The sequence below is a fragment of the Nycticebus coucang genome, chromosome 9 (assembly GCF_027406575.1).
Source record: "Nycticebus coucang isolate mNycCou1 chromosome 9, mNycCou1.pri, whole genome shotgun sequence".
Taxonomy (NCBI): Eukaryota; Metazoa; Chordata; class Mammalia; order Primates; family Lorisidae; genus Nycticebus; species Nycticebus coucang.
The window spans coordinates 108519894-108662612 of record NC_069788.1 but is presented as its reverse complement, the minus strand read 5'-3'; the positions used below and the strand labels follow the sequence as shown (position 1 = coordinate 108662612).

The 142719-nt window shown below is 47.1% G+C and overlaps 3 protein-coding genes across 4 annotated transcripts; 2 read left to right on the top strand and 1 right to left on the bottom strand.

Annotated features, from left to right (window-relative positions):
- The first annotated feature begins 23427 nt into the window (after window positions 1-23427).
- VASH1 (vasohibin 1) lies at window positions 23428-38984 on the top strand. 2 transcript variants are annotated; one of them, XM_053602185.1, is made up of 7 exons: window positions 23428-23761; window positions 30449-30537; window positions 31599-31655; window positions 33126-33200; window positions 35705-35942; window positions 37740-37852; window positions 38716-38984. In XM_053602185.1, exons 1-7 carry the CDS (start codon window positions 23444-23446, stop codon window positions 38786-38788), a joined length of 963 nt encoding a protein of 320 aa, XP_053458160.1. In that variant the 5' UTR covers window positions 23428-23443; the 3' UTR covers window positions 38789-38984. The 2 variants fall into 2 exon arrangements, with proteins under 2 accessions (XP_053458160.1, XP_053458159.1); XM_053602184.1 differs by having other exon boundaries at window positions 35705-36086.
- Window positions 38985-46736: 7752 nt separating this feature from the next.
- Window positions 46737-71966, bottom strand: ANGEL1 (angel homolog 1). Its single transcript, XM_053602183.1, has 10 exons — window positions 71798-71966; window positions 68211-68786; window positions 66835-67064; window positions 66314-66383; window positions 64784-65217; window positions 62376-62502; window positions 61968-62078; window positions 50196-50265; window positions 49576-49739; window positions 46737-48859 (listed from the first exon to the last, which is right to left on the bottom strand). The coding sequence occupies exons 1-10, from the start codon at window positions 71859-71861 to the stop codon at window positions 48699-48701; spliced, it is 2007 nt and encodes a 668-aa protein (XP_053458158.1). The 5' UTR covers window positions 71862-71966; the 3' UTR covers window positions 46737-48698.
- Window positions 71967-85274: 13308 nt separating this feature from the next.
- On the top strand, window positions 85275-133644 carry LRRC74A (leucine rich repeat containing 74A). Its single transcript, XM_053603651.1, has 19 exons — window positions 85275-85619; window positions 87191-87319; window positions 89993-90165; window positions 94055-94162; window positions 95652-95748; window positions 99026-99075; window positions 99405-99486; window positions 103593-103678; window positions 104145-104339; window positions 108364-108459; window positions 110920-111066; window positions 115565-115672; window positions 116439-116521; window positions 116677-116839; window positions 117285-117513; window positions 131395-131551; window positions 131971-132343; window positions 132504-132633; window positions 133532-133644. Exons 1-19 carry the CDS (start codon window positions 85580-85582, stop codon window positions 133642-133644), a joined length of 2559 nt encoding a protein of 852 aa, XP_053459626.1. The 5' UTR covers window positions 85275-85579.
- Window positions 133645-142719: the final 9075 nt, after the last annotated feature.

Genomic DNA, 142719 nt, shown 5'->3' with positions numbered 1-142719 from the left:
ATGCTGTTAGTATCAGTGACAGAGGGAGTTGGAAGCAGCTATTTTATACCTTTCCAGAGAGTAAGATCAATGTAAGCAACAGCATCTACAACCAGAATTAAGAGACCAAAACTAAAACATCTTCATACAGCTTTGATTGTAAGTTTCTGGTTTTGTGTTCTCATTTACTTCAAGTTTTATTTGTTCTAATTTATTGACACGTTTTTATTTAGTCATGCCTGCATTTTTACCTAAGTAAGAACCTTAAATACATGGATATTTTTGCCAACAGCTCAGAAGATTTGGCTGCTTTCATTAAGCCAATAACATTAAATTAGTCTTACTTATCAAAAAAATCACAAACACGCATCATTTTTTTTTTTTGGTTGTGTTTATAGTTTTATAACTTTTGTGTCAAACTCTGACACCTTAAAACATGAAAATGACCAGTAAGCCCAGGCAAAAATGTATGCTAACAATCTTAAAGATTACTCTATTACGGCTTGGCGCCCATACCACAGTGATTACGGTGCCAGCCACACAGACATACCCAGGCTGGCAGGTTCGAACCCAGCCTGGGCCAGCTAAACAACAATGACAACTACAACAACAACAACAAAAAATAACTGTGCGTAGTGGCAAGCGCCTATAGCCCCAGCTACTTGGGAGGCTGAGGCAAGAGAATCACTTAAACCCAAGAGCTTGAGGTTGCTGCGAGCTGTAACCCCATGGCACTCTAATAAGGGCAACATAGTGAGACTCTGTCTCTAAAAAAAAAAAAAAGAAGAAGAAGATTATTCTATTATTATTTTACCAATAATGTTTTTAAAGACTGGCTTATTTACTCAAGATTTACTAAATTTATATGAAATTGGAAAGCACTAGGGTTTATTTACTTAATTTATGAGCATTCCTTTCATTTATAAGCAAATTTGGTACCTTGTAGGTATAACATATAATATACACTATATCCACCTTATGGAAATAACATATAACATAATAGATATATATACACAACATTAAACATACACACACGCACAAACGTTCAACAAATTTTACCTCAAACTCTAGCCATGAGATCCTCTGACGTTCCACCCAAATCTGTATGTATAATTTTTCCTGTTTCTCTCCCTTTCCAACAGTGGGCACTCCCACGTCTTGGCCAGGTTGCCTCTGTGGTTAGAGATATCTTTCAATCTCTCAGATCTTAGGGCAGAGATGTCTTTTAATCTTTCCGACTTTAGAATCTGCCACAGAGGAACCACCATTGGAGGTGTCTTTCAGCCTCCCAGACCTTGGACAGGGCTCATAATACCATCAACAGCAAATTCCAAGGTGTCAGAGAGCTTAAGTGACTCCCCTTTACATGCCACATGCCAGTACCTATAAATGCTCAAAGAGAAATTCAAAAGCTTTCATACAAATGAACTGTAGTTCAACTAATAAGCCCAGGGAGTGTCAAATCAAAACAGGTTACTTGAAACTCTCACAAATAGTTGGAGGATTATCCAACCCAAAACAAATGAGAATTTCCTTGACATTCCCCAAGTTGAGAGAGGCATCTCCCACTATGAAGTACTTTCAAATACCACTCACCTGTCCAGGAGCAGAAGACAAAATCAAGGATCTGTTCTTCCCAGGCAATGAGGAATGCTCTTAGAACTGGTGACAGCCAAGCTGGTGGCAGAAACAAAACAAAATAAAACATCTCCCACCAAAACGTAGCTGGGCAGCTACTAGGTGACTTCTGAGATTCTCTCCACTCTGTAGCCACCAAGCTGCCAGCAACAGTTCCCCATAGTTGCCACCAAAACAGTCATCAAAACCCCAAGGGGATTTTGGCCGAGGTCCAGTTTCTGATGGCACAGGATAACCAATAACTGAGACAGGATTGCCAAAGAAGTTAATACAGAAGACATCAGTTGGGAGAGTGAGAAATCAGCCTCAAATCATATGACTAATGGGAGTGTTGGGGCATTTTTTTTTTTATTAAATCATAGCTGTGTATATTGATATGATCATGGGGCATCATTCACTAGCTTCACAGACCGTTTGACACACTTTCATCACGCTAGTTAACATAGCCTTCCTGGCATTCTCCACAGAGGTTACTGTGCCAAGACACTTACATTTTACCAAGTTTCACATATACCCTTGTAAGATGCACTGCAGGTGTAATCCCACCAATCCCCTTCCCTCTACCCAGCTCCCCACTCCCTCCCCTCCCTTTCCCCCTTTCCCCTATTCTTAGGTTATAACCGGGTTATAGCTTTCTTGTGAAAATCCTAAATTAGTTTCATAGTAGGGCTGAGTACATTGGGGCTTTTTAAAGAGGGGGAAATGACTAGGAGCTAGGGGATTTGGGCAAGAGTGGTGAAATTAACAAGTGTCTGGTGCTTGGGACAGGTTATTAAAGTGGGTGTGTCTGGGCTCCAGAAGTCTGCCCAGGAGCCTTTAGAATGTCAACTTCTTTGTCTTGCAGCATTTCGGGGAAACAACTCAAAAAAGGTGGAGTAATTAAGGGAAAATTATTAAAATATATATATATATGGGTCATTGAAATTTGTTCATAAGGCTGGTTACAAGATTATATATATTAATAGAGTATAATGAACAGCTGTTATAAACATCTACCAATATTAGTTGTGCATCAACTATTTGCAAAACAGTATGGTATGGGAGAAGGGAATGGAAAACACCAAAAATGGATCCATAGTCCCACACAGTCCATGGCTTTGAAGGGTGGCAACATACGCCACTCCAAAATACGCCACGTTGGCATAAGTAGACTAAAGGCACCTGACAAAACGCAGGCACCAAAGAGATGCTCTGACCTCCCCTCTTCTTCCTAAAGCAGGAGATAAACCTCCCCTGTGAAAGTCCCCTCCCTGTGAGAGAAAAAAAACATTCGGAGGTGGAAAGTTGAGGCCAAAAGAGAAATCTTTACAAACAGACCTGCTGAAATAACTCACTTGTACGTTCCTTTCGTTTTCTCCCATATTTTAGTTACTTTTCCACAGTTGCCTCCCTTTGTTGGATCTAGTATATAAACACCTAGGTTTTGCCCCTTCTTTGGGTCTTCATTTCCCAGTGGGAGCTCCCATGTGCATGGGAAAAATCTGTACACTTTCTGGGTGGTGCCTGTGGCTCAGAGGAGTAGGGTCCTGGCCCCATATGCCAGAGGTGGCAGGTTCAAACCCAGCCCCAGCCAAAAACTGCAAAAAAAAAAAAAAAATCTGTACACTTTCTCCTGTTAATCTACCTCAACTTAATTCTCAAGCCCGGCTGGAGACCTTGAAAGGGCAGAAGTAAAGATTCATCTCCCTGACAGCTTCAAAGAACCAAGTTATCTTTTGGGGACCTCCGATCTAACAAATGAAATGGTTCCATCATTTCTAAGAGCTGTAGAGTATTTGTTACATATCCCACTCTTCCCTGTGATGTATATTGAAGCAAAACACCGAATTTTAAGTATTTGTCTTTTATTTAAAAAGTCTAAATGAAAATTTTGTGTTATATGCAGAGTATGGAAGTCAGGCATTTTAAATAGCTTCTCAGAACTGATTTCAGGCCGTCTAAGTTTTGCTTTGACATTGTTGGCAAAGTCTGATCTAACACTGTCTTTAATACAGAAATTTAATGCCTACCAAAACCCTTTGTATTTCTTAGAGTCACAAATACAACAGGCATCTCTCAAGGGATAGAACCCTTCCAAATCATAAATAGTATATGAGTTCAAACTCCGATATCCACAAAGAATGATCACCTAAGTGGTATGATCCTGATACTGCCGGCAACATAGATTCATTCCTGGATCTGATCTTCTTTCCCTGGTTCCCAGTATACATGTTCTAGCAAAACAGGTAGCATTATGCCATTCCTTGGACTAGAATAATATTAAAATAATTGTCACCACATTTAAGTACAGAAAAAGTGGTATTTCTTTACTAAAACTGTCAGCTGAGTTCACTTAGCAGCCAGAGATCTGGGTACTATGGATTCATCCCACGTTCTTGTTATCACCTCTCGCTCTGAGCTGTACCTGCTGAATTACCTCAGGAGTCATCTCACCACACTGCTCCCATTGCCACTTCCCCACACCCCATCCACCCAGGCATTTGACTGGAACCACTTCCCTGAATTTGCACAGGGTCAACGCGTGCGTGTGTGCACGGGTGTGTGTGTGCACGGGTGTGTGTGTGCACGTACGGACTTTTGCCTCTTTTCCTCCCGCCACCAAATGCAGGAACTGGTTTGTTTCTCTTTTGTTCTTTAGGCTCCTGCTGGTTAGTGCCCTCAGCTCCTCAACTTCTTTCCTTCAGTCAGCAGAGGTTATTGAAGGCCTATTATATGCCGGGCGCTATGCTAGGTGGTGGGAGGACAGAGTCATGCTCCTTAACTGCAGAGAGGTCAAAGACAAACCTTATTCAAAGAATCACCCAATCAAACACAGTTGTTCTAAATGCTTTTTAACGTTTTAATTTGAAATAATTTTAAGACTCACATTGAAGTACATGGAAGTACTACAGAGTTCCTGCTGAATTACTTTAGGAGTCATCTCACCACACTGCTCCCAAATAGCGAAGCCCTTTACTCTTCCTCCAAGGGTAACACTCTGTATAATCACAGTAGCAAAATCAGGAAATTTACCTGGATATAATACCATGAACTAAACTACAGCCTTTATTAGATGAGCACTTAACCATTTCTAAGTGCTTTTAACATACTAATTAACATTATAACAATCACAGAAAGTAAATATTATTATCACTCCTATTCTCTACCTGCAGAAACTGAGACCAGACCAGTTATATAACTTGCTGAAGAGTCAGCTCACAGGGGCACAGTGAAGGCTGCAAATCCAGGCAGCCAACCTCTAAGGGGTTTGCCCCTCACCACGTAACCGCCCTGCCTTTCAGCATTAGCCAAGCTAGCCAGGGCATGTTTTCTTTTTTCTTTTTACAGTCTGGGTCTTTCTCTATCATCCAAGCTGGAGGGCAAGGGCATGATCATAGCTCACCATACCCTCGAACTCCAACTCCTGTGCTCATGAGATTCTCCTACCTCAGCCTCCTGAGTAGCTGGAACTACCAGTGTGCACCACCACCTGGCTAATTTTTAATTTTTATTTTAAAGATAAGATCTCACTATGTAGCCCTGACTGGTTTTGAACTCTTGAGCTCAAATGGTCCCTCTGCCTCAGCCTTTCCCAAATGCTGGGATTACAGGTGTGAGTCACTGTGCCTGGCTCAGTGTTTGTTTTCTTGTTCACATCCAAAGAACGTGACCATCACAGCACTAATAAGTTGCAGTGGAACAGTTAGAAGTCATAACACTTGGATTCCATCTTTAAAGACAAAACATTTGTTGCCAAACAAGAAGTTTGTTTCAATGGCAGAGGCATCCCCAAGGAAATAACTGCTTCCATCTCTGATGATGAAACAATGCTTGCTGGGCTAACAAAGACAGCTTTTCAAACATTTCCCTCTGGTTGAAAATAACTTCAGTTGAAATATGTTGACTCTCAAAAGGAAGTTTCTTTGTAAGAAACTCCCAAGAAATGCAGGTGCAGTTAAGGCGCAGCAAAACAAAGGTTTCAGAAAACATAGGGCTTCCTCTCAAAATCATACAATGTTTCCAGTGTCTCCTTCCCACTGAAGGAGTTGAGAAAGTGTTACCCCAAAAGATGCCATCCTTGCATATTGACTATTTCGAGTTAAAGGCACTTGGGAAAAAACAGCAGGTGCCAGATCACTCTGGACTTCCTTCCATTTCTTAAAAGCAGGAGATGAAACTCCCACGTGAAAGATGCCTTCCCCAGAACGCTTTTGCACTGTTGGTGGGACTGCAAACTAATACAGTATAAAGAGTCCTCAAAATGCTAATAGTAGACCTTCTGTTTGATCTGCAATCCCATTACTAAATTTCTACCCAGAACAAAAAAAAAAAATCGTTTCACCATAAGGACATTTGTACTAGAATATTTATCACAGCTCAATTCACAATCACCAAGATGTGGAATCAGCCACATGCCCATCAACCCAGGAATGGATTAATAAACTGTGGTATATATATTCCATGGCATACTATGCAGCCATAAAAAGGATGGAGACTTTACATCTTTTGTATTAACCGGGATGGAATTGAAGAACATTCTCTTTAGAAAGTATTAAAAGAATGAAAAAGCAAGTATCCAATGTATGCAACACTAATATGAAACCAGTAGATAAACTACTATACCCCCATACAAGAAAAACACAATTAAATTCAAGTGCAGGGGGAGGAGAGAGGAGGGAAGAGACTGGTGTACTTAACTCTCACCTAACCTGCACAGGGTGAGGGTATATGGCACATCTCCTGGGTGAAGGGGTCAATTACAACTTGGACTTTCCCTAACAAACAAGAACAATATAACCTAATCATTTTCACCCTCATATTCATCTGAAATTTAAAAAAAGAATAATAATAAAAAGAATGGACTTGGCACCTGTAGCTCAGTGAGTAGGGTGCTGGACACGTACTCCTAGGCTGGTGGGTTCAAGCCTGGTGAGGGCCAGCTAAACAATGACAACTGCCACCAAAAAATAGCTGGGCATTGTGGCAGGCACCTGTAGTCCCAGCTACTTGGGAGGCTGAGGCAAGAGAATGTCTTAAGACCAAGAGTTTGTGGTTGCTGTGAGCTGTGACAGCATGCGCTCTACTGAGGGTAACATAATAAGACTCTGTCTCCAAAAAAGAAAAAAAAAAAATGCTTTCCCTATACTAGAAGGAAAGCAACATTCTTTTGTTGTTGTTGTTTTGTTTTGTTTACCGAGTCTTATTCTGTTACCCTCAGTAGAAAGCTGCGGCATCATAGCTCACAACAACCTTAAACTCTTGGCCTTGAGAGAGCCTCTTGCCTCAGCCTCCCAGGGTACCCACTACAACACCTGACTATTTTTAGAGATGGTATCCGGTGTTTCGCTCTGGGTCAGGCTGGTCTCCCATCTCCAGAGCTCAAGCAATCCACTCACCTCAGTCTCCCTAGTGCTAGGATTACATGTGAGAGCCACCGCCCCCAGCAAAAGTAACATTCTTATCAATAAGAACTGGAAGTTGAGAGGAGAGAATTCTGTACAGACCTTGTTAAAATAACTCTTAACTTTCTTTTAGTCTCCTTACATAATTTAGTTACTTTTTTACAACTTACTCTTTGCCTACTTCAGGATGTAGATACCCCTGTTCATCTCTGTGGTTTTTATTTATTTATTTTTTTGTTTGCTTGTTTTTTGGCCGAGGCTGGGTTTGAACCCGCCACCTCCAGGCATACGGGGCCGGCGCCCTACTCATTTGAGCCACAGGCGCTGCCATCATCTCTGTGTTTTTGTGTGTTCATTTCCTTATGAAGATTCCCTGTAAAGTGTAAAATTTACATTGAATAAATGTGTGTGCTCTTCTGTTGACCTATCTTATGTCAACTTAATTCGCAGACTCAAAAAACCCTAAAGAGAGCAGAGGTAAAATTCTGCTTCCTGTACATCACACAACTCTAAGCCAAATGACATCTACAATTATATGCTCATTAATATGCTTAACTTCGGAAAATATCAATCCCAAAGGAAAAATAGAAAAGAAAAATTGAACAAGGAAAACTATTTGTTTGCCAAACCCTGCATCTGTGGTATTTGTACTCCTTCCCAAAATGCAGAAGTGACTTGAATGACTGCAGAGCCCCCCTTCTCCTTCTGCATTGCCAGGCACGCACGCATCCTGATGCCTGCTCAGTCAGTGTAAGAGGATTCTCTCTGCAAAAGTATTACTGCTAACATGAACATTTTATGAATCCATTTGCAGCAGAATCGTTTGAGATTATGATTTGGAATTGCTCTCCCCTGTATTTATCCCTGCTCTGATTTTTAAGCAGGTAGGCAGGCCAGTTGGAATGGCTTGCCTTGGGGATTTTGCAGGACAGAAAGGAAAAGAGCTTTAAGTCCATGCCTCCTTTGCTATTTGTTGTTGGTGGGGTCAGGGACAAGAACTAAGGAAGGGTTGAAAAGAAATATGTGCTACATGAAGAGGGGAGGAAAGTAGCAAGAAAACAGAAGCCCCCACCGTTATCAGAACACAGAGAGATACCCGCCTAGGTCCAGTCGCTTTCTGCACAAAGACAAGGAGGATTGTCCAGGAAGAAAGAAAAAGTTTTGGTACTAGAGACATCTGTCAGACACCTGTCTGGAGAGCTGGAGAAGCAGCCTCAAATCTCCTAAAGCAGAGTAAAGCTGTTTAAAGGTGGCTCATGCCTGTAATCCTAGCACTCTGGGAGGCCGAGGTGGGTGGGTTGCCTGAGTTCACAAGTTTGAGAGCAGCCTGAGCCAGAGTGAGATCCTGTCTCTAAAAATAGCCGGGCGTTGTGGCGGGAGCCTGTAGGTCCAGCTACTTGGGAGTCTGAGGCAAGAGAATTGCTTGAGCCCAAGAGTTGGAGATTGCTGTGAGCTATGACGTCACAGCACTCTACTGAGGGTGACAAAGTGAGACTGTCTCAAAAATAAATAAATAAATAAAAATAAAGGGGGAGAATTAACAAGAATCCTCTACCTGTGTTTTGCTAGGTGGTGTTGAAATTAAGGAGGGGCTACCTGCACTGGGGCAGGTTAGTGAAGAACCAAGAGTCTCTGCATCAAGAAGTCTGCTCAGGGCTTGGCACCTGTAGCTCAGTGGTTAAGGATCCAGCCACCTACACCTGGGCTGGCAGGTTTGAACCTGGCCCAGGCCTGCTAAACATCAGTGACAACTACAACAATAAAAATAGCTAGGTGTTGTGGCGGGCACCTGTAGTTACAGCTACTTGGGAGGCCGAGGCAAGAAAATCACTTAAGCCCAAGAGTTTGAGGTTGCTGTGAGCTATGACGCCAGGCGACGTAGTGAGACTCTGTCTCAAAAAAAAAAAAAAAAAGTCTGCTCAGGGGCCTTTGGAATCTCAACTCCTTTCTCTTACAGAAATTCCACCTGTTAGGGTGGAAACTCACTAGGTGTTGGGGGACAGGCATTGGAGAAAGAATTCTCTCAGGGTGATTGGGATAGAAAGAAGTACACAGTTTATTTTCCTGAGAAAGAAAAAGAGAGAGAGAGAAGGAGGGAAGGACAGAGTGGCCACAAACACAGAGAAAGGAGCGAAAATGCCAGGCCAGTGTTTTAAAGGGTAAAAAATGGCTTTTTTCCCCTCTTCTTCAGCAGACAGACACTAAAACCAGCTGTGAACCAGTTGTCGGTGTTTTTTCCAGATTATCCCATTCCTTGGTCTGATTCTCGTGAGAACTGATACACAGAGTTGGAGAGGGAGCTCCTGCTGTCCGCTTAGGGCTCTTCGAGGCTGAAAAAGAACTCTTGGAGATAGTAAGTCAAGCCAAAGGTGTTTAAATTAAACAAAACAAAGGGGGCATTGTGTTGTCAGTTTTCTCTGCAGGGGGGAATTGCAGGCTGTGTGTTTATTTCTCTTACTTTCTGTTTGGTAGTAAGTTTTCCTCTGTTAGAAAGATTATTAGTAAGACCACCTTTCACCACCATTTCTATGAAACAGCTCAAAAGGTCAAGTAGTTAGTTAAGGGAGAGGATTATTAAAAAAGCCAAGGGGGCTCCCAGCTACTTGGGTGGCTGAGGCAAGAGAATCGCTTAAGCCCAAGAGTTTGAGGTTGCTGTCTACCGAGGGTGACACAATGAGATTCTGTCTCAAAAAAACAAACAAAAGCAGAGGGAGCCTTGTGCAGTGGCTCACACCTGTAATCCTAGCAAGTATTCTGGGAGGCCAAGGTGGGTGGATTGCTTGAGCTCACAAGTTCGAGAACCGCCTGAGCAAAAGTGAGACCCTCCTTCTCTACTAAAAATAGAAAAACTATTCTTGATCGCTTGAGCCTGAGTTGGAGGTTTCTGTGAGCTATGATGCCACCGCACTCTACCCTGGGCGACAGCTTGAGACTCTGTCTCAAAAAAAAAAAAAAAAATAGCACAGGGGTCTTTGAAATTTGATCCCAGAGCAGGTTACACCAGCCTACAGTGAGGAGCCGGCACCTGAGTGTATTGAGCCCCAGGCACCAAAGGCTTCGCGTCTTCCCAGAGTCCCTGGCCCCAAATGTGGCACAGATGCTACAGAGGCAGGAGCTGAAAAGGACCACACAAGCTGAGCACAGCGATCTCAAAGTGACCAGTGGGACTGGGGACTGGCAGAGTATCCCAGACAAGGCTTTAGTGCTTAAGGCTTTACGAATTTTGTTTGACCTGGGGCAGGTGGAACACTGTGGGGGAGACCCACACTGAAATTTAACTTCCCACCAATTTCACAGCTAGGATAATACCAAATTGACTTAAAGAGTGCAAAAAAATGCAATATTCTTGAACGTCTGAGTTTATGGACTAAGATTCATGCCGAGTCTACATTCTTCCGTTTGTTCATTTGGCAGATAATTACTGAGCTCCCACATGCCATCCACTGAGATGGGACCTGAGGACACAGTGGTTCCCTGGGCTTCCAGTGATCGCACACCCAGAGACATCCTTCCTACACCAAAGAGAGGCTGCTGCAGGGCTGCTGGTGTAGGACAGGGTCCAAGGACATCTTACCGGTAGTGTCACAAATGACCCATGTGCACTCATGTTAATTTAAATATAATATAATGCAAAATTTTACCTTTGCCTTCCTTAACATTCTTCCGCTGGACCTGAGAACTAAACTGTTGGCAACAGGAGGAAATTGACAGGTGAAAAGTATATAAATTCATTTAATGTAAGTTTATATGGCACAGAAACTCTTTTAAGGAAAGAAGGACCCAGAGACACAAAGTTGAAAACTTATATGCTGAATTGGATGAAAGGCAGTAAATTACAAAAATATGGCAAGGCAAAGCTTGGGCTAGGATAGTTCACGGGGTAGAGAAGTGACTAGAAAGGTAAGGGTTAGTCTAACAAGGTTGGTTTGTACATTTCCTCAGTCTCAATTTCCCATTCTTGATGATAGGAATGATACTCTCTTTCTGGAACAGGAAGGGCATTTTTCACATGGGAATTTCATATCCTGCTTTTAAGAAACAGAAGGAAGTTCAGAGTGATCTTGCACCTGCCATTTTTCAGGCGCCTCTAACTCAAAACAGTCAATATGCCAGGGCAACATATTTTGGGGTAGCATGTTCTTAACTCCTTCAGTGTCAAATTTCAAGATTATACCTCTACAAATTTAGTCCAAGGAAATAATCATAGATGAATGCAATAATTTTGTTGGAAGAATGTTCATCTGAATGTCATTCATAATAGCAAAACCCTGGAAACACCCTAAATAGCTTGAATATATTACAATACCTATGCAGGCATTAAAAATGGTATTATGGGTGTTACTTTTATAACTTAAAAAAAACATTAAAGAAAAATGCTTTAGAATGTCATTTGATAACGTGAAAAGGCATGAACAATGTACTGTATTAAGTTTTAAAAAATCATAAAGCTCTAAGCAAAATAGCACATTTTATAAAAACGATACCCATTTGTATATGTGCACAAGGTGTCCTGTGTACATGGGGTGCAGGGAGATTAGGAGGATGTACAAAAGAAAACAATAAAAGTAGTTACGTTGGGGTGGACGAACGAAGCCACATACAAACCCTCTCTCCTCCTCCTCCTCCTCTTCTCCTCCTAAGACACAAAGGATCTGGCTAGCCCACCCCCAGCAAGCTGTGGAATTTGCCCACCCCTTGGGCCCCATATAAAAGGGATCTCTAACTGCCCCCCTGGTGCAGAGACCATCTTTGCACGGCCCAGGCAGGTCACCTTCCCTTTTCAATAAACCTGGCCTGAACATCTCTGCAGCCTCCTCTCTGGACACCATCGTTTACACCTTTCAGCTTTTCTGCCAGGCTCACATTATGACTTGAGTGGGCCTCAGGTACTTGGGCTTTCCTGGGTCTCTTTCTCCACTAAAGAATGTGAAAATTATATTGTATGATTGCATTGTTATAAAGATGAATGTAATCCAGGATGGACATAGTGTTACATGTTCATTATTATTATAATTCATTTTTCTTCTGCTTTTAAGAGAAATTAAAATTAAGACATTTTGTGGGTCCTTAGGTGCTATGCTTCCTATACCGGTTAAATGAGTTGGCCCTGATTCCTCAGTGCTGGGATTACCTGCTTCTTTCATCCTTTTTTTGCCTACATTTTGTGAATTTTTAATACCTTATTTTGTTATGATGAAAGCTATTTGAACAACAAAACTGGTAAACATAAATAGCCCATTTTATGCAACCCCAGCCTATAAAACTGAGAGCAAATGCAGCCTCTGAGGTCAAGACCCTCGGGGAACTTTAAAAGCATCCCAATAGGCCCATCAGATGACTTACTGCTATAATCAATCAGCAAAACAAAACTGATTTTCAGCACAAAGTAGCCCTCTGGCTTACCAAGGTGAATGGGTCCATGTCCTGTCTTTCACATTCAAAGACACCAGCACCAACCCACACTGGTGAATGTGCACTGGAACTTCAAACGCCTCCTACTCTCTCTGTCCAGCCTTCGGAAGCATACAAAGGAGGAAAACCTAAAGTAAAGGAATACCACACTACCCTCGCGCTACAGATTTATGGTATGCCTTGATTCTTCTGGCGTACATCTTCCAGATCTCTCTTCTTCAACCTTGTCTATACTCTCCCCGGCCTTTCGAATTTCCACAGGAGTTTTAGAAATCAGCTTGTCAATTTCCAGAATCTAAAATTGGCTAAAGATTACATTGAATCTAAAGATTAATTTGGAGAGAATGGACGTCTTTGCATTCTTGTGTCTTTTAATCCACAAACGTGGTCTAACCTTCAATTTATTTAGATTTTTTCTTTCAATGATAGTATGGCATTCAATTAAGAGGTTCTGCATATGTTTTGTTAGATTTATTTCTAAATTGTGATTTTTTAAAAGATATTGTAGTGGGCAAATGCTAAAGATATGAATTGAACGAAATAATATTTTGCAAAAGGTAAAACTTTATACAAATTTAAAACGTTCTTTCTCACCAACACCCCTGAATACATCAATTTGGAAAGCCACTCGGCATACTTGAAGGCATCCTTCCCAGTAGCTAGCGATTAACCAAGATGTTGAGGCTATACAACCAAGACAGTCAAAAAATGACATCAGAGGCCAAGAACAGAATTACTGGCTTGGAATAAATACTATCGGGGGAAAAAACTGAGCTTTCAATACAAGTCTTAAGTTTTACACAACAGCCACTAGATGGCCTCAGGGAGAAAAAAATCTCAAAAAAAGCGCATGATTCAATCAAAACCCAGGGATTCTACACACTTGGTACAAAGTCTCATTCCATCCATAAGGTCCTGAAACTGCCACTGAAAATTCTCTCACACCGTGACCAGCCATTATTGGGGGCTACTAAGCTTTTCTGCTTCCCTTCTATCTTCACAGCAATCCTCATCTGCAGAACAGATGAGGCAAGACTTGGCTTCTTCCTGGGAAGGGTTGATGCCAATGGGATGGTCTGAGTCTGAACTGGTAATTCACACCCCCTTGTCTGAGCCCATCCTCCTCGCAGGCAGCCTCTTCCACCCGCCAAGCCCTCCCTGCTGCAGACACTGCTGGGTTTTCATCTCCTTCCTCTTTCCACTGGTCTGAAGAAGAAAATAGCTAAGAATGAAGTCTTTGGGACATTAAGATTACTTATAAAACACAAAACTGAAAAAAGGCTTTGCATGATTTACCCCTAATCATTCCATTCCAGTCTTTTGGAACCCACCACATCAGTATAGCATTATTAACCCTGAGGGTGGGACCCAGAAATCTGTGTTTAACAAGCCCTCCAATAAGTCAGGGGCTCTCCAAGGATTATCTGATTGCATAGAGGTGGACTCTTACAGTTGTTATTCTACTGTGAGGCTAGTTTCTAACTCTATAAGGATAGAAGTTTAGCTGTAGAAAGCCTGATAGTAATGCAAATTATTCTTGGCCATAGATAGGCAAAGAAATTTTATCCAGTAGATACAACACGGATTTTTAGAAAAGAGAACCCATTCCAATTCATAGGATATGAACCAGTATTATGCCCGCTGACAATTTCAGCATTACTGAATAGATGTGTGTGCCTTTAAAATTTTCCCTTTAACTAGTTTTAACAATTTTCTGGTTCCCTCATTAATTAATGAGTTAAATAAAATTTCAATACATGTTCATTTTTATTTATAAGTGAGCCATAGTTTTACCTTTTTGAAAATTATATTTCCACATAGTGATTATCAAAGTGAAGTTCTGGACCAGCCACAGAACTACCTGGGAGCTACTTAGAAATCCAGGTTCTCATATCTCACCCAGACCTACCAAGTTGGAAACTCCAGGGGCAAGGCCCAGCCATTGTGTTGTAAGGAGCACTCAAGTTTGAGAAGCACGGCTTTTTCTTACCCCACAAACACTACCAAGATGCTGTTTTATAACAGTATTGTCTCAGTTGGAACCTTGGCACCTGATGCCTATTGTCCCTAACACAGCCTGCCTGTGGCAAATGAGAACAGGCCAGGCCATCCTTCCCTCTCATCTTCAAGGGCCATCTCAGCATCCCCTCCATCACTCCATCTCTCCCCACAGCAGTAGGGGATTGAACAAGGGTCCTTTGTGAGCCAGAAAAAAGGCAGGAATGTCAAGATTTCCTGAAGGGGGTTCCTCTAGGGCCTATTTGCATCTACTGGCCTATGTGGTAGATAAAAATGCTCAGGCTTCATAACTAATGTTCCCATAGGATCTGTGATCCCAGGGAGAAGGAATGAGGATAAAGGAAAAGAGATCTCAGGGCCCAGCCCCAAATGGCCTGGTGTATTCTCTCCTCCTGCAATAATAGCGTGTTAACTGTTGTGCTGGCAGATGCTGAATCACAAGCCCATTGTGCAGCGGCTGGATCACACATGCTGCCTGTTTGTCTTGCAGCCTGGCTGGGCCTCTGCCTTGTTCACAGGAAGCCCTTCCTGATTGCCCAACACAAGCAAGCTGGATAATCACCCCTCCCCAGGTAGAGGATCCACCACCTTCACCTGCACCACTGATGAGGTGGGAAGGGCATTCTAGTTTACCTCCACCCCACTTCTGCCATGACAGCTGGGCCAGCTGCTACCCACATTCTCCTGTGGACGCATCTCTAGGGTTCATGAAGCCCAGTGGGTGGCTTCATGATAGGGGAAGGAAGGGCTTCCTTGGAGGCAGAAGAACATGAAGATTAAGAAAGTAGGCTTGGGAAGGTCTGGGTTCAAATTCTGCCTCTGCCCCCAGGTTGGAAGGGCTGTGAATTTGGGCACGTTGTTTTCTTGTCCTAAACCTCATTTCCTCCAGTAGAATGGGCCTAAAAACACCTTCCTTCAGGGGTGCTGTGAGGATTAAATGAGCAATAATTATAAAGCCCTTAACACAGAGCCACACGCCCAAAAAGGGCTGGGGTAAGAGTCTGTATTGGTGATGATAGTGGTGGATGAAGAGATAGATTCCCTAAGAAGCCCCCTGGATGGGTAGTAGAGGCCAGAGGACAAAATGCAGGCATTAACTACAAGCTGACCAACAGAGGCCAGGAAGGAGACCACTACAGAACACACCTGCCATCAATGGGAAGCCCACAGCCTGCAGTGCAGTCCAGCGGCAACTTCACGCAGCTGTCATCTGATTTGCACGCACAGGGCCAGTGGGAAGACCAAATTGGAAAATCTGCAGACCCTCTTTGTCAAATATAAAAACACTAAACAAACGAGTTTTTTTATTTTTCTTTGGCTCCCCAGTTTTCTTGCCTACAAAATCCCCTATAGGCCATTTCTTACCTAAAATGAGTGGCTCCCAACTGAGAGTGACTGTCACAAATGGGGAGGTGGCCACTGGCATCTAGCCTCATTCAAGGCCCAGATGCCACTAAGCATCGCACAGTACACAGGGCAGGCCCCCGCAAATGAAAATCGTGCACGTCCAGACAGAGCTAAACACAGGGGCCTGAATTAGAGAAAATCTCTCCCTCTGTGCTCCTCTGACATTTTGTTTGAGACCGTGTTGGAGAGCTGGCCTGACCCTGTCAGGTATTATAGTCATCTGCTGGCCTCCTAGAATAGCAGAAAGGGCACTGGCTCTGAATGTGCTCAGCCACTCACTGGCTATGACCCAGAAACAGTCATTTAGCTTCTCTGAGGCCATTTCCTCATCTGCAAAATGGAAAATAGAATCCCTCTTTGCAGGGTTATGGTAAGGATTACATAACATACTATGCACAGAGCCCCTGGTACAAGGTAAGGACTCAGTAAGTTATTGGATACAACCCCAGGGCCCACGGTAATGTCTTGCATATTTGCATCTCCTGAAGCACTTTAAGCTATGCCCTGTGCACAGTTAGCACTCAAAAATTGTTGTTGAACTAAAATGAAGCCTTCCCTGGAAGCCTCACCTAAAGAAATAAGCCCAGGCCACCCCCTTGGACCTTTGGTCCTACACCGTGTAAATGATTTTGACCCAGACTTCAGTATGCACTAGCATTTCTGAGCACCCTCTGTTTCTCCTGTCACAAAGTCTGAGTGGGGCCTTTCCATTGATCAGGGATACTGAGATTGGCTTTTGATTCTTTTGAGACACCCAGAGCCTTGGCCATGGCTTGAGAGCAACTATCACAGCCCAGTCATTCCTGACAGACTCCATCACCATCCCACTAGACTGGTGCAGCGCATAGTGAAAAAAAGTCCAAGGAGATACCATGTTCCTGATAACAGGACTGACATAAGTGTCTGGTATAAGTGTCTGTGATTTGCCTGGAAATAGAGGGGCCATCACCCAGCCCTCCAGGTTGAAGAGAGCTTTGCTAAATAAACATTCCATCTACAGCCACCCACTGACACACAAGCTCTGCCACACCCTGAAATAAATGTGGGAAGACCTTCTCTAGCCTTTGACACTGCAAAGCTTTCACCTACTATCAGCTTTTCCCCTGCTAGTGAACACACAAGGGAAGGCAGACAGGAATGGGGGAGACCTGAGTTCAAGAGTGAGCCCTAATGCTAACTGGCAGTGTAATCCTAAGTTCTGGCACCTCTCTGAGCCTCAGTTTCCCAGTTTCTCTGTGCTCTCTCTGTGACCAGGTGTGGCTTTGCTCCCACACAGACCTGCTGAGTGCCACACAGGCAGACTCTGATCCATGCCAAGCCTGGCCTTTGGGGCTCACCTGGACCTCCTACTACTGTACAACGTGGCTCCTGGAGAATGGCATGGGTGAGATCTGTCTGTTGGAGTCCTTTGGAATGGACACAATGAGTCCTGGTCCTTCTGAATCCCTGGAGGCCAGGCAGGACTGCCCAGGAAGTATCAGGCAGGGACTCAGATTACAAAGATACATGGTGACACAGACATTCTGCAAGTCCACGGGAATCCAGGCCAAGAGCAGATGATGCCTATATGAGGTATGCCCCGTAATTGCCAGGTGTCGAAGACCTAACTGCTCTAGGTACAACATTGCTTTTAGCTGCTTCCTCCAAATCATTAGTAAAAGGAATCCAGGCACAACCACCAACTAAAAGAACTCCACTCAAAATCCACTCACCTGCCTTATCCCCAAATCCCCCTTCCCTCCAGGCTCCCAGTACTCTCATTGAGCTCAGGCAACAATTGTCCGGATCATATCAGCTTTGGGATTTCCACTGCCACACAAATCAAAGGCTGCCTCTCATCTGCACAGAGCTTTCTCTTTCCTATGCAGGGCCAGAGCAGAATGCTGCTGTCTGCCAGCTGTCCTGCACTCTTAGCTGCTGTGTAATAGCAGGTGGAATAGGGAAAGGAACTTGAACTCTGGAGTCAGAATCCCAGAGTATCAAGTTATAATCCTTAACGTCTTGAATCTCGGTTTGCTCATCTGTAACCTGGTGTCAGCAATACCTACCTTGCAAGATTGTCCCAGGAAGTGAATGAAACCATGCATGTGACGCACCTGACCCACACTGGGGGCTCAGGAAAGGGCAGCTATTTAGAGGAATTCCATCCACTTGGCTGAATAATGCAGTTCCAGGCATGAAAGACAAGAATAGTTTGAGAAAAGTAATTTAAAATAAATTCCATTCCAGAAGTTCTTTTGGCACTTTATTATAAGCGAATTGGATTCTGTATGGATTAAGGAAGAGTAGACTTGTGCATTTAATTCAGACAGATGCCAAATCCATGGAGAACTCTCATTTGGTAGGAAACTCAGGAGGGTTCCTACCCTCAGGTTTTCATATCATATGCAGAAATTCACCTCAGTTGGTCAGACCAGATTTCAGTGGTTCTCAAGCCCAGCTACCCATTAGCATCACCTGGGAAGCTTTTCTAAACTGTGGATACCGGCCCCACTCCAGAGTAAGTTCATTAGAATCTCTGCTGATGCAGGCTCCAATAATTTAAGAGCCCCTGGACCACCTTAACATGAGATTTACTGGACTAGAAACTCTGCAAGGTTCCTCCCAGATATCCCTGGTGCCTACAACCATGAATAATTCAGAGTAGACACTTCATATATGTATGTTGAATAAATGAATGAAGATTCTGACTCACCTTTTTTGCTGTTTCCATCATTTATGAGGTAAAAGAAGAAAAGAGAAAGAGTTGAATGCCAAGTAGCAGTTATAAAGCTGTCCTGTAGGAATTTCTGCCATGATGGAAACGTTCCACCATCGGTGCTGCTCCTTATAGTAGCCATAAGCTATAATATGTGGCTCTTAAGTACTGGAAATATGGCTATCATGACTGAGAAACTGAACTTTTAATTCTGCTTCACATTGACTAAATTCAAATGTAAATAGCCACATAGGACTTCTGGCTACCATATTGGACAAGTGCAGACAGCGTGTCTACCTTTTATAAATACATCTATACCCATGAGCCTTTGTGCCCTTCTTTTAATAGTGGCACCTCATTTACTTTTAGGGTACCTCCTTGCCTTTACCACAGCAATTGTGGTGGGGAAGCTAGAGAAAGTGCCCCACCCTCCTACAGTCAAGATGTGGGCCCAGGACCCAAGCTAACTCAACTAGACTCTCCTTTCTGGAAATTTGACTCTAGCTTCAGTATTCCAAGAACAGAAAATAAGTCAGAGCAGATTAATATTCGTGTGGACTCCCTAAGACAATGTGTATTCATTTCCAGACCATTAGTCAAAAGTATGCCGGCAACAGTGATATGTGATGTGCGCTACATATCATTACCATCATCCCTGTCACCATCAGAGTCACTTGTACCCAGAAACTCCAGTGTACCAGCTCCTGTACTCGGTGTATAATTTGCCTAGCTTCTCTTATGCATCATTTCTTCATCTGTAAAATGGGAATCATACTCATCCTAACTTCTAGAGTTTGGGGGAAGAGAGCAAAAAAGACAATGGTCATAAAATCTTTAAGCCAAATAAGGAGTTACCCACGTGTTTATCTGAGGTTCCCAGGGCATAAGTGTCAGGGAGTTAAGGAGGGTTTGATAAAGGACTCAGGATCAGGGCACAGTTCACAAGCTATGCCATGCCAGGCAAGACACTTTTCTTCTCTGGGATTCTGGCTAAAATGAGATTGGGTTAAACATATCCCCTTCCAATTTCTTGCCATTTTCTAAAATATTTGTATGCCCCCTTGCCTGACACATATCCCTTCCCACGTCTATACAAACATGCCAGAAAATTCTAAAGCCTAGACCATGCTGGCCTTTTCCCTAACTCATTGCCTTTTTCCCCAACTCCCCGCCTGACCAGGAAGTTGCCCTGGGTATGCATTCCCACAGCTTCCTGTTACTAACCCTCTCGAGGAGCACTTTATCAGAATCATGTTTAACTGTCTCCTCTACTAATAGACCATTAGCCCCATCAGGGCAAAGGCTCTTTTGTTCACTACCTCACCCCCAGTGCCTAGAACAGAGCCAGACACATAGAAGGTGTTCAATAAGTACTTACAGTTTGATGAACACCCTAAATCTACTTTGTTATTTGTCATTTCAAGAAATCCACAATATTAGTTATCTACTGCTACAAAACAAATCACCCCAAAACTTACTAACTTAAAACAATTATCATTTATTAACTTTCAATTTCTGTGTGAAAGAAATTCAGACAGGCTGGATTTTCTCTGCTCCATGTTTAGGCACCCCAAATCTAAAACTCAAAGACTGGAGGCTGGAATGGTCTGAAGTCTGAGTTTACCCCCTACCCGGTGATTCATTCTGGCTGTTGGCTGAGAGCACAGTAGCAGATGTTAGCCAGAACACCTTTGTGTGCCCACAACATATGGCTTGGGCTCCCTCACAACTTGGTGGCTGTTTTTCCCCAAGAAACAGAGAAAGCTTTCTCCTTTGCATGACCTGTTCTTAAGATTCACAGAGCATCACTTCCACCACATTCTACTCATTAGAAATGAAGTTACTAAGACCAGACCACATTCAAGGAGAGGGGAATTAAATTCCAACTTTTGAAAGGAGGGTAACAAACTTGCAAGCGTATTTTAAAACCACCACACCGGGGAGGCGCCTGTGGCTCAGTTGGTGGGGCGCCGGCCCCATGTGCTGAGGGTGGCGGGTTCAGGGCCCGTCCCGGCCAAATTGCAACCAAAGAAAATAGCTGGGCGTTGTGGCGGGCACCTGTAGTCCCAGCTACTAGGGAGGCTGAGGCAAGAGAATTGCTTGAGCCCAGAAGTTGGAGGTTGCTGTGAGCTGTGTGAAGCCACCGCACTCTATTGAGGGCCATAAAGTGAGACTCTATCTCTACAAAAAAAAAAAACCACCACAACCACTTGGCTAACACAGGAGGCAAAGGACAAGGTGAAAACGAAATTAATAAGTTAAAACTTCAGTTCAAATTCTAGCTCTGCCATTTATCAGCTCTGTGAGCTTGGGGAAGCTACTCTCTGAGCCTTGGCTTCCCCATTAATATGAGTGTTGGTCCCTAGTGACTTTTACAAACTTGGAGTCTTCTTGCCCCAGCGAGCTTAAGAGGACCCTGCCAACTAACTTTCCTGGAGCCCTGTGATTCTGCCCATTGCTGATCACCCTTGGTTTCTGACCCTAGGAGCAGAAAGAGGTTGTTAATGGAGCTCAGGGACCCAGAAATTTCTCATGCCAGGACAATTTTAAGGAATAGATGGGGAACCACCTTGGGATTCTCTAGGGTCTTTTCTGGCCCAGCCCTGGTCTAGAAACTTCAGTTTGTCAAGAAATGCAGCGACCTCAGACCCAAAAAATCTTAATCTGCCAACTTGGGCCCAGGAATCTGAATTTTTGCAAGAGAGACTGTTATTCCTTTTAACTAGCAGCAGGGGAGAGGGGAAGAGCGGACTTTCAGTAAAGGTCTTCACTTCTGCTCAGTATTAGTGCATTTTCTGAGAGCTGCAGCTCCGTGGAATGGGGGAGAGGAGGGTGGTGGAGTCTCCAAAGTCCAGGCGCCACTCGCCACAGTCTGCTGTACTTTCACCTTCAGCTGACTCTCCCCATTCCCATGTCGCAGGCCTGTGACCCTAGGGAGCTGCATCTGTCCCACCGCGGTGTCTAAAGCCGGGTCTGGAGAGGTAGACAAGGAGCAACTCTGCGCACCCTGCTCCCACCGGCGCAGGTGATGGGACAGAATACAGTGACTGGCTTACAACGCTTTCGTTTCCACAGATGGTGACCTCAAACCCCTAGATGTCCTCCTTAAGGAACGCCAGGATGGACTCTGAGTTCCCCCAATGAAGCGACCTCAACTGATGTATGTGGAAACTAAGGAACAGAGGGAAATGATCTGTTCAATGTTGCCCAGCACAGTAGTCACTGAACCCCAGTCTTCCAGGCCACTGCTCTCGCCTCCACGTGCTGCGTGCCCGGGCTAGGAATCCCCCCTCGAGGAAATCCACGGCCGCACAAGTTCTTTCCCCGCCAGAAATCCCCGTGGACTTAGCGCTGAGGTTGGCTCGTTGTAAAGTTCCTTCGCAGGTCCGCACTGGCTTCGCGCGGCCCTGAGAGAGAAGAGAGGAGGGAGCGAACCCCCATCCGCATGCGTGAGGTAACTTAAGGCAAAGGGACGGCTGCGGGGGGCAGAGGACCGGGCGGGAAAGCGCTGGCCCTTTAAGGGGGGGACGGAGCGCATGCGCGACGCGGGCCGGAGTCAAGCCTGGTGGGCGGCGGGCAGGCAGGGAAGCGGTCGGCTGCAGCTGGGCCCTGGGGCGGCGTGGGCCGCGGCTTCGCGGAGCTGCTGAACCGCGATCTGCTCGTGGGCTCCGCGTTTGCAGGCTGCTCCCCGGGGGCCAGCGCAGCCCCGTGCTCCTCCTGGCTTTGTCATTCGCCTCCAGCTACATCTGCCGGCTGTGGCTGCGCGAGCCTCTCGGCTTGCGGTCCCCGCCCCGTGGTCCTTCCTCCGCCCCTCAGCCGGGGCAGCGGGAGGCCGAGCCAACAGCCGCCGAGCATCCTTCGCCCGCCCCGGCCGCGCCACCGCCCATGCTGCAGCCAGTCCGGGGCAGCGACCCCGCGGCCGAAGCCCGCCGCTCGGTGACCTCAGCCTGGCCCCTGCACGCCGCCCGAGACGGTCCCCCTGAGCCCTGGGCCCTGGCGCGGGACCCGTGCCCCGCAATGGCTCGGCTGGCGCCGCGCGGCGCCGGGTGCCCGCTGTACGCCCGCTGAGACGCGCCTGGCTGGGGACCGGCCGGGCCTTGGCGCTCCCAGCCTTCGCCTCCTTGCCGCGCCCTTTCCTTTTCTGGGGGCGCTGCTGCTGCTTCCCGGGGGCGAGGGGACCCGGGCACCAGACAAAGCCCACTTTGTGCAGAGAGTTGGTCGCGGGCGTGGAATGTGCGTGTCGGCGCGCGCCCCCTCCCCGCACCCCGCCAGCTGCGAGTCTTGGTTCCGGGACTTGCCTCGTCGCTTGGTGGAGATCGCCCCCCAGCGCCACTCTCCCGTCCCGGGGTCCCGGTTAGGAGCTCTGGCTGCCGGGAGTCTCCTTGGTCCCCTCTGGGGCGCGCACAAGTGTGAGCGTGCCAGGGTTTTGTAGAGGAATTTGTTCTCTTAAAAACTGGGACCCGGGCGCCCAGTGGGCATCGTGCCTTGAGCTTCCTTTCTGTGGCCTCAGATCTGAGTTATCTGGCCTCAGTTTCCCTCTGATTTTCTCTTTGCCAGCCCAGACTGCTACCCGTTATTGTTCTTGTCAAATGGGGGTGCTTTGTGAAGGGTGCCAACTTGGGGAGTGTTCTCTTTATCCCATTTTGCAAACAGAACCAGGTCTTTAAGGCTAACCCCGGACAGCCACCCCATCAGCCCCCACTTCACGTTGTTGCACTGATTTTTCACGAATTTTTTTTTTCTCACTGAGTAGTATTTTATTGTGCAGGAGCCACGCCCTGGTTTCTTAAAGGGGCCTTCCACTCTAGCCATGTGTTATCTCTGCAGCCGGTGTGTGGGAGGACTCCTGTGAGCCACCTGTTTTTCCCGCCTCCTGCGACATCTTCCCACCCCCACCAAGAATTTAGGGATGCCAGGGGGAAAGAAGGTGGTCGGGAGTGGCGGCAGCGGTGCTGCCACCACCGCTGCTGGTGCTGCTGCTGCTGCCGCCCCCTCTGAGGTCAGGCGTTTGGAGACCAGCGAAGGGGCCTCAGCCCAGAGAGATGAGGAGCCAGAGGAGGAAGGAGAAGAGGACCTACGAGAGGGAGGCGTCCCCTTCTTTGTCAACCGGGGTGGACTGCCTGTGGACGAGGCCACCTGGGAAAGGATGTGGAAACACGTGGCCAAGATCCACCCCGATGGAGAGAAGGTGGCGCACCGCATCCGTGGGGCCACGGACCTGCCCAAGGTGAGGTGTAGGGTGGGGGTGGGGGAATAGATAGCGCAGGATGTTACTGAGCCTAGGACTGACAGAGCAAAGCCACGCTCTTCCTCCTGCAGGGGACCCTTGGCACAGTAAGGTCTTGCTTGTCCTGAAGAACTTTTTCTCCCGTGTCAGTGGTGAGGGAGGTTCACATGTCTGTCTCTGGGATGCCCTCGCCCGGTGTCTTAAAATGCCCGTATTTTATGGGGGGGAACAGCAGATAAACTAACACTAGTTTGGGTTGATTATCTTCCTTGCCTGATGATGCTAATAAGCCAGGACTGTGAACAGACAGATAACTAATGACTAAGGAAATATAGGGCTTCATTTGTTGAAAAAATATTTTCACGAATTATTCCATTGAATTCTCTCAACAGTTTATATTATCAAGAAAGTGTAGTTTGAGTCCCCATTTTACAAAGGAGAAAGCCAAAAACCCAAGTAGGAACTCAAGGTCCCACAGCCAGTAACTGGAGACAGCAGGTCTTCAGAGGCTTCCCGTCCTCTGCTCTGTTGGACGCTAGATTCAGGGAAATTAGAAGAAGTGAAGAGGGGCAAAGTGAAGTGATGTTTCTGTGTTTGCTGGAACTTTTCCACTAGGCTGTCGGTCAAGTTTCAGGGCCAGTGAAGGCAGAGGCTGTGTCTCATTCATCTTTGTCTTCCCAAGGTCTCCTGTGTGCCTGGCACAGAACATGTGTGTGTGCATTGAATGAAAGGGTATTTGAGACTTTTGTGCTATACAGTGCTATATGGAAATACATGCCTGGTATTTTTTTTTTTTAAACATTACAGTTCAGACTAAGGAAGCACTCTGCCAAATGAAGAGACCTGAAATTCCCAAAACAGAGCCCTCTGGACAGAGGTCAGAGCCTCGTGGTTAGTTCTGCCTGCTCAGGTGGGAAGGAAGGAGCTAAGGGGAATAGCAGATAGTATAAATTAGATGTGGGGACAAGTGGCCTGTTCAGTTTTGTTTTTTACCAGATTATTGGTAGAGCCATAAGAAAATGTCTTCTGGTATGGGGTGTGGTGGCTCATGCCTGTAATCCCAGCACTTTGGGAGGCCAGAGTGGGAGGATCACATGAGGCCAGGAGTTGAAGACTAGCCTGGGCAATATAGTGAGACCCCCTCTCTACCAAAAATTTAAAAAATTAGCCAGGTATGGTGTTTCTCACCTGACCGTGGTGCTTCCTAGTCTAGAGGCTGAGACAGGAAAATAAGTCAACTGCTCAGTATTTCCAGAGGGAATAAAATGTAGATTGATTTTGAATGGCTACAGAATTTCCTCTGTACTGACTTACAATTTATTAAGCTAGTCTCCTATGGTTGCATATTATTCCCACTACTTTATTCTTAAAACGAACACTATAGTGAACATTCTGAAACAAATTTTGGAGTTCATGTCTGATTATTTCCTTGGGATAAATTCCTGAAAGAGAAAGTATTACATCAAAGAATATGGACATTGGTAAGCCTTCTCTGCCTATCTGTATGACCTTAGGAAACCCCAGTTTTCTCATCAGTAAAGTGGAGTTGATTGATGGAAAGATTAAATGAGTGACTAATGTGTTAAAGTAGTAGACAAGGGGTAAATCCCCAAACCAGTACTGGTTATTGGTAATGAACATTACCTTTTTTCACATCCTGTATTGGGAGGGGAGACTAGATTTCACTCAGAACATTTGATCTGGTGAGACCAGAGTTACACTGCTCCCACGTGAGCAAGTTGGTGTTGAGCAGACAGCTTCCCAGCCGCCCTGCTTGTGTCTAAATCAGGCCATAGAGTGTGAATGGTTCCCTGCCAAATTATCACTACTCCTAGGGACAAAAAAAAAAAAAAAGTCAATGAGCTTATTGGTGACTGGTCTATAATACCATCTTCTCATCTTCAATCCTCATTTGTAAAAGAGATACCAGTGAGGAAGACACCCTGTGTTATCTGAGGAGGAGGGGTGCCCTGCCTATATGGTAGGGCAAAGAAATTTTGTAAGAGTTTTAAGAGGTTGGAAAAATTGAAATTTCCCCTACTTGAACCATGGGGACAAGTATCTCAGATAGGGGAACTACAAGAGTCCACATGAGGTTCGTTCTCTCCCAGGGCCCAGAGTACACAGGAGCCCTTAGAGTCTGAGGGTGTGGCAGGGTCTAGGAAGCTTTGGAGAAAATCAGAGAGGTTGGGTGGCAGAGTACCAGCACCAGAGGGGCTGGGCCGTCCTGTTAGAAGTCACATCTTGAGGAGCCTAAGAAGTGTTTTGTTGGGACTGCACAATAATTTGAAAGACCACTTGAGCCAAAATTTAAAATTGGGAGCTTTTCACATGTAGATCCAAATTTCTGGCATCTTTTCAGAAAACAAGACAATTTGGGAACAGAGAATCTATAATCCTGGGTGGCAGCTGTCAGCTGGGGCTGAAGAGTAGTGTCCTCCAACCCCTGTTTGCACAGTCCCCACCACTCACCTGCCCAGCCCACCTTCTCCGTTTGTGTAATCTGCCTGGCCCCTGTAGGCAGTTGAGTCCAGGACCCCTATTGGGTAGTCATAAAAGAACATTCTGGAGTTTAACCCACCAGGCTGAATCCTTGCTGTCCCACAACTACTTACCTGAGGAAAGTGTGCAACCTCCTTGTGCCTTAGTTTCCTAAACTAAATGGGGATCATAGTAGTGCCCACTTCAAGGGATGTAGAGAGGAATTAATGTTATAAAGATGGACTTGGCGCTGGTTAGCCCACTGGTTAGGGCACTGGCCAGATACACTGGGGTTGGTGGGTTCAAACCTGGCCCAGGCCTGCTAAAAAAAAAAAAAAGGACAACAACAAGAACCAAAATAGCCGGGTGTTGTGGTGGGCGCCTGTAGTCCCAGCTACTTGGGAGGTTGAGGCAAGAGAATCACTTGAGCTCAAGGGTGTCAGATTGCTGTGAGCTGTGATGCCACAGCCCTCTGCCAAGGGTGACATAAGGAGATTCTGTCTCAAAGAAAAAGAAGAAAAAAGAAAGAAAGAAAAATAAAGTGTTTGATACTTCGTCAGGTGAGCCTCTGATAGGTACCCAGTAAGAGGTAAGAAGTGAGTGTGAAGCTAAACACCCCAGGAGTGCTTAGAGAAATGATCTTTCCAAGGGTGATGCCAGTATATTGTAAGGCAGCAGTTTCTAAAAGGATCCCAAATCCAGCAACATTTATACTCCTTCATAAAAGTTTCGCCTTTACATTTTAAGCTGCCACCATCATGTTTTAAGCTTATTGGCCACTGACCCCAGCCTCAGCAGCTGAACATCTTTTTTTTTTTTTTTTTTTTTGTAGAGACAGAGTCGCACTGTACCGCCCTCGGGTAGAGTGTCGTGGCATCACACGGCTCACAGCAACCTCTAACTCTGGGCTTACGCGATTCTCTTGCCTCAGCCTCCCGAGCAGCTGGGACTACAGGCGCCCGCCACAACGCCCGGCTATTTTTTGTTGTTGCAGTTTGGCCGGAGCTGGGTTTGAACCCACCACCCTTAGCACATGGGGCCGGTGCCCTACTCACTGAGCCACAGGTGCCGCCCCTGAACATCTTCTAACTATGGCTCTGAGCTCCTGCTGAGAGGGAGTATGGTCATCCCCTCCAAAAGGGCAGCATTGCTGGCATCTGCCATGTGCTGACCACTGTCTTTGGCACACATGCATAGCAAGGCCCATGAGTAGGAACTGAGCCTCTGCTGTGTGGCAGACCTGTTCTGAGTCCTTGACCTGCCTTATCATATTCATGCTCTGAGGTTGCTTCCATGGTGATGTCTAGTTTACAAGTGAGGTGTCTGAGGCACTGTGGAGGTAAAGTCACCAGACAGTAAGTGGCAGAGCTATATTTTGATAGTGATGGTCTAGTTGGAGAGTTAGCCCCATTACTCTAGGCCAGTGCTTTTTCAACCTTTCTTATCTCATAGCACACTTGAACCTATAGTTAAATGTCCATGGCACACTTAAATTCTGTTAATCAAAAAACAGAATATACTTACTGTGCTTTGAACTTCTTTTGAAAATAATGTAATTAATGATCTTTAGAAATGTTTGTGTCCCACCTAAGATCCTCTCCTGCATACCAGTTTGCCATAGCACATTGGGTGAAAACCACTGCTCTAGGCTGTGATGCTTCTGGCCCACCCCAGCCACAAGATGTCCTTGCTGCCCCGCAGGCCACCTCATGCACAACTCTACCAAGGGTCTCAGCAGAGCTTAGGACTGAGCGTGCTTCTGGAGCAAGGGAAGGCCGTGGCATTGGCTGTGGAGAAGGAGCTGCCCCTGAGAGAGCTGGGGAGCCTGTATCACTTGCTCACCCCCAACAGTGAGGAAGTATTTCCTGGCTCCTGTTCTGAAGGTGGCAATGGGCAGCCAGTCCTAAAGTGGGCCTGGGCATTTATTTGGTATACAGGTCCTACTTGTGTTTGGATAAATGTGTCTATACTAGTAATGAGAATTTGGAAAAAAGGCCTCGACGCTGTCTGTGGTGGGATGACCCGAGCCAAGGAGCTGTCTCAGTGGTGGAGGCCTGGAAGGCACTGCCTGTGAGTCCCAGGCCCTTTTGAACTTCCCCTCAGAGAGCAGCCTGTTCCTGGGTGCTTTGGATGGCAGGTGCTGGTCCTCTTGTGGGCTCTGCCTGGCCCTGGCCCAGGCCTGGCTCTGAGTGAGCTTGGGCAGATGGGTTTTGGCCTGCAGCTCCCTCCCTGTTTGGACATCTCATATAGCGGGGAGTGTTCCTCATTCTTTTCCGGAAGCTCCAGGGACAAGTGAGGGCCCCTGCCACCTGAGGAGGTCAGGGAACTAGATGGATGTGCCTTGCTGTTCACAGTAAATTGCTAAGTAATTCCTCCAGTTCCTCTCCCACCTCCCCACCTGCATATCCTCCATCTAGGGGAGGCCAGCTCAGGGCCTGGAGCCCATTTGGCACTGGGTAGCAGGCAGGAAGAAGGGGTGGCCCCCATCCTGGGCTTTTATCCAGCTGGTGTCTCTAAGTGGTAGGGCCAATTTAGGAAGGGAGTGATGTGAAAGGGGAAACAGCTTCCTCCACACAGAGGTGTCAGCTGCTCAGGAGCAGGCAGGCAATGTGGTCACTTGGGACTGTCCAGACAGGAAGTAGGGGAAGTCAGGGAGGGAGTGGGAGGAAATTCGTACAAAGGGCTCTGGACCAGGAGCCCTTCCCTCTCATATCTCTACTCTAGAACAAGTAGGTGTCTGTTGAATGCTGTCCCCGGCCCCTTGCCATCATCAGCAGCACCCCAGACACAAGTGTACAGTGATAACTAGTGTTCACGTCCCTCTTTGTGAGAGCCCCAGCACTGCAGTCACATTATTTAAAAGAGCTGTCCCTTGTGGATGCCTTGTCCCTGGAAAATCTGTTCTGAAGCCCCAGAGGTCCCTATTTGATGTACCTCTTGGCTTCCTCCACCTCACTGACCTGTTGGAGCCAAACTGCCAGGATCTGGGCACCGCTGGATGGAGAGGGGGCCCACACCTGCCTCTGTCCTGAAGACTGCCTGGTGGCTGAGAGCCAGCCTTGGGCACAGCAGCCTGGCAGCCCCCCTGCCTATCAGTTCCCGGTCATCTGGAGGCACCTGCTGGACTTGAGCTCTTTTCCTCCCTTTCTCAGCTGGGTACTAGAAAGGATGTTTAGTGGGAAGGACTGCTGGTTATACCTGGACTGCTTAGGTGTGGAGCTGGTGGAAAAGGGAGTGGTCAAAGGAGAGCCTCGGGCCCCTGTGCCTCTATAAAACCCCTCCAAAGTGTCTGGGCCCCAGCAAGTACAGCCACAGCAAGACCTGTCCCAAAGTATGTCTCTCTGTCTGCTACCCCGACTTACTCCTTGACTGTTAAGTTGGGGCTTTGGAAGGTCTGGTAAATGTGCTAGTGTTACTGGGTGGGTGGTACATACATTTCTGCATGTTTCCCTCCTGGGACCACTACTCTAGCACACAGCACCACCCTGAGAGGATAGGACATCAGGTAAACCAGGTTTGATCTAGCACGTGAACCAGAGTAAACTTCAAACCCAAAGGAACTTAACCCCAATGTTAGCATTCCTGTAAAGCCTTTAAGTTAATGACTGTTTAAAATTCAAAACAGGCCAGAGTGTGGGCTCATCAGTGGCTCACCCCTGTAATCCAAGGTGGGTGGGTTGCCTGAGCTCAGGAGTTCAAGACTAGTCTGAGTAAGAGCAAGATCCTATCTCTACTGGAAAAAAAAAAAAAAAGAAAAAAAAATTAACCAGACATCATGGTGGGTACCTATAGTCCCAGCTGCTTGGGCAGATAGGGCCAGAGGATCACTTGAGCCCACAAGTTTGAAGCTGCTGTGAGCTATGATGCCATGGCACTTTACCCAGGGTGACAGAGTGAGACTCTGTCTCAGAAGAAAAAAAATATTCAAAACAGTTGGTGAATCAACCTATGTTTTTCTAAATTTATTAAAGTAAGAAATTGGAATCATTGACATAAGCTCCAAATTAGGAATGCCATCAGGTTCCAGGAGGGAAGGAGTGACTGGGACAGGCCCTGGCAGACATCTCCAGAGGGAGAGGAGTCCAGAAGAAACTCAGGACAAGGGAGGGAGGTGGCCCCTCTCAAGGGCGGGGCTCCTCTGGGATCCAGTGGTGGGCTGGCAGCTCCTGGGTGGCCTCCTCTAGTGACGTTTTCCTCTGTCCCCAGATTCCCATACCGAGTGTGCCTACGTTTCAGCTGTCCACGCCCGTCCCTGAGCGCCTGGAAGCCGTGCAGCGCTACATCAGGGAGCTGCAGTATCCTTTCTGGTCTAGGGTCATGGCCACCTCCTGGCTGCAGTGCTGGGTCCAAAGGCCGAGTCAGCAAAGCTGCCTCATTCCTCAAACTCTGGGGGTACCATTCTTGGGGAAGCTCTGTGCTCCTGGAGCTGTGGGACATGGTGTATGCACCCCCTTCCTGGTACTGGACTACTGGGCCTGCTCCAGACTCTTCCACCTACTTCTCCTCTCTTTGTTGGGGCAAAGAGAGGGAGAGGTGTCCTGAGTGACTTACTGGTGGGGAGGTCAAGGTGGGAGCTCCTCTGTCCCAACCAGCCCTAGCGGAGAGTACAGAGATCTGCCTTGGGCTATTAAAGGACTGGTTGCAAAAGTAGGAGAAATGGAGGAGAAAAGGGGTTTTATGCTCCAGGAGGTAACTTCCACTGGCTCTTACTGTTCAGGAGGCTGGTTACTCAGCATGGAAAGAGCTGGGCTCCCCTGAGTCCAAGTTCCCCAATATCTGTGCTCTGGGCCCCTCTAGGCCCTGCACCCTGCCCTAGCTTTCCTGCTGCAGATGAGGTCAGAGGTGGGAGAACCAGGTATGGGTCCTGGGTGGGGGAAAGGCCAGGCTAATGACTGAAAATGGGTCCAGCCCCTCCCTTTACCAGCAGGGCAGCTGTGGCTTAGTAGGGGAGGTGGTTAGCTCAGGAGCGCCCAGCAGTTAGCGGCCACATTGGTCCCCTGCCCCTAGCTGCTTCCTCTCAGTCCATGTCACTTCTCAGCTGGTTGGAAAATGATGCGGTACCGAGAGGTGTTCCTAGCCGCAACCTCTTCCCTGGTGGGGCTGGCTGCTGCTCCTTGTCCTGGGAAGGGAGGTCTGAGGGGAACAAGGATGAAGCCAAGGAAGAGAAGGGAGAGGACCCTGCCGGGAGACGCGTGTCTTGAGCATCCTCCAAGGTGGCCTGCAGGAGGCATTTTGGGGTCCTAACCAGCCTGCACCACTGGGAGTGCTGCATCTTTAGCATCTGGGAGAGATGGGCAGGGGGAAGGGGACAACCTCCTCTAGACCTGGCCAAGAAGTCCTTAACTGGCGCCTGCAGATACAATCACACAGGGACACAGTTCTTTGAAATTAAGAAGAGCAGACCTCTGACAGGGTGAGTATGGGTGACCATCCCTCTGCCCCAGGCTGAGCAGGGAGCCTCTGGTGTGTCTGGAGTAGAAGCTTTATGGGGTAGGCAGGGACTCTCCAAGGAAACCTACTGTGAGGACAGGTACCACCCTGGGGCCTTAAGGTCTCACACAGAGAGACACATCACTGAGAACAACCAGGGCTACTTTGATGAAAATAAAACCCCAACATCCATGCTGAGCCAGCAAGGGAGGGGGGAGCCCCCCAGTTTGCCTTGGTGAGGAGAGAGAGTGGCCCCACGTAGACTGTGGGTGAACCCACAGTTCACCCTTCATTGTTTTTATTGAGAAGGGGGCAGAGAAGGCTCTGTTCCCACAGCTTCCTGTCACTTGCCCTTGCAGGATACCTGCTCTGTCACCCCATTTGCCTTACTGGACTCTTCTGGTCATTTAGCAGAAGGCCCATGTCTAAGCAACAGGGACCCCAGAGGAATGTTCATCTTTCACTTCCCAACACAGCCCCAGAGTGTAGACCCCTGGCTAGATTCTCTGCTCTAAAAAGTTTCTGCCCCCGAAGCCCCGAGGGCAGAGGACAGTGAGGAGTAAAGGCCGAGGGTCTGGGGGCTCAGCCTAAAGATGCCCACAGACTTAAGACCCCCAGGTTTTAACAATTAATGTAAGTTTTACATCTTGCTCCCACATAACCTGTTTGCCTTCATGTGAAAAATTACTTAAATGGCTTATTAGCAAAATACTTCTTCTCCAAGGCCCTGGTTGGACTCTAACCTCGCTAACCCCAAAGCTCTTGCCCTGTGGCTACTGTGTGCTGGGGGCCCACTCCAGCCTCATGACAGGGAAGAGTTAAGCCCCCTTCCAGGCAAAGCCAGTAGCCAGGCTAAATCCCTAGGTGGGACAGTGTGTGGTGAGGAGGGAGGAAGCAGCATTCAGGGATAGGCTGTCTTAAAATGGCCTGAAGTGCAAGTTCAGGAGCAGGCTGGGGAGTCACTAGGCAGCTGTCTGCTTGAGATCCTACATCCAGGCCCAGCAGCTGCAGGGGAACAATCACAATCAATTAGCAAGCGCTTCTGAGAAGCCTGGATGGATCAGGGGTGTCCACGGGGGTGTTCCAGAAGGGAATAGATCAGTGCTGAAGTCCCTGCCTTCCTCAGTGCCCTCACAGGAGGCCCCAGTCCAGTGGCTGTCAAGGGCCCCCCTCTGCCTACTCCCTGTACACCCCTCCCCCAGAGGGCTGTGGATCAGAGGCCTGGCAGGGAGGAGGAAGTGAGGGGGGTGGGGGACTCCTCCTTCCCATCACCAGTGGCTGCCTCTTCCCCCCAAGGGGGGCTGGGCCTGAGCTGAGAGCAGCTGCAGGGGCTGAGGGGGTGGTGGTGAGGACCCTCCTTCCTAGCAGTCCTAGTCCACCCTTCCCCTCCTCTTCAGTCTCCCACCAGAAGGGCTGGAGGGGCTATCCTCAGTTCTGCCTCCCTTTCCCACAGGCTGATGGACCTGGCCAAGGAAATGACCAAAGAGGCTCTGCCAATCAAATGCCTGGAAGCTGTGATCCTGGGAATGTATCCTTGCTCTTCTTGGGAGGCCTGGGGTTGTGGGGGGCTGAACCAGCCACCAGCCAGTCTGGGCCTGGGCTTCCTGCAGAAAGGAGAGGGCTGAATGAGCTCCAGGATGCTTCCCTGTCAATTGTCTGCCTGACTCCAAAGTGGGAGAGTTCCCCAGGGTAGAGAAGCCCCCTAAGGTGGCGGAGGTGAGGGACCCAGTACCCCATGCCTCAGTTACTACTTTCCCAGGCTTGCTGAGCAGCTTTTTTTTTTTTTTTGAGTCATACGGACACAATGACCCTGTTCTGTGAACCCCAAATCTGGGCGCATTGTCTTATAAAGGCTATTGTACCATTTCCAAGAACCAGTCTGGGAGACATAGTTAGGATGCCCAAATGTTGGCATTTCCAGAACATGTTGATTTGTGGTAATGATAAATAAAATCTTTAAAGCAAAACTGCCTTTAAAAAGCACAAACAAGGTTTCCTGTTCCCCCACCCAAAGGGCAGAAGAAGGGCCTGTAGCTATGGTCCCTGTCACCAGGGTGTCCAGGGGGACAGAGAGGCCCCAATAGAGGCTTCTCTTCCCTGTGCCCCTAGTCACAGCAGGGAGAGTGGAGGCAAATGCTCATGGCCAGTTCTCTGTCATAACTGGTCAGCTCCTATGCCCCAACTTTTTTGTTTTTCAGATGTTTTATTATTAAAAATTCATACGGATACAACAGTGAACAATACAATGAATTCCCATGTGCCCATTACTTAGCTTCACCAACTCGAAGCCCATCCTACCCCTATCAGCTTTTAAACATTCTCCTGTCCCCCTGGGGTAGGTAGCATGTGACTCAGGGCTGCAGAGGACAGGAGCACATACTAGGTGAGGGCCAGGAAGGCAAAGGGGTGGGGGCCTGATGGAACAAGGAGTCTTTCGGTGGGCAAGTCCCAGGAGGAGAAGATGACAGTCACAGGTGAGAAGGACACTGATCCAACATAAACATGACTCCTCTTCACATAGACATCACTGCTGTAAGTTTATAAAAAGAGGCTGCAAGTGCCCTTCCTTCCCCCCAGGGATCCCGAGAGCTAACTCTGCTGTGGCAGTCATTTGCTGACAGCAGGGCCATTTCCAAGAGCCTGACCACTGTTCCCCTGCTTATGGGTTTCTTTGCTAGGAGGCACATGAGGCCACCAAGAACTTCAGGCCACGGCCAGTACCTTCCTCATGTCCCCACATTCACTTCTCCTGCAGGGACTGCCCCCTCCAGAACACACAAGCATTGCTCCAGGCCTAATGTCTTGTGGGCAGGAAGAAAACAGGAGCAACTGTCACCTAAGGGAAGGGCTCTTCCCATTGTCCCCACAGAAGTCACAGCACATACAGTGGGCCTTCTGCTGAATTTTTTCCCATGTTTTGTTCCCACTGCACTTAGCCTCTGTAGGGCAGGGCTGATGACTCACAAGCAGTCGGGCTCAGTAGGCATTGGAGGAATGACTTAAGCACTGGAGGAAACACAGCATGGTATACCCAGCACAGATTTTGGAGACAGGCCGACTTGGACTTGAATCCTGGCTCTGCCATTTACTCACTGTGTGACCCCCAAATAAATTCCTTAGCTTCTCTGAGCCTGGGAATCATGCTTTGCCAGGGGGATAATGGTGGTGTCTGCTGCACATAGGTATCAGGACATGGCAATGAATCAGTGCATGGAAGACAGTACAGCTTCTGTACTTGGCATCTGCTCCGTGAGTTATCCATTCATTTCGTGACTAGCCCTGGAGAAGTAGTGAGGAACCTGACAGATAATGCCCCTGACCTCAGGATGTTTACATTCCAGTGGCCCTGTGGCCTGGAGACAAAAAAAGCAAGTAAACCAAGAAATGAGTGAGATGCAGGTTATGCTGAGTGGGTGCAGGAAGCGAATAGTGGTGCAGACTTGCTTTAGAAAGGGAGGTTAGCCTGACACCCAGCCTTAAGAGCAGTGGTCTGAAGCTGGGCGCCGTCGGGAGAGAAGAGAGGCTGAGCAGAATGGTGTGCCTCTCTGAGGAAATGTACGTGTGCGGGAGAAGGAAAATATGATGATTCATCTGAGTGTATGTAAGGCTGAGGGTGCGCCCACGGAGGAGGGGCTGGGGGCAGGGAGATGGGAGATGGCCGAAGGGGCCTCTCCATGGCCACTTCCACCGTAGGGCTCTCAAAGCCCGGCAGTGTGGAGCCAGTGACCCGTTGTTAGATGTGGTGATTTTGTGACCTTAAGAGACCTGCTTGACATCCTAACCGGAGTCATATGTCACTGGGAGCCTTTATGCCTATTAGAGATTCCATTTTCTGAGCGCCTGCTGTATACCAGCTTGGACGCTAGGTGGCAGGAATGCGGAAGTGAGCGGGCCGGGCTGTCTGCCCCCAGCTGGCGGCCCAGGGACCCGCGTCTCCGGCTCATGGGGTCGTCCTTGTCATGGTCCCTGTCAGGTCCTGTGTGCTGGCTCCGCGCTTCTCCTGGCGCTTTCCTTAGCTCCGGGCCTGGCCAGTTACCTCACCAACAGCATGCCCGCCCTGGAACGCTTCCCCATCAGCTTCAAGACCTACTTCTCAGGGAACTACTTCCGCCACATCGTGCTGGGGGTGAACTTCGGCGGCCGCTACGGCGCGCTGGGCATGAGCCGGCGCGAGGACCTGATGTACAAGCCGCCGGCCTTTCGCACGCTCAGCGACCTCGTGCTGGACTTCGAGGCCGCCTACAGCCGCTGCTGGCACGTGCTCAAAAAGGTGAAGCTAGGTCAGAGCGTGTCGCACGACCCGCACAGCGTGGAGCAGATCGAGTGGAAGCACTCGGTGCTGGACGTGGAGAGGCTGGGCCGCGATGACTTCCGCAAGGAGCTCGAGCGCCATGCCCGCGACATGCGGCTCAAGGTCGGGTCGGGTGTTTCTGCGTTGGGGCCAGGCCCTCCTCACCTCTCTGCGCCCCCCCATCTTCACCCCCGTGGCAGAGGTGGTGTGAGCAGCAAGGGAGATAATGGTGGGACGCTTCTACTCAGGGCCGAGCTTTGCTCAAAGGTCCTGATGGTAGAGGTGGTCCCCGGAAGGGCTAGAAGAGGGCCCACTCCGCAGAGAGGAGGAGGTAGGAGGGCTGGGTGAGCTAGGTTTGAGTGGTGGTAGGTGTTGGACAGGTGGAAAAGGGCAGGTGGGGCACTTGGGAGTCAAGTCTGCTGGTGGGAAATCATAGCCCATCTGGATGGCATGGTGGGGCTGCGTGGCCACTGGCCCAGGCCACACCTGTGTATGCCCCCTGACTCCAGCCCCCTGGCTATCTGCAGCCAATAGGGAACTAGAAGGAGGCTGGAAGAAAGAGGAAAGTGAGTCCATGGGGAAGATCATGAGGGTGCTAGTTTGTTCTCCCTCTTAACCCCCTACAGATGAGGCTGGGGAGGGGGTACTGTACCCAGAACAATTGGGCTGGACTGTTGAGGCAGAATCCTGACCTCTTCCTGGGTCCCCTAGACGGTAGGGGATGCTCCCCTGGAGAGAGACCCAGGACCCCCTGGGCATTGCCTCCCTGTTGCCCAGTGCTAGGCTGGCCCTCTGCCTCTCCAGGCCGCCCGGCACCTCTGCCTCACCCACAAATCTCTGTGCTGTCACATGTACATCTTCTCTGGACAGCCTGGGAGGGCAGTGGGCAGTAGGTGGCAGCTCCATTTGCAGGGTAGGAAGCCCAGATCCTAGCAGTCAGGCAGGGAGAAGCAGATCCGACTGGAATTTGGCCCCCTGATGGAATATCTGGGCTGGTCTCAGGTGCCAAAAGGCATCTGGGGCAGGAGTTTGGAAGAGCTAGCATTGCCCTACTCTGCCTTCCCCCAGAACAAAAACATGCTGCCACCAGCCCCACATTGGAGAGGGGCTGCTCTCTCCTGAGCTGGTTCCCCAGCCTAGCTCTGGGCCACCCCGCACCCTGATTTGGGCTGCTCAGATTATTGTGTCTTCACGGCAGTGGGTCGGATCTAGAGTTACAGCCAATAGTTACCTTGTCTCTAGAGCTGTAATTCCCAGCTATTGAGGACTAAGGACTCCCCATGTTATTTAGCCCCCTCTAGTACTCCTGTGATACTCCCATATTTTGAAAGCTCAAATCAAACTGACGTTGCCTCATAAAGGATTTTTCTCATTTTTTTCATAATCAGAGCTAGAGCCACCAGTCTGACTTCTGATTGGCTGGAGATAACCAGTGTCACCTTTGGGGTTGATGGGATCCCAGCTCAAAGCTCACCATGGGTCACTTTCCCACACATTTACCTGGTATAGGCAAATGGACCTTTTCTTGAGGGGTCTTCACCATTACAGCTCAATGACTCCTCCACTCCCTTCAGGTCCTGTGGAGATTAGGTGTCCCTGCTGAGGAACCCCTGCTGTGGCAGGTTTAGTGCCTGGGACATAGGTTAGGTAAGACCCAGAGACAGGGCAGAGCGTCACTTAAGATTTCCTAGACGCTGCCCAGGGCAGCCTCTGGGAACATGTGGCTCTTCTGGAGCAGCCCTGGAGTGATGTTCTGGCTGCCTCCTCTCTATCTAGATTGGCAAAGGGACAGGTCCACCCTCTCCCACCAAGGACCGGAAGAAGGATGTTTCGTCCCCACAGCGGGGCCAGTCCAGCCCCCACCGCAGGAACAGTCGCAGTGAAAGACGGTGAGAGACGGGACCGTGCTTGGTGGGTGCAAAGAAGTCGTTTTCCTTTCTTCTCATCTTCTGGGTCTTCTTTTTTTGTTCTCCCGTCTTCTCCCTCTCACCCTTCTCTCTTTGCTCCCACCCAAGGGAGGCAATTTGGGATGGCAGGTTCATGGGTTTATGCATTGACATCTCCCACAGCAAAGGTGTCCCATTTCTTAGAGAAAACACCCCACTACAGGCCAGTAGAGTCCACACAGCAGGTCCGAAGCCCAGGACAGCATGGGTCATGTAGGAGGGAGGGGGCTTCCAGGAGGCAGTGAGTTCCCCCAGGAATGTTGTGGGGGAGGTCTGAATATGGTGGCTGGGTAGATAGATGGCTTTGAACATGAGTTTTACCCTGAAAAGTCTGTGGCTTTTATCTGTATCTAGATGCCAAAAACAAGTTATTAAAATACCAGGCTGCCTCCTCTGATTTCATCTCCTACTTACCAGTCTGACTCTTGCTTTAAAAATAATTGTCACTTAGGAGCCACCTCTCTGGAATGAATTAAGGGGTGCCAGGCAGGCCTCTGGCACCAAAATATCTACTCATCATTGACTTTGATCTAGGTGGCTTTTGTAGGGAGAAGATTTCCCCTTGGAGAGATTTATACTTTAAGCTGTTATCCACCAACAGCAGCCAAGTGAGCTAATCTCCAGGAGAGCACTGGCAGCCCGAGCAGGCCAGAAACAGGCTGTCACATGCACTCTTCTGCTGCAGTGCAGAGCCCTAGGAGAATGGAGGAGAAGTTGCAGGGATGGGGGCAGCCGCTGCCTGCTCCCTCCCGTTTCTCTGAGGCCAACTCAACTCTCCCCCTGCCCTGTTCTCTTTCTCCCTGTAGGCCTTCAGGTGAGAAGAAGCCTTCGGAGCCCAAAGCCATGCCAGACCTCAACGGATACCAGATCCGGGTGTGAGGCGGGTGCCGACAACCCAGGCCTCACCCACCCTTGGGGGCCAGTGTCCACCTGTTGGAAACAGCCTTGTTCCCCGGGCAGAGGGGCTGGTGATGGGGCTGGGCGAGAGGATGCAGAAAGAGTGGGTTCCAGCTCAGCCTTCCAAGCTGCTCCCCATCCTGCTGAGCTGAGCCCCCTAACTTTGGGCCAAGAGGCAGTTAGTGTTTTGTTTGGAGTTTTAACTCTACAACTGAAGATTAAGGTATTTGAGGAAAATGTAAAACAGATGAATCTCCTGCCAGCCAGAAGGCCAGTGTGTAGGAGATCAGTGTGCTAGGGCCTGGGTGAGGAGGGGCTGCCAGTTCTGGTACTCCTGCCTGTGGCATCATATATCTGTGGGAAATTTTCCAGCCTTACCAAGCCTGTGCAGGGGAATAGAAGAGTGGAGATGTGTCTCCAGTTCGTCCTGCCCTGGCAGAATCTTGACCCAGGGAAATGGAAGCAGGGTAAGAATCGTCCTCAGAAAGGTCTGTGTAGCCCATAAATTAGGACTTGGCATAGGCCCTGTCTGCCCCCAGAGCAGGAACCCATGGCCCAGGAGAGGTGCCAGGCCCTGTGGCCCCCACAGGCAATGCTGCATGGGCTGATGCTGCCTGCTGGCCAAGCCCCCTGCTGGGGATAGGTTACAGGACAGCCTCAAGGATCACCACTAGCCCCAGCGTTCTCAGGCCCCCGGTGGGTCTGCTTGTCCAGTCCCAGCTCCACCCATTGCTGGAGTACAGGGACCTCCCTGTGGAGTGTCTGAGCTTTGCAGAGGTCCCAGAGTTGCACTGAGGTTGCCATGACTGGGTATTGCACAGGCCTGGATGCTGGCCCCGGAGCCATGGCCGGGATGGGGTAATGAGCTGGAGTACTCGGGCATGGGTCCTTCCCCAGGCAGTGCCAGGAATGAGTTCTGCTAGGGAAATCAAGACCAGAGACCAGACTGGGATGCGTGTGCCCCAGGACCACCTCTCCTTCGTACATCACATATTTTAGCTTGGAAGTTGCAGTGATGGTCAGGCCTGTCCACTTTCGTGGCAGTTCTTCAGAACCTAAGCAGTTGGGGTCCCCCACAGTCTTCCATCACATATAGAGACCTGGTGGGGAAGTGAGAGGACGTGGAGTGAGGCTGGCAGAGCTGGGCGGTGGAGGGCAAGGCTACAGCGTGACTGCTGAGAAGGGACAGAGCCTGAGAACCGGGATGTGAGAGAGGGATGTGGGAGAAAGTTTAGAGTCAGGCTACATTGAAGGGTAGGGCGTTCCCTACAGCAAAGACTAGATGGCTGATTGTCAGGAAGCAGGAGGGAAGATTCAAGTTATGGAAAGGTAAATGGATGAGATGCCCGTTAACGGTTTTACTGACAGAGGCTGAGTTGGCCGAGCAGCTCTCAATAAGGCTGCAGAGGGGCTGGGGGTCAGCATAAGGGAAGAGCAGAAGTAGGCTTGTGAGTGCAAATGTCCACAGGGCCAGCGGGTGAACCACAGGGCTGGGAGGGGACTGTGACTGACGAGAGGGCAAACCCTCACCTCACAACCGCCAGCTCTATCCGCCAGATGGTCTTGATATTTCAGAGGTCAGAATTCTGCATTTTGAAGTGAAATGTGATTTTTAAGTGTTGGTGATCAATTCAAAAAACTCAATACAGGTGAAAGAGAATGCTGTTTTGCAGTCTGTGGAGGGATATGTGCTAGGGAGGAGTCCACTGAGATGCTTTGGGATGTACAAAAACTCTTTAAGTTTCTCAGAGCCAGGCTGGGCCAGAGTCCTTGGTGCTGAGGAGGAGGAGAGATACGCTTTGGCACCTCCCTAAGTCTTCACTGTCTCTGCAGACAACCAGAACCAACACCCTTCGCAGTTGCTGGGTCACCAGAGGGAAAGGGGTTGTACAGCTCTCCAAGGTGGTGGGATGCCTTCCAGCAAAAAAAAAAAAAAAAGGAAGGGTGTGAGGAGATAAGGATGCCTTTGGGGATGAGGGTGTCTGCCAGGGAAGGTTCCAGAGGCAGCCAGGGAGGCTAGCTGGTCAGCCCCTTGCCTCATCAGGCTCCTCATGGGGTTGGTGTGACCTCCCTTGGGCTACACCCCAGCCAGACCTCAGGAGCACGAGACCCCCGGCTCCCCATCCCACCTCAGCTTTTAGAGAGTAGAACTGGTGTAGTACCCATGTTCCTATGTGGGGTCACCTTGGGAGGTATGAGGCTGAAACAAGTTTCCTTCTGGGTCTGGATGTGGCCACTCAGTAGCAGGGGAGTGGCCTCAGCTGCCTCTGGGAGTGTCTTCCTAGTAATGACAGAGGGCAAGAGGGAGCTGCTCCTGGTTCTGGAATTCTAGAAGGAGGATCTGACCTATAGGCTCCTTCCTTAGAGCAGAGTGAAGCCCTAACCAGCTTGCTGTCTGCAAGGGAGAGGGCTGATCCCCAGCAGATAACCCTGAGCACTCACCCTTCCTAAGCTGAGCCCTTGGGCCTGTGGTGACACCACAGGACATAGTGGTGCTTTTTAATTTATTTTTAACTTTCTCATATGTAGCAAGCCCTCCTTTCCTCCTGGGTGTGTTTATACAGGCTCTGCTCCCTGGGGCTGGCCTGGCTGTGAGGTTTCTGGGGAGGCAAGGAGGCAGGGACTTTGGGGCCTTAGTCACCATCCATGGTACCACTTCATCTCACATCCTGTCAGAGACAGGGCCTGGCTGATGGGACTCCAGCTCCCCCAGCTCAGGACTGCCTTCTAGCTCCTTTGCCCCTGGGATGGGGGCTGTTGCCTGAGGAGGGGTCAAGATGAGGTCACAGAAAGCTGCATGGGGAAGTGAGCCAGGCTGGGAGTGATTGTAGGGTCTCCCCAAAGCCTCGCTCCTTGTGCTCAATGCCAGGAATAATTAGAGGAGTTGTGCACCTAACTCAACTACTGCCAGACCTCCCCCCACGGCCTGCCCACGTTCTCGTGTTCTCATCCTCTATGTCAGCCAGCCCACCCTGGCTTGGACACAGCCATGTCAGGATAGGCAGCAGCCCTCTGGCCCTGGGATGTGATGATAAAGCCTGGGGCCAGGGTTTTTGAGGAGCAGAAAGAGCTAAAAAGGCACCACGTCTGATTTCTAGCCCTTTCTGTTACCTCATGCCCCCATCCCTTCTAGCTTGGCTTGACTTCCTGGCTCTGGGAGTCTGTTGCATTGTGGCCACGGAGCACCCAGAGGCGTGCGTGTGTGTGTGTGTGTGTGTGTGCGCGTGCGCGCGTGTGTATATGCGCACATCTTGTTCTCCTGCCTGCCTGGCTGTTTTCTGAATTGGCTCACTCTCTGTCCCTGGCCCTGCTCAAGTCAAGGGATATGTATGTTGGGCCCGTGTTAGTGGTGTGAAAGGCAATAAACAGTCCTCTGAGGAGTGGGAGGCAGGGAACTTGCCCAGCAGCTAGTGTCCCTCCTTCCAGCTTCCCAGGCCAGGCAGGGTGCTGTGATGCTAGCTGCAAGTCCATCAGTGTTGACTCTGTTGTTCCATCTTGGTGCTCTGGAGTCCCAAGATTCCCTTCTTCAAGTACGACAAGAGAAGAAACCTGGGTATGCTTGGCTACTGGGCCTGGTGATGACGGGCCACCCCCGCTCTTCAGCTTTGTGCTGGCTGTGGTGTTGTATTAGACTGTGCTGTTCTCACATCGGTATTTCCCCCCTTCACTTTCACACTTTGTCTCATTCCTGTTGTCACTTTCCCCTGAAATGAATAAAGTCTCCCTAGCTCCGGTTGCGTGGGCTGGGCAGAAACCACGACAGGAGAGCATTGTTTCCTTTCTTTTGGGATGAGGGCCTGAGCTCATTGCTACCCCATGGGTATCAGCCCCAGCGCTCTGGGAAGTCCCTGACCTGAGGGAAGGGGAACCTAAAACCAGGGAACAAGAAACCTCCCTGCCCCTGCAGTGGCGAAACTTTTGAGGCTTTCCTTTTCAGGCTGCAAAGCCACTTGATTCTTGTTAATCTTGAGCTCCCTCACACAGCAGATGAACTTTTTTTTTCAGGAAACCATAGCAATAGGAACCTAAAGGCCCTTCTTATCACGGTGGCCAGTCCAGAACTCAAGGGTGGTTAAAGCCACAGCTCTGGGCTTACCCACCACCCCCTTTCTTCCTCTGTACTGTCCCTCCAGCTGTGGACCTCTTTCTGTACTTTAAGATGAGCCCAAACAGTTAAAACCAGAACTCTCAGCATGTTTCAGCCCTAACCCTCTCCATGCCTCTGCAGCTTAAGAGTAAACCCAGACTGGGAAGATGTAGGACATTTCCTACTTCTCACCCCAGCCAATCCCCACAAAGTCCTAGCTAGAAGTATTGATAAGCAAGCAAGTGTGCTTCATTTCAGTAATGTGGTGGTGACTATGGGCGGGGGAGGGAGGCGTGGCAGCCAGGAGGAGAAGCCATTTGTTGGAATCCATGAATGTCTTGAGACTATACACCATTTAGAAGAGGAAGTTTTATTGCAGGCTCATTGAAATCAGCTAAAATGAGAGCCTTTCAATAAAGGCAACCACCATTTGTGACTACCTTGAATTGCACACCCTTTTGTAAAGGCATTTGTAATCTGCATTTAAGTTCAGTTCCAAGTACAGGGTAAGCTTCAACTAGGGGGCTCATAGAGGGTGGATTCTAGCCTGCACACACTAGGGCTGGGTGCATGCTGAGATAAGAATCTGTGTTAAGTCAAGCAGGCTCATTGTGGACACTGCTTGGCCACCTACTTGGAATGCAGAAGTAAATGTCATTTCAGAATCCTGGGAGGATCGGAACACAGCTTGTTGGGTGGATAGGTGAGGAGTTACCTCATTTCTTGCTGTCCTGTTTCTCTCAAATTCAGTGCATGTGCTGGTTTAATTCAGGCACAGGATTAAATTGGGTTCAACCTTTGGGTATAGATGGCCCTTCAACTCCTCCTTCAGGGCTGAGAAGGGCCCATCTGCCAGGATCTAGGATTTTTTTTTTTTTTTTTGTGGTTTTTTGGCCAGGGCTGTGTTTAAACCCGCCACCTCAGGCATATGGGACTGGCGCCCTACTCCTTGAGCCACAGGCGCCGCCCAAGATCTAGGATTTTGACTACCACTGTGGAAGCCAGTGGTGAAAGGAAGCAGTTACCATGCCAAGAACCAAACATATTGGGCCAGATGTGGCTGCCTGTTAACCCAGTGGGTTTAGGGGACTAGCTGTTGAGGAGACCTGGCAGGTGGTAGCCACCTTGGGTCAGCTGGAAGGTCAGCTATCTGGGCCCAGCCCACATGACAATGTGCACACAGATGCACAGACTCCCTCCAACCTGGAAAGGAAAAGACTTTGTTGTGGGAAATGTGAAACCTCCAAATTAAGTGCAGATTCCACTCTTCTGCACAGCTGGCTGAAGCCCCAGGCTTTAGGATCATAGGAGCTGACTGTAAATGGGGCAGAGGACAGTGTTTCCTTCAAAACCCCTGAGATTGACTGTCTCCTGAACTTGGCAGATCTGCACCCCTGCAAACTCTCATCTGGCTGGCCCTTGTGCCTAGAACATTTTTTTTTTGTCTTGCACATTATTTGTGTGTGCCAGGGGAGGGGTGGGGGAAGGAATGCTAGGGTGTTTGGGAGCCCACGGCCACAGGGCAGCGCCCCCTGGTGGAAACCAGAGGTGGACCCTCTTCCCGAGAGAAGAGAAACAATACGGCGTTCTGTTATGTAGCTTATCAAAACCAGTTCTCCAGAACAGGAGAAAGGTGCTACCAGAGGCCGGGAAAAGCAGAGGCAGGGGAGTGAAGAGAATTGAGTTAGTTGGGCAGCACCTGTGGCTCAAAGGAGTAGGGCGCCAGCCCCATATGCTGGAGGTGGCAGGTTTAAACCCAGCCCTGGCCAAAAAACTGCAAAAAAAAAAAAAAAACCCCAAAACAAAACTGAAAGCTGTTGGAGAAGTGAGTTAGTGGGTACACAAATACATTTAGTAGAGTAAGTTCTAGTATTTGATGGTACAGTAGGGAGACTATTGTTAACAATTTATTGTGTATTTCAAATTAGGTGATTTGGAAAGTTCCCAACACAAAGAAAAAAATGTTTGAGGTAACGGATATCCCTAGTACCTTTATCACTGCACATTGTACATATGTATTAAAATATCACGTACCCCAAAATACGTACAACTGTTATTTGTCAATAAAAAAGGAAAAACAAAACAATCCTTCAGTATGTGGCCATGGCAGGGCAGGAAATGGAGAAAAAAACAAAAACAGCAGCACCGTTGGCCTCTTCCCTTCTTGGTCTCCATCTAAAAGTGGCCTTTGAGCTGCCTTCCCAGGTCCCTGTCCCCACATGTGTCTATCTTATAAGGCAGTATGTTTCTTTTACTCCCAGAAAGTTTCTGAGGAGCTTAGGATGCTAGGAAATAAAGCAAAGGAAATTCTCCATTTGTATCTCTGGAATTCCTATCTCCTTAGATGTAAGGGTAGTATCTGAGCAGCACCTCAGCTGCCACCTTGCAGTGATAATAGTCTTTGCTAGTGCGAGTGCTGTACAAATGTGAAGTGACTGAGGCAACTGGGGGAACCCTCCATGCCAGGAAAGGGCTCTCTAGGGCCACACCTCAAAGTTTGAGCTTTCAAATACTTCTTAGCCTGTGGACCAACTGTCCAGCCTGGCTGGAGGAAACCATTTACCACCAATGCTACCAAAGATTCTCTGAAATTCTTAGCACTCATTTCTTGTCAAAGTCCAAACAAAGCAATTTCAGATTTGAAAATTCCTCACAAGTAGATTATTACTTTATTTTCCACTTCACCAAGGGGCCTGAACTGACACATAGAGGTTAAGTAACTTACCTACAGTCACCAACTGGCCAGGCCAAGATGACGCATGGTGTTCCTCAGCCCTGGCTATGTTTTCTTTCTACTGAATCAGTGGATCTTAACCCAGGTAGGCAATAGAGGCACCCAGGTGGCTTTGAAAAACCAGAGACTGATTCAGAGGCCTAGTGTAGGGTCTGGGAATCGACTCGGGTAAGGTAGAAAACCACCCCCTACCTTCACGGTTCGCAGTGGGCATGTGGGCTTGGCTGGGCCTACCTCACAGAGGAGGACAAAAGCGCCGGCAAAGTTAGGCCCAGAAAGGAAGAGGCATTTTTCCAGCAACAGATGGCCCAGAGCTCAGCCCTGGCTCCAGAATGTAAACGAGATCAGAAATAGACTCTCAGCAAGAGGCATGTGCCACATGTACGCCTCATGCAGCTGCCGTAGCTTTGACCGGGAAAACACGTCCCATTCCACTTTCCGCACAGATGCTCCTGAAATGTGGTAGCGACTGGGGAGGTGTGGGGGCAGCAGATGGAGTAAGAATGAAAAGCAGCTGAAAGAGCTATTCTCTCACTTGGCAAGGATTGAGATGAGCGCTGTACCCCAAAACAAAGTCAGGGCAGGAGGCATCTCTCAAGCCTTGTTCCTCCCAGGCCTGGGAGTAGTGGGAATCTGCCTCCATTAATAGAGGAAGATTGTAACAAACTTCCCTAGTCTGGATTTAGCTCTAGAGACCCCACCCCAGGATCAGAAGCCCCTCGGGCTCTTCTCTGCCCACCTCATCCTTTAGGCCCTATCTTGAGAACCCCAGCCCTTTAGGATCCTTTTTTTTTTTTAATTGTTGAATATAATTGTCTTTTTTTTTTTTGTACAGACAAGAGTCTCACTTTATCACCCTTGGTAGAGTGCTGTGCTGTCACATGGCTCATAGCAACCTCCAACTCCTGGGCTTAGGAGATTCTCTTGCCTCAACCTCCCAAGTAGCTGGGACTACAGGTGCCCACCACAACGCCGGATTATTTTTTTGTTGCAGTTTGGCCGGGGCTGGGTTTGAACCTGCCACCCTTGGTATATGGGGCCGGCGCCCTACCCACTGAACCATAGGTGCTGCCCTTAGGATCCTTTTAATAAAATAACCAACAGTAGGGGAGGGGGAAGGTAAACCTTTATTTGGAAAAAGAGAGTTTAAATGGCCATTTAAAACCCCCATTTCATTTCTGAAACAGAAACAAATAAGAAAACAAGAAAAGATAATTAATCTGCCATCTTAAGCCATTTTTAAGTTGCATTTCCTAGCAGAAGACAACGCTGACAGGCCCCAGTCCTAGAAACCAATAGGGCACTGTCTTGAGACCATCTCAGGAGGTGCCCAGGGGACACAACCAGAGTGAATAGTGGGGGTGTCGACAGGCAGGCCTGGGGCTCAGACAGGCACATGCCTGGTACCCGGGAAACAAAGTTAAAAATATATACACACAGAAAAATAAATCCCCCAGAACCTAGGTATGGAGAACTCATAACCATGAATGCAGCAGCAGAATTCAAGCTGGGTCTTTGGCTTTTAAAGACAGGAAAGAACATTCACCTCTGGCTCACTGCCCATAGCTCAAGGCTCTTGGCCACTATCTTCAGTCCCATTCTGGAAGTCTGGGTCAAATTTACCAGGGCCAGCAGCTACTCTGAGCTAAGGGAGATGTGGGGAGGGGCTGGCCCAGGCGACACCCTAGCAATGAAAGATTAAGGCATGCAGGTGACACAATATGAGCTAGGGAGCCCTCAAACCCCCTCAATTAGCTAAGGTACCCCTGTGTTAGGAGAGGGAAAACAGAGGTAGCAAACAGCTGAGGCCGTGCTTGGACAGAGCAAACTCTCAAGCACTGCCACCCTAAGTTCTTGGACCACTTTTGCCCAAGGCCACCATTCTGCTGAGAGGGATTGACCTGAGCTAAATACTAGGCTATTATAGAGAGAAAACAGAAGGGAACAGGGGAGGCAGGAGACAGCAAAAACTGGTGGGGGGGAAAGGAACAGAAAACTGCTTCTTGGGTGTGCAGAAGAAAGAGAACTGGCCCCTTAGGTCTTAAGTCCCCGCTGAGGCAGCTACAGAGTGTATATGCTCCTTCCCCACTGAGACTCCTACCCTTGCCCCAGTTCTGCATGCTGCAGAGTCCAGTGAGACATGAGTTTCCTGAAGGTTCTTTTTCCTCATCCTTAAAGGAATTTTAAACCTCACCCCACTATCCCAGCCTACTGAACCACATAAGGGTTCAAACTTCTGCCTCTTTCAGAGCAGTCTGGAGAAAGGGACAAGCCCTGCAGAAATCATGCCAAGTCTGTGGGGAGAGCTGGGCTGGAAGATATCTCTGGGACAGGTAGCACATCCCCAAATCTGCTGGCTCTGGGCTGTGGGGCCCATTTGTCCCCAAAGGCCATATGATGATGAGCCTGCCCTGGTTGGCAGGATGAATGCCTAATGAAACACAGAGGCTAAAAGGAGGGAAGGGCCCATGTCCTGCTGCTACCTGGCAGCATAAAGCCACTGTGTCGTGCTCTGAACCTGCATGACAGTAGGCCTACAGCCCCAGTGTGGAAAGTGGGCTGATCAGAGGCAGGCATGACTTCAGAACAGTCCCACCATGAGGACACATGCACGCTACATGTAACTCACACGCGCATGCCCGGCAAGAGGGCTGGGCCCAGAGGTCATGAAGGTAGGGAGAAGGTTGGGTCAGAAGGTACCACCAAGAAACAGCCTAAAAACAAATAACCAATGAGATCAATAGCTCCCACAACCCTCGTAATTAAAAATCAAGGGGGAGCACTGGATACATGGAAGAAAGGGGAAACACCCCCCCACCCCTTCTGCCTCTCCCAGGGCCACTGAATGTGTGGCACAGGATTAGGAAGAGGTTAAGGTGGGGCAGGGACCACAGGCAGAAAATGTGGACAGGCCTGGAGAAAATCTAACCATGGGGAAAAGGGAACAAGGAGGGGGAGGGGAGGGGACGTAAGTTTCTTGGATCTAAGTTTCCAGAAGCATGGGATATTTCCACAGTCTCTGATCCAGTGAGCTCTTCTGGAAGAGAAGCTCTCTTCCCCTGGGAGCCCCATCATGGGGCGGTGACTTCCATCCCAAAGCTGGCTAGTAGGCAGAGGTGGTCTGAAGAGCAGAAGGGGTTGGGTAAACCATTGGCAGCCCAAAGGATCTCTTCAGAGAGGAGGGAGAGACGGCCCAGGAGTTTGAGAGTTCCATCTCGATACAGCCTCGGATCTGGGGCACAAAGCAGAAGCCAAGGGTATAGCCACGCAGCACGGGTAGGCAGGGACAGGGTCCTCTGGGAGCTATGCCTTCAGTGGGCTGCATTCTCTTGGCTGTCCCACCATCCCTCACAACCTCCTACAGCCTCTGGGGAAGAAGGCCTTATTTTCTCAGAGACACTCCATGATAATATGAAGTCAGGTGGGTTCCAGGGGACTGTGGTGAGCTGGGGGCTATACACTCAGGCTCAGCATTGTGAGATCTTTTGATTGTCCAAGAAAATCTAGAGATCCAGCTTTTCAATTTAAAATCCGACTTTTAAATAAAGGAAACCAATTCAAACGTTTAAAAAAATATTCTTTAAAAAATATAGGCATGGAGCTTCTATACTATGATATTGGTATGGGGGTCAGAAGAGAGGAAACAGGTTCTCTAACCTAACTAAACTGGCTGCCCCTGAACAAATCCAATCACTTCCTAGAGCTCTGCTTTTACCTCTAAAATAGAGATGGAGAGTGACTGTTCTACCCACCTCTCTCTAATGCTACAGGATAAAAAGAGAGATGGCAGGCAAGTGGCCTATGGGGATGAGGATGACCAGGAGGTAGGAAATCTGCCCCTTTGCTGGTTGAGTCCCAGCAGCCCCCATGCCACCACATGCCTGACCATTAACTATTCCCAGGGACCACAGGGGTGACTTGTAGGAACCCAAGATCCCCCATGCTCACCAGGTCTATTCCCATTCTCGCAGGACTCAGCTGAGAAGAAGATATAGTCCACTGTCATTCCCAGCCCCAGGGGCATCGTGGTAACCTCTGGGCGGCCATGCTGAGGCAGGAAGTGGGTATATACTGAGGTCAGGTGGAGGCAGTGTTGGATGGTACCTATAGTCCTACAGAGATAGACAGGGAGAAGTCAGTTGACAAAAACTAAGTTTTCTCAAGGCCCCTTTCTCTTTTTTTAAGGGATGATCCCAAATGACTCAATCTCAGCAAATTCTTTCCTATACTAATAGAGGTTGGCAGTCTTAGCTAAAATTAGCCTATAAACAGACACATTTACATTGGGGCCCCCTGACATTCTTTAACCCTCACTCTCCTCTTGTTACCTGGTAAAGTATATCCAATGCGCCCCTGTCTGTAGACCAGGCAAAAGAATGCATAGGCTTTTCAAGAACCTCTGGCTTCTGCATACCTGTATGCCCCTCTATAAACTTAGAAAAATATTAGAGGAAGAGAGAGCTTAGCAAAAAGGCTCCCCCAAAACAGCCTTAGGACAGCCATTGGAATCTCTCTCACACCTACACAGGGAGTAGACTAAAAGCTGAAGAGAACTGGAGAGAATGTACCTGGGGAAGACAGGCTCATGCTCAGACGCATCCTCCTCAAGGACAGACTCAGCCCAATCTGCAGGTCGCTCTGTAGAGGGCCAGGGAGAAAAAGGTTTTCTTATCCATAAGACAGTGAGAAGCAGGGTTAGAACCTCCCACTCTGAAATCCCTCCAGGATCCTTGACTGGACTACTCCAGAAAGATCCAGAGGGAAAAGGGAAAGAGAAACAGAGAAGAGAGGAGGAAAACAATAAACCAAAGTCAAGAACCTAAGGAAGGCAGTTAAAGGCCTCTGGTATAGACACGGTCTTCCATGGCTCACCACTCTTTTTTTTTTTTAAGACCAAGTCATACAATTACATGATGCAAAAATCAAAACATAGAAAAAAGTATCAGTGAAGTTTCCCTCCCACTCACCCCTGCCATTCAATTCCCCTCTCCAAAGGCAACCAATGCTAATTCCTGGTATATTCCTCTAAAGCAGGGAAGTCCAACCTTTTTTTTCTTCTGCGAAAAATAAGAGTTGTTTTAGGTTATACAGCTCATAGGCCACAGCCCCTGCTCTAAGGATTTTCTATCATATACCATCCATTGTGTATATATGCATCTAGGTACGTAAGCATACACACACACATATGTATATGTACATACACATATGTGTACTTATGTACACATACAAATGTCAGGAAAGAAAGAAGAAACATTACTACAGATCCTACTGACGTTAATAGTATAACAAGGACCAACAACACTGACAAACCCTAAACTAGACTGACCAAGAACACAAAATATTCAAATCATTAAAGTTGGGAATGAAAGAAGGGCCATCATCACTACCAATCATTGAGAAATAAAAAATAAAAAAACAACTACCAGACAAAAGAGTGAGACCCTGTCTCAAAACAAAACAACCCTTTAAAAAAATACTATAAACAGGGTGGTGCCTGTGGCTCAAAGGAGTAGGGCACCAGCCCCATATGCCAGAGGTGGCGGGTTCAAACCCAGCCTGGGCCAAAAACTGCAAAAAAAAAAAAAAAATACTATAAACAACTGCATACCAACAAATTAGATGAATTAGATAAAATGGACAAACTCCTAAAATAAGACACAAACTTTATAAACTGACTCAAGAAGTAGAACATCTAAATGGTCCTTTAACAAATAAAGACATTAAATTAGTAATTTACAACTTCCTACAGAGAAGAGGGCAGGCTCAGATAGCTTCACTGGCGTATTTTATCAAACACTAATAGAAAAGTTCAAACAAATCCTTCACAAACACTTGCAAAAAGTAAGAGGAGGAGACATGGGACACATCGCAAGTTATTCTATGAGGTCAGTATTACTATAAACTATACTACAGAAAACATCAAAAAGAAAACTACAGATCAATATCCCTTATAAATATAGGTGCAAAATCTCCCAATAAAAAACTAGCAAACCAAATCCAGCAAAAGATAAAAATGATTATATACTGTGATCAAGTTGGATTTATCCTAAGAATATAAGCTTGGTTTAATATGAGAAATCAGTTAACAAGAATATCATATTACCAGAATATTTAAGGACAAAAACCACATGATTATTTTGACAAAAGAAAAATATCTGACAAAATCCAATACCTTTCATGATTAAAAAACACTCATCAAACCAGGAATAGAACTTCCTCAACCCAATAAAAGGAATTAAAAAGCACACAGCTATCACACTTAATGGTGAAATCCTGAAAGCTTTACTCCTGATATTTGGAATAAGACAAAGGTATCTGTTCTCATCACTTCTATCCAACATTGTACTGAGAGTTCTATTTAGGGTAATTATGAAAGAGGAAATAAAAGGTATCCAGGTTTGAACAGAAATAATACTATTTCTGTTTGCAAGATGACATGATCTTATACAGAGAAAATCTTATGAAATCCACTAAAAAACTGTTTTAACTAATAAATGAGTGCAGCAATAGTGCAGGATACAAAATTGGTATACAAAAGTCCTATTTTGACCCACATGATGGCTCACACCTGTAATCCCAACACACTGGGAGGTCGAGGCAGATGGATTGCCTGAGCTCAGGAGTTGGAGACCAGCCTGGGCAAGAGCAAGATCCCGTCTCTTAAAAAAAAAAAAAAAATAGCCAGACGTTGTGGTGGACAGCTACTTGGGAAACTGAGGCAAGAGAATCACTTGAGCCCAAGAGTTTGAGGTTGCTGTGAGCTATGACACCACAGTACTCTACCAAGGGTGACAAAGTGAGACTGTCTCAAAAAAAAAGTCCTATCTCTATACCCTAGCATAAACAATCCAAATGCAAAACTAAGAAAATAATTCCATTTACCATAGCACTAAAAAGAATAAAATAATTAGTAATAAATTTAACAAAAGTATTGTAAGACTTGCACACTGGAAACTATAAAACATAGGAAGAAATTAGAAGATCTAAATAAATAGAAAGACAGTTAGTTGATGTTCATCAGTCATAAAACAAGACTGTTAAAATGGTGATACTTCCCAAATTGATCTATAGATTTGTAGATCCCTACCAAAATCCCAACTGCCTTTTTTTGCAGAAATTGACATGTTGATCCTAAAATTCGTATGGAAATGGAAAGGACTCAGAAGAGTCAAAATCATTCTAAAAAAAAAAAAAGTCAGAAGATTTACTCTTTCCTATTTCAAAAGTATAAGAGTCCCCCCTTATCTATGGGGAATACATTTCAAGACCCCCAGTGGATGCCTGAAACCACAGATATTACCAAACCCTATATATATACACATATATACACACACACGTTTTTTTCCTATGCACACGTATGTAAAAATTCAATTTATAATATAGGCACAGTAAAAGATTAACAACAAAATGGAACAATTACAACAATATACTATAATAATAAAAGTTATGTGAACTCTCTCTCAAAATATCACAGTATTTTCAACCATGGTTGGCCATGGGTAACTGCAAAATTATGCAGGAGGAGGGACTACTGTACAGAAAACTACTATAATCAAGACAGTATGGTATTGGCATAAGGACAGACACAGATGAATGGAATAGAACTGAAAGTCTAGAAACTCATATTCTATGGTCAATTGAATTTTGACAAGGGGAGAGAGAAATGGAAAAGAGAGTGCTAATGGGTGGCGAAAATTTTTTTTTTTTTTTTAATTTCAGTGTGCTTGTTCATGTTTGTTTGAAGGACTTCTTTTTTGTTGATTTTCTTCTTTCTCCTGCGGTGCTAGCTGTTTTTGATGTTGGTAGAGACAGGGTCTTACTCTGGCTGACTGCTGCTCATATGGGTTTTGAACCTCTGAGCTGAGGCAATCCACCCGCCTCGGCCTCCCACAGCGCTGGGACTACAGGCATGAGCCACCACGCCCGGCCGGGTGGCGAAAATGTTTTAAAGTTAGATTGTGGTAATGGCTGTACAATTCTGAATGCATACTTCAAATGGGTGGATTTTAGGACATGTGAATTTCATCTCAATGATACTGTTTAAATATTAATGAAAGGATAATGGAATGTTACAGAAAACTTTATGCCAATAAATTTGATAATTTAGATGAAATGAAATTTTCTTTTACATATCTTACGTTTTTCCTGTTAAATTTATTTCTATAGTTTTTCTTTTAGTTACTTATACAAATAGTCTTTTAACAAATGTATCAGTATTGTTATGTATGACTACTACTAATTTCTGCATATTGATCTTGTCTCCAGCTACCTTTCAGAATTACCTCAGTATTTCATGCTTATTTTAGCTCTCTTCAGTCACCAGTTATATAACAATATCATGAGCAAGTAATAACTTACCCCCTCCTTTCCTTTTTTTTTTTTGCAGTTTTTGGCCAGGGCTGGGTTTGAACACACCACTTCCAGCATACGGGGCCAGCACCCTACTCCTTTGAGCCATAGGCACCTCCCGTTCCCTCCTTTCCATTTTTACTTGTTTTCTTACTTATATTTCTAATTCCACTGGCTGGTATCTCCAAACAGTTAAATAATAATAGTGTCATGCTTGTCTTGCTCCTATCTTTAACAAGAATAGCTAGAGGCTCAGCGCTTGTAGCTCAAGTGGCTAAGGCACCAGCCATATACACCATAGCTGGCAGGTTCGAATCTGGCCCAGGCCTGCCAAACAATGACAGCTGCAACCAAAAAATAGCGGGGCATTGTGGTGGGCACCTGTAGTCCCAGCTACTGGGGAGGCTGAGGCAAGAGATTTGCTTAAGTACCGGAGTTGGAGGTTGCTGTGAGCTGTGACGCCATGGCACTTTACCCAGGGAGATAGCTTGAGGCTCTGTCTCAAAAAAAAAAAAAGAATAGCTAGAGCTTTTTTTTTAAAGTAAGATCCCGATTTTGGATCTGAGATAGATATATTTCGACAATGGAAGGAAATATCCATTTTTTCCTTAATTTAAGAGAGTTTGTTTCAAAAGAATCCAGAATAGATGTTGAATGTTAAAAAATGTTTCTTTAATATCTTAGAGAGGATTTCATATACATGTGTGATAAATTATATTCATAGATTTTCCAATATTGAATTATCCTTACTTTTTAATAAACCTCAGTTGGTCATGGAATACTGCTCTTTCAATATGCTGCTAGACTTTGTTTCCTGATCTTCTATTTAAGAACTGTGCATCAACATCCATAGGTAGAGAATATCAGTCTGTAGTTTACTTTTTCTGGGTAATTACTGTCAGGTGCTGGTGTCAATATAACTGTTTCATAAAAGTAACTTAGCCCCCTTCCTGTTTGTGCTCTACAAGAACTTATGTAGTAAAGGAATCACAGTGTATTTAAAGGTTTGAGGCTGTTCCCTTTTCAATCTGAGCCTAGTGTATTTGAGGGACTGCATCTCTGAGAAGTTTTTCTATTATTCCCCCCATGGTAATTAGTCCATTCAGACAATCTTCCCTGAAATCAGTTTTAGTAAGTTAATTTTATATACCATCTACCTTTTCACTTTCCTTTTACATTTAGTTAAGCAAAAAACCTCTTATGATTCTTTTCTCTTCTACATCTGGACATGTGTTCCTGTTCCTCACAACCCCCTTCCCCAGCCATAAATAGGATGGGCTTATTTGATTGACAGCTTTTCTTTCTGAGACAGAGTCTCACTATGTCACTGTTGGTAGAGTGCCGGGGTGTCACAGCTCACAGCAACCTCAAACTCTTGGGCTTAAGTGATTCTCTTGCCTCAGCCTCCCAAGTAGATGGGACTACAAATGCCCGACACAATGCCGGCTATTCTTTTTTTTTTTTGGTTGTAGTTGTCATTGTTGTTTGGCAGGCCCGGGCTGGATTCAAACCCGCCAGCTCTGGTGTATGTGGCTGGCACCCTAGCCTCTGAGCTACCGGCACTGAGCCAACAGCTCTTTTTTCCTCAACCAACCAACTCTTTTTTTTGAGACGGAGTCTCACTCCATTGCCCTGGATAGGGTGCTGTGGCACCATAGCTCACATCAACCTCAAACTCCAGGACTCAACTGATCTTCTTCCCCAGCCTCCTGAATAGCTGGGACTACAAGTGCCAGCCACCATGCCCAGTTAGTTTTTCTATTTTTAGTAGAGATGAGGTCTTACTCTTGCTCAAGCTGGTCTCAAACTTTTAAGCTCAAGCAATTCACCTGCCTTGGCCTTTCAGAGTGTTAGGATTACAGGCATGAGCTAGCACAATGGACCCCAAACAATCACCTCTTAATACATTGCTGAGTTATCACGAGTTACCCGGTAACATGGATGGTTTCTGAGTAAAAAGGCTGGTCAACAATGTGTTAAGATGTTAGAGGCACTAAAAGATTCTGTATTATAAGCAGCTAAGAGATTGTGGGGGAAACAGGCTGAATTGGGGACAACTGAAAATTGAGACTGGGAGAAATGAATCTGGGAACAGCTGCTATGTTAACACAGCATTTTTACACAGAAACTAGCTATATTACCAAGTATATATGGCTGTGATAGGTCAGCAATGTGTTAAAGAGTTTATTAGTTAATTCCATTTTCTAAATTATTCTCATTTTAATCTTCTTTCCCTGTGGTGACTTTCTGTTCCTAACTTCTTGAATTGAATACTTAATTCACTTATTTTCATTCTTTCATATCTATTAGTATAATTCTATGATGCTAAATTCTATATAATTCTATGAATTTTTTTACTGAATACTGAGTATAAATATATCTTTCATTGTTGTTATTTTCTAGACATTCTGTGGCTTCAGTTTAGACTTCCCTTCAAAGTTAATGTCACAGTCAAATTAGTATGTTTTGATATGTATAGTTGGGTTGGATGAACTAGAAATATTTGTTACCATATCTAGATAGATCCTCTAGAAAAAAGAACTCCCACAGTATGATCTCCTTGTACTGAATTTAAGTCTTCTATTCGCGGCCTTTTAAAAAAAGGATAGGTTTTCAGATTTGGAGTCTTTAAAAGAAATTCATCAGGAGTCTGTTCAGCTCCAGGGGAGTGGGGGCTATGTGTGGAGCACTGAACAAACAGAAGGGCATGTTCACAGCATGTGGTGAGTATATGTGTTTACCCAAATCTAATCCTAGTTTTGAAAACAGTACTGTTATCTTGCACTGATAATGAGCTGGGTAGTTCCTTCCCCATAGAAATGAGTCTTTTCCACTTACAAAGTAATAATCAGGAAGTGTTTTAAAGGTTTTTGGTTTAATTTTGTTGTTAAATTGAAATGCTTATTTTATGTTTCATTCAAGTTTAAATAATCTATTCTTAAAATGAAATTATCTATGTGGGATTCTGCTAGTGTTAAACTTTTGGATTTTGTGATCTTAAACCCTGAAAACCCTGAGCCACTGCTCCCTGGCCTTAGCTTGACTTATACAAGCACTTATCCCAGTTCCTGCACATGATAGTTGCTCAATACGGGGTGGTCATCCCACAGCTATAATGATACTTTAGCTTTGCAATTAAAAGAAAATTGAGCCACTGGAATGTTTACTGCTCTGTGCAAAATGCCAATTCAAATTAAATTCTCACAAAAAAATAAATTTAGTGTTCACCACCAGCCATTTTACTACAGTGTTCCCAGCCATTGTGTGGTTGCCTTTAGTTATTCCTCTAGTATTTTCCTCAAGAAAGGCTATATAACAATTCTTGAGCCATACCTTTTTCCTTGAGCCTTGATTCACCTCTTCTAGAGGTCGAATGTAGCCTTAAGAAGTCTGAAGTCAACTGGTTACTGTTACACTTTCAGACAGCTCTATTTCTTGGTGCAACTGCCCAAAGCATTCTTTTACTCTCGATTTCTAATAACTTCACTAAGATGTCTTAGTATTGATTCTCCCACATCATTTTTTGAGACATGGTATGTCCTCAATCTGAAAATTCAGATCTTTTCACTTTGGGAAAACCTTTTTTAAATAATATATTTAAATATTTCTTTTGGGCCATTAGACTAGTTTTCTTTGTGAATTCCAATTATGTGTATGTTGAATTTCCTTTATCTTTTACTATTGTCATTTTCTCTCTAATCCTTTTTATCCCTTTACTTCCATTTCATTTTGCTTATTTTTATTTTGTTTGGATTTTTTTTTAATTTATTTATTTTTATTGTTAAATCATAGCTGTGTACATTAGTGCAATCAAGGGGTACAATGTGCGGGTTTCATATACAATCTGAAATATTCTCATCAAACTGTTCAACGTAGCCTTCATGGCATTTTCTTAGTTACTGTATGTAGGCATTTGTATTCTGCATTTAGTAAGTTTCGCCTGTACCCATTCTAAGATGCACTGTAGGTGTGGTCCCACCCATTACCCTCCCTCCACCAAAACCACCCCCCTCCCTTCCTCTTCCTTGGCCCTTTCCCCATAGTCTTGTGCTATAGTTGGGTTATAGCCTGCATGTGAAAGCTATAATTTAGCTTCATAGTAGAGCTGAGTACATTGGATACTTTTTCTTCCATTCCTGAGATACTTTGTTAAGAAGAATATGTTCCAGCTCCATCCATGTAAACATGAAAGAGGTAAAGTCTCCATCTTTCTTTAAGGCTGCATAATATTCCATGGTATACATGTACCACAATTTGCTAGTCCATTCGTGGGTTGATGGACACTTGGGCTTCTTCCATGACTTAGCAATTATGAATTGGGCTGCAATAAACATTCTGGTACAGATGTTTATATGTTTATGTTCTTTGTTATATTGTGACTTTTGGTCTCCTGGGTATAAACCTAGTAAAGGAATTATAGGATCGAATGGCAGGTCTATTTTTAGGTCTCTAAGTATTCTCCAAACATCCTTCCAGAAGGAACGTATTAGTGTGCATTCCCACCAGCAGTGTAGAAGTGTGCCCTTTTCTCCACATCGACGCCAACAAATCTGGTTTTGGGATTTTGTTATGTGGGCTACTCTTACTGGGGTTAGGTGATATCTCAAAGTAGTTTTGATTTGCATTTCTCTGATGATTAAGGATGATGAGCTTTTTTTCATGTGTTTGTAGATTGTGCGTCTGTCTTCTTTTGAGAAGTTTCTCTTCAAGTCCCTTGCCCACTCTGAGATAGGGTCACGTGTTCTTTTCTTGCTAATACGTTTGAGTTCTCTGTGGATTCTGGTTATTAGACCTTTATTGGAGGTATAACCTGCAAATATTTTCTCCCACTCTGAGGGCTGTCTGCTTGTTTTACTTACAATGTTCTTGGCTGTGCAGAAGCTTTTTAGTTTGATCAGGTCCCAGTAGTGTATTTTTGATACTGCTTCAATTGCCTGGGGAGTCCTCCTCATAAAATATTCACCCAGGCCGATTCCTTCAACGGTTTTCCCTCACTTTCTTCAAGTATTTTTATAGTTTCATGTCTTAAGTTTAAATCTTTAATGCAGTGAGAGTCTATCTTAGTTAATGGTGAAAGGTGTGGGTCCAGTTTCAGTCTTCTACAGGTTGCCAGCAAGTTCACCCAGCACCATTTGTTAAATAGGGAATCTTTTCCCCACTGAATGTTTTTAATTGGCTTGTCAAAGATCAGATAACGGTAAGTAGCTGGATTCATCTCTTGATTCTCTATTCTGTTCCAGACATCTACTTCTCTGTTTTTGTGCCAATACCATGCTGTTTTGATCGCTATGGATTTATACTACAGTCTCAGGTCTGGTAGCGTGATTCCTCCTGCTTTGTTTTTATTTTTGAGTAATGTCTTGGCTATTCGAGGTTTTTTCTGATTCCAGATAAAACGAAGTATTATTTTTTCAAGATCTTTAAAATATGACAATGGAGCTTTAATAGGAATTACATTAAAATTATATATTTCTTTGGGTAGTATGGACATTTTAACAACGTTGATTCTTCCCAGCCATGAGCATGGTATGTTTTTCCATCTGTTAACATCTTCAGCTATTTCTTTCTAAAGTTTCATAGTTCTCTTTGTAGAGATCTTTCACATCCTTTGTTAGGTATACTCCCAAATATTTCATCTTCTTTGGCACTACTGTGAAAGGAATAGAGTCCTTGACTGTTTGTTCGGCTTGGTTATTGTTGGTATATATAAAAGCTACAGATTTATGGGTGTTGATTTTGTAGCCTGAGACATTGCTATATTCCTTGATCACTTCTAAAAGTTTTGTAGTAGAATCCCTAGTGTTTTCCAGATATACGATCATATCATCTGCGAAGAGTGAAAGTTTGATCTCTTCTAACCCTATGTGGATACCCTTGATCGCCTTTTATTCCCTAATTGCAATGGCTAAAACTTCCATTACAATGTTAAAGAGCAATGGAGACAATGGGCAACCTTGCCTGGTTCCTGATGTAAGTGGAAATGATTTCAATTTAACTCCATTCAATACGATATTGGCTGTGGGTTTGCTGTAGATAGCCTCTATTAGTTTAAGAAATGTCCCTTCTATACCAATTTTCTTGAGTGTTCTGATCATGAAGGGATGCTGGATATTATCAAAAGCTTTTTCTGCATCAATTGAAAGAATCATATGGTCCTTATTTTTTAGTTTATGTGTTGAATTACATTTATAGATTTACGTGTATTGAACCAGCCTTGAGACCCTGGGATAAATCCCACTTGGTCATGGTGTATAATTTTTTTGATGTGTTGTTGGATTCTGTTTGTTTTTCTAACCCCAGTCTCTTGCCTTTATTACAAAAGTGCATGGGTGGTTCAAAGAATTCTCACCCGTCCAGTCTTCCACCTTGTTTTCAGCAGTAACTATTCGCACTTGTGCAATATTCAGTTTTGTCTCCATTTTTTGTAGTATTTTATTTTTTATCCCATTTTTCTGAACTCTGCAGCTTGAACTTCACCTTCTGATGTCTTGCAAAGTGTCTGAACTTATAAAAGCAGTTGTTTTTGTTTTGTGTTCTTCTTCTATAAAGACAATTGCTTCCTTTTCTAATTCATAGGAAAATAACCATAATTTCCATATGCTTCATGGCAATAACTTTTATCTCTGAAGTTATGTATTCTTTATCTGCCTCTTGTTTTCCCATTCCGTCCTTCTTTTATTCTTATAGTATTTTAGTATAAATCCATGTTGATTATTGTGGGCAAATCTAGCTTTGATCAGTTGGGATTTTTCTGCACCAGCTATTTGTACAAAGTTTATGTAAGAGAACAACTGGGTATGCATCCAACTATCAGAAATTTTCCTTATGACATAGTGTTACATACAAGTCCTTTTAGTCTTTACTCTCCCCCCTCAGAGATAAGCAGTTCCCTAAGTACTTCATCCCTGCTATCCCACTTGAACAGACTGCTTAATGCAAATGTGGCTTAATTCCTTGATCAGGCCTTCCTCTGCTGTCTCTTAGAATCAAAACAGGTCCAGAGATTATCCTACTACAACCTGTGCATTCTGTTCTTGTTGAAAAAATAAGGGAGTTGGGCGTGGCACCTGTGACTTAAGAGGCTAAGGCGCCAGCCACATACACCAGAGCTGGCAGGTTTGAATCCAGCCCAGGCCCGCCAAACGATGACAGCTGCAACCAAAATGTAGTCGGGCATTGTGGCGGGCACCTGTAGTCCCGGCTACTTGGGAGGCGGAGGCAGGAGAATTGCTTGAGCCCAAGAGTTTGAGGTTGCTATGAGCTATGATGCCATGGCACTCTACTCAGGGCAACAGCTTAAGGCTCTGTCTCAAAAAAAAATAAAATAAAAATAAAAAAATAAGGGAGTTGATTTTGTGCCTCAAGGTACACTCCTCACTTGGAGAAGTACACCCTGCTGGTTTTGTGAAATCCTTATAGCCCCACAGGTAAGTCTCTCTATATGTTCATCCCTGCATGATCCTCCAGTGCTTCTCGCAGCCATTTCTTCTGTATTGTAGTTTCACATATCTTCAGATCTCCTAGTTTTGCCAAAGATGGAGCCTGAATTTCTTTTTTCCATTCTCCTTGTTGCTTTGGAGTGTTTTCAGAGACAAGAAAGGGAGAATGTCAAGTGTACACTGCTACATTCAATGTGGAAATTCTCAATAGGACCAACTTTTTATTACAAAAGTCACCTTATGATTTCCAAAGTCCCATCAGATGTGCTGAACACATGCAAGTTCTTGGCAACTTAAGCCTAAAAAGGTTAAACGGCTTAACTCAAGCTCTCAGAGCTAGTTACAACTCAGCTCTCCTGATCCCCAGTGCAGAGCTCTCATCACAATGCACGTCCATGCATGCATATGGCCAACGAACTCAACTGGCCTTCATTCTAAGTCTACTTATTACCAAAAGCTGATTTCTAAGAATTGTATCTAGAAAAGAGTAGACAACGACATAACTGAAAAAGATCAGAGATGAGAAAGAAAGAAAACAGGCTTTTCCATTACCTGGCTTAGTGTCTGTCACTCCTTCCATGAGAACCAGTCCTACAGGTCGCTGACAAGCGATGTTGCAGAAGCGAAAACGTAATAGGAAGTCTCGGCCATACTTACGTCTCTCTGTAAGCCAGGAAAAGCCATATACACAGTGAAAGAAAGGAAAAGGAGCCACATGCTAAGCCCTCTTAGCACCTAGAAACTTCTAGCACAGGGACACAGAGGAAGTCTGGCTCTGATAATACAATTTTCCAACAGCAAAAATTTAAAGTCTATTTTATTGGGTGTCGATGGGGAGGACAATGGGAAAAAACAGAGGAACTTGCTAAAAGAACTAAGGAGGTTCCACTTGCTCTTGTCATTAAGGTGCCAGCTTTCTTCCAGAATGGGCATGAAAACATGAATGTAATACATGCTCACCTGATCTCTTGGGGTGACAGGCGGTGACATACTGACAGCAATCAGTGATGCCCAAAGAGCTGGGCCACAGTGGGACCTGCAGCTTCCTCTGGTAAAGCTGATGGGAGAAGTCTTCCTGTCCAGATACCTGCAAAGAAAGAGCAGGGTGGGAATGAGGAAACCAAGACAGGAAAAGGAAATAAGAGCCCATGTTGTAGGACATGTGTACAAATACAAACACACACAATCACACACTATGTATGTGGTATAAGCCACATATGTCTCAGGGGAAGGTTAAAAATAAGGAGCTAAATCAACCATCGCTTTGTCACTAAAAACTGAAATGTCCATGGAACAGAATTGAGGGCTAAGAAAGTAAGGCATGTGAGTCAAGGAGAATAGAACTGCAGAAACGTGTGGTTCCCTAAATTTCACCTCAGAAAAATCTACGCATTTCTCCACAGGGAATATCAACTCTTAAGGGCTTTAACTTGCAATAGGAAGAGGTTTATCTTGACCTTTGGATCTTCTAAATCAAAGTCTAATATCTTGAACCTATTATTGGGAAACCACAGGGTCAAACCAAATGGGGAATGCACCAAAGCACTTTACCGTATCTATGTCACCATCCTCGGTCAAAGTCAATGAGCAGCCTGGGAACGGACAGAACGTAGTAGGGGAAACATTCGGCAACATCAGTCATCTGCACATCTCCAACGTGTGAAGCAAAATCCCCTTTATTTCATTTAACAACAACAAATATTTGAATGCCAAGAGACACTAGCTAAGTGCTGGGGATAGAGCGGTGATAGACACAATCCCTCTGCCCTTCAAGGGCATAAATTTTCAATATGTTAACCTAAAACAAAACAAACCTGGAATTTTAATGGCCATTTAATAGCTGTGTGACTTTAGGCAAGTTAGGTAACTCTCATGGGTTCAAAAACCTCTACTGTAAAATGGTATAATAATACCATGTACAATTAAGAATCTTAATAATAATCACTACCAGTTGTTGACTGTTTCCTTTGAACTAAGTCCTGGAAAATACTTTATAGGCATTATTTTATTTAATCTACCTAGAAAACAAAAACACCTCTGAAGTAGGTCATATTTTGTCTCTAATGTACAGATAAGGCAAATAGGACTTAAGAAAGTGAAGTAACCTGCCCAAGGTGGCAGAGCAGGCATTTGAACTCAAGACTGGCTGCAAAGCAAGTGGTCTCATTCATTAAGCCCAACCATGCCTGTTATGTGGCAGGCGCACAGTACATTCTTTTTCCCATTCCCTGAGCTCCTTGATTATAGCTCCTTTACAGCATTGGTTCTCAACCTTCTTAATGCCGCAACCCTTTAATACAGTTCCTGAGAGTCGCGACCCACAGGTTGAGAACTGCTGCTTTAGAGCAAGATGATGCCTTTCTCTGTGCACTTGGCAACTATGATGTTGTTGGCCCTTGAGTAACCTCATTAACATAAAATCCCAAAGTGCTCACCTATAATTCAATAATTTTGTGTCCTTTCTCTACTATGCCTTGCCAAAAATTAAGCAACAGGTTGGATCAGTATGGGCAAAACTGAGGAATAAGATTAAGTGACACATAAAGAAATCAGCACAAGCTGATAAAACTAGGAAACATCTAAGCTGTCATCATTTAGCAGTTAGAATGGGACAGATTCATATGCAAATTGTTGAACAAAACAAGAAGCTACAAATGAAACATACAATAGTATATCACATTTATAAAACACACGTGATAAATGACCTACTAGCTGTTATAAGCAATTACAGCATAGTATTTGAAAGCAAAAGCTCTGGGGCCAGACCAACTGGTTACAAGTCTTGGTTCCACTACTAACTATCTGCATAACCTAGAGCAAATTACTTAACTTTTCTGCACCTTGGTTTTCTTATACAATGGAAGCAATGATAGAAATTTTAAGAATTAACAAACTAATACATGTAAAATGCTTAAAATTGTCCCTGAGCCATAGTAAATGCTTAATAAATATAAATTTTGATTACAACATCATAGGAACACAGATAACCCCGTAAATGCACAGAACACAATCTAGAAGATGGCCACCAAACTTAGAACAGTCACTACTAGAGGTTAGGGAATGTAGACAGTAAAGGAGGCTTTTGCTTTACTTTATAATGTCTGAATCTGTGCATTATGTACTTATGTATTACTTGTGAATTAAAAATAAAGTAATGATAAAAATGAAAAGGATTCCAATATGCCAAAGTACTCAAGAGTTCCTAGCTTCCAGGTTTGGGCACAAGCTATTCAACTAAAAAGAAAAAGCAGGAGGGAGCCAGAAAGGGTGTAACTGAGGTCCCTGCCACAGAAGCAGCACTGGATGTCAACACCTAAACCTGTCCCTAGACCCTGTTCCCACCCCCACAGTGGCCTCTCCCACTTCACCTTCCAGGCTGGCATCCCATGGTACTGGAGCTCTCCATCCCTGATGAAATTGTAGAGGGGTGAATCAGGGACTGAATTCAGGTCCCCGCACAAGATGATGGGGCAGTGGCTGCCATCTGATAATCTGGCCACCTTGTCCACTTCCGCCAGGAGAATAGCCATCTGCGCCAGCTTGACATCACCCCGGCGTGGGTTGTAAAGGACATGGGTATTTGCCACACACAGGGGGGCCACTGAGACTTGCCCCAGGCCTTCTGGGACTAGTGGCTGCAGTAGCAACACTAAGCCCACGTTGTCCCGATTGAGAAGCTCCAAGCCAGGTCGGAAGTACTCCACAGGGCTGGCACAGAGCAGACGGAATCTGGTGGGCTTGTAGCAGACAGCACAGCCATCCGTTTTATACCCAGTCCTCCTCTTATAGAAACAGGTAAAGCCTGCAAAGAAAATTCCACCAAGGAGACGGGTCAGAGTCCTCAAAACCTGAATATTCCAATCAGCAGCAGCGGCCCAGTTGTGCACGTCTAAGGCACTGTTCTTGCTACTCAGTAAGGGGAGCCACCCCTACCACTTCCCTCGGTTCCCTTCGAGTTGTAACCAGATGACTGAGGGGCTAGAACAGTGCTTCTCAACCTAATGCCGCAACCCTTTAATACAGTTCCTGTGGGTCGTGACCTACGGGTTGAGAACCGCTGGGCTAGAAGAAGATGAAGGGAAGGAAGGGCATGAAGCAAAATAACACAATAGGAATTAACAGGACATGGAATCTGGAGTCAGACAAGTTGGAACCCTATCTCCCTATCTACTAGCTTTGTGATTTTAAGAAAGTCACACAGGCTCGGCACTCGTAACACAGTGGTTACAGCGCCAGCTACAAACACCAAGTATGGCAGGTTTGAACCCAGCCTTGGCCAGCTAAACCACAACTACAACCAAAAAATAAAAAAGCAGCCGGGCATTGTGGTGCCTGTAGTCCCCGCTACTTGGGAGGCTGAGGCAAGAGAATCACTTGACGCCAAGAGTTTGAGGTTGTTGTGAGCTATGACGCCACAGCACTCTACCCAGGGCTACAGCTTGAGACTCTGTCTCGAAAAAAAAAAAAAAAAATCTAGGCATTGTGGTGGGTGCCTATAGTCCCAGTTACTTGGGAGGCTGAGGCAAGAGATCACTTAAACCCAAGAGTTTGAGGATGCTGTGAGCTGACACCAGGGCACTCTACCAAGGGCAACAGCTTGAGACTCTGTCTCAAAAAAAAAAAAAAAGAAAGTCACACAAATTTTCAGAACCTCAGCTTCCTCAACTGGGGTAATTATAGTCTCACCACATTGGTTACTTTAAGAATTAAATGGCAACATATGTCAGAGTTGCTTTAATAACTGTAGAACTTTACTTTCTCACCCACACATGGAAGGTGCTCGCTCACACGTGAGACTGAGAGTGTACTAAGACAGAAGTAAAAGATGGGGTTTTCGAGAGAGAGTAGGCAGGGCTGTAGGAAGAAAGACTGGCAAAGATTCCAGGGAGCTGCGTTACCCATCATGCGCAGAGAGGGCTCCAGCTGCTCCCAGTAATGATCTTCCTGGACTTCCTGGAGACACAGGATCTGGCAAATTGACAAGGAAATCAATCACTCCAGAGTTCTAGAATGTGATTCCTACCCCCTAGGAGCAAGCACAAAAGCCAGGTGGATAGCTGCTGCAGATCTCAGGTAGGGTCACCCCAAAACTTCCCACAGGGCTCATCTTTTCAGACAGCCAACAATAGCAAGAACAGGCCCAATCGTAAGCTGAGAAGACCAGACATGTGTGCTGCATTTTCCTGCTCCTTGAATCCCTCAGTCTCCCTCCCTGCATAAAGAGGCTAGAAAGTACACACTTAGAGTCTTCTCAGCATCTGCCAAAAACTCTGACTCCAGGCAGGCAAGCTCCAGCCTAGGCAGGACTCCAGTGATTTGAAGCTTCTCAACTATGGGGTTGAATTCATCTTCTAAGAGTGCTGGGCAACAGCTTAGATCTAGCAGCAATGCAAGATGGCACTTCCCCCTCTTCACTTACATCGGGATCCCAGTGCTGGAATTCCTGCATGAGGTTTGCGAAGCGATAGTTCCAATTGAGGATGTCTGGATGGCAATGCAGATAGAGCTCTGAGCTCTGCTGCATCAGGTCCTGAGCCAGGATATTATAGGACATCAGAGTAAACTGGAACTGAGGGCCATCCCCTGCCTCCAGGCCCTGAGCATCTGGCTGGGTGGTGGAGAAATCCTCCCATTCTCGCCACAAGATTTCTGCAAAGGGGTTCAGAGAAGAGTTCCATGACAAGCATGTCTTTTACCCAGAGATACCACTGTTGCCATTCCTGATATTATGCCTAAAGTTCCTTTTTTCATCTTCCCTGTCACCCGACTCTCTCTGGTTATTTAAACAGCATTCTAAGGACAGTCTTTGGACTAGATGGTACAAAGCCAGAGACAATCTTGGCCTATTCACCTATTCACAACCCAGTACTTAGTGCCCCATAGATGCTCCATAAATATTTATAGGTTGACGATCTCTCACTTTTGATAATCCATGACTCTGGAGAATCACTCAGATGGGTGTGCTTAATAGTCACCTGAGGTTAAAGACATTTCTTTTTTTCTTTTTTTTTTTTTTGAGACAGAGTCTTACTTTGTCACCCTCAATAGACTGCTATAGCATCACCGCTTACAGCAACCTCCAGCTCTTGGGCTTAGGCAATTCCTTTACCTCAGCCTGCCAAGTAGCTGGGACTACAGGAGCCCACCACAATACCTGGCTATTTTTTGTTGCAGTTTGGTCGGGGCCGGGTTCAAACCCACCACCCTTGGTATATGGGGCCAGTGCCCTACTCACTGAGCCACAGGCACCACCCTAAAGACATTTCTGGAGTAATTTCAGCCTTGGGTGCTTTCTGACCCCTAAACTTGAAAAAGTCTGTGGGACCAGAAACCACGATGTGGTCCCCATCTTCCCTACAGCACAGCAGACTTAAAACCTATTTGAGCCAAGTTATTCTTTCTTCAAATATTAATGGATTCCCGGTATGTAACACAAATAACATGAGTTATTCTATTTGAGGCAGAGCAGAGACCCTGAGACCTCTCCACTCCTACCCCCAGAAAATCCTTGGGTCACTTTCAAATAAATGACAACATGAAGAATCAAAACAAGGGTCTGCTTTCAATTCTTGAGTGCCTAGCTGTGTTATAACTTAGGCATGTTCTGCTACCTCTCTGCACTGTGACTGTCTCATCTGTCAGACCTTGGAGCTGGATGAAATGATCTATATTTTCAGAAAAAGCAGAACGCAGTGGCAGAGACCCCCCACCAGAGAATCTTCTCTTTAGCAATGGCTCTGCCTACTCCCAAGACAACATGCTGCCTTGGCTCATTCAGCCAGTTGTCAGACTCACCGTGATAGGGTATTTCCATTGGGGGAGGCTGCAACTGCCCCAGGCCCTCAAATGGCCAGATGGGAGCCTCTTCTTGGGGCATAGGCTCAGGTGCTATGCTCCAGGCTACCACTGCAGGGTCCTCTTCCCATTGCTCTGCAGCCAGGGCACCCACTGGGAGGACAGCACAATCTGCATACTGGGGGGCAGTCTGCATGGGGATAGCTGCCCACATGGGGCCCTCAACCTCTGGCAGTGGCTCCTCTCCTACAATCTCGGGGTAAGGCTCATCCTGGTTCTCTGCTGCCCGCAGGTCACTCAGCTGCCTGCTGGACCACTTTTCCTCCGAAGCAGTGTCCTGTTCTCCGGAATTATCCATGAGGAGTGCCAAGCTGCTCTGCGCTAGTCCCTTATCTGCAAGAGGACCTTCACTTGCAGTTGAGAGCACCTGGCTCGACCCTTCTTCTCGCCACTGCTGCAGCAGGCCCTCACATTCCTCCTGGTCAGGGCCCCGAGGAGCCATGGCAAAGTTGCCCTCTACCTGGGGGGACAAGCTCTTCCCCAGTAGGGCATTTTTCCGACATGTGAAGAAAGCATCTGAGGAAAGCCAAAATACCAGATTATAAGAAGACAGCATCAACCAACCTACACTCTTCTCCCAGCTAGACCAAAGCCGCATATAAACAAGAACCACATCCACCTTGCTCATCATTATATCATCACTGAGCCTGCCCACTTTAATGCCTGGAACATCATCGTCTTCCTCAGAGCAAAGTGCTTACTATGTGCCAGGCACTGCTCTACGTGCTTTATAAGTATTAGCTAATTTGTATGGTAGAGATCTGAGAAATATTCAGTGCATGAATAAAAGAACACTGTCTCTTGTGGCAGGCGCCTGTATACCAGCTACTCAGGAGGCTGAGACAAGAGGATCGCTTGAACCTGAGAGTTTGAGGTTGCTGTGAGCTATGACACCACGGCACTCTACCCAGGGCCACTAAGTGAGACTCTGTCTTAAGAAAAACAAAAACAAACAAACAAAAATATAAGAACACTGTCTCACATAAATCTAAAACACAGATGAGCACACATAACTCCACCACTTTTATGTGATGGTTCAGACTGCTATTAATATAAACTTTCTGGTTCTAAGAACTACATTACATTGGAACCAGCACTTGACTATGAATCAAAATTGTAGGCTATGGTCTATAACTGAAATTTACAAAACTAACTGGCCTTGACCAATGCCTCTAGTCCAGCAGTTCTCAACCTGTGGGTCATGACCCACAGGAACTGTATAAAGGGTTGCAGCATTAGGAAGGTTGAGAACTACTGCTCTAGTCAGATGGAGTTACTCTTGACTATAATATGCGTACAAGAGAAGTCTGAACTAGACAATCTCCAAGAGCTTTTCTAGTTCTATAAATCCCCTAATCTAAGAATGCACTCCAAAAGAAAAACTCCTAAAATAGATGGTCTCAAAATCTATAATTTACTTCTTAGCAAAGGCCTTTGGGCCTCTTCTCAAAGCTATTAATATTTATTCTACTTATAGAATCTTGACAAATTTCATTATCTGCTTTTCCATTCCACAACACATCAGAGGCTATAAACTAGAAGATGCCAGCAACTGGCAGTAAAAGACAGCTGTAATCTCTCTGTTACAGCAACCATAAATGACAACCAACAGGCAAGAAAGCAGGTGGGAAACACTCTAAAATTAGAGCCCTAGAACTCTGAGCACAGTATTTTGATGAGAGCAGACAATCCCACACACTAATTTATTTACAGCACAGGCCAAGTGGCATGCATGATGCTGGCCCTCAATTATTTAACAGATTCATTTTATTGGCAATTTTTTTTAAAGGCAAGAAAAAACTTAAAATGGTTGAAATATTGAACAACAGTTCAAATATCTTGTGGCCTATGTATATTTACGTTCTCTAAAACAGTGGTTTTCAACAGGGATGATTTTGCCCTCGGTGGGTATTTAGGAATGTCCAGAGATACGCTGGTTGTCACAACCATAGCAGTGCTACTGATCTAGTGGTTAAAGGACAGAGATGCTGCTGAACCTGAAATGCACTAGATAGACCCACAACAAATGATTTGGCCCAAAATGTCAACAGTGCTGAGATAGAGAAACCCTGATCTAAGCCCACAGGCTGGGTTGCTGGGCTTTAGTCTCAGGGGCTAATTATAGGCCCCTTGAAACATCCTCTATGAATAACAGACGGCAGAGGTTCTATGGTTTGTATGTACAAAGTTAGTAGCTTTCAACTTTGGCAGTTTTTTGGCGGTGGTGGTTGTTTGTTTTTCTGCAGCAGAATGCTTTTATTTAAAAAAAAAAAAAAAGTCTTACCTAGAAACCAAACACACAAAGTAAATACAAGTGGGACTACTTTAATGTGTGGGTGGGGAAGAGGCCTCATCTGAGTTCCCTAGAAATCTACTGGTCTAGAAACCTCTGGACTAGTACACTGTTATCCCTAAGGACAACAGAAGAGGTCCAGAAATGACAGCAGCAGCAATTAAAGCGCATGCTTAGTTCTCTGAAAACAATTACTTCTGTGGAGTGTCCCTCTGCTCACAAGTATGGACACATAAGATACTGCTGAATTCATTGAGTATCTACTACATACCAGGCAGTGTGTTAACACCAGAGATATAGTGAACAAAATAGACATGGCCTTGGCCCCCCGAGGCTTGCATTCCAGTGGCAGACACACAGTAAAAAAATAATTTTAAATATTTTTATGTGTAATATATTACCAATCACTCACACACACACACACACACGCTTCTTGGTACTGCCCTCTGAATTGCAGGAGAAAAGCCTGGGTATTCTGTGAGACCTCAGAGAGAAACTGATGGTCCCATAAAAACCTGGAATTTCAAAAACCAGGAACAGGTGGTGCTGGCAGATTCTAAGAAAGTAAAGGATAATCCTTCCTCCTCTATTTAAAGTATCCACTGGGCATTGCCCCCTACTCCATCACATCTTTCTCCAAACGTGAAAAATGCTTCTAAGCTGAGATTTAAATGTCTCTGACTTGTAAGCATTTGTTTTCAAGACACAGTGACAGAGGAGCCACAGCGGACAGGCGGCTGTGAAAGATGAGTGTGAAGTTAATGTGGGAACGACAGGTACATCCAAGACTTCAGCCCACAGACCTCCTAGGGTGGACCCACCTCTACCCACAATTCGGGCACTCGCCTCGACCGGAGCTGTCATCCCTTCCTGACCCCCCCAAGGGCAGTGTCTCAGTTGGCCCCAGAACCTCTCTGCACCCCTCACCCCAGGAGTAGGGAAGGGTGGCCCTGCCCCATCCGCAGCCCCCCTCCACGTTAACCGTGGCCCGACGTCACCGGACTACAGGTGTGAGGAGGGGGCCGCCCACGAGGGTCGTCAGCCAGGCCGGGGCCTCTTGGCATCAGGAGAGGCCCCGAGGGCCAAGGGCCAAGGACCGCCACCCCACTCTTAGGCACTGCCTGGTGGACTGTGGTCCCGAGGCCCAGCGCACTGCAAGCTGCTTCAGACCCGCAGAGCCCCGCAGAGATAGGCCCGGGCTGGGTTCCTGCCTGTCGAGACGCGGGGCCGGTACCTGAGAGGGCGCGGAAGAGGCGCGCGGCCGGCAGCAGCAGGTAACACAAACACGACGCGATCATGGCCGGCGCCGGCCGCCCGCAGCCCCTCCTCGCCGCCGCCCGCGGAGTCTCCCTCAACTCGGCCCCGCCCCCCGCCGACCCACGTGGTGCCGCCGCCCGCGCTTCAACAACAACTTTATTGAGCGCAGCGCTGCGGGTGGGCTCGCAGCGGGCGGGAGGCGGCGGTTCCCATGGCAACCGGCGGGCCTGGCTTGCCTCCACCATCAAGATGCCAGGGTTTAAAATTTAGTACCTCTATCTGGTCGAGAGGAGACAAAACTTTCTCTGTTTACAAAGACGCAATCAATAAACCCAATACGCCACGGCCCAGCCTTTCCCACCCTTTGTAAAATGTGGACAAGAATTTGAATTGACCTGGATACAAAATAATAAAGCCTAGATTTTATGATCTGAGATGTCCCTTGCTAACTTTCTCCCCTAGTTTATTTGGTAACAAATTTTGGAATAAAGTCTCTTCAACCAAAAATTAAAAAAAAAAAAAAATTAGTACCTCTCTGGAGGGTCTACAGTACTTATTTAAACACCACAGTTTATTCCCACATAGCCGCTTAGTATCCACCTTGGGACCCATCTAACCTCTCCCCAGCTCGGTTTCCTTGTCTGTAAAATGAAGGGCTGGACTGTGTCATGAAGGCTCAACTTAGCCCTGACTTCTATAATCTACCCCTTCTCAGCCCAGAAAGAAGAGTGAGCTTCAGTTTGTCCCTATTTTCCACCTTTTCCTGCCTCTACTATCTTCCCCAGCTCAGAGTCTAGGTCAGGAATAGAATCCTCCTTTGCTTCAGCACGGAAGATTTTGTCTCCTCTACCTGTTAGAAAAGGGCCTTCTTTTCCCTAAGGAGAGTGAGAGGTGTCCCATTGATAAGAGAGTCAAGAATAAAAGAAAAATAATCACCTCTACAGGCCAGGGAGCAGTCTGGCTGGTGGTATCTCCCCAGCGCCTAATATAATGCACACAGTAGAGACCAAAAAACCTTTGTCCACTGGTTGAACCAAGCAGATGTCGCTAAATGAAGGCTAGTTCTTCTGTGCCACCCAAAGACCTCTTTGAGTTTCTCTTCCTCAAACCCAATCCTCAGTCTTCTGTCCCAACCCTGCTCTGAAGAAAGAAGGACTGTATAATATGCCCAATTTCAGTACCGAGTGTCTGAGCTGTGTGATTTCCAATTTGTGGCTGGAGCCTTGGTTGTTCAGGGAAGCCCTCTGGGGAGTCACCAGATCCTGGACCAGCTGGGTACATCATAACACTGAAAGGCTAGAAGGAGGAAGAAGCGGGGAGTCAGTACTGTGGCCTTCCCACTACGTACCCTTAGATGAAGAGGTAGCAATGTCTGCCTTCAGGCAACAGCACTCATCCCTTTGCCTGAGATGAGGCCATAGCAATCTGAAGGTTAGGAAGTTGCTCAAAAATTAGTGCACAAATGTTAAGATCTACCTAAGCAGCCCCCAAGTTCAGGCTCATTCCTTTATAAGTAAATCCTCCTTGTACTTGCCTTCCATTTTGTTCCAATAGTTACCCAGAAGTCCAAGTTACAAGTCAGATCCTAAGTCAAAGTACTGGCCTGGAGACTGTGTTTATCATTTTGTGAAATAATGGTTCCCTTACCTACTTGGAATATATTTTTTTATTTTTTTGAGACAGAGTCTCGCTTTGTTGTCCCCAGTAGAGTGCTGTGGCATCATAGCTCACAGCAACCTCAAACTCTTGGGCTCAAGCAAGCCTCTTGCCTCAGCCTCCCAAGTAGCTGGGACTACAGGCACCCATCGCAATGCCTGGCTATTTTTTAGAGAGACAGGGTCTCACTATAACTCAGGCTGGTCTCGAATTCCTAAGCTCAGGCAATCTGCCCACCTCAGCTTCCCAGAGTACTCAGATTATAGACGTGAGCCTCCACATCCAGCCTGGAATATGTTTTTAAAATACTAATTTCTAGGTCCTACTCCCAGAGCTCTGAGGTAACAGGTTAGGGATGTGACCCTTAAACATTCATCAAGTTAGTCTGATGTATAATTTGGGAACCTCTGCTAACGGGTGTAGCCTCAACTGGGCTGTTGAATGCACATGTGTGGGCACAATGTGTCAGCCAACTGATCCATGTTCTTTCAGAGGCTTTTCCTGACCCAATTAAGCAAAGCTTCCCTCTTCTTAACCCATAAGCAGGTATGTTGGAAGGTGTGGGGATCACAGGCTTTGGAGTGAAACAACCTGAGATTAGATCCTGTCTCTGTCACTTCCCACACATGGAACCTCTCAGGTTGCCTAACTTCTTGAGGCCTTAGTTTTTTGTATTTTTGGAACTTATGCAACAAAAAAAACCAAACAGCTCTATCCCCTGTTAATGGAGGGTCTTTCACACTATCCCTGGCCAAAATAAGGTTCCCACTCTTCAAACTAAAATGTGACATTGCTAAGCAAGCCAATAACGGCAGATTCCAAGAAACTTGGCCTGGAGAAGTGCAGCCTCAGGCTTCTCCAGTGAAAGGAAAATTACAAATGCAACATGCACAGTCTCTAGCCTCATCATGTCAGAACTATTTCAAGAGACATAGGGTGAACGCCTCAATTCCTTCCAACTGTGACAATGAAAGCTTTGATGAGCACCTGCTCTCAATAGCAGTGTGGTTTCCAAGGTGCAGACCCTACCTAATGGGGCAAGTGGGAGGTTTTGCAATACTTTGAGGGATTTAAAATGTTCTTTTAAAGGGGAATTTCCTGTGTATATGAAATCTAATCCCTGAGAGTTCAAATTTTAGTTATAACAACAGGTACGTAAGGAAGTTAAAAAGGTTGGCTGCCTAATTTAACTTATGGGTTGAATATAGGTGATAATTGGGGTGGCATAATACTTCCTTCAGGATTGCAAAGGCTACTGATCAAGGCCTGGAGCAGTGCTGCCCAAAATAAATATAATATGAGCTACATACGTCATTTAAAATGTTCTAGATAGCCTTATAGAAAAATAAATCAGTAGTTGAAGTCGATTTTAATGTTTTATTTAATCCTCTAAATCCAAACGTTTAGTATTTTAACACATAATCAATAGTTTTAAATGATATATTTTGTATTATTTTCTTTTTCTTTTTTTTTACCAAGTCTTCAAAATCCAGTGTGTGTTTTATTTGGACATCACCTCTCAATTTGTAGTAGTTGTATTTGAAGTGCTACAAGAAGGAACTAGCAGCGACCATACTGAACGTGTGTGGGTCTGTAGAGCACAAACAACCTCTCACATAGGATAGACAGAAAAGAATTACCCACTTTCACCTCCTACAATAACCTGAGGCCCCTCTACTCCTAGTGACTTGGCTTCTTTGAGGCTTGTGTTTCTTCCCTTCCTGATCTCAGGATTTATGGCTAGATATTCTCAGAATGTGCCAAATTAATTTGAGCTGATGCATTCATTTGTTCACTTATTTGCCAATTGGTGCATTCGTGTATTCATTAGAGATTTATCAAGCACTCATCACTGTGTGACCCAGCTTCATCCTTGTCTTTTCTTGGTCTCCTGCCTATTCCTCCTCATCCCTTGAAGACTTTGGTCCTGGACTCACAATCTTTCCTCCCTCAGGTCCTCCCATCACCAATGTGAATGAGCCTTCCTAACTCCCAGAAGCTCCTTGTCATGACCTTCTCAATGACCTTCTTTCCCCCTGTACTTAAGACACTCCCTACCCTGACATCAGCTTGCATGTGTCAAGGGCACCACTGGGCCCTGCTCCACCTCTGAAGCGGTACATTACGCATCCATTCTGATGGGTCATCTGGGGGCTTTCTGCCTCTCCCACTTTAGCTTCTGCTTCGTGTATTCTTTCACTATGTCAAACCCTTGACTTCTCTATTCCATCCTTCTCAAGCTTCCACCCCGGTCATCAGTTCTCTCCCTAACATGGAATTCCCATGATCCTGCTTTTAAATCACTCTCTTTCCAATATCAATGTTCCTGCCCATTGTTCTTAGATTATATCTGCCTAGGTCAGTAAAACCATCCTTGTTGGCTCTTAAGATTTGGGTTGCTGAGCACCGATGAATAAAATTACCAACCACCCAGACTGGGGCCATTAGTGTGCTGATCTCCACCTTCCCCAGCTATCCCATGTTTTTTAATCAACTTTCTCTCCTATTTCCACAGTGAGAGTCTGTTCTCAGACTCGCTGCCCCTCTGCTTCCCTTCTTGCTCACAGGAGATCAGCTCCCTACCAACTTTAAAGAGAAAATAGAACCAACAAGTGTACTCTCTACTCTCAGTCACCACAGCCATGTTGTGCCCAGCATGTGTAGCCAACTATTCCTCTTTCCATCCTAACACAGCCTCTGACCTTCCACTGCACTCAGGACCCCCTCCTTCCTCCAAGATGGGACTCTTTTACTCTCCCTTTTTCTTCACTGACTCCTTCCCAATAACACTTCCTTTTGAGGTAGGGGCTCCACTCTGTTGCCCAGGCTAGAGTGCAGCAGCAACATCATAGCTCACAGCAACCTCAAACTCCTAGACTCAAGCAACCGTCTTGCCTCAGCTTCCCAAGTAGCTGGGCATGCACCGTCACACCTAGCTAATTTCTCTTTTTCTTTTCTTTTTTTTTATTAATATGGGGTCTTGCTATGTTGCTTAGGCTGTTCTTGAACTCCTGGCCTCAAGCAATCATCTCACCTCAGCTTCCCAAAGTGCTTGGATTATAGACATGAGCCACCGTGTCTGGCCCCCATCAACGTGTTCAAATCACTCCCATGCTATGAAACCCTCCCTCGACCCCACCTCTCCTTCACAGCCAACCTTCTCACAAGAGCCGTCCACACCTGCTGTCTATGCTTCCTCACCTCTTGTTCATGCTCCCTCCACTGAAATCTATCTTCTTCCTCCATGACTGCATTGGAACTCCCTCACCAAAGTTCCCAAAGCCTTCCTTGTTGAGGACAGTGGGGATCTGCAGAAATTATACCTTCCAAGCCTTATTATTTCTTGAATATTTTGTCATTTTGCCCCCGATTCTTCTAAGATTCTCTCCTCTTGGTTTCTGTGACTTTCTTGTTTTTCTTCTATCTCAGTGGATTTCTGTCCTCACATCCTTCGCTTCTGTTTCTCTGACCACCCTCCTTTCACTGAGGTATTCCTAGGATTTCCCCTTTGCCCTCTCCCCTCCTCTTACTCCACCATCCCTCTTTAGGAAAATTTCATCATTCCGATGGCTTCAAATGCCGTCCATATACTAACAACTCACACATCTACATTTTTTTTTGTTTTTTTTTTTATTAGTATTAGATCATAGTTGTGTATAGTAATATGATCATGGGGCACACACATCTACATTTTTAAACTAAATCCTTTCCCTGGGCCACAGACCTAAGTCCCTTTGCCAGTGGACCTCTCCAATGGGTATCCTAGAAGCAACTCAAAGACTCCACACACTCAAAGCTGCACTCATTACCTTCCCCCACCATACTCCAAAGCCCTCTGCCCCAGCCACCTTGTTGTCTTCTTTAGGAATGGCACAGCCATCTACTAAGCTATCTTGGCCCCTCACTTTTTCTTCTTCCCAGTCACGTTTATATCTGATCTATCCCTAAGTCCAAATGGTTCAACCTTCCTTACATTTATTCAGTTAGTCCACATCCTCCCTTTAGGCACTGCCAACTAGTGTTGATTCCCCTCCTATCTTCAACCTACTTTCCACATGGCAGCCAGAGCAATCTTTCTACTTCGTGAACCATATCAGGTCACACTGCTGTCTAAAACCTTTCTGTGAACCCCAACTGTCCTCAAGATGCAAGCCAAGCTCCTCAGCATAGCACTGAAGGCCCTGCACCTTGTTTATTTCTTAGTACTTATTTCCCACCACTATCTCCAGTGAAAGTCACACTCTAGCCTCACCCATCTACTCGGGGCGTCTTCAACGTGTCATGCGGACATTGTATATGCTTTTTTCTTAGCCCCCAATCCCTCACCTCCCCCACATCCACACCACCCCTTTGCCTTCACCTGGTTGCTGCTAATGGACCTTGGCTAGACATCCCTTGCTCAAGGAAGCTTCCCGAATCTCCGACACTTACACTGACACAGACACGCAATTGCCCCCTGTATGGGCAAGACATTGCCTCCTATTTGCTTCTGCAGCACCCTTGCCTACTCTACACTCAACACCGTCACTGTGTTCTCGTCTGTACCCCTCCATAGACTGTATACTCCATGAGTTTCACCACTCCATCCCTGTCACCTAGTCGTTCAGCACCAGGGGACTTAACAGTGAACAGGGGAATCAATGAATGAATGAAAAACAAAAAATCCTGCTCTCCGAAGAGCTTCATTTCATGAGGACACCAACTATGGTGAAATCCAAACTCGTAAAAGGGATGCACATCATGAGGAATTTCTTTGCATTTCCTGCTGGCTTTTTGCTTTACAAAATAATCCACCCGACATACCTTTCTTTATGACACCAAACCCTATATTTGAAATCTGACTTGCCTTAGAACTACCATTTTTTGTAAATCCCTTGGATAAAATCAGGTACTGTATTGTTACTACTACTATAACAGCACCTGTTTCTTTCTTTGGTTGTGTTTCCTCATCTTGCCTCCTCATATGTTTTTATGCCAACTTCCTTTCTTTGACCTTTTTACTTTCCATTCTCTCCTTTTGTGAACTTGGACCTTTAAAAACCATCTTATGCTAATGGTCATCAAATACTTTTCCTTATAAGGCCAGATGGGAAATATTTTTCCCTTTGCAGGCCCTTAAGCCTCTGATATAACTGCTCAGCAGTACATTGTGGCAGCCACCGGCAGACCTACACAGAGGATCATGACTGCGTTTCAATATGTATTTATAAAAACAAGTAATGGACCAGATTTGGCCCCTGGATTGTAGTTTGCCAGTCGAGGAAATACATCACCTAATCCCAATTTAGCCATGGGCAGGAGATGCCCGGAGTAGGGAAACAGCCTTGTCATGTTCAAGGAGCAGCAGGGTCAATGTAGAAAGGAGGCATAGACTCTGCAGCCAGACTGACTTCACTTACATCTCAGCCCTGCCACTTACTAGCTGCGTGACCTCAAGCCATTTACTTAACCTTTCTGTGCTCAGTTTCTTCACCACGATAATAGTTGTTTAGGCAACTTAAATTCATTAATACATGTAAAGTCCCTAAAACAGTGCCTGGCATTTATTAAGTGCTATTTATAAATGGTACCTATAAGATATTAAAGGGTCCCTCTGCCTTGATTCCCACTAGTGGAAGTTAAGCAGGAATATTGTTGATAAAGAAGGAAATTATCATTCCCTTAATGTTTGACATCCATTCCTTGCCATAGGTGACATTGTCTTTGACTTGTTTTAAATCAGAATCACAGCTCCTCGCTCCTCTGGAACTGTTTTGCTACTGCTCTGTGGACTAACTATGTAGTCAGTTTGCCTCCCACACCCTAAGTGCCTCAGGCCCACCCCCCAGCACCATGGGATTTATCTCACAAATGAACTGTTAAAAGCACAACAGTTCAACCAAAAGGTTAGAAGGCATGCCGGGTAAATGGTTTCTGAAAAAAGGACCCAAATTCAACTGATTTTTGATAATCATGAAAAGGCAAATGTAGAAAGGACAGTCTTTTCAACAAGTGGTGCTGAAACAATTGAATGTCCACATGCAAAACAAAGTAATCTCATCCTGTACTCCACACTTGATCTAGAAATTAACTCAAGGTGGTTCATAGAAAAGGTTCTGGAGGCTCAGCCACATACCTGGAGGGTGGTGGATTCAAACCGGCCCTGGCCAGCCAAACAATGGCAACTGCAACAAAAAAATAGCTGGGCATTGTGATGGGTACCTGTAGTCCCAGCTACTTGGGAGGCTGAGGCAGGAGAATCACTTAAGCCCAACAGTAGGAGGTTGCTGTGAACTGTGACGCCATAGCACTCTATTGAGGGCGACATAGACTCTGTCTCAAAAAAAAAAAAAGTCTGGAAATAGATGGTGGTGATGGTTGCACAACATTGTGAATATACTTAAATGTAACTGAATTGTACACTTAAAAGTGTTAAAATGGGCCAGGCTCGGTGGCTCACACCTGTAATCCCAGCACTCTGGGAAGTCGAACCCAGTGGATTACTTGAGCTGAAGAGTTGGAGACTAGCCTGAGCAAGAGTGAAACCCCATCTCTAAACATAGCCAAGCATGTGGTGGGCACCTGTAATCCCCACTGCTTGGGAAGCTGAGGCAAGAGGATCACTTGAGCCCAGTAGTTTGATGTTGCTGTGAGCTATGATGCCAGAGCACTCTACCAAGGGCAAAAGTGAGACTGTCTCAAAAAAAACAAAACACAAAAAACAAAACAAAACCAAAAACAAAGCAGTGTTAAAATGATAAGTTTTATCTTATGTGTATCTTGCCATAATTTCTAAAATGTGTAAATGATCATAGACTTGTAAAAGCTAAAACCATAAAACTTCCAGAATAAAACATATGAGAAAATCAACATAACCTTGGGTTAGGCAGAGATATTTTACATTTGACACCAAATTCATGAGCTATGGCAGAAAAAAATTGTTAATTTCTTGATAGGTTTGACAAAAATTTGACTTTTTTTTTTTGAGACAGAGTCTCACTTTGTCACCCTTGGTAGAGTGCCGTGACATCATAGCTGACAGCAATGTCCAACTCTTGGGCTCAAGCAATTCTCTTGTCTTAGCCTCCCAAGTAACTGGGACTACAGGCACCTGCCACAACACCCGGCTATTTTTTTTTAGAGACAGGGTCTTGCTCTTGTTCAGGCTGGTCTCGAACCTATGAGCTCAGGGCAATCTACCTGCTGAGGCCTCCCAGATCGCTAGGATTACACCCATGAACCAGCACACCCAGTCCAAAAAATTTGACTTTTTTAAAAAAATTTTTTTTTCCTCTGTGAACGACACTGTTAAGAGAATGGGAAGACAAGATACAGATTGGGAGAAGGTATTTGAAAATCACGTTTTAAATTTTTATTTAATTTTTTTTTTGAGACAGAGTCTCATTCTGTCACCCTGTGTGGAGTGCTATGGCATCATAGCTCACAGCAACCTCTTGGGCTTAAGCAATACTTTTGCCTCAGCAGCCCTAGTAGCTGGGACTAAAGGCATGTGCCACCACGGCTGGCCTGAAAATCTCATTTCTGACAGAAGACTTGTTTATCCTGAATATATCAAGAACTCTCAAAATTCAACAATAAGAAAATAAATAATCCAATCTAAAATGGGCAAAAAATCTGAACAAACAACAGAGAAAATCTATGAATGGCAAATAAATACATGAAAAGATGCTCAACATCAGTAGTCATTAAGGAAATGCATTCTAAAACCACCATGAGATACCACTACGTATTTACCAGAATGGAAAAACAAAAACAAAATCTGGTAATAGCAAACATTGGCAAGAACGTGGAACAACAATGCTCTCCTACATTCCTGGTGGGAATTCAAAATGGTACACACACTTTGAAAAACAGCGTGGCAGTTCCTAACAAGGTTAAACACATACCTATCACATGACCCAGCAATCCCATGCCTAGGTATTCACTCTAGAGAGATGAAAGAGAGATGTAAAAAATGAGAGCTGGGTTCACACAAAAACCTGTATGTGAATATTTATAACCACTTTGTTCATAGTCACAAAATAAAGGGGAAATGTGAAGATATCTTTCAGCAAGTGAATAGATAAATAAAGTGTGGTACATCGTGTAATTGAACATTACTCTGCAATAAAAAGGAACAAACTGTTGCACCGTGTGACAATGCGGATCTTCAGTGCATTTTGTTAAGTGAAAGGAGCCCCAAAGAATACACACATTGTATGATTTCATTTATGTGATTTAGGAAAGGTGAAACTATTAGGGTAGAAAACTGAACAGTGGTTCCCAGGGGCCAGAGAAGGGGGTGAGGGTAGCCATAAAGGGGCATGAGAGACTTTTTAGGATGATGGAGCTACCGTGGTAGATAACTGACCTATGTATTTGTCAAAAGCTACAGAACTGTATAACACAAGGAAAGGAGTTCACTATATACAAATTAAGGTAAAAGCAACCAGGATGGCGGGTGGTGGGGGTGGGATGAAATGCAGATAGTGAAGGGCGAATATAACTGTATTACAAGTGAATTAAATAACCACACTGAAGGCGATGGGCATCAAGAATTGACCTGTGTAACTTTGGGGAGGGAGCACTGGATACCATGAGGATGAACAATAGTGACAACAAAAATCCTATGTACTAACAAACACTGTTCTCTAGTGCTAAATTCGTTTCTGGGGATGTGGCTTAGCAATTCTAAAACTACTTTAGAGTAGATACTAGAGACGAACAAATAAATAGAGAGATTGTAAAAAATTAGAGCTGGGTTTCTTGCCAGGAGAAAGAATTGACAAATAGGAAAAGGGGAAGGCAGGATTGAACCCTGTGGTGCTGGATTAGAGAGAGCAGTATCACTATAGCCTTGTGGTGTGTATGTATATACACACATATATGATGGATATAGAAATAAATACGTGTTTTGGAAGGGTTAGTATACACACACACACAAACATTTATTTCCTACCTCTATTTACCAAAAGAGACCAGAAGCTCCCTCAACCCAAGAGTACACCAGTGAGCACTTAGGAAATAGTTTCACCTTTCCTAAATCACTCCCAGAGCTAGATACCAAAATACCACTCTCCCCTTGAAGAAGTAATTAATTCCTGTGGTGCCAGAAAGTAAAGAAAGGCTCAAAAAGAGCAGGAGCCTGTCAGAAGAGCACAGGTGCCAACCTGAATGAGCTCCCAATGGTCAAAGTTGGAACCCTGAATGGCGAAACAAATGATAGTATTATAATGCAAAGAATAAGATAAACGTCTTTGAGTATTGATAGAAACAACTGAATAAACAAATAAATGAGGGAGAGGGACAAAATTCTCTCCTGCAGAACAATTTCAATTAACAAATGTAGAAAGATTGTGGATGTATAAAGTCATTAGGATGCTACAGCAATAATTGCCGACCCATAATCTGTTGATGGATGCTAAAATTAGAGGGCAAAAGTTTAAGTTTAAACAGAATATTTTCAGAATCTTAAAGTATCCTCCCACACCTGTGTTAATTACAAAGATAAAAACAGTAACTTTACAGTGAAAAAGCTGTCAGACACTACCTGGACCAAGTCATCAGTACTCATCATGTACTCCACACTCAGAAGTACACGTCAACTCTTGGCACCCTTCCCAATCATGATGGCAAAACATCAGACAAATTAAGGAGCATTCTACAAAATACCTGACCAGTACTCTGAAAGTATCAGGTCATGAAAGACGAAGGAAGACTGAGAAAATGTTACAGATTAGAGGAGACCAACAGAGCCACAATAAACACTGTATTAGGGAAGCCTGGTACCTAAAAAGGACATTAGTGGGAAAACTGGCAAAATACAAAGACAGAAGGTATGTTAGTTGACAGCATCAAATTGATATTAATTTCTTAGTTTTGATCATTTCTCTGTGGTTATATAAGATGTTAAGGGGTGAAAAGTGTATGGGAACTCTCTATTATGTTTGTAACTCTTAAAAGTCAATTTTAGAACGGATACCCTTTTGTAATATGAAAATGTTTTAAAATAATGTATAAAAAGAAGATGCAGGTATTGTATTACATTTCATGATTTTTTTAAAAGATAGAATTTATTTTTTTTTTTTTTGCAGTTTTTGGCCCAGGCTGGGTTTGAAATTTTTAAAAATTATGTTTCTTAAGCTTTTTATTTTTACAGAATTGACTCTCATACAAAAATACTGCCGTCCATCATTCTAAAGAAATTCTCTGATAATGTCACTCTCCTGTTTAAAAATCTTCAATGGCTTCTAATTGCCTTTAATTGCGTTTGAATCTATCCCTGCAGTTGCTCTGGCCCTTGTGGCTCCCCTTTCTCTACTCCGCTTTCTATCCTGCATTACTCCCTAAAGCCCTGCTGCCTTCCTTCATCCCACGCTCCTAGAAATGCCTCTTCCCCAGCCTCTGCTTGTCCAGAGCCCAGAAACCTCACTCTCCCTTCAATTCCTAGAGGATTTTCATCACAAACCTTGTGAATTTCCAGTGCTGCTCTGAGACCCAGGACAAGGATGCCTCTGTCCAGTGGCTTTTTGGAGTACCTTCCGCAAAATTTTCTAACTCACCCTCCAGAGAGTTCTTTCTGTCCAAGCAGAGCCTAGACCAGCGGTTACATACTCTTTCTCCCCTTTAATAATGCTTCCTTATCCTCCACACCAACATAGCGCTGACCACATGCTCCAAGAACTCCAGGGCTCTTGTCTACCTGAATCTGATCCTCCTGGGAGTGATCATTCCCCCTGACCTGTTGGGTATTTCTTTTGAGGAACCATGAGACTGAGCCACCTGGATGGCATTGCCACACTGATTTAGAGTGACTGACTCAAATTGTTGATATGAACAAAATCTCTCCCCAAAACTCACCCACTCTGGGGTGGCCTTGTCAGTTTTTGTCTGGTATTATATATCCCCTGAAAGGGCCCTGTCCTAATCACGTCTGCATTGCCCCCCACCCCAGTCCTGTTTGTCTTGAGGCCTTGCATATAGTAGATGCTCAACAAGTATTTCTCAGAATGAATGCCTGAAGGAAAGAGTAACAGCTCAGATGTACATATTGCCTTTGATCCATGATTCTAGCCATGTTTTTCCTATGCAAAATCCTAGATCTTCCTCATTCTTTTGATTGGGATTTTCTCATCCCAACCCCTCTAGTCACTGACCTGACAGTTGGTGTGCTGAAAGCTTATCAAGAAGGAATAAACACGCCTCCAGATTCTCTTGACTGCAAACTGCAACTGAACTTCAACTCCAAGACATGTGAAAAGGGCCACGCATGGGAATGCTGGTTGAGTGGTTTCGAGGTAGGCAGCCCAGTAGTTTGGGTAGAACAGTGCTTTGGCTGCAACAAACTGTAGTGATAGAACATATGTTGTCGTGCTTTGCTTTTGATCTTCTGCTCCAAGGTTGAGGATACTCTCCCAAGAGGGAAAGAAAAAAAGAAGAACCGGTTCGATGAAAACAGAGTTTACCCATCACTGACATACTTCGTACCTGAAGCACAGCCACCTCGAGAGAAGACCATGGTGGCAGCTCTTCACAGTCACCTGATTAAGGAGCTTGGGTTTGGTCCTGACTCAGAGGGAAATGCAACGCGACTGAGAGGTCTCCCCCACAGCACCTGAGCACTTACAGCCAAGCCTGGGCTCGGCCCCAGCGGACATATGAGTATAGGTGACTGCCAGAGTCACCAAGAGGGCTGGAGGCCTGCTGTTGCCAAGTCCCCCTACGTGGATCACAATAACTGCATGAGGTCATGGAATGTTGAAGATGAAATGAAAGTAGCTCCTAAGTCACAAAGTCACAAGCAGATGGACATCCTTTCGACAGGGCTCCTGGGAATAGAGCTGTCCCACTATCCCTGATGAGCACAGGAAGTAGCTCCCTCTCCCAGACAGAGTGGGGGGAGTGGGGGTCAAATCCATGAATGTCCAGTTCCCATCAAAGCCCCCCTCTCCCAGGGGATGGCTGGGATAGAAGGGTAACCGCAGGCTCCCCTGGGATTTCCCTATGTGAGGGCAGAGACAGACACAACGTCTGAGGCAGAGGTGAATGGACAGGTGTGTTTCTTAGGGACTCGGCTAAAAGGTGGCAAGAAGCTGGCAGCAGCCCTCAAGAGGGTCCTGGCACCATGGACAATGATGATGAGCCTCTTGAGTCCGAGACAAAAGGTGAAAAGGCACCCCATCTCTCACCACGCAGGCCTGTCCCGGCTGCATCAGTGTAACACCCATTGATCACAGGAACCTTGAAGCCTACTGCTCCCCTCACCTGGGACCCTCTAGAATTGGGAGGATGTGTTACATCGACTCAGCTTCAAGGCTTGGCAAGGATAGAGAGTTGGATGCAGGGCTGTGCTGGAACTGGCTTATACTGGCTGTAGCCAGCTTTAATTTTTATTTTATGGTCTTGGTTGATGTCATTTTGGGAGTTTAAAATCAGCCACATGGGAATATTTACACCACATGAATTGGCTAAACTATAAGTCAGGGTGTTATGACGGTTTTGTTTCGTTTCGTTTGTTTGTTTGTTTGGTTGGTTGGTTTTTGAAGAGATAAATAGTTACCAGCATCCCAGTGGTTGAATGGAATTCTAAAATTGTTAGACTGATGAGGAGATTAAGTCTTGGAAATGCATCACTTTTCCAGGGGCACTCAGCACTTTGGCCACTAAGCTGCCGTGTGTCTTCTAACTACCAGGCCACTGCTACTTGCACACACAGACCTTGTATCACACAGACTTTGTGTTACAGGCTGGGAAATAAATGTTGGAACCTGACAAGGACAAAGAAAGACACAGACCTGTGTAGTTTTGTTAGAAACCCCACCATCCTAGTATCTAAGTGGTCAAAACTTGAGATCCTGGTCACCAATGCTCAGTCCTTCCAAAGAGTAGGTCCGCTGAGTTCTGACAGATCCTGCTGATACTGGAGGACCATTGAGTCCTGCTGATACTGGAGGACTGAACTCTAGAACTTTCTGGGTGGCCTTGGGAGCCCATGGCTGGTTTCAGATTAGTGGCCCAGAGGTGGAAAAACCATGTCTAGCAAGCACAGGGGATAGAGGTGTAGGAAGCTCTTCCGCTCCTGCCAACGTCTCATCAAACCAACATGCGTTTTTAATCACAGCAATCAGTTTCAACCCAAGGGAGATTGTCAAGCCCCTCCTTTTCTTGGTCATAAAATCAATGTTGGATTGGAAGGAAGAGAAGCTAGGTCAAATTCTTAAGCGTCAAATTCTCTCTCTTGCTCCCTGGAACTGCTCCTGGTCTGTTTTATTTTCCAATCAGCTCAAATTGCCCCCTGTGCTGCCCTGGCCCTCCCCAGTACCGTGTGCCTGACAGGAAGCCTGGACGTCAGGACCCACCCTTTCACCTGACAGAGTAACAGCAGACCCTGAAACCCATCCAAGCAAATAAGAAGGGAAAAGTGCAAGCGGGGAGCTCATCTCCGAGGCAGGCCCCAAACAGGCAACGTGGCAGGAGCAGCCACTGTCCAGGGAGACTGGCAGAGTGTATTCACAAGACCCCAAGGGCCATGTGTTGAGAAGGGAGGGCTTGTGCAATGCAGTCACTCTGGCAGGGCTGAGCTCCTTAAGCCACATGAGGCCGGGGGGATGAAGGCCACTGCCAAGACCTGGGATGCAGAGGAAGGGAGCAGAGCCCAGGGGCAGTTGGTAGCAGGCTCCACCCAGGGGCTGGCAGATTTCATCCCCAGAATCAAGGAGGTGAGTTTTTCTTCCAGATGAGACTGAAAACGTGCCAGCTCCACAGAGCAGCGAAGAAGCCCTCTACTGTGAGGCCGAAACCCTGCTGACTGTCGAAAAAGAGAAACCAGGCCGGGAGAGTTCAGAAACAGACCTAGAGATTGAAGGTGAGAGTGGGCTTTGGGGGTGGTGGCGGGGCAAAGGAGGAGGGGAGATGTCTCACTGGCTTCCTCAGAAGCTGGAGAAACACAGTTTCCAGGAGCTGGCATCTCACTCCTTTCCAGCGTCTGCCAAGGCTCTGGATGTGGGAATGTGGGAGAAAGGCCAGTGCTCAGTTTCACCACGTCCTCCTCAAGCCTGGCTGGGGATTCAGCTGGCTGCCTCAGGCCAATGGCCAAGCTGGTGCAAGAACAGGGGTTTCTGCTCTTCTAAATGTTTCCACCTGTGGCATCCTATACAGTCTTTGCAATGGAGGTAGGCATTATTGTCCATTTTTAACAGAAGAGGAAACTGAGGCTTAAAGGGATTATGTGAGTTGCCCAAGGCCTCTTGGGAGCTTGCCAGGCCTGTTCTGGCTGATCCCATATTCAACTCTCCCTGAAGGTCTGCCTTCCTACGCCATATGCCAAGGCCCTAGAGCATTTCTGTGGAGCCTCTTGAATCCCACTTGTCCTAGAGTTTGTGTTCCCCTGTTGGACAGCCCATGTTTTCCCTTTAACAAATTTAAGCATGCCTGGGTGTCAGGCCTGCTGAGCAGGAGCACCCTCTCTTTCCTCCTAATTTCCCCAAGGAGGAAAGTGCCCAAAAGAATATTTATGAAGCAAGGGGAGAATAATGACATTAGTCCCATCCAATGGGGTCAGCCTCAAACATTCTAGCCTGAGGCTAGCGCAGTCACTCTTCCTGTCCTGTGTCCTTGCAGCTAGGTGGGGAGCAGTGACTCACAGGCAGCAGAGATAGAGAGGAGGCCATTCTGCCACATTAAATTGTGAGGCTCATCTTCATAGAGTCAGGTCACAAACCTCCCCTCCAAGGTCCACCTCCAAGGTCAGCCTTCGAGGCAGACCTCCTCCCTGCTGCCCCCGACATCTTGTTGCTTTTTTCCTGACTTTGTATCTTCATCGAGGCTGTCTGTAATGTTGCTTTGACACCTGACTTCACCTGGTTGGAGAAAGTGACAAAGAACAACACTGGATGTCTGCCCAAGGCTGCTGTCTCGCTCTCATTCCTCCTCACCTTCCCCCAGCAAGTAACAATGCTGTTGCAAGCGACCCCTAAAATGAACCATAGTGAACACAGCTACAAAGGGACAGCCTCAAACAGAGCAGGATTAGTTCTAAGGACAACATCGGGGGTTACTTCCCTGCTTTGGCCAACAGGAACCCCTAATGGCTGAATGTAGCACCAAGAACTCTGTCCTGAACAGAAACTCGGGGCTCGGCTGCTCTAGCTCTAGTGCCCTGTGGCTGGTGCTGTGGTTTGGGGAGTTGGCAGAAGGGCTTCGGGGACAGCATGAGAAGTTCAAAGCCAGTGCTGGGTCTGTAGAAGAGGGACAGATGGAAGCAGCTTTGCTCACCCACCACGGGCTGTTTCTCTCTACAACATGGTTCTCACCCAGAAGCAATTTGCACCCCAGGAGGCATTTGGCAAACTGGGGGCTGGGAGCTTGCTCCTGGCATCTTGTAGGTGCAGGCCAGGGAGCCTACAAAATATCCTACAGCCCCAGGACAACCGCTCAGAACAGAAAATTACTCAGCTTACATCAGCAGTGCTGGGGTGGAGAAACCCTGTCATGTCTGTAGCTATGTTTGTAAAATCAGCTTCCCTTTAAAGCTATTGTCCTTTCACCAACAAAGCTCCCATTGTCAGCCTCAGAAAAGGTTGCTGGGGGGCTGGCCGAAGGACCTGGGATCCAAAGGAAAAACAGATGCAGACAAAGGTGTCAGCTGGCCCCAGGAAGCCCTGCCACAGGCTGGACTTACCTAAGGAGGACACAGCTGTGGGGCATCCGGGGAGATCTGCTTACGGGCTGACCACAGGCCAGACTGGTCTAAAGCCTAAGGAAAAAGGCCCTGAAGGGGAGGAATGGAGCCCTGGAGTCCCCACTTCTGTTGGCTGCTTTGTATGTTGACCAGCTATGCATGATTTGGGGCTCGATTTGTCGTTTGTAAGACAAAGATGGCAGTCGTTTTTGTGAGGAAAATGGCAGGCAAGTCATTGACAGAGGAAAGCCCACTCTCAGGCAAGTGTGTTTGTTTCCTACCGATTTGGACGTCTTCCCATCTTCACCGGTGAGCTGTCTTGAGAAGCCTACTCTGTTCTACTGGGGCTTTTTTGGTGTTCCTCTCCATCTCTGGTAAAGCTGTGTTCATGGCTCACAACAGTTTAATGTTGGTAGTGAAACTGAACCTGAAACGGAAACTCCCTCACCCATCCGAAACCATCAGCTTTTTGATGACAGGTTTTGGAATTGTCACAGAATGGACAAGAGGGCTGCGCCTTTGCATATCCTTAACAACCAGTCACTGGAGATGGCCGGCCTGGTAAGTGGGGTGACAGCAGATTGCTCACTGCTCCCAGGAGAGCTTAGGGCCTAAAACCACCAGACTCGTCTCTTGCCCAGAGGGAGATGTTCGTCTGGGGCTTTCTGGAGTTAGGCTGTCCCTCTCTTACCAATGACTAACTTTTCAGGGATTGGAGTTGGCGTCTGGCACACACACCCATGGAGACAGGTCCTCTGTCAGAGGGGAGTCCAGTCACAAACGAACATCGCCTGGAGTTGGCAGGGAGATAAGGTAAAGGTGCAAGAGAAATCTACTTCCTGCTCTCTTTCTCTGCAGATACTGAGAAGTTTTTCACCACTGGACAGAAGGAGCTATACCTGGAAGCCTGCAAACTGGTGGGCACCGTGCCTGTCTCCTACTTCATCCGGAACATGGAGGAGCCCTACATGAACCTCAACCACCATGGCCTGGGACCCAAGGGCACCAAGGCTATTGCCATAGCCCTGGTGGTGAGCATGCCAGTGGTGCTGACAGGGTTGCGGGGGTGAAGACTCAGAGGGCCCCTCCTAGGGAGCAGAAATAGAACCTTTATGCCCACCCTTCCCTGGGCTGTGCTTGGGGCTCCTGACTTTCCCCTAGCAGGCATGGACTTCCCTTTAGCTCCTGGGAGGAGGCTGCTAGAGCCCTGGGCCTTAGAGGCCTATACTCCTTCCTATTCAGGAAGCAAAAGTTCCAACCCTGGGCCCAGGGAAAGTGATTGAGCTGGGCTTGGGTCCAAGCATTAATGCCAGAGCATAATACAAAATGCCAGCCTACATGTCCATGCCAAAGCTCACCTTTCCTATGAATAGGCTCACTACTGAGCCAACAACCACAATGTAAGGCAGATCAAGTTTTCCCACAGGAAATAGGTTAACTCTAGGCTTGGCATGACCAAACAAGAACTTCACCTTGATTCATCATAGCTTTATATAATTATAATTGATTGTACACAAAAAATTACTCCCGTCAAAGAAAAAATAATTTAACAACTGTGTATCAGCACAACGGTCTCTGTTCCCTTAGAAAGATAAAGTTATTGGGGCTCGGCACCTGTGGCTCAAGTGGCTAAGGTGCCAGCCACATACATCTGAGCTGGCGGGTTTGAATCCAGCCCAGGACCACCAAACAATGACGGCTGTAAACAAAAAATAGCGGGTGTTGTGGTGGGCGCCTGTAGTCGCAGCTACTTGGGAGGCGGAGGCAGGAGAATTGCTTGAGCCCAGGAGTTACAGGTTGCTGTGAGCTGTGATGCCACGGCACTCTGCCCAGGACAACAGCTTGAGGCTCTGTCTCAAAAAAAGAGAAAGAAAGATAAAGTTATTGGTGCGGCGCCTGCAGTTCAGTGGGTAGGGCACTGGCCACATACACTGACGCAGGCGGGTTCAAACCCAGCCCAGAACAGCTAAAACAACAATGACAACTGCAACAACAACAAAATAGCAGGGTGTTGTGGCGGGTGCCTGTAGTCCCAGCTACTCGGGAGGCTGAGGCAAGAGAATCGCTTAAGCCCAAGAGTTTGAGGTTGCCGTGAGCTGTGATGCCACGGAACTCTACCCAGGGGAACAGCTTGAGACTCTGTCTCAAAAAAGAAAGATAAAGTTAAATCTTAAAAAAGGTAAGGAAGGTGGAAAGGCAAATGTTTCTTCAGAGGCAATATTTAAAAATCAGCAATACTTTATTTGTTCATGAAAAGAATGAACAGAGAAAAACAGAGGACAGAGAAGAAATTCTTAAAACTGTTATTTATAAAGGATCTGAAAGAACAGAAGGAATCAGCAAATTAAACACAGAATGAGGGACTGAGGGGCAGGAAAAGCTACAGAAGGTAGGGACAGCCCACGACAAGCCTTGGGAAGACTGACTCAGCCAGCTTCACTCTGAGAGAAGCAAAACCCTGCAGGATCATGAATGAGGAAGGCAAGACAATTACGAAACACAAAACAGTCTCCAAAAAGCCGTGTAACAGGCTGTCATTGTTCATTGCTACAATGTACAGTAGTCCCCCCCAGCCACAGGTTTGCTTTCCAAGGTTTTAGCTACCCATAGTACAGAACAATGAGATATTTTGAGAGAGAGAGATACATTCGTATAACTTTTATTACAATATATTACGCTGCAAATTCCTCATATAAGAAAGGGAATAAGATTGGGAGCAATTCATTTTGAGTTCCCAGCCCCCAGTTGGCGCTGAACAATACATTTGTGGAATACATACATGGTCTTATTTTTCCTTGCCCTCGCACTTAGTTTTTTATTTTTTTTTATTGTTGGGGATTCATTGAGGGTACAATAAGCCGGGTTACACTGATTGCATTTGTTAGGTAAAGTCCCTCTTGCAATCATGTCTTGCCCCCAGAAGGTGTGACACACACCAAGGCCCCACCCCCCTCCCTCCGTCCCTCTTTCTCTTCCCCCCCCATAACCTTAATTGTCATTAATTGTCCTCATATCAAAATTGAGTACATAGGATTCATGCTTCTCCATTCTTGTGATGCTTTACTAAGAATAATGTCTTCCACTTCCATCCAGGTTGTTTTGTAACAATACAGGGTGGCCATGAAGTTCGTGTGAAATTTAAATAGTTGCCTTTAATAATTGTAACTATTTAAATTCCACACGACCTTTATGGCCGGGTGTATAATAGCATTTGCATTTAGCATATGCCCATTAAGCAGTTACAAGAAACCTAAGATGTTGCTATTTCACGGAAAGGTGGAGGAAAGAGCAGAGAAAGAACAAAGCCGTCTTGAAATTTCTCCAGGGTTGAAAGGCTGGTTGATGAAGTGCTGGGAATGCACCATTACCTCACGAGCTTCATGGGGAAAACACGGATGACAATGACATCCTCTGGGGACTTGGACCGCTTGTTTCTTAGTAACAGCAGTTTCTTCCCTGATTCTCTGTGTCGTTCATTTGACAATCAGCATGGCATTCTGGAGGACTGAACTTTTATTTACCTTTTGTAGTGATTAGCTTTTTGCGTGTTTGTGTTTCCGGGGCTCAGAAAGAAAGAGCCCGATAGTAGGGATGGTGTTTTGTCCTTGTGTGTGCCCCTCACTATCTAGAGTCAGGCCTGTGTCCTTGGCAGGGTGTTGGTGATGTCCCTTAAGAGAAGGGATGTTCTCTGCTCAACCTTGTTTCCCTGGCAGTTAGTTCAGAGAGTGACAAATAGACACTGGCCTGAATTAAATGAATATGGATGGATTTAGTGACAAGGCCTCCTCCTGCACCCTCCTGCTGGTCCCCAGTATGACTCTGGAAATGGTGATTCAGCCTGTGTTTCTGGACACTGCTAAGTGGCACCTAGACTGGGAAATCATCCGAGCCATCTCCCTTGCCTTTAAGCATAACTGAATTTTGCCCACCCTAGAGGGCTTAGACCAGAAGACAGTCCATGAAACCCCTGGATGAACCACCCTGCATTGCAACTACTTGAACTATCACATTTCCCTTTTTCTTGGAGGGGAAAACAGACACCAGGGCTCTTTACCCCTGGATGCTGCTCTTGCTGCTTGGTGGGCTTTAAAAATGCTCAATTCCAAAAACGTGTCTCTTTTCCATATCTGTTTGTACTGGGAACAAAACGAGGAAGGGAAGAATATAATTTCTGGTTAGAGCTAACCCCAGTCCTTCCTTCTGCACTGCAAATCATTTCCTCTCTCTCCTCTTGTGGGAATTCAGACTAACTTGGGTATAGGTATTTATTAAAGAGTTAAAGTTTGGCTCCTTCCAAACAGATTTGAAGCCACCTACTATTCAAAGCGAGTACCAGAGCCAGGTGCAGTGCTGGACACTTTGCAATCCCAGCTACTTAGGAGTCTGAGGCAGAAAGATCACTTGAGCCCAGGAGCTTGAGACCAGCCTGGGTAACAACATACAGAGACCTCATCTCAAAATAGAATAAATAAATAAAAATTTAAAAAGAGAGTACCAGGTAATACTTAAGCCTAAACTAGAAGAAAGCCAAGTCAATTCTTTAGAGGACCTCCTTGCAAGAATCTTTATGTTTAAATCCCTTACTAAATGCACCAAGTTTTCCTTAGTCTTGGAGTAGGGCACAGTCATCTCTCCATGAGGGTAAATAGTTCAAACCTGTTTGTTTTCTCCTTATGCCCCTTACTTTTCAGGGCTTTGTTTTAAGGGCCCTCTTCTAAGTTCCCCCAGAGTAGGTGTGTTCTCCTAGCACAACTGAGTGGAATGGCTTGTCCTCTGGGCAACCTTCTTGCCCTCTCCTCCCCTTCAAAATTCCCAACCGAGTCTCTGTGTCCACCCCCATGATTGGACTAAGATGGGTAGGGACCCACTAGGTCACTGACCATTTCTGTGCCTTTCTCCCCTCCCCTGTGCTGGCTAAAGTCCAACACAGCTATTATTAAGCTGGAACTGGAAGACAACGACATTATGGATGACGGTGTCCTGAGCCTGGTGCAGATGCTGCAGGAGAACTACTACCTCCAGGAGATGGTACTGTGCCCTCCTCCCCTGGCTCCCTGCACCACAGCTGGGGGCTCCAAGCCCATTCCAGACAAGCCAAAGGCCCACCCAGCCCCAGGCCACCTCCACTGCCTCCTAGACACAACTTCTCAGAGGAGGGCCACATGTGAGAGGCTGGCCAGGGGGGCTGTGTTCTCTTCAGCTGTAGGAAACCCTAAGAAACCATTTCCACTTGGACTTTATGAGCCTCTTAATCAAGTTTACCTTTGCATAGTTGCCTTAAAGTGACCTTTCTTAAAAGAAAATAAAGGCATGAGATAATTTCTAAAATACAAAGTGCCTGGAGATGGCTGGAGGTAATGGTTCTATAATAATATACATACACTTAATACCATTGAACTTTATACTTGAAAATAGCTAAGACATTGGGAAGCTGAGGCAAGTGGATTGCCTGAGCTCAGGAGTTCAAGACCAGCCTGAGCAAGATCTATACCCTGTCTCTAAAAAATAGCCAGGTGTTGTGGCAGGTACCTGTAGTCCCAGTTACTCTGGAGGCTGAGGCAAGAGGATTGATTGAACCCAAGAGTTTGAGGTTGCTGTGAGCTATGAGGCCACAACACTCTACCCAGGGTGACACAGTGAAACTCTGTCTGTCTAAAAAATAGAAAAAAAAAAAAAAGAAAATAGCCAAGATAGTAAATTGTATGTTATGTGTATTTTACCACCATAAAATGAAGTTGAAAGGAAAAGGAGAAAAAAAAAAAAAAACAATGAAAACAATAATGGCTAGTTTATAATAAAGTCTCTCCCACTAGCTGGAAGGACAAGTCATACTTCCTGAATCAATGAGTGGAATTTACAACAATTATTTTCTCTCAATTCAGTTTTTCAATTATTTCATTGCCAAACTCTCCAAATGAAGCTGTCTTGAGTTTCAAAACAAACAAAATTATGTGCTTGTCTGAAGTACCAGGGCTGAACTGGAGAAGTAACTTCAGAAAACTTAGACCAGCCAGAGACATTAGAAAAGCTGAGTCTGGGCCATGCACAGTGGCTCACGCCTGTAATCCTAGGACTCTGGGAGGCCGAGGCGGGTGGATTGCTTGAGCTCATGAGCTCGAGACCAGCCTGAGCAAGAGCGAGACCCCATCTCTACTAAAAAATAGGAAAAAACTAGCCAGGCGTGGTCCCACATACCTGTAGTCCCAGCTACTTGGGAGGCTGAGGCAGGAGGATTGCTTGAGCCCAGGTGCTGTGAGTGATGACTCCAGGGTACTGTACCAAGGGTGATGGAGTGAGACTCTGACATAAATAAATAAATAAATAAATAAATAAATAAAGGGGTCTGGACCAGGTTTCCTGCCGCCCTTGTCTCTGCCCTTTGCACGACCTGAATCCTTCCAACCCTTTGCCACAGTGCCTCTCCCCACCCAGCCCTCCTCCCTTAGTGCAGGATTATTTATTACTGACGGCCCTTTGGTGGGCTTTTTACATGCAAAAGCGTTTTCTCGCTTTTCAGAATATTTCCAACAATAACCTTGGCTTGGAGGGGGCCAGAATCATCTCCGAGTTCCTCCAGAGAGATGCCTCTTCCATCTGGAACCTTGAGCTTTCAGGTGAGCCCATGGATGGGGACAGTGAGGACACTGGGAACCAAAAGGGGAGAAGAGGGGAACAATAGAGGGGCCAGGCCTAGGTGAACCAGACCAGGTCCCTGCTACACCCTCCCAGTTGTCCTTCTCCTCCTCCAGGGCCACACTGTCTTCCTGCTTCCCGTGGCAAGCCACTTCTGATCCGTTTTGCAGCGTCTTCCCTCCCCTGGAAAGTCTCTGCCCTCAGATTTCTGTGTGGGCCTCAGGGCAACTTCCTCTCTCCCTTCATTCACCCTCTGCTCAAACGCTGTCTTCGGGGAGGGACTTCCCTGAACCCCCATGGAAAACCCTGTCCCTCTCTCCTGCCTCCTCACTTGGTTTTTCTTAACACCAGGTATCACCACCTGATCCATCCCCTGTAGGAGGTCTTAATCTGTCTTTAGCAGGAAAAAAAGTCACTGGAGAATTCTAGTACCCACAGACCCACCCTCACTCAAGGTTGTAGTTTGAATTTATTCTGTCTGCAGGGTCCTAGGACCCCCTAAGCCAAGAAATTAACATGAAAAGCTGTCTTATACCGATCAGAATGGGACCCCTTTGGAAGAGTAAACCCTCAACCAGGGCTGCCTGGGAGTCCCTGAGATGGAGCCGCCCCACTCAGGATGGATTCAAAGCCCCAGACTGTGAGACAAATAAGGCAGCAAAACACCACGGAGAGTTGTCAAACTCAGAAAGTGGTAGGATTATGTAATTTATCACCCGAAGTGAATAGGGATGCTTTTATTAATAATTAACTGGAACTGCAAGCAAACTGAGCTATTTTGCACCCAACCGTAAAGTACATTCAGTACTTAATAAAAACATAAAGGAACAAATAACTATATATTTTTAAAACTATAATTTCTAGAAATGAAAAACATAAAGTCATTGAAATGAAAGGCTCCATGGATAAATTCAACAGCACATTAGACAGAGGTGAATAGAATTAGTGAAAAGTATATTTTATCTATCTTCACAACATAGAAAGATAAAGATATAGTGAATACAAAGACAAAAGAATAAGAAAAATGAATCGACTCAATATCATAGCTGGTAGGAGTTCTAGAAGGAGAAGAAAATGAATAAGCAGAGACATTTGAAGAAATAATATGTTTCCTGAATTGATGACTTCTCAGATATAAGAATCCTAGTAAGTTCTAAGTAAGGTGAGTAAGAAGAAACCCACACTTGAATATATCACTGAAAAATACAGAGAGATCTTTAAAGTATTTGGGGGGGAAATACAGAAATAGAGTTTGTATATATATATATATTTTTTTTTTGCTTGCATGATTTTTTTTAATTTATTTTTATTAAATCATAGCTGTGTACATTAGTATGATCATGGGGCACCATACACTTGGTTCATAGATCGTTTGACACATTTTCATCACACTAGGTAACATAGCTTTCGTAGCATTTTCTTAGAGAGTTTGTATATTTTTAATATAAATATAATTACCTGTCAGGTATTATTCTCCAATTTCCCGTGTTTCTCTCTAAAAGTATTTTGGATTTCCTTGTGACAGAAAAAGCAGATTTATCTAACTCTCTTGAACCACTGGGTAGTATTCTGTGTTATAGTACAGTTTAATGTTCCTCTATTTGAGAGAGAGGGAATTAAAATCATTTCCAATTTATTTATCTTTCAATTAATATTTTAGAGAACTTTCTTGTGCATGCATCTTTGAGAAACATGATCTTGTATTTATAGCGAGGCACCAAGGAGCAGAATTACTGAATGTGAATATTTATCCATTTTTATGAAATTGAAAATTGACGCTGGGTGCCATGCTCAGTGGTTAGCGCTCTGGTCCCCCATGCCAGGGGTGGCAAGTTTGAACCTCACTGGGGCCTGATTAACAAAAAGCAAACAAACAAAAAAACAAGTAAAAACCCAAACAAATGATAAAAAAAGAGAAGAAAAATTAAAAGTTGATTTCTAGGCTGGATGTAATCCTAGTATTCTGGGAGGTGGAGGCAGGCAGATTGCTTGAGCTCAGGAGTTAGAGACCAGCTTAAGCAAGAAGAAGACTCTATCTCTACTAAGAACAAAAAAAAAATAGAAAAACTAGTTGGGCATTGTGATGGGCTCCTATAGTCCCAGCTGGGAGGGGGGAGGCTGGGAGGCTGAGGAAGGAGGATTGCTCATACCCCAGAGTTTGAGGTTGCTGTGAGCTATAACACCATAGCACTTTACCCAGGGCTACAGAATGAGACTCTGTCTGAAGAATAAATAAATAAACAACTAAATAAAAATAAAAATTAGTTTCCAAATTTCCCTTTAAGAAAACTATACCAGGTTACAGTTCTACCGACAGAATGTCTGTTTCCCTGTACCATCCTCAGAAAGGTTATTGGCAGAATGTTTGTGAATCAGAAGGGTTAAGTGTGTGCATGTTGAAACCACGATGCTTGAATTCAAATCTCAGCTTTGACTCTCTGCACTACAGTGGCTATATAAGTAGCCCATGATATAATAATTGGAATAACTTATCACCTAATTTTATGCATTGGCTAGCTTATTATCTTATTTTATTGTACTGATAACAGACACGGCCAAACAAGTATTTCTGTTTCAGTGAGTGTGTTCATTTTCTCATGCATTCACTCAGTAAGCATTTATTAAGCATCTGTTATGTGCCAAGCACTGTTTAGGTGCTAGAGATATGAAGATTATGAAGGGTTCTACTAAAAATAGAAAAATTAGGCGGGCATTGTGGTGGGCACCTGTAGTCTCAGCAACTTGGGAGGCTGAGGCAAGCATATCACTTGAGCCCAAGAGTTTGAAGTTGCTGTGAGCTATGATGCCACAACACTACCCAGGGCACAGAGTGAGACTGTGTTTCAAAAAAAAAAAGATATTATTCTTCTTGATTAATAAGTTTTATGACATTGTGCACTCACAGCAAGTGTCTGACTCCTTACCCGGTTCCCAGCCCTGCTGCTTGGACCTGGATTAACATATTTATAAAGTGACAGACTTTAGGGATGAGGCTAGGGATTGATGCTGCCAATGCATGCACAGGGTGTGATGTATCAGCTCCTGGGACTGCAAGGCAGAGAGAGGAGAGAACATTCAGGAAGGCTGTAAATAGTTGACTTGTTTTATTGTGTTTTCGCACGACATTTGCTTTAAATACTTGCTACCTTTTCTATGTCTGATTGTTCCAGAGGGAAGAGAACTGGCGGGGCTGGGGTGTGGGAGGGTAAGGAGAGCCGTGGTCTACAGCACATTGCTGACACACCACCCTCACAACAGGGAATAACCTCAAGGAAGAATCCGCAGAGCTGCTCTGCCAAGCCCTGTCGGTAAGCTCCCGGAAGCCCAGCCGAGCCCTGTGGGACATTCCCTGAGAGATCCAGGCAAGCTAGGAGCTGCTCTGGGCACATCGAAGTGAGGCCACTTGCGTGGTTTAGAGAGCTGGGGAGTGCTTAGCCAACCCGAGCAAAGGTGCAGTAAGTGGTCGGGCTATGTGGATGGCACTAAGTTCTCCCAGCAGCCATTAAACAAAAATGACTAAGAAATTGTCTACATCTAATTTGGGGTACATAGGAGTTTCCTGTTATACTACCCTGAGATAAAGGAGATATTTGCAATCAAAAGACAAAAACAATCTCTCTTTCTACTGTTTTTCTAGACCAATTACCGAATTAAGAAGCTGAATCTCAGTCACAACCAATTCTCTGACATAGGAGGAGAACACCTGGGGCAGATGCTGGGTAGGTCTCTGTGGAGGGGCGGGGCTGCAGGAGGATCACCTGTCAGCTGAATCACCTGGATGTGGAAAGTCAAACTGTACAGCGATTGAAAGAACATATAGAGAAATAACCTGCTGACCTCAGGGAGGCGAAGGATTATTAAGTATGGCACAGAATGCATGAAAGTAACACAAACAGTCCCTAATATTTGACAACCTTACATTTGAAGCATGCATATTGTAGACTCACAAGCACGAACAAACTTAAAAGACGAGCAATGGACAGGGATAGATGTTTGTAGCATTTGTATACAAATTAGTGTTCAGAATGTTGGTAAGAGATCCTATAATACCCCAGTAGAACGAGAGTCAAGGCACATGGATAGCAAAAGAAGAAAGGCTCACTTTACTCATTAGAGAGATGAAAAATAAAAGATCAAAAACATTTCTCTTGTCACTACCACAGCGGTAGAAGTTTGAAGTCAGAGAGTATCAAAGGCTGGGGACAGTAGGGAAAAATAAGAATATTCATAAGTCATTAGGCAAAGGCGTTTTGGGGAACAACTTAACGGTACCTAGGAAAATTGAAAACGTGTATATTGCCCGGTGCGGTGGCTCACGTCTGTCTGTAATCCTAACACTCTGGAAGGCCCAGGCGGGTGGATTGCTGGAGCTTAGGAGTTAGAGACCAGCCTGAGCAAAAGCAAGACCCCATCTCTAAAAATAGCTGGGCGTTGTGGCGGGCGCCTGTAGTCCCAGCTACTTTAGAGGTGGAGGCAAGAGAATTGCTTAAGCCCAAGAGTTTGAGGTTGCTATGAGCTATGATGCCATGGCACTCTACCCAGGGCGACAGAGTGAGACTGTAACTCAGAAAAAAAGAAAGAAAGAAAGAAAAATGTGTATATTCTATGATGCAACAATTTTCTCCCAATAAAGGGATTATCTCAGAGAGATGTATGAGGAGGTTATTGGAGTGTTGTTCTAAAAGAGAAAAAAAATGATGGTCAGCCCTGGGCAAATAAGTAGAAAAAAGGAGGCCGCTCTTAGCTGATGGGGAAGGGGTGCTCACTGAGGCAGGTGGCAAGAGAAAGCCCCACAGGGAAGTGGGTTTTTGCAGATATCTGAATAATAAAGAAGAAGGAACCATGCTAAATTCTGGAGTTGCAGCATTCTGGGCAGAGAGAACAGAACTAACATGTTTGAGGAACATGGCGGGGTTGGGGGACAGGTTGGCTAGAGCAGAGAGGACAAGGGAGGAGGGTGGAAAGGGAAGAGGTCATAGAGGCGGCCCCCAGCCAGATCACATCAGGCCTTGTCAGCCAGCACATGGATGAAGTCCGGATTTTACTCCATGTGTGACGGATGCATTCCCGGAGAAGGAGTGCAATTTGAGCTATAGTTTTAGAATAACTACTCCATCTGCTGTATGAAGGTTGCAGCAGAGAGCAGCAGGAAGGGAAGAAAGGAGACTGATTTGGGGACTGCTGTGGTGGCCCAGGCAAGACAGGATAATTGCGTGAGCTCAGGCAAGAGGGGTGAAGAGTGGATGGATTCAGAATAAATCTGGGGGGTAAAGCCAAAAGGACTTGCCGATGTGAAGAATGGCAGAGGGGAGAAATAAAGGTAGATGGGCCATTTTGCTTAGCTATTGGCTGGCTGATGGTGTTACTGACTTAGGTGGGGGAAACTTGGGGAGTAACAGCCAAGGAGGGGCAGGAGTTAGGAGTCCAGTTTCCATTTGTGTCATGTGATGTTGGCAATGGCCATTCAACACCTGTGTGGAGATGTCAGGTAGGCAGTTGCTACACAAGTTCAGAGCTTGGTGAAGAAGTCAGGGCTGCAGATAAACACTGGGAGTCATGGGCTTAGAGATGTAGTAAAAACCAGGAGACGAGACGAGATCATTTAGGGTTTGCCAAAGAGGGGGAGTCTGTGAAAGAGTGGTCAGTCAAATAGAAGGGAAACCAGGAAAGGGAGGTCTCAAGGAGCTGAAAAGGGAGTTGTTCAAGGTGGACATAGACAGCTGAGTCAAATGCTGCTGAGGGGTCAAGAAAGATGAGGATTGAAAAGTGGCTGCAGGACTCGGCAGCATGAGATAGTTGGTGGCCTGGACAGGTGCTGTTTTGGTGAAATAGGTGAGTATGACAACCCAACTAGAGCAGGCTGAGTTGAAAATAGGGTGCAAAATGGAAAGGGCACTGTCGGGAACCCCAGTGGTTCTGCTGGGAAGGCAGGGACAGAAAGACCAGGAAGAAGCCAAAGGGAGGCAGGGAGCCCAGGGAGGGTTTTTGAGGATGGAAGATGCTGAGAGGAATAAAGAGGAAGAAACTGATGCTGAAGACAAAGGAGGAGATAATTACAGGAGCCAAGTCCTTGAGAAGGCTGAGGCGGCGACATCCCTAGTAAAAGTAGGGGCTTCACCTTCGAGAGCAGTAGGGATGGTTCATTTGTGGAGAGACGGACAGGCCAGCGTGGCCACAGGTGCAGATGTGTGGCTGGGTTTCTGGGCGAGTGTGAAGCCCTTTCCGTCTCACTGCCACTGTGTCCTCAGTGCCGTGTGAAGCAAGACCTTCAGCTGAGAAGGTGGCACAGACCCAAGGGCTGGTGAGAGGGAAGAAGGCATGGAACAGCGAGTGGGAGAGGAGGAAGTGTTGGGCAGCTTGAGACTGAAAACTGAGGTCATAAACTGAACGTGAGACAGATTGTGCTGTCTTCCAGGATGGTCGGCAGCACGCTGTAAATGCAGATATTAAAATTTTATTTTTAAAGCTACCAAATATTGAGTCATTAGTAGAAGACAGACACCGTGCTGGACATGGTACATCAGTCTTCACAGAAACCCTATATAGGTTACTATCTCCATTTTACAGATGAAGAAAACAGAAATAAAAGAAAGATAAGTGAGCTGCCTGAGGTCACGCAGCCAGTAAGTGGTGACAGCAGAGTTGAATTTAAATTGTGTGGCTATTTAAGGGATGGATGTGCAAGGTGTTACTTAAATGAGGGAAATGGCAGAGAAGAGGGGACAAAGGGAAGGACAGCAAGGGAGTGAGGGAGGGCAAGGCAAGGGAAAGAGGGCAGCAGAAAGTGTGTTTCCAAAATTACAAAAGATGACGGGCGCTTTGCTAGAAATACCTCCTGGGGGTTGGCCCAGAGAAGCTTGATCAGTGCACTGTCCACAAGGAATAAGATAAAATATTTTTCTTCTGGCCCCAGGAAGCAATTTCTGCCATTCAGTGGTGGCTCAGGAGGACATCAGCCTCACCTTTTGATGGTGTCCTCAATATAAATGCCCAAATAAAAATAGCAATAATAATGTGCCCAAGTAGGATATTTCCACGACCTTATGGAACATGGAAGCAAAACCATGTTTAAGTCAAAAAAGTGTGACTTTTATGCAAACCCATCTTCTCAACAAGCCTGAGCCTCCCTGCTTCCAGCTGAGTGTGTCTCCGAGGCTCTCCTGGAGAGGAAATTCTGGAGTCACCACCGTTCCTGTGGCGCTCCATGAAAAGGATATCCCATCACTTGATACACCACGTTCATCCCAGCCTTCCAACTAAGTGCAACCCCTGAAGATGTTTTCTGGACAGCGAATCTATTTTAATACACACTATTCCACCAGATAGAAATACGTGCAGACACCTCCCTGTTCCCATACTCAGTACTGTCTCCTTAGGTAGCCTCTCAGAGGTGTGTGATAGGGGAGACACTTTTTAAAACCTGGAAACTATCTGTGATCGGATAATATTTGCTGCCTAGGTTATACCAATTAACTTGGCACCTGCAATATATGAGCAGGATTATTTCACTACATCTTTTCCAGAACTGAGAATCATCTTTTTTTTTTAATTAAGGTTATTTATTTTTGTATTTTTTTGTTGTTGCAGTTTGGCCAGGGCTGGGTTTGAACTCGCTACCCTCGGTATATGGGGCTGGCACCCTACTCTCTCAGCCAGAGAATCATCTTAAAGTTTAAATGAATAACCGAAAAAAAGTATTTTCTGAGTGTTTTCCTTTGCATGGCCATGGAGCGATCATTATCCCCAATGTCATGGATGTCTGTTAATGCTGAGAATGGATTTTTGGGGATGTGGGTGATGCTAGCTGACTTCCTCCCTCTCCCAGCCATCAATGTAGGGCTCACATCGCTGGATCTGAGCTGGAATCACTTCCACATACGGGGAGCTATGGCCCTGTGCAATGGTCTCCGGGTAAGGTGCTCTGTGGGGTGGTGTCTTGAGCTGGGGTGAGGGCAGCCAGGGCTCACCGTCCTGCCTGTCACGAACCTCTTCCTCATGGGCCCCATGGCTGAGGGCATACTGACCTCTCATCAGGTCCTCTCAAGGTGTTGGTCTCCCTCCCACAATTTCTGGATGCCTGTTATTCTTTAGCATAAATCCTACCGAATGAGGCCTGGATGGCATCTCCAGGGACACTTCCGGAGGGCAGTTTAATAGGGCATAGGGAATGACCAGAACCCAAAATGAATGAGTCATAAGAGTATCTGAGACTCTGAGCCCAGCTGGGAGGGGTCTGGGACCACCTAGCAGACCTGTCTCTCCTGGGGACCACCGAGTGCCCAGGCTGGGTGCCAGAAGAAGTAGAAATCAGGGCCCATTTGGCTGAATGAGTCACATGCAGCCTTGATGTTGGGTGCTGTTCTCCCCTCTCCTGGAGGCTAACTTGACCCTGAAGAAGCTGGATCTCTCCATGAATGGCTTTGGGAACGAAGGGGCCCTGGCCCTGGGGGACGTCCTCAGACTCAACAGCTCGCTGGTCTACCTAGATGTTGGCAGCAATGGCATCGGCAATGATGGAGCCTCCAAAATCAGCAGAGGACTGGAATCCAATGAAACCCTCAAAGTCCTGAAGGTAGTCTTTACCTGAGCTGGAAAGGGGACACTTTGTGTATGTGGGTGTGTGTATGTATGTGGGTGTGTGACAGGGTAGGGGCCACAGGGTGACAGGCTGCATGTTCCTGGAGACCATTGTTGGGGACATCTGTCTTGTATGTCATATATGCATAGATTCTTGACCTCTCTGCTGTAAACCCAGTACTGCCCTGGGCTCTCCCTGTGCACCGCAGGCATTTCCTAACTGGTCGTCTTCCTCCCATGGGGTCTCCTCCAGGCTGCTCTCCACAGGGCAGCCAGAGTGTGCTTTCTGAGTGCAGATCTGACTTCCGCTACCCTCCCCTGGCCCCCAGTCTCCTCTCCGCTCAGTCCCAGTGGCTCCCTGCTGCCCAAGTCCAGGTCCTCAATCCCCACTGCCCTCCAGCCCCATTCTCCCCATGCTCTTCCTGCTCTCCACCCAAGGCCACACGGGCTTCCCCTACTCCTTTCCTCCTTCCATGAGTCCCTGCTCTAGCTCAAGCAGCAGGTCCTCAGAGAACCCTGCCGGACCTTCGGTCCAGAATATCTGCTCCCAGAACCCTGCTCACTCCTTCCCGCAGAAGCCGCTGCACTTCTGATCACACTCCCCCTTGAGTGACTCCCTGGTGGCTGTCACCCCCGCTAATGTCAAAGCTTCATGAGAACAAAGACTTTGTTTGGCTTTCCCAGTTATTACACCTCTCACACCTAGTGCAGTGCTGAGCACATGGCAGATGCCCTGGAAATACTTATTCAATAAATGAATGAATGAGTACACATTTCATTTTTATTTATTTATTTATTTTTTTGTAGAGACAGAGTCTCACTTTATTGCCCTCGGTAGAGTGCTGTGGCCTCACACAGCTCACAGCAACCTCCAACTCCTGGGCTTAAGCGATTCTCTTGCCTCAGCCTCCCAAGTAGCTGGGACTATAGGTGCCCGCCACAACGCCCGGCTATTTTTTGGTTGCAGTTTGGCCAGGGCCGGGCTTGAACCCGCCACCCTCGGTATATAGGGCTGGCGCCTTACCGACTGAGCCACAGGCGCCGCCCACACATTTCATTTTTAATTAATCTGCTTATAGATGCTAACTTATAATGCAGATGCCACTAGGCAGCTAGAAACAGAGGAAAGATGAGGAGTTCTGTTCATTCTTCCCCATTCTGGGGGTCCTGCCATGAGCCAGGTCCCTTGTCGGATGGTTTGCCCCATTACTCATGGCCCAGCTGACAAAGTGGGCTCTGTTGGCTCCACTTGTCAGATGAAGAAACTGAGGCTTTATGACTGACTCAGCCCACACAAATGGCAAGAGGCAGAGGTTAGCCAGCTCTGTTTGGCTTTCCATGGCAACTCCACCTCCCTCATGGCATGAGAGTGGTTGTGGGGACTGCGAATGTGGGGCTTCTGCTGAGAGAAGAATGGGAGGGAGAAAACAGTGAGGATGAGCCTGCCCCCCCAAGAGGAGATGAAAGGGGAGAAGAGGAAACCAGATCCTGGCTGGCAGAAAGAACATGGTGACCACAGACAAGACCAGACCAGACTGGCCATCTGGTAACCAGGAGAGCTAGACGTCCTGGCTGGGGTGGAAAAGAGAGATGCGTCAAGCCAGGGATGATTCAGCCCCAGTGACTAAGGAAGCCAAGGACAATTTTGAGGAGCTGAATTTTTAAAGACTAAGAAATTGCCAGCCAGGCAAGTGGGAGTACTTTGGGAGACCAAGGCAGGAGGTTTTCTTGAGGTCCGGAGTTCAAGACCAGCCTGAACAAGAGCAAAACCGAGTCTCTACACAAAATAGAAAAAAAAATGAGCAGGGTGTCATGGTGGGCACCTATAGTCCAACTACTCAGGAGGCTGAGGCGGGAGGATCACCTGAGCCCTTGTAGGGAGCTATGATGATGCCACTGCACTCCAGCCTCTTGCCCAGATGATACAGCGAGATCCTATAACCAAAAAAAATATAAAATAAAAGGCTCAGCACCCATAGCTCAGTGGTTAGGGCACCGGCTGCATGGGTTCAAACCCAGCCCGGGCCCGCCAAACAACAATGACAACTACAACAAAAAAATAGCTGGGTATTGTGGTAGGTGCCTATAGTCCCAGCTACTTGGTAGGCTGAGGCAAAGAATAGCTTAAGCCCAAGAGTTTGAGGTTGCTGTGAGCTGTGATGACATAGCACTCTACTGAGGATGACATAGTGAGACTCTCTGTCTCAAAAAAAAGGGGGGGGAGAAAGATTGGAAACCCCAAAGAGATTTTTTTTGTCCAGAAAGTTTGGGCCCAAAACCTGGGTCGCATTATACAGAGGAGCATGTTGTACACGGCAAAATATGGTATCTGTTGTCCTCTGCATCCTACCCCAGAAGCCCTTTCCTTAATCTTGGAAAAATAAGGAATTCCTCTTGGGAAGTGAATCCAGAAAAGGATTCTAGGTGCTAAGCTCCATGAGGGTAGGGCCCAAGTCTGCATTTTTTCACTTGAGTACATCAGAACCTAGAGAACAGCAAACACATAGTTGGCACCCAGTGAAACTGTTGTCCCCTCTCATTGTGAAGCCACCCAGCTGAAAGCCTGCAGTAATAATAACGAATGTTCATTACTACTTGCTACATACCTGGCAATCTTTTTTTTTTTTTAAGATAGTGTCTTCATACTCTTGGACTCAAGTGATTCTCCTGCCTTAGCCTCCCAAGTAGCTGGGACTACAGGTGCTCACCACCACACCGGGCTAATTTTTCAGTTTTTCGTAGAGATAGCTCTCACCACGTCTGGTCTTAAACTCCTGACCGCAGGCAGTCCTCTCACCCTGGCCTCCCAGAGTGCTAGGATTACAGGTGTGATTACTCAGTCTCTTTTTAATCCTTTGCCTGAACTGGTATGTTGAGTCCTCAGAGCAGCCATAGATGACAGGTACATGGTGGACAGGGAATCAATGCTAGTAAGCAGAGCCACTGGGTGTCCTGTTCCCTGCTCTAATCCTCTATCCACGCTTCAGTAGATGCCAACTCCATTAGGATAATGTCCTAATTCCTTAGCCCACAAGGACCTCCAGGATGCGGCCTATCCCAGCTCTAGCTCATGAACACCACGTGCTTTTTTAGATCTCTGCATCTTTGCACTGCCTAACCTTCTCTTCTTTGGTGAAACTCAATCCTTCCACTGGTCCTGCCTCCTCCTCCTTTAGACCTGACCAGTCCTCATTAGTCCGGCAAGGCTTAGCTCCTGATCCCTCCCCTGTGCTGCATGCTCCTCTCATCTCCTTCACTGCGTGTACTGCTGTCATTAAGGTCATCGCATTTCTGATGCTGTTCGCTTGCTTGCCTGTCTCTTGCAGCTGCAGCATTAAGCTGCCTGAGGGCAGAAATCTTGTCATGTTTGTGCATTCCTCAGTGCTTAGCCCAGTGGCTGGCACATGGCAGGCCTCTAATAAATATGCATTGGAGGGATAGACAGATGGATGGATATATGGACAGATGGATGGATAAACAGTAGGATAGAGAGATGGAGGGATGGATGAGCAGTGAGATGGAGGGATGGATGGATGGACAGATAAATGGATAGATGAAGGAGCAGTGAAATGGACATGTGGTTGAATGGATGGATGGAAGAATGACAGGTGGATGGATGAGTGACAGGCAGGTGGGAGGATGGATGGGCAGTGAAATGGATGGATGAACCAATAAATGAATAGATGGAGGAAAAGTGAAATGGCACAGGTGGTTGAATGGGTGGGTGGGTGGATGGAAAGATGACAGCTGGATAGATGAATGACAGGTGGAAAGACAGCGTCTCACTCTAACACCCAGGCTAGAGTGCAATGCCATCAGCTCTGCTCACAGCAACTTCAAACTGTGGCTGGTTGAATGAGCAGTCAAATGGACAGGTGGGTGGGTGGATGGACAGAGAGATGGACACAGAGAGAAGTACTGACAGAAAAGTCTTGGAGGAAGACAGAGGTTGTGATTTAATGAGAAGTGGACACCATACTCTAAGCCAGCCTCCTCTTGTCTTTCCCTTCCCTCTATAGCTTTTCCTGAATCCTATTAGTATGGATGGGGCTCTTTTACTTATCCTGTCCATCAAGAGGAACCCCAAATCCGGGATGGAAGAGCTTGACATTTCCGTAAGTGATCAAATGGTAGTCAGTTGCACCTGGCGCGAGCCAGTGACCCTGCCCACTCTGGGTTGGTCAGGACCCACAGCTCTATCCTTCGCAAGCCTTCATACAAATGCTCCACAAAATGGGCACTTCTTTTGGTACAGCTCTGCCCTCTCCAGGGAACCACTCAGTCAATAACATTACAGCGTCAAACAATTCACCAGATTCTAGAAATCCAGGCCAGGAACTCTAAAAGTAGAGATAAGGAAACACCAAAAAGAAAGACAGGACGACTCCAAAACAGAATTTGTTTACCATCAGCTTCGCTTACGAATGTCCCTGCATCGCGGAATGGTTTCAGAATCACAGAGTTATTGGAATCTGGATATTACAACATAGATAAACTTGTGTTTTCTTTTCATGACTTGGCCTATTATACTCAGAGTAGTATTTGTGGGTAAAACATCACTTGACGAAGGATCAAGAGATCCAGGTGGACCTCTGGATTAAGGTGACTCCAGACTCCTGCCAGGCACTCTTGCCTGAGTCACCATGGAGGTGGGAGTGGTACTTACAACACCCTTTTTTTCCCAAAGTGATTTTATATATGCCAGCTCATTTGATCCTACTCTGTAGAAGGTAAGTAGAGAACTATGTTAGTTTCCAAGGGCCACTGTAACAAAGTACCACAAACTGGGTGGCTTAAGCAACAGAGGTGTGTTGGCTCACAGTTGTGGGAGCTGGAAGTCCAAGATCAAAGTGTTAGGAGGGTTAGTTTCTTCTGAGGTCCATGAGGGAGAATTTGTTCCAGACTTCTCTCTTCTCTTCTGGTGGTTTCCTGGCGATCTTTGGTGCTCCTCTGGTTGTAGAAGCATCACTCTAACCTCTGCCTTCAGATTCACATGGCATTGTCCCTGTCTCTGTATCCAAACGTCCCCTTTTCACAGGACACAGTCATATTAGATCAGCACCCACTCTAATGACCCCATTTTAATTTGGTCATCTGCAAAGACCCTATTTTCAAACAAATTCACATTCCCAGGTCCTGGGGGTTAGAACTTCAACATCTTTTGGGGCAAAGGGAAAAAAATTCAACCCACAACAAGTACTTTTCCTCATTTTCCCATTTTACATATAAGGAAACTGAAACAGAGAGGTTAGGTCATTTGCCCAGGATCCACAGCAAGTGAGAAACACAGCAAGGAGTAAACCCAGGGCTTCTGCCTCCTACTCTAGCGTTCTATAAAGGTACGATGTTAAAGTCCTTCTACATTTTTAATGTCACACAAATATTATGTTTTGTAAGATGATTTTAATGCCTCACAATCAATCAGTGATAATATTTTGAATATTTAAACTCAAGCTCCCTGGAAGTGAATAATTAGTAAAATTTGGATTTCTATTTGCCACAGATTTTAAGACATTATTTAAAAAATTGCTGCTTTTCTTTTTGCTTTGTTCCTTCAGCCCTTCCTCCCTCCCCGGGCCCCTCTTGTGCTGCTGCGACTTCCTGCCCAGGAGCCCTTTCCTCACCCTCGTGCTGCGGCTCTGACCCTTCACTCAGATGCTGCCCTGCTTCTGAGTCTCAGCTGCATGTTCAGATTTTTGGGGGCATTTGGTTTTCCTGCCATAGTACAGGTTAGAAAACGTGGAGCCAAGCACTGCCTTGGTGTGCTTGAGGGAGCATCAGAATTGGCGCTGTTTAGGCCTAGAGGGCACACAAACTGGTGAACAGTGACAACGTGGGCACTTAGCCAGCCTCCCAGAACACGGCAGTCTGAGTTAGCCCTTTCCTTTCTTAGTCTGTAACTCTAAACAGGGTTGGAATTCCTCCTTTGTAGATGCTTCTAGAGCCTTCTCTAGACTATCTACAAAGTCCTTCGTCCTTCAGCGTGGGTTGAATTCTTTGGAAAGGTGAAAGGGGTAACTCAGAACCACACCTGAGGAGTGAAGCAGATGAATCCACTGGTGGGGGCCAGGTTTGACCAAACACTATTTCTCAGAACACATTTTCTCCTATGTCTTCTAAGTTTGGGGAAGTTCTCAATTTGTTTCAAGTCACTTGTTAGAATAAGGAGTCCTCTTCCAGGGCACCTGCTCTGAAAAACCCCACTCATGTAGACATAGACACTTGAGGATATTTGTCTAAGGACCGGTCTCACAACTCTGTAGTTGTATTTTTTCCAGGATATGCGGGCACTTACACCGCCATCTGAGAACAGAGCTAAGGTGGCAGCAGGTGGCAAGCCACCAGCACTCAATGAAACATCTGATTGAAAGTATGTAGGAAACTTACAAGTCAAATCACAAGCTCTAACATACCGTTACTATCCCAAGCTATGAGCAGCACGGCAGAGCAAACTGGAAAAGACAAAACTTCCCAGCTTTGGCTTGGGTGGGAAGGAGAGGAGCCGCCGGCTGGGCAGGGAAATGGCATAACAGTGGTGCCCTCATCATGATGGGTCCCCTCTCTCTCTGCCGCAGAATGTGCTGGTGACCGAGCAGTTCATTAAAACACTGGATGGGGTATATGCTCTTCACCCGCAGCTGGATGTGACCTACAAGGCGGTGCTTGGCCTCACTACCAAGAAAACCTTCTTATTGTGGACAAACCCCATGAAACTGATCCAGGTGAGCTCCTGTCTTCCTCTCAGCCCTACAGGGAGCGCTGGAGAAGGCTGACCTTGGGCTCCAAATCAACTAGCAGAGATTCCCTGGGCCCAAAGTATCGAACAATCCTCTCTGCTAAGGAATGTCTTAGTCCCTTGGCCTACAGACATGAAATATTCCCTGTAGAAACTGGCTTCCTCGGCAGTGCTCCCCGGCTCCCACAGAAAGGGGAATAGCTGAGATCTGGCTGAGGTGAGAGGGGCTTGGCACAACCTGGCCTTTCCCATTCAGGCTCCTCCACCTGCTAATGTTATGACCAAAAGCCAGTCACTGTGGCTCTCTGTGCCTCAGTCTCTCCATGTGTAGAATGGGTATAATGGTAGTGCCCACCCTAGTAGGATTGCTTGGAAGATGAAATTAAGTAATATACATGCAGTGCTAGAAGAATGCTGGGTATGTAAAAGGTACCCAGTAAACACAGGTCTTCCTGACAGCTGGTGAGGATGCCAAGACATCCCTGTGGTCAGGATGGCTATTTTGTGACCTCAGCTAAAAAGGGACCCTTGAGTCCTTTATTACTAGTGGTAATTTAGACGTGGCTCACCCTTTCTTATTTTTGGCAATCTCGGGGGGCAGCTCTAATGGCAGGAATATAAAATCAGCTCATGTTAGAGCTGAGAGAGCTATTACTGCTCTTCTAATGCTCCCCCCTTTCTTTGAGACCAAGTCTCACTCTGTCACCCTGGAGAGTTCTGTGGCATCATCATAGCTCACGGCAACCTCAAACGCCTGAGCTCAAGCCATCCTCCTGCCTCTGCCTCCCAAGTAGCTGTGACTACAGGCATCTGCCATAATGCTCAGCTAGATTTTCTATGTTTAGTAGAGATGGGGTTTCACTCTTGCTCAGACTGGTCTCCAACTCCTGAGCTCAAGCAGTTCTCCTGCCTCAGCCTTCCAGAGTGCTGGGATTATAAGCCGGAAGCACCATGCCCAGCCTGCTCTTTTAGTCCCATTGCCCAGAGCAGTGACCTGGACTCCTGCCCTTTGGTGAGAGAGCCTGCTGCTTGATGCAGACCAATTGCTGTCTGGGGAAGCAGGGATGGGATGATCTGGGGTAAATGTGGGTTCTGCACTATGTGTGCTCCAAGGCCTGTTTCCTGTCCCTGGCACATCTGCTCTGTGCTTCAGAGAGGGGAGTGAAGGATTCAGGTGAGCCACAGGGTCTGGGGGCAGGGATGTTACGAGAAGAGGATCCTGCCTGTAGTCCCAGCTACTTGGGAGGCTGAAGCAAGAGAATCACTTAAGCCCAGGTGTTTGAGGTTGCTGTGAGCTGTGGGACGCCACGGCCGTCTACTGAAGGTAACATAGTGAGACTCTGTCTCAAAAAAAAAAGAAAGAAAGAAAGAAAGAAAAGTCATGTGGTATGAAAAGTTCTAGAAGGCAAAAGAGCATCAAGTATTTTTATGAGTTATATGACTTCGGACAAAGCCACCAAGGGCAAACCTGTTTTGCCAGAGGAGCAGGGCACTCTGGTGAACAGACCAACTGGTCCAATGCAAGGAACCCTACCCTTTGCTTTAAAGAATCCATAGAGAAAGAATCTCGGTGTAGGCCCGCAGGAGACATGCAGTGTGAAACGTAGTCCTTCCCTTCAGGGGCAAATGGTCTGGCTAGAAATATGAGATAGATGCAGGAGTGACTCACCAAAAGTGTCACGATAAATAAGTCATAAAAGCAGCAGATCCCTGCAGGACTGGGGACACAGAAAAGGATGACTGCTTGGCTGAGATATGTTGAGGAAGTTCCTTGAGGGGAGTGAAGGTTCAGGTGAGCCACAGGGCCTGGGGGCAGAGGATCCTTAAGCTCAGAAGTGGGATTGCACACAGCATGTTCAGGGATGTGAACAGACTGGTGGCTCCAACAGAAGAACATATGGCTCCCGGCTCATGGAGAAGCCTAAAGTCACTGCTGGCGAGGGATGCTGGGGTGGATGTGGCAGTCCTCGGATTTTGGCTCAGTCTGGGTGTGATTTCCCCAGGAGCAGGGAGCCGGCAAGAGCTGCTGAGCCTCAGATGTGATGAGTCCAACAGGACAGAGGGGTGATTTTTCTGGCAATGGGGAGTGAAGTGAACTGAAAGGGGGTAAAACAAGAGTGAAAAAACAGCCTGGGAATGGTGACTGACACTTGCCATCCTAGCACTCTGGGAGGCGAAGGCAGGAGGAACACTTGAGCTCAGGAGTTTGAGACCAGCCTGAGCAAGGAGGAGACCCCGTCTCTACCAAAAATAGAAAAACAAGCCAGGCCTTGTGGTGGCACCTGTGGTCCCAGCTACTAGGGAGGCAGAGGCAAGAAGATTGCTCAAGCCCAGGAGTTTGAAGTTGCTGTAAACTATGATACCACAGCACTCTACCTAGAGTGAGAGAGTGAGACTCTGTCTAAAAAAAAAAAGTGGGAAAATAAGTGAGGCACGAGTATTCTAGATGTGGAACGATGATGAGTTGGCTGAGAAAGACAATGAAAGTAAAGGACAGGTGTAAGAGACTTGGTGAATGGTTGGGCATGTATATAGTGATAAGAGGGATCCAAAGATAACCCCAAACTCAAGCCCCAGGGGCTAACAGAAAGGTGGTAGCAAGGGCGGAGGCCGGGGGGTGCAGGTGAGCAGGTGGCTGCCACCCAGCCCTGCCTGCCTCTCCCCTGGTCCTGCACATTTCACTTCTTTCCTAACTCCAGGCCTGTGCACACGCAAGTCCTTTTACCTGACACACGCGTCTCCTTGCCCTGTGTGCACTTGTCCCTACTCATTCTCCAGGTCTCTATTCAAGGGTCCCTTCCTTGGGGACCTTCTCAGATTCCCTAGTTAAGATTAAATGCCCTGCCACCTGCTCTTGTGTCTTTGGCTTTACCCTTCCACTGGGACACTGTGAACTCCTCCAGGGCAGGGGGCACCTGCCAAGGTGACAGGCCCCGGTTCTGCTCAAGGTGCCTAGTTGTGACCACAGAATCTATGGACTATCAGTACAGCAAGACCTTGGCTGGGCTTTTGAGAGTGGGAGAGGAAGAGAAACAAAAGGTAATTTTTTAAAAAGGACCCAAAGAATATTTTAATGACATTAAAAAGGTGTTCACAATGTGTTTGTACAGTGCATTTTCTAAAACAGCAGGTGTAGTAGAAAGATGATAGGGATCAGATAGATTAGACAGATGTTCTATAGATAAGCATTAGACAGATTAGACAGATGTTAGGTAGAAAGAATCACATAGAGAGATGGATAGAAAAAAGAATCTTTTGGGCAGCGCCTGTGGCTCAAAGGAGTAGGGCGCCAGCCCCATGTACCAGAGGTGGCGGGTTCAAAAACTGCAAAAAACTGCAAAAAAAAAAGAATCTTTTTATTTTCTTCCTCTAATCTAAAATTGTCTTGCAATATGAGTAGGTAATATAGTTGACCCTTGAAAAACACAGGCTTGAACTGTGCAGGTCTACTTACACAAAGATTTTTTTCCAATAAACACAGTTGGCCGGGTGGCGCCTGTGGCTCAGTCGGTAAGGCGCCGGCCCCATGTACCGAGGGTGGCGGGTTCAAACCCGGCCCTGGCTGAATTGCAACCAAAAAATAGCTGGGCGTTGTGGCGGGCGCCTGTAGTCCCAGCTACTTGGGAGGCTGAGGCAAGAGAATCGCTTAGGCCCAGGAGTTGGAGGTTGCTGTGAGCTGTGTGATGCCATGGCACTCTACTGAGGGCCATAAAGTGAGACTCTGTCTCTACAAAAAAAAAAAAAAACACACAGTTGGCCTTCCACAGCCACAGGTTCCTCATATGCAACCAAATGTGGATGGAAAATGCAGAGTTTGTGGGCACACAACCCACGGATACAGAGGCAATACCGAACCACCAGGACCCACCTTCTGTATCTACGGGTTCGCATGGCTGATGGGAGAACTTGAGGAATCCAGAGTTTTGTATCCATAAGGGTCCTGGAAGCATTGCCCTGTGAATACTGCAGGATGACTGTATTTTTGAAATGAAAACAATGAACTATTTTTTTTTTAATATTCTAAGAAAGCATGTCTCCATACGAGCATTTGTGTGGGGCCGTTGGAGATCCTAGAAATTCCTAGAGCCCGTCCAACCTATCACTCAGTGTGGCTGTGATTCAACCTTTGATCTCTGAGCTTACAACATCCCATCCACGAGCCACAGTGCACCGTCAGTGCTAGTGTTAACAGAGGTCCTCTCAAACCCAAGTCCCATATCTGATCCCCAGCCCTGACTCCCAGATGCTGTGGGTGGCATTTCAGCAGCACGGACTTCAGCCCTTCCACCTGTGAATGAATGGAGCTTCTACTCAGTGGTGCGGGGCTGTGAGAAACCGGGCAAACGTGGAAGAGCCTCCGCAAGTCCCCTTGTTTGCCCTCCCTGTTCTCCTGAGCTTTGGGGTAGCCTCTTGGGGAGGGACGGGGAATTATGGTGGTTGTTGTAAAGGCCAAGCGTTTGTGCCTGGTGTCTCCTGCTTCTCAGAGCTACGCAGACCAGCAGAAAATCACGGTGGTGGACTTCTTCAAGAGCTTGAACCCTGCTGGGACAATGAAGATGCCTGTGGGCGAGTTCCGGAAAATTATGGTGCAGGTAAGCTGCTTCCTGGTGGCCGTAGGCACTGTGTGTGTGCTTATGACAGAGAAAGAGAGAGAGAGAGGGTGTAAGCACATCCGAGACCTTCCTGGGATTGGCTGTGGGACACTCAGAGGGGACCCAAGATCTCCCGCAACCCCTGCTAAAGCCATTCTCTGGGCTGTATGGCTCAAAGGCACTGGAGACCCAAGATGCTCCCTAAAGGCAGACGTTCTGTCTTGGGGTCTTTCTTCCCATGTGCTTGACTACTAGACAGATAAAAAGGAGAGAAAGAAGACCACATCCCAAAGCTTCAATGTTTCTACCTTTGGCCGTGTCATCTTGCCTCATTCTTAGGGAAATCTCTCATTCCCCTAACCCCCGCCATAATAAAGGTGCTGAAGGCCTCTGGAATGCACACTCCAAGAGCGCCATTGTCAGAGCATCCAAGGAGGGAACTGGACCCTGCAAGAATAGAACTTAGGAGGGACATGCTGGGAGCCCAGCAGAGCTGGCCAGGACTCAGTAGTTACAGAGGACAGTTCTGTCCACCCCATGGGCCACTTAACTTCACCTGACCCTGACCTCCAACCCCCTTATGGCTCCCCAAAAGAGGTAGGCCCTCTGGGGTCTGGGCAGGAGACTTCTTGCCATTCCTGGTCCCAAGAGGAGCGGGTCATAAAGTGGGGAGGGTGAGAGTGCGTGGTAGAGCACGCGCAGCCGTGTTTGCAGAGGGGCGGACAGAGAGCTCTATTAACCCAACCTGTTCCATCCACCTCCTCAGCAAAACAAGGTCCCTCTGAACCGGTACCAAGTCAGAGAGGTGATAAAGAGGCTGGATGAGAAGACAGGCAAGGTGAACTTCAGGTCAGCCCAGGCCCGATGACAGTCATTCCCAATTCTCCACAAGAGTTCCCACTGGGTGGACGTGAGCTCCTGTGGCCATCCTGTCTGCGTCTATTGAGTCAGGGCTCACCCCCTCAATTCCCCCACACCACAGCAGCTGGCTGCCTTTCCCACAGTTCACCCTCCTTCTCATCTTCAAGCCACTTGTTGAGTAAAGCTCGAGCCCCTGTCACATGCTGCCAGCTGCTGGGCCAGATGCTAGGCACACTGGCAGAGGAGCCCGCCACTCACACCCCTGTGGAAGGCGACACCAGGAATGCACAGTCAGGGCCTCCCAGGGTGAGTGAAACAATGGGGGTGTGCACCAGGCAGCCTGTGTCCTAAAGAGGAGGCATCCCTCAGGCGGGGGACGGGGATGTTTCCGTGAGTCTGCTGTGGCAGACAGACATAGACAGAAGGCAGAGGGACGCCTGGCATGGCCAGTGTCACTGGCATGGTTTATGACGACACAGTCAACTCTGCCATAGCTCAGGCAGGGAAGAGACAGGAAAGGTCCATCATAGTAGCGATGACAGTGACCAACCCCACTGAGCCCCTGCTGTGCCAGGTCCTCTGCCATGCAAATACTGAGTCCTCCAGTGCTCAGTGGCAGCACCACTGTCACCCCCACTTAGTAAACTATGAAACTGAGCTTCGGAGAAGTAAGACAAAGCAGCTCCGTCCTCACTCTCTGGCCCTGCCCCAGCCCCAGTCCCCGTGGTTCCAGACCTGCTGTCACTCCCAGGTGCAGGACTCCACTTTCCCCACCAGGCCTGGTCCCCATGGTCTTGTGCCTGCCTGGCCTGTGTCCTTAAGGAGCTCCAGCAGAGGAGGCCCCCATCCGGCCCTGCCCCCCCAGCCTTCCCCCAATAACAGGGACAGGCAGGACAGCCTGACGCAGCCACAAACCCTGTCCACTTACAACAAGGGTGCAGCTGTGCCGGGCTCTCAGTCTCCCTCACCTTCCACATGGGGTGAGAACCACAGCAGCCAAGAGGGTATTGTATGGATGTGGATTAAGTGGAGAAATGCACGGAAGTTGCTCAGGAGTGACACTGTCATCCAGCAAGGGGGCCTCAAGGACAGCTCACGGGTGCCCCCACCATGCCCCTACTCTGGTTCAGCACTTGTTCCTTAAGAACTTGGTAGCAGGCTCGGCACCCCTGGCACTGTTGTTATGGCGCCGACCACATACACTGAGGCTGGCGGGTTCAAACCCGGCCCGGGCCTGCTAAAACAACAATGACAACTACAAGAAAAAGTAGCCGGGCATTGTGGGGGCGCCTGTAGTCCCAGCACTCGGAAGGCTGAGGCAAGAGAATTGCTTAAGCCCAGGAGTTTGAGGTTGCTGTGAACTGTGACGCCACGGCACCCTACTGAGGGCAACATAGTGAGACTCTGTCTCAAAAATAAATAAATAGATAAATAAGAACCTGGTGGCAGTCTCGAGACCAGGTTCCAAACTCTCCAGGGCTGCAGATGAATGAGGTCATGAGGCGGTTGAGAGGCAGAGCTGGGCCCTAGTCTCTGAGTCTCAGGACCCAAGATGGCATGGGCTCACCTCAAATTGCCTGTGAGATCACACACTGCCTCTTTATTAGTTCTGACTAAAGAGCAGAGTGCTAGTTTTTATTCTTGTATGAATCTTTTTTATTTATTTATTTATTTAGAGACAGACTCATTATGTCACCATTGGTAGAGTGCCGTGGCGTCACAGCTCACAGCAACCTCAAACTCTTGGGCTCAAGTGATTCTCTTGCCTCAGCCTCCCAAGTAGTTGGGACTACAGGCGCCCGCCACAACGCCCAGCTATTTTTTTTCTTGTAGTTGTCATTGCTGTTTGGCAGGCCTGGACCAGGTTCAAACCCGCCAGCCCCTTTTTTATTTTTATTTCTTATTATAAATAATATCTAATTGCAAAAATGCTAAATCCACAAAAGTATAGCCAGGGGAAAATGAAGGTCCTTTTTTTATCTCCCCCCACAGTTCACTCTGCCACCCCCAAAGGACTCTCACACACAATTTCAGGCACACATTTCCATGCCTCTCCCCATGTACATGTAATCCTGTGTGTGCATGTGTGTGTTCTTGCACATGCCCACGTGTGAATGTGTGTGAGAGCGATATAATAGTTAAAAACATGATTTCTAGAGCCAGACAACCTGCCTAATCCCAGCTCCACTCTTCCTGTGGAAGCTTGGGCAAGTTATGCAATCTGTGCCTCAGTTTCTTTGTCTGTATTATGGGACTAATAACAGTACCCACAGCATAGGAGTCTTTGAGGATTGATTGAGTTAATGCCTGTAGGGCTGCAGTCCCCAGGCTCCAGGCCACAGACCATATGGGTCTATTAGACAGCAGGCCCCACATTGGGAGGGGAGCTGCATGCAAGAGAGCGAAGCTTCATCTGAATTTACAGCCGCTCCCTCTGGCTCCCATCATGACCTGAGCATTAATAGCTTCTCATGGGAGCATGAACCCTGATGGAAACTGCTCGTGCCAAGGATCTAGGTTGTACGCGCCCTGTGAGAATCTAACGCCTGATGATCTGAGGTACAGCTGAGGCTGTGATGCTAGCGCTAGGGAGAAGTTGCAAACAGAGGTTGTCATTAGTAGAGAAGCTTGACTGCACAGAGACCAACTGCTTGCAGACTCATCGCAAAACCATCCTCCTCAACTGGTCTGTAGAAAAATTGTCTTCCACAAAACTGGCCCCTGGTGCCAAAAAGTTGGGGACCACTGCTGCAAGGCATTTTAGAACACTACTTGGAACACGGCAGGTAGACTCATGGTACATGTGTGTTTATTTTCTATTGTTTTACAAACACATACACACACACGGAGTTTCTTGTCATAAATAGAATCATACAATCACGTTCCTCCGAACATGGTTTGTCCTAACTTCCCTCATGGTGGTCTTGCCATGTTGGCCCATTTAAACCCACCTGGATCTTTCTCACTGCTGCATAATACTTCATAGCACAGCAGTCTTGTAATCTAATCTCCTTGTGTGACCATTCAAGCTCTTTCCAGTATTTTACTACTACAATATTTCCAATATTTTACTAGTCCCATTGCAAACATTCTTGTACCCAGTGTATAGTATTTCTCAAAATAGGCTTGGTGGAGCAGACACAGCAATTGCTGGGGCAGAAGGTGTGCATATTCAAAATTTAAACCTGCCCAGCCCCTGCCAATCGTGTAAACCAGTGCTCTGCAGCGACCCTGTTCAACCTTCTGCCAAGATGAGAGCTGGTTTATAAATGGTCTCATTTGGATATGAGCCTGTCTTAACATTCTCGCCAATCCACGCGGCTGTGCTGGCACTCAGCATTATTCTCTTACCTTTCAAACCAGTTTCTTGACAACGTCAAAGACATAGTGACAAGTCTGGTCTGGAAAGAAGTCTCAGCAAGAGAAGTCCTGGAAAGCTGGGTGATGCCAGGGAGAAGACCGAGAGGCGGCTAAATCTCAACGAACGCCAAGGCCAAGGCTGTGCATGAACAAATAAAATCCTGCCTGATTGTGGGTGTTCTGGGGTGCTGGTGGAGGGCCGTCCACCAAGGGACACCTTCTGGTTTTAGCAACCACCAGGGAACACGTTGTGGTCTCAATAAGAGGTGCACAGGGCTCGGCACCCCTAGCTCAGTGGTTAGGGCTCTGGCCACATGCACCAGGGCTGAAGGATTCAAACCTGGCCCAGGCCTGCTAAACAACAATGACAACAACAACAACAAAATAGCCAGGCATTGTGGCGAGCACCTGCAATCCCAGCTACTTGGAAGGCTGAGGCAAGAGAATTGCTTGAGCCCAAGAGTTTGAGGTTGCTGTGAGCTGTGATGCAACAGCACTCTACCAATGGCGATGTTCCTAGCCTCTCCACCAGTGCATGTTCACCTGGCAGTTGTTTGGGGTGCGTGGTGGAAAGCTGGGAAAGTTTGGGGGATGAGGGAGGGCTGCTATCCAGGAACCCACACTCTGGAGCACTGGTGGAGAGGCTAGGAACCAAGAGTGAGGGCAAATGTCGAAGCCTCTCTGCACATGTAATAGAATCATTATTTGAAATAATTTATTCTCCCTCACACGCCATATTTTCTCCTTATGAAACTCCCAGTCTTGATAGGGTTTAGGGCCAGGGTAGAAGTTTCTAGCAAGGCTTGCCTCTCTCTAGCTCACATTTCCCACAGCCTAAGCTTACTGGGGACAGGAAAGCAGGGTCACAGGAGACCTGGGAGTTGCCTCTTCAGCAGTTCAGGGAGGAGAGGGAGGCCTTCAAGTCTGCCAGGAACTCAGAGCAAGCAGCTGAATTGCATATCAGGGGCTGGCTCTGAGCCTGGGCCCCCAGCCTCTCCAGAGCTCCCCTGCCCCAAGCATGGCATGAGTGAAGCTGAACTGTGACTCTCCCCCATGAGCTGGGACCAAAGGCCCCCTACAATACATGACAGTGACCAGTGACTAGAGGGTAAGCCCCACAAAAGGCTCAAGTCATTGGCACAACCCTGAGCATGGTCCTAACCTTGAATCTCCATCACCTGGGTAAAATAGAGGCTCAGGGTCAAAAGGAGGATAATGAAGAAAAAATAAAGGAATGCGGTAACAAGTTTATGAGCTAAAACATCTACCATATTATAGTGCTCTGTGGATGTCTGCTTTATCTCTCCAAATAAAGGGACGCCCCTTGAGGTCAAGGATCATGTTTTTAAATTCTATTACAACCTGTAAAATTCTCCAAGTTCCTGGTCTAAATGTTGGTGTCTGGGTAGAACTCTTTGGATTATGTGTAGAATGGAAGGAGAGGCTGTGAAGTATCAAAATGTGTAACAGACAAATTGCAAATGTGTAATGGTTATAGATCAATAAAAACATTTTTTGTCCAAAATGTGGTGTTCTCATCTTTTGCATAAAATTGAAAAGGCAGCAAGTATTCTTATCAAATTTTGTTTTTGTTTGAGTGGCTTTGGTGGAATTACAGAGATTACTGGAAAGTTAAAGTCTGTTCCCCTAACCAGTGCCAACCCTCCAGGCCACCCCATGATACAGCCACCCCCAAGTAAGCGAAGGACGGACCGCCAAATGCCAAATCTGTGTGCAACCGTCCTGGGGGTCTCCAAAGGTGGAGGAATTCCCATTGTGTCCACTAGAGGTCAGCTCAGCTCCAAAAGTCCTTTTAAAAACTGGGCTTTGAGGTCTTGGAGCAGTTTCCTATACTTGGCCAAGAACACTGATCTTCCAAACTTCTACCCCTGTGGAGCCCAGCCCGACACCTGGGAAGACCTTGCCAAGGGTGAAGGTCTTCATTGTGAAGTGAAGTTGCTGACGACTGTCATCTTGCACCCTTGGAAGGAAGAAAATTAGGGGTACTCAGAAAGCGCTTCATAAATATTTAGTCCTCTCCCCAGGTCAGCCCACCCTGGAGCTGGGCAAACCACAAGGAAGAGGCTTCCCCTAGCTCAGGCCTGCACGGAACCCTGTCAGCTTGGCAAGTCGGGAGGGTGGTAGGCAAGAGGACTTCAGCAGGAGTGTGGACCCCCACGGGCCAGGTCAGGGCAGGAAGGACTTTGTGGGAGAAGAGACTACCATTGTTAAAGAAGGCTCAGAAGCTCTGAATCAGCCTCTGCAGGTTGTCAGGCTGCAGCCCAAGGACACAGCACCGAGGGCCTGCCCTCCTTCCAGGCCCAGTCTAACTTGGTTTATGCTCTAACTGCATCTTCACAGCAACCCTGTGTGATGGGCACTGCTGTTATTCCCTTTTACCATTGGGGAAATGGAGACATGGAGACGTTTCACACCTTGTCTGAGGTCCCTGGGCAGTAAACAGCAACACTGAGATTCAGACCCTGACAGGGTGACTCTGCCTCCTAACCTCTTAATCACAAGACTTCCCTGCCCCTCTGTGGCCTCTGGGAACCTTTGTATTACTGGGGAAATTTAAACACTCTTGCTCTGTTGGGATCCTTTCGTCAACAAAGCAAGGAATAAATTGCTAAGTGGGTATGAGCTCCCTGCCAGGCTGAGCTGGCTAATGAAGAGAGGCAGAGGCAGAGATGGTACTCTGAGGCCAAATTCTCAGGGCTGGTTCATACCCCTCCCCACGCCCTGCATGGCTCAGAGCCTGTACTGGGGGTGCTCGAGTGTGAATATCATGCAGTGTGGAATAAGTTTGTGCACCAGGACTGAAAGTGGTTAAGCACATGGATTCTGGCATTTAACAGTTCTGGGTTTGAATACTGTCTGGCTTCACCAGTACCATCTCTGTGACCTTGACCTTGAGTGAGTCATTCATGCTCTCAGTTTCTTCTTCTGTAAGTTGGGGGAAATTAGGGTACTCTCTCTTCTATAGGGTTGCTGTGAAGACTTAATGAAATCATTCACATGAAGCACCAAGCCTTTGCAGGGCTATGAGCTCATTACAGTGAGGTCCCATTCCTAAGGAGGAGAGTGCAGGGAGCTGCAGGCCCAGCAGGGCATAGGAGGGGCCCACACTGAGCCCCATCTTTGACACACCCCATTGCTGGACTTTGGAAATTCCAGGGGAGGTGCTCTAATCTCAGGCCTTGGCTTAAGGCTTATGTAAAAACAAAAGAACTTGTCCAGAGCATTAAGAAGTATTAGGTGGGGGGGGAGGGTGGAGGCAGGGGCCAGCAGCACTGGTGACTGTGGCATAGGCAAGGCATGATCACAGGTCCGATCCAGAAGGAGACACAGCAGACACCTCACATTCTTCTTGGCTGCCTTTGTGGGCTGAAAAATGCCCCACCTTATGAGTCCTGGGGAAGACACCTGGGAATTGTAGTTGGGACATGTCTATACCAGACATCTAGTCCAGATTCAGAAGTTGGCATCCCAAGAACCAAAACCACAGAGAATTCCCTGTGGTGGCTGCAGCATTGCAGCTCCATGGAGTTCTCAGGGAGCGGGGGTGGTGTTGGTGATGCTGGAGGTGTTATTCAGGCTCCAGGGACTGCTGGGCAGTGGTGCAAGTTGCACCCTACAGTATCAGGCTGTGGCAAGAGCCAAGGTGTCCTCAGGGGACCAGGCCTGCCTGAGGGTGCTCAGGATTTGTTTTGCTTTGTTTTAAATAGAAGAAAACAATGACTGGCAAGGCCAGTCTGTGTCCTAAACACTGGCTTCTGGCCAACAGCCTTAAATGTCCTTCTTCAGGAAACAGATGTCCTGGAGGGGAAGGTGACCTGAAGGCAGCTGGGGTGAGGCTGCCCTGGGGTCCAGAGATGCCTTTTATGGAAGGACAGCAGTGTGACCCTCAGAAAGTTTTTGTAGTTTTTTTTACCACCACGTTAAGGAGTCTGTGGATGAATCAGAGTGGGGATGACTGGCTGGATGTTGTGGGTTCCAAGACACTGAGACAACTCTTGTGCCCATGTAGATGTCTTATGGAATTATAAAGACTCTAACTGGTCTTTTTCCTAGTTCTTGGCACAGAGCTTCAAAAGTCTCCAGAATTTCCTGAGTGATAGAAATATTTGTTATGCTAATGAGGTGACTCAGGGTGGGACCCTAAATAGCTTCAGGATGGTAGCTGGTCACCAGAAAGACCAACCACATGATGAGAGGGCAAAGTTTTCAACTAAGAGGACTCCAGGAAGGAGAGTGGAGGGTGGAGATTGAGTTTAATCACATGGCCACATTTAATCAATGAAGTCTACATAACGATACTCCAATAAAAACCCTGGACCCTGAGGCAGAGCTTCCTAGGTGGTGAACACATTTATGTGCTAGGAGCTGGTGATTCCACAGGAAGAGGACACGAAAGCTCTGTGCTCCCCCTCAGGTCTTACCCTATGTGTCTCTTCATTTGGCTCTTCCTGAGTTGTCTCCTTTATAATAAATCTGTAATTGTCAGTACTGCTTTCAATGAGCTCTATGAGTCATTCTAGCAAATTATCAAAAGTGAGAAGGCAATGGGAGCTTTAAAATTGGTATCTGATTGATCAGAGGTACAGGGCCCTGACTGGCAGCTGGCACCTGCGGTGGTGGCAGTCTTGTGGATGACTGAGCCCTTCAACCAGTGGAATCCGATGCTAATTCAGAGGCAGTGTCAGAAGTGAATGGCAGTATTCCAGTTGGTGTTACTACAAGTGGAATGGAAATGGAGCACATGTGCACAAAATCATGTTCACATTAGAGACAAGGTGTGTGTGCTCCAATGTGTCCATGCCCCGGAAGAGAGGCTTGTCTGTGAGCTAAGCCCCAGAACCACCTGCTTTCTGCTCCACATCCTACTAGCCCTGTGTTGATGCTGCCACTCCCATCTGTGCCTCTTTTTACCCAGCAGAGGGCGCTCCAACCTCACAAGTCATCCTTTTTTTTTTTTTTTTAATTAAATCATAGCTGTGTACATTAGTCCAGTCAAGGTACAATGTGCTGGTTTCATATACAATATGAAATATTTTCATCAAACTGTTTAACATAGCCTTCATGGCATTTTCTTAGTTATCGTATGAAGACATTTGGATTCTGCATTTAGTAAGTTTCGCCTGTACCCATTCTAAGATGCACCATACGTGTGGCCTCACCAATTACCCTCCCTCCACCCCAACCTCCCCCCTCCCCTCCCCTCCCTTGGCCCTTTCCCCATATTCTTATGCTATAGTTGGGTTATAGCCTCCATATGAAAGCTATAAATTAGCTTCATAGTAGGGCTGAGTACATTGGATACTTTTTCTTCCATCTTGAGATACTTTGCTAAGAAAAATATGTTCCAGCTCCATCCATGTAAACATGAAAGAGGTAAAGTCTCCATCTTTCTTTAAGGCTGCATAATATTCCATGGTATACATAATATTCCATGGTATACATGTACCACAATTTGCTAGTCCATTCGTGGGTCGATGGGCACTTGGGCTTCTTCCATGACTTAGCAATTATGAATTGGTCTGCAATAAACATTCTGGTACAGATGTCTTTGTTATATTGTGATTTTTGGTCTTCTGGGTATATACCTAGTAAAGGAATTATAGGATCGAAGGGCAGGTCTATTTTTAGGTCTCTAAATATTCTCCAAACATCCTTCCAGAAGGAACATATTAGTGTGCATTCCCACTAGCAATGTAGAAGTGTGCCCTTTTCTCCACATCCATGCCAACATTTCTGGTTTTGGGATTTTGTTATGTGGGCTAACCTTACTGGAGTTAGGTGATATCTCAAAGTAGTTTTGATTTGCATTTCTCTGATGATTAAGGATGATGAGCTTTTTTTCATGTGTCTGCAGGCCGTGTGCCTGTCTTCTTTAGAAAAGTTTCTCTTTGAGTCCTTTGCCCACCCTGAGATGGGATCACTTGTTCTTTTCTTGCTAATACGTTTGAGTTCTCTGTGGATTCTGGTTATTAAACCTTTGTCGGAGGTATAGCCTGCAAACAAGTCATCCATCTTTACAAAGCTTTTCCAGCCACACTGGTTCAGGGAAATGAATTCTTATTAGGTGCCCCAAAACAGCAGTGATACAAGTGATCCTGGGCCAGAACCCTAAACTACCTGGGGTTCAAGCTTCTCCACCCAGGGGCATATCCAGGTTCTATGGAGCTAAGTGTATATACTACATGGACACTCTTTAGAAAAAAAATTTACAAGTATAATGTTAGGGATAGAAAAAGGATGTGTATTTAGAATGATGGGGTGGGAGGATCACAACAAATGACACACTTCTTTTAAACTAGTAGAAGGGTCAAAGTCCGGAGGGTGGTAGGCAGGAAGCCCCCCTTGGAAGGGGGCCTCATTGAAGGCCCCCGGCAGCTCAAAAACCTGCCCTGTCTACAAGTCCACCAGCACCTGTGCTCTGTGGCAGGCAGGGAAGCCTGGGACAATGCCCGGACACCTTCCTAAGGCAGAGGCCAATTTGACTCCTGAGCCCACCTGGCCAAGAAAAGAGGCTTGAAGGACTTCAACTCCAGGGGTCTGCCCTTGTGAGCAGCTTGTCTAGTTCTCCACATCTCATCACCATCCTGGGAGCAGCCGATTGTGGTCACATGCTGAACACAGGTGACATGCTATCCCTCCTCTCTCTGTCACGCCAAAGAGGCTGAACCCCTACCCCTCTGCTCTGGGGGAGCAGGAGGCAGTTCTCTCGGAGCTTGTCCTGCCTTGAGTACTGGATCCACAGAGGTCTTCAATCTACCTGCTGTTATTTTAAGACTGTAAAATGCACAGCCCCCACAATGCCTTTCCCAAGTGCACTATGATACAAGAAATAACCTTTTCTTGAAACTAGTAGGGAAAAGACAGCGTACAAATCCTTTGTGTGTGTGTGTGGAGGGGTACATTTATTTATATACAAAAGAGTGAACAACTTCAATTAAATTCAATAAATACTTATTGAGGGTTTACTATATGCCCAATTCTAAGTAGGGTGTGTTTGGGATACATCAGTGAATAAAAAAGCAGAACCTATCCCTCATGTAAAGTTTATGTTCTAAAAGCAAATAATAAATATAATAAATAAGCAAATCATGCAGTAAGTTGGAAGTAGGGGAAAAGTAGAGACAGTAACGAAGGTTCAAGAGGGCCATTAGTAAGGGTGGGGTGCTCCCATTTTAAATAGGGGAGAAGTGCCTTTTAAGCAAAGGCTCCAAGGGAGTATGGGGGAGCCACATGGCTATTTAGGGGGAAGAGATTTCCAGACAGAGGTTACAGCTGGAGCAAAGGCCCTAAGGCAGGAGCTGGCTGGTACAAGGCAATGTTCCCATGAGGGCCACTGTGACACACAGATGTCTAAAAGAGATGGGCACTGCAGAGTTCAGGCAGAGTAGTGGCATACTCCAACATCTTTTAAGAGGATACTCTGGCCAGCATGGTAGCTAATTCCACCAGTCTTAGAGGCCAAGGTATCATTTGAGTATCACTTGAGACCTGAGTTTGAGACCAGCCTGGGCAACATAGCAAGACCCCAATCTCTACAAAAACAAAAAACAAAACAAACCAGAAAAAATCAGCTGGGTATGGTGGTGCACGCCTATAGTCCCAACTACTTGGCTGAGGCAGGAGGATCACTTTGTGTGAGCAAGTTCAAGGCTGCAGTGAGCTCTGATTATACCACTGCACCCCAGCCTGGGAGACAGAGCAAGACTTCCACCTCTATTAAGAGAGAGAGAGAGACACTCTGGTTGATGTGTTGGTATTGAGAACAGACTTTAGCAAGTCAAGGGAGTATCAGGAAAATCAACTGTGAGGCTACTGCATGCTGCAATAATCCAGGGAGAAGAAGGTGGAAGCAGTGGGGGTGATGAGATGTGGATGGAGCCTGGACATGTTTTGAAGGTGGAGCCAAAAGGATTTCCTAACACACAGGATAGGGACTGCATGAGAATGGGAAGTCCAGGAAGCCCCACGGCCGGGGCCTGGGCAAAGGGAAGAAGGAAGCCTGAAGAGGGAAAGACCCTGGTAAGGCAGACTTGGGTGCTAAGGGATGGAGAGAAAGGAAACCAGGAATTAATTGGGGGCATCTATTGGATATTGCAGAGAGGAGTCAAGTAAGCTTTAGAAACCCAGGGATGAGCTTGGGTGGAGGAATTTGGACTCGGTTGCGTATTTGGGAGCCCTGGGCCTACAGATGGCATTTAATGTCCTGAGGACAAATAAGGTCCCTGAGGGTCTGAGTGCACACAGGGGAGAGAAGGAACCAAGGCCTGAGCCTTAGGGAATGCCAGTGCCCAGAGCCCTGTGAGGAAAGGAAGAAGCTACAAAGGGGATGGAGAGGAAAGCCCAAAGAGTAGGACAGCCCAGAGGGAAGGTATGGAAAGTGGCCACAGAAGATACCCCCAAAGCCTTTCCCAAGAACAGAGAGGGTGCATGGCAGCAAGAGGACGTAAGGGGTAGGGAGGGAGGGGTACTGATGACCGCATCTCCCCGCGTGGCCCCACTCTAGTCTTTGGCGGCTGCTTGGCTCTGTCTAGCTGGGAGGAACTCAGGTAAGGATGCTGGGCAGGAGCCATCAGCTCGTCCCACCACCCTCCCTCCCACTGGTGTGCCTGCATCATCAGGAAAACGGCCAGCAGGAGCAGCTGTTATCAGTCACCAAGCAACTCCATTCTCCATGGGGCATCATAATAACTGGGGACAGAACAGGATTCTGGGATTAAAGGGCTCCTTCCAGTCCTTGTTGGACCACTCTCTGGCCACCTGACAAAGCTCTAATTGAAATAGAAGTTTTGAAATATAAAGCTGTATAAAAACACGGGCAAGTGTCAATACGTGTTTGCTGGAAGACTGACACATGGAAGGGTGGGGGCACGTCTCTCTCCACCTTTCCCAGCTTTGTAACCCCTCATCCTTCAACAATCAGTTCAACCAGCACCTCTTCCTGGGAAGTTTTCCCTGACTCCTCAGTGTCTAGATCAGTACTCCTCAGCAGTAGGGAGAGAAATTGGCAATATCTGGAGGTGTTTTGGTTGTCAGAGCTTAGCAGGGGTGCATCTAGTGGATAGAGGCCAAGGGTGCTGCTGAACACCCTGCAATTCACAGAAGAGTCCTCAGTAATTGTCCAGGCCAGAATGTCAATCATGCAGTGGTTGAGAATGTCAGCTCCAGGTAGAGTAGGGGCAAGTGACCTCTTTCCCACTTGGTGGTCATTGCCCCTTTCCTGTCTTCTACTGAGACAGAACTGAGCATGCCCAGTACTCAGCTCCCTGCCTCCCTTGCAGCTAGTCATACCACGTGACCCAGTTGGGCCAATGACATGTAAAGGAATGTTCAATGGGAGTTTCTGGGGAAGATTTTCCTCCTTGATAAAATGAACAGGTACAGGAGGAGACCCCACCCTTCCACTCTGATTTCGTTGTATTTTGTTTTGTTTTGTTTTGAGACACAGTAGAGTGCCATGGCATCACAGCTTACAACAACCTCAAACTCTTGAGCTTTAGAGATTCTCTTGCTTCAGCCTCCCAAGTAGCTGGGACTTCAGGCGCCCACCACAACACCTGGCTATTTTTATTTTTATTTTTGTTCCAGTTGTCATTGTTGCTTTAGCTGGCCCAGGCCAGGTTCAAACCCACCAGCTTCGGTGCATGTGGCCGGCATGGTAACCACTGTACTATGGGCGCCAAGCCTCCACTCTGATTTTGGACACAAGGATATGATGCTTGGAGCTGTGGCATCTGCTGTGTGGATTGCAGGTGGCATCACCAAAAGCACTGAGGATGCCAGAGCAGAAAGGATGAGCCAGAGTCTTCCATGACATCACAGAGGTGTGAGGCAACCCTTGCCTGTGAAGTGAGCCGATAAACATCCTTATGTCTCCTATTACTTGCAGCCAAAAGCACCCTAGGAAGGATGGGGCCACTGTCCCTGTACTCCCTGTTTGTTTTCTGGTGACATGTCCTCCTTTTCTGCTGCACTGTGAGCCCCGAGTCCAGGGCTATGGTTCCCATTGAGGATCCCCACACTCAGCACTTGACCTGGGACAGAGAAGAGAGGCTCAGAGAGAATCCACTGAATACATTTCAAGGACAGAAGAAAGAATGCTTCCTGCTCTCGGTGGTCCAGCTGTGGGATTTCCTGAGAGCCACTCCAGCAGATGTCACCCCAGTAGGCTGGCAGAGCTGGGTGTAAACACATCTAGGGGGAATGCCCTCAGATGCTGGAGACAGCAGAAGTGCTGGCCCAGAGGCCAAGGCTCTGGCAACACTGTGCTGAAGACCAGACTCTGCAAATGTAGATATTTCTTCCAGAAAAGCCCTGATGCCTAGCCCACACATGAACAGACTCTTCCAGCTGCCCAAGACCCCTATTTTACAGGGTTGGGGAAACAGTAAGCCCCTTGGAACCAGCTGGACCAGTGGGCTCTGCCATGTAGGAGGGACCCACCTGAAAGCCTCTGGAGTGGGACTCTTGATAGGACAGGGCTTGGTGTGAGCAGGGCCTCCTTCCTCTTCTCCCTAAGCTTCTTCCCTGAACCCAAGGCCAATGATGATCCCTCTCCAGCCTAGGCCGGATGCAGGGCTCCATTTGAGTCTATTCCCAGGACCTTCAGAAGTTTGTCAAGGGAGACTTCTGGTGACAATGAGGTAGTAGAGCATAATGGTTGGGGGCCCCAGGCTGACATATGTTGGGATCCTAACTCAATCGCCTTCTTCCTTCCTCCCCTCGCTATTTATGCAGGTCCTATTACGTGCAGGCATTGTGTAGCACCAGAGTTACAGCCCTGAAAGATGGCATCGGCCACTGAATTCAGGCGACAGCCCTGCTCGGTGATGTAGAGCTCAGAGCGCCAATCAGGGAGGCACACACTAAACACATAGTCACCCAAGCATTCCCACTGTAATGAGTTCCACAAAGGAAGGGCACAGCACACGGGACAACGGGGCAGCCGTATGGACTGGAACCAGTTGCCCAGATAATGGGAATCTCAGGACCCCCATCCTGTGACATTCATGAGAATAAATGGAGTAATGCATGCAGGCGGCATAGGCCCTGGCCAGGCCCTAGTGCTGTCTGATGAGAGGGCTGTGGGCACCATGGTCTGCAAAGCAGGTGACAGGCCTGGAAGCCCTGACTGAATCTTTGGAAGGAGTGTCTCAGCTCTGACTGTGGCCTGCGGGGCCTATGGGGTAAAGCGGCAGCCCCCCTGGCATTTCTCTGCTATTGGAGGGATAGTCTCTAGACTCCATGCAGAGCCTGCCTGCTCCCTGACCTTGGCCCAGCTATTGCTGTCAGAGAGAAACAGATCTCCCAAATCAGGATATTGCTGGACCCTGACCCAGGCCCCTGCCCTTTCCCTGGCCCAGGGTACCAAATAGCCCAAGGGCAGTCCGCTCTGCTGTGGGTGGCTGTGGCTTTATGGAGACCAAGGTGCAGCTGGCAAGGCACCCTTGAAGCATCCCCTCTCCCCGGCTCCCTCCCCTCAGGAAAAATGGCTTTAATGAGTAACAGAAGGCCCCCCACCAAGAGCCCTGGGATTGGCACAAGACGGGCAGCTGAGAAGAGCCCCAGGACCCCTAGGACCCAGCCGCCACCACCATCCCTCCCCTCCCTGGGTCAGCTGGGCTGGGTGATACTGCTCAGGTTGGGGAGGGCCCAGGCCTCCCTGCTGCCTCTGTTTCCCTGGCAAGAAGGTCAGGGTAGACACTTCCACTGGGGTCAGAGGTTTAAGTGAAGGGAGGCACAACAGATGTCTGCTTGGACTTATTTCCAGCCCAGGTCTTAAAGGCATCTACTGCCCAAGAGAGGGGGCAAGGTCAGGGAAGACCAGGGCCAGTGTCATGGGAGTTTAACCTGTGCAGTTACACAAGGCCCCACATTTAGGAGGGCCTGCTGCTTCATGTTTTGTTGTCACAGTCTGAAATACTTAATAATTATTTTTAACACATGGCCTTATAAATTATGTAGCTGGTCCTATCTGGGGGTGAGGATATTTATACACTCCTTCTCTGAGAAACAGAATCAGAGGGTGTTGGAACAGCCAACCCACCCTCCTCCCACAGCCCAGGCCCCAATCGTCCCCACCAGTGTTCTGAGGAAGACGAAGTACCTGGCAAGGCCTCCCCTCAGCATGGCCAGCGTGGAATGTGTGCTTCCAGGAGAGAGGGAACAGAACTGACCTCAACAGCCAGCAGGGAAGGTCGGGAAGAGGGACCCTCGGCTGCCTTTTCCCCCTTGGGGGAAGATGAGGGGCAGGCAGAAGAGCTCCTCCAGCCAGAACTGGCCCTCCAAGAGGAGGCTGCAGCTCTGGCAGGGACGGAGAGGAGTGTGGGGAGGAGGGCAGTGGGGGTGAGGCCTGGAGCCAAGAGAAAGGCTGTTCGGGGCCTCAGCCTGCTGGGCCAGCCCAGGCCCGCTCTGGCCTCTGGTCTTCAGCCAGTAGGTAATTCAGAAATTCCTCCAGAAGGCTGCTGGGGCCTGCTTGCCATCTTCCCTGTCCTCCCGGAGCTTGAGCCAGCCTGCAGGAGCCCGGCCGACTGCTGGGTTCCACCTCCCAGTTGCCAGCAGCCTGCTCCTGTAGGCTTCTGGTCGCTCACAGCTGGTCCACGGTCAGGCAGTGCCAGGAAACGAGCTGGCAGGAGGCAAGCGGGCACTGGGTCCTGGGCCAGTGCTGGAGAGGATCCAGCTCCAAAGAAGAGAGAGGAAAGAGGACCCCACCCTGGTAGGGGGTGAGGAGAGTGGAGACTTAGCTTGGCCTGGCCCCTGGCCCAGAGTCTGTCCTCCCTGGCAAAGACAGGCCAGGCTAGAGCCAGGGGCCCCTGGCTGGGCCTACTGGACACCCTCATCTTCTGTCCCTGAGGCGGAGAATTGGGCCAAGGACACTTCTTCCTCTGGCTGTCCCAGGATCTAGGCTGCTAATCCCTCTCTATTAAAACGCAAATGTTCTGGGGAGGCTGGGAGAGGACACTAGAATTTCATTCCGCACTTCCTAGGGAGGTTTGTGGCCTGCCAACCCCAGAAAGGCCCAGAGAAAAGAGTGGGGAAAGCATTCAGGGAAACTGGCAGCAGGTGACAATGTAACAACCCAAAGGGCCCTCCCCGGACAGGGCAGCAGTGGCCCCGACAGTGCAGAGCTCCAGGGTTGGATTCCAGTTTTGTTGTTCCCTGGCTCTGCAACCTTCTCACCTCTGAGGTGAGCCCCTTCCCCAAGTGACTGGCAACGTGGGCTCTGCTAAGACCCCTGAAGGGCCAGGCACTGGGCTGTCAGCCAACTGACATGGCTCCTTCCCTGAGCAGTGGCTCTGCACGCCCCCAGAACAAGCTGGCTCCCTCATAGTCCCATTTGCCATTGGCCACTCTAAGCCTGTTCCTCAGAGTCGGGATGGTTTGGGGCAAGAAGGGAACTAGAAACATCCTTGGGTAGCTCCCCACGGGGTGCTCTTCCCTCGGCACCCAGTCTAGCTGCCACAGGCACACATGCCAGGCACAGTGACCCTCAAAGGCCCGATTCCAGAAGCCTTCTGCTGTCAACTCACCTCCAAAAACTGCAGAGCACTAATCGTCATTCATCATTTCCTTTAAGAGCAAGAGGGGACCCCCAGAGCCCCTGGGTCCCTTCATCTACAGAGCCTGTGGGGGCTGAGGACAAAGCCCCTCAGCTAGCTCTGGAGGACACCTCTGCCAGCTGCCCGCCTGACCAGACAAGCCTCCACCAGCATGGCCCTGGCCTGGCCCTCTGATCTCTCTATGCCACCCAAACTGCCTGCTTCTCAGAAACCCCGATTCTCTCTACTGACTCAGTTTCCCCCTAATTTGGCTCCTTTCCTGTTTTGAGCACTGCTCATGCCTGAGTCCTCACCCTTTCCCCAGACTTCCATCCATGAGCACTAGACACCTGGCTACATAGGGACCCACTGACCACTGCCACCTGTCACTTGGTCTCCCTCACACTGGCCCCTGGTCAGTAATCCAGGACCCCTGCAGAGTGCCCCCGAAAGCCTCATCAAGAACTTCTGGAAACTTCAGGGCACCTCTCCTGTGCTCACGGGAGCCAAACAGTCTTGCCCAGAATCACCCCGCCCTCTCATGCCCCAAGGACACCCAGAGCAAGGGGCCTGAGCCTCTCCCTGGAGGTGAGTGGCTTCCCACACACTCGCACACTTGCTGTCCTGCATGGAGGCCTGTCCTTCCCGTGCACAGACGCCCACTACACACCCGCCAGCCGTCGCCCCTCCTCCAGCTGCCCCACTGCTGGGGTCCTTGATTCTTCCGCATCTATCACTGAAGTTCCATCTTCATTCCCCACTCCCACAACACGACCAGATCTGGAAATCCACATGACAGATTGCACACACCTCCCACCACCTCCAGCCCTCTATGCCCATCTTTCTGTCTGGGCTTCAGGATTTCCTAATACATCCAGCACCTTCTAGAAATAGATGGAGCACGCATTCCCATGCAGCAGGCAAGGTTAAACATCAGGTTGGCAAATCTCTCTCTGGCTGGTGGTGAATTCAACTGAAGGCCTGCCCAGAGATGGGGGGATTGTCTCTTTCTTGTCTACAGACTCCTCTACCCGACTCCCTTTGGGGAAAGAGAACATGCTACTACCAAGCCTGGCTGTGTGTGACTCTCCCTGCTATGACAGGGGATTTTTTGGAAGAGAAAGTGCTGTTGTCTTCTTGCAGTGGAGCTGGAACCTCCCATGTTGTGGCATCCAGAGGATGGAGACCATCACCCCTCAACAGAACAAATTCAACAAACATCACATTTACATGTGTTTTATGCAAAGCACCACCATTGGTGGTACCCCAGGGAACAAAAAAAAAAAAAAAAAATCTGACATAAAGTCCCTGTCATTAAAGCAGTGGTTCTCAACCTTCCTAATGCCACAACCCTTTAATACAGTTCCTCATGTTGTGGTGACCTCCAACCATAAAATTATTTTTGTTGCTACTTCCACCACAACATGAGGAACTGTATTAAAGGGTCACGGCATTAGGAAGGTTGAGAACCACTGTTAGAGCAACTGGGGGCCGCTCCAAGCTGAGAAGCAGGAGGCAACAGGTCCTGAGACTCTACCAGGGCTAGAAAACTCCAAATTGTAGCTGCAAAGAAAAATGCCTCTATCTGGATGTCCTGGGGGAGAGGGTTGGAAAGCTTATTAGAGCATATGTTAGCTTTAACCAAAGTTCTCACACTTTGGTATGTGTAAGAATTTCAAAGGGGCCAGTCACACCTGTAATCCCAGCACTCAAGGAGGCTGAGGTGGGAGGATCGCTCCAGCCTGAGCAAAAGTGAGACCCCCTCCTCTACTAAAAATAGAAAAACTAGCCAGGCATTGTGGCAGATGCCTGTCATCCCAGCTACTCAGGAGGCCAAGGCAGGAGGATCGCTTGAGCCTAGGAATTTGAGGTTGACAGAGCAAGATTCTATCTCCTCCCTGCCAAAAAAAAGAGGGAGAGAGAAGAATTTTAGGTGGGGGTGTCTTAATAAAAGTGCAGAAATATGGCTCGGCGCCCATAGCACAGTGGTTACAGTGCTGGCCACATGCACTGAGGCTGGCAGGTTCGAACCCAGCCCTGGCCAGCTAAACGATAATGACAACTGCAACAAAAAAATAGCCAGGGGTTGTAGCGGGCACCTGTAGTCCCAGCTACTTGGGAGGCTGAGGCAAGAGAATCTCTTAAGCCCAATAATTTAAGGGTGCTGTGAGCTGTGATGCCACAGCACTCTATGGAGGGTGACATAATGAGAGTTTGTCTCAACAAAAAAAGTGCACGACGGTGATTATGGCTCAGTGAGTAGGGTGCCGGCCCCATATACTGAGGTTGGCGGGTTCGAATCCAGCCCCGGCCAAACTGCAACAAAAAATAGCCGGGGGTGTTGTGGTGGGCACCTGTCGTCCCAGCTACTCAAGAGGCTGAGGCAAGAGAATCGCCTAAGCCCTGGATTTGGAGGTTGCTGTGAGCTGTGATGCTACAGCACTCTACTGAGGGCGATAAAGTGAGACTCTGTCCCTAAAAAAAAAAAAAAGTGCACAAATATGCCCTTCCCCAGCACAGGAATCTGCATTTTATAGCACCACAAGTGATACAGCTAATCCATAGACCACACATCTGTGGCCTTTGAGTGAGGGGAAGCCCCCACGCCCAGGGGGAGTCATCTGTAGCGATCTCTTTCTCTTTGGGGGCACACAGAGCTGCTCCCTGATGTGACAGAGACATAACCATGCCAATCACTCTCGGGGGAGCACATCTCCTTGTAGTCCTGCAGGACTGGGGGCTCCTGATGGGAAGGGAATGGTGGTGATGGCAAAAAGATGGGCCTTGCCCTGTACTCAGGGAACAGGGCAGGAGCCAAGGGTTCCCTTGCTGCCAGCACCCCAAAGCACCCCGCTTATTCCCCAGGGTGGGGAAGGGGCTGCCTCCTGCCCCTCGAACTTCCTCCCTTCTAGCTGTGACAAATGCCAGCACCACGAAGCTGGCCGTGTCCACATCTGTGCTTGCATGCTTGCTCGGAGTGTGCAGTGCTGGCACTCTCTGGGGGCTCCCCAACTGCAGTCTGGCAGAGCTGAGCCTAGGACTGGGTCGGAAGGGGCTCAGAGCAGAGGCAGCTCTGCACAGCGCAGTGAGGAAAGCTGGTTCAGATGGGCTGGGGCCGGACAGACGGGGGCTGAGCCTACGCTGTTGGGAATAGTCTTGGGCTGATGGAGGAAGGGACACAGATGGGGGCTCAGAGCACAGGCTCCTGGCCCCACAGCTCCAGGACCATCAGGCATTTGCCCTGGGCTGGGGCCCCTTTGTTTTACAGCCAGAAGGTGTGGGAAATAGTAGGGTTTTTGTCACACCCAGAAATGAAGCTCAGGGGCAAGGAACATGGGGATTCACTCCTGACACATACATGTATGTGTGCACACACATGTAAATACACACCTGTTTTGGAGCTCAAAGCCTTCCTTCAGAGCTCACCTGCCCAGCACACTCACTCCACAGGTAAAGAAACAGCCTCAGAGAGGACTATTATCATAGGTCACACCGCCCAGATGGTCTTTCTTGAGGCCATGGGTCTCCCCAGGGGGACATGCACAAATTGTAATAAGCTGCACAGCCCAGTGTTCAGTCAGGGTCCTGGAGACCCTCTGGGAGCCCCCAGAGAGCAACAGCACTGCCCCTCTGGTTGCTGGAATCAGGAGAGGTCTTGGGGTCCCAGGAAGAGGGGGTTGGGACAGTGAGGGAGTGTTTGGAGGGCTTAGGGGCAGCTATTTGCCAGGAGGAATGGAATTATCTCAATATGTTAAAAATGCTCTATCAGTTGCATGTCAAACCTGAAGCCAGGAATCTCCTCACAAGGGGACAAGGGAGCCAAGAGTAACAGACCCCTCAGGTTTCTTGGGTGTTTCTTGGGAGGGTAAGAACTGGCCCTTCCTCCCACTCTGTAAACTGCCCTCCTGGATACAATTGGCACCTGTGTGTGTGGGGGTGGAGGGGTCAGTTGGGAGAAGACTGTGAAAATCAAGGGGCAGGAACCAGCCTTTAACCTCTGGACACCTGACCATGTCACCAAGTGAATAATCCACAGCCTCAGCCTGCTCTTCCCTATGGCCAGCAGTAGCAACTTTGTTTTTTAAGCTGCCCAACCCTGCCCAGGACCCCATGTGGCACAATCTACAGCCACACAGGGCATTCTCTGGCCCTGGCCACCCTCCCAGAACCACAGCCAGGGAGCAGGAGGGTAGTCCCTCTACTTGGTTTTCCAAGTGACTGGGGCTTTCAGTGTCCCTCACTGGACAGATTCAGGCTAGCTTGAGGAGGTGGGTGGGCGGAAGTTGCAGGCCAGCTGCCCAGACTACACCCATCCCAGAAGCTGGTTACCCTGCTACAGCTGCCTGTCGTTCCCAGCCTCAGAGATTTGGGAAATGGGACAATGGAAGCGGGTGATTAGTCTTCCCTGATCATATGTCCGACATCAGTCCATCTTTATCCTTTAAAAAAAAATGTAAAAGCCCCAAGTTCGACATCTCTATTCATCCTCTTTCAGCTATCATCCAGGCTGAGGAACTCCTGGGGTAAATCATCAGCTCATACTTATCTGTCATCTCACAACCCCAGCAGGAAGGACTGAGTATAAAATCACCCTCGGAAGCCAGTACCTAGTGCTCAGTCCCTGCCAGTGCCTCTGCTGCCAGCTCAGCTTGAAGCTGAATTGTGAATTGCAGAGGGCAGAGGCTGCCTCCTTCCTCTTCCAAGAAAATGGTAGACATGGCCTCTGTCATCTCCACCCCTTCCCAAAATAGACCAGAAAGAGCTCTCCCACTGCCCTGCAGCACAGCTTTTCTTACCTTTCTTTTTCTACCTTCCCCTGGGGTCTAGCTCCTTTCAGAAAAACTCATGTAAGGCAAGTGATGTAGCTCACACCTGTAATCCTAGCACTCTGGGAAGCGAAGACAGGACAATTGCTTGAGGTCAGAAGTTTGAGGCCAGCCAGCAAGAGTAAGACCCTGTCCCTATTAAAAATAAAAAAATTAGCCAGGCATCATAGTGGGCATCCATAGCCCCAGCTACTTGGGAGGCTGAGGCAGGAGGATCACTTGCACAAGGAATTTGAGGTTGCTGTGAACTATGATGATGGCACTGCACTCCGGCCCTGGCAACAGAGTGAGACCCACTCTCAAAAAAAAAAGAGAAAAGAAAAACTCACTTTAGTCCTGCTCTGGGCTGTCCTTCCTCCCTACTTGCTTGAGGCCTGCACGCCCTGTTCCCTCCATGACTGCTTGCTTTCGAGACTTGCAGATGTGGGCTGGTGGTCTTCTGACTCAGGAAGGAGAGCCCCCCTATCTGGTTCTACTATCTGTCCCCCCCACAATTATTTCAGGCCAAGTTGCCTAGAAGCAGAATCTGGGGTGGGGCTTCTTGTACAAGTGACTTTTGTAGGAGGGATCTCAGGGGAAACTTTCAGGAAAAGGATAGGGAGGGTGCTCAGCAAATGTGAGTTCAGCAGCCAGTGCCTGACCCCACTGGGGCAGAGTGGCTCTGCAGATGTGACCCACCTTGAGGCAACAAGACAGACACTCTGTGCCCTTATGTAATTAGAACCATTTGATCATGGCCTTTGCCTGGAAACATCCAGCACCCTGGGCCAGGCAGCTCCAGGAGGCTAGGGAAGTTCCTGGAAGGAGCCATCAACCATGAATGGCTCACACTCACAGCAGCTGGCCTGGCAAACGGGACCCGGGTCACGATGTCCAGCCACTTGGATGTGCCAACTCCCAGTCTGAAGCAGTTGCTGTGGGTCCATGAGCCCTAGGCTTATTAAGGCTGGAGATTGGGTCTCCAATCTGCCCCTGGGAACTGTTCACAAAAGAAGGGCTCTGTAGTGGGTTGAATAATGCCCCCCCTACATACACAAATTCATTCCAGGCCCCAGACCTCAGAATGTGACCTTATTTGGAAATAGGATCTTTGCAGATGAAATCAGTTAAGAATCTAGCTGGCTAAGGTGGCTCACGCCTGTTATCCTAGCACTCTGGGAGTCTGAGGTGGGTGGATTGCATGAGCTCAGGAGTTCGAGACTAGCCTGAGCAAGAGCAGACCCTATCTCTAAAAATAGCCAGGCATTGTAGCGGGTGTCTATAGTCCCAGCTGTTTGGAAGGCTGGGGCAAGAGGATCACTTGAGCCCACGAGTTTGAGGTTGCTGTGAGCTGTGACACCACAGCACTCTACCAATGGCGATAAACTGAGGCTCTGTCTAAAAAAGGAAGGAAGGAAGGAAGGAGGGAGGGAGGGATGGATGGAGGGATGGATGGATGGAAGAAAGGAAGGAAGGAATTAGTTAAGGATCTTGAGGAAAAATCATCCTAGATTTAGGGTGGTCCCTAAATCCCATCACTAGTGTCTTTGGAAGAAGAGAGGACACACAGAGAGACACGGAGAGGAAAACCATGTGATGACAGAGTGATGTGCTCACGACGCAAGTGACGCTGTCAGCCACTAGACGCTAGAAGAGGCAAGGAAGGACTCTCCCTGGACCCTTCAGAGGCAGCCTGGCCCTGCCAGTACCTTGTTATCAGACTTGTGGACTCCTGAACTGTGAGAGAAGTTCTCTGCAGTTTTAATTCACCTAGTTTACCGAAGTTACGGCCTCCCTAGGAAACTAACATGGGCCCTAAGGCTTGGTGCAGGGGAAAATTCACCCCACTGGGAACCAGGCTCTTCTGGGCCTGTCATTAACTTCCTAGCCAATGAGAGCACTGCATGTTCTTGACCACTGGGATAGGAGCATGTGACCTGGGCTGGACCAGTGACAGCCCCCTTCAGGATTTTCACTGAACTATTGAAGAAGAAGAGCTGTCTCACTGCTGTAATAGCTATGATGCTGTGGTGCAGGTCCGAAGTTGCTGAAGGTCATCTGGCCACCACCAGGTGAAGAGTTGCCTGAGAATGAAGCCTAATCAGGGCAAAGCAGCACAGAGATATGTAAGGAAAGAGATTCTTTTTTTTTTTTTTTTTTTTTTGTAGAGACAGAGTTTCACTTTATTCCCCTTGGTAGAGTGCCGTGGCATCACACAGCTCACAGCAACCTCCAACTCCTGGGCTTAGGAGATTCTCCTGCCTCAGCCTCCCAAGTAGCTGGGACTACAGGTGCCCGCCACAACACCCGGCTATTTTTTTGTTGCAGTTTGGCCGGGGCTGGGTTTGAACCCGCCACCCTCGGTATATGGGGCCGGTGCCCTGCTCACTGAGCCACAGGCACCACGCAGGAAAGAGATTCTTGATGATAACATCTGTGCACCTGGATCCAACGATACCTGAAGATACAAACCTCTAATTTTCTTTTTTTTTTTTTTTGTGATTTTTGGCCGGGGCTGGGTTTGAACCCGCCACCTCCGGCATATGGGACCGGCGCCCTACTCCTTGAGCCACAGGCGCCGCCCCAAACCTCTAATTTTCAATACTTGAGTCAACAAGTTTCATTTGGGGAATTTTATACCACTTATATGTATGGGACTCTTGAGTGAGATACCTCTTTGTAGACAATGTGATAGAAGTGAAAGACCCTGAGGAAAAGGCAAAACGTGAGGTCAGAATAGCCAGGTTAACTAATTAGCTATGGCCTCCCAACCTCTGTGCTCTTCCTCCACGGCTAATCTAGTGCTGGGACTTGTCTAATCAAGGATAGTTTATTCCCTTACATGTACATGTGGGAAAAGGCCCATTGCACACCTCTCCAAAGACTCCTTATTAGGAGGGTCATGTGGGGACATACCTGAGTCACTCACATTCTCAGGCATGTTAACATTGTCCAATTCAGCCCTAACCAATGCAAACACCATCTCCTCCTCTGGCCCCACTTAGAGCCATCCAGTCTCTGCTCAAACTCTCCCATGGATGAGGACTGCTTCTCACTCACTGCCAACTCTTTCACTGAGCCAAGAACCAAGGGCAGAGCTAAAAGTTTCTTCCTCCACCTGACTGAGCCGGTTTCTGTTTCCCTGCTCCTTCCACAGTCCCTAGGACTGCCCTCCAGAGCAACACTGAAAAAGTCCCAATGCATTTCCAGTCTTTCAGGTATTTAAGGAGAACTGCCATGGCCCCTATTACTGATGGAGATTATGTTTAGCTTTATGAAACAGAGGCCAGACTACCACGTCTTAACCAAACACGGAGAGAAATTTCTATCTCTTACGGTAAGACTGGGGCTGGGAGGCCAGAGCTGATGTAACAGCTCTGTGAGGTCCTCCATCTCCCCGTTCCTTTCTCTCTTTCTGCTCCACCATCCTGAACAGGTAACTTTAACCCTCATGGTCGCCTCACAGTGTCTGCTCCACCTCCAGACTCCAATCCACCCTCCAAACCTCCAAGCAAAAAGACAAAAAGAAAAAAAGCAACAGGAAAACAAACCTTTCCCAGAAATACCCAGCAGACTTCTGTTTACATCACTTAGGCCAGAATTATAACACATGGCCTTCCCAAGCAGCAAAGGAGTATAGAATATTTTTTGTTTGTTTAAATCTGTACACCTCTCAAATAAAATGATGGTATTGTCATTTTTAGTCTGTTTTTGTTTTGCTATAAAGGAATATTTGAGGCTGGGTAATTTATAAAGAAAAGAGGTTTATTTGGCTCGTGTTTGTGCAGGCTGTATAAGGAGCATGGTACCAGCATCTGCTTCTGGGAGGGGCCTCAGGCTGCTTCCACTCATGGTGGAAGGCAAAGGGGAGCTGGTGTAAAGAGATCACAAGACAAGATGGGGGGTGGGGAGGCCGGACGCAGAAGCTCACGTCTGTAATCCTAGCACTCTGGGAGGCTGAGATGGGTGGATTGCTTGAGGTCAGGAGTTTGAGAACAGCCTGAGCAAGAGCGAGACCCCCGTCTTTAAAAAAATAGCCAGGCATTGTGGCAGGCACCTGTAGTCCCAGCTACTTGGGAGGCTGAGGCAAGAGGATGGCTTGAGCCCAGGAGTTTGAGGTTGCTGTGAGCTATGAGAACACAGCACTCTATCAGGGGTGACAAAGTGAGACTCTGTCTCAATTAAAAAAAAAAAAAAAGATGAGGGGAAGGAGGCTCTAGGCTCTTTTTATTAACCAGCTCTTTAATGATTATAAATAGACTTTTCTCATCTGTTTAATGATCATAAATAGACTTTTCTCAAGGTCTATTTGATTAGAGCACTTCTCATCAAAATGCCTTAACATTTTAGATATGCAATAAATGTTAATTCCTTTCTGACTTCCTGTAATTGATCGTCATGTGACATGTTTCTAGTCCTTTCCTCCTGGACACACTCCCAGTTTCTGCTCTAATTTCTCTTTCTT

Coding starts and splice junctions, on each gene's coding strand:
- VASH1 (XM_053602184.1), top strand. CDS start 23,444: ATGCCAGGGGGAAAGAAGGTGGTCGGGAGTGGCGGCAGCGGTGCTGCC. Junction 23,762..30,448: donor GGGCCACGGACCTGCCCAAG/GTGAGGTGTAGG, acceptor CTCTGTCCCCAG/ATTCCCATACCGAGTGTGCC. Junction 31,656..33,125: donor AAGAGCAGACCTCTGACAGG/GTGAGTATGGGT, acceptor CCTTTCCCACAG/GCTGATGGACCTGGCCAAGG.
- ANGEL1 (XM_053602183.1), bottom strand. CDS start 71,861: ATGATCGCGTCGTGTTTGTGTTACCTGCTGCTGCCGGCCGCGCGCCTC. Junction 67,065..68,210: donor AATGGAAATACCCTATCACG/GTGAGTCTGACA, acceptor ACCCCTTTGCAG/AAATCTTGTGGCGAGAATGG. Junction 65,218..66,313: donor GCCCTCTCTGCGCATGATGG/GTAACGCAGCTC, acceptor TTTTCTTTGCAG/GCTTTACCTGTTTCTATAAG.
- LRRC74A (XM_053603651.1), top strand. CDS start 85,580: ATGGACAATGATGATGAGCCTCTTGAGTCCGAGACAAAAG. Junction 99,076..99,404: donor TGCTCTGCCAAGCCCTGTCG/GTAAGCTCCCGG, acceptor CTGTTTTTCTAG/ACCAATTACCGAATTAAGAA. Junction 111,067..115,564: donor ACCCCATGAAACTGATCCAG/GTGAGCTCCTGT, acceptor CCTGCTTCTCAG/AGCTACGCAGACCAGCAGAA.